This window comes from Rutilus rutilus (genome assembly GCF_951802725.1).
Source record: "Rutilus rutilus genome assembly, chromosome: 16".
In the NCBI taxonomy this organism is placed as follows: Eukaryota; Metazoa; Chordata; class Actinopteri; order Cypriniformes; family Leuciscidae; genus Rutilus; species Rutilus rutilus.
In genome coordinates, this window is record NC_140224.1 from 23,936,002 (window position 1) to 24,080,180 (window position 144,179).

General features: G+C 37.5%; 9 protein-coding genes across 16 annotated transcripts; 3 read left to right on the plus strand and 6 right to left on the minus strand.

Annotated features, from left to right (window-relative positions):
* Positions 1–1,743: 1,743 nt before the first annotated feature.
* Positions 1,744–15,849, minus strand: socs5a (suppressor of cytokine signaling 5a). Of its 3 annotated transcripts, none has more exons than XM_084434371.1 (2): positions 15,515–15,849; positions 1,744–4,805 (listed from the first exon to the last, which is right to left on the minus strand). In XM_084434371.1, exon 2 carries the CDS (start codon positions 4,784–4,786, stop codon positions 3,200–3,202), a length of 1,587 nt encoding a protein of 528 aa, XP_084290497.1. In that variant the 5' UTR covers positions 4,787–4,805; positions 15,515–15,849; the 3' UTR covers positions 1,744–3,199. The 3 variants fall into 3 exon arrangements, with proteins under 3 accessions (XP_084290497.1, XP_084290496.1, XP_084290498.1); XM_084434370.1 differs by lacking the exon at positions 15,515–15,849 and adding an exon at positions 12,468–12,570 and having other exon boundaries at positions 3,099–4,805; XM_084434372.1 differs by lacking the exon at positions 15,515–15,849 and adding an exon at positions 12,143–12,261 and having other exon boundaries at positions 3,099–4,805.
* An 11,471-nt stretch (positions 15,850–27,320) lies between these two features.
* On the plus strand, positions 27,321–31,934 carry gch2 (GTP cyclohydrolase 2). The gene is made up of 6 exons (XM_084434374.1): positions 27,321–27,764; positions 29,033–29,142; positions 29,386–29,441; positions 30,040–30,071; positions 31,277–31,361; positions 31,654–31,934. The coding sequence occupies exons 1-6, from the start codon at positions 27,458–27,460 to the stop codon at positions 31,784–31,786; spliced, it is 723 nt and encodes a 240-aa protein (XP_084290500.1). The 5' UTR covers positions 27,321–27,457; the 3' UTR covers positions 31,787–31,934.
* A 1,023-nt stretch (positions 31,935–32,957) lies between these two features.
* On the minus strand, positions 32,958–35,146 carry cript (cysteine-rich PDZ-binding protein). The gene is made up of 5 exons (XM_084434379.1): positions 35,017–35,146; positions 34,657–34,722; positions 34,508–34,562; positions 34,104–34,207; positions 32,958–33,991 (listed from the first exon to the last, which is right to left on the minus strand). The coding sequence occupies exons 1-5, from the start codon at positions 35,030–35,032 to the stop codon at positions 33,927–33,929; spliced, it is 306 nt and encodes a 101-aa protein (XP_084290505.1). The 5' UTR covers positions 35,033–35,146; the 3' UTR covers positions 32,958–33,926.
* Positions 35,147–35,306: 160 nt separating this feature from the next.
* pigf (phosphatidylinositol glycan anchor biosynthesis, class F) lies at positions 35,307–43,228 on the plus strand. 2 transcript variants are annotated; one of them, XM_084434376.1, is made up of 7 exons: positions 35,307–35,342; positions 35,453–35,562; positions 35,811–36,060; positions 36,872–36,963; positions 37,037–37,153; positions 38,830–38,938; positions 42,772–43,228. In XM_084434376.1, exons 3-7 carry the CDS (start codon positions 35,833–35,835, stop codon positions 42,883–42,885), a joined length of 660 nt encoding a protein of 219 aa, XP_084290502.1. In that variant the 5' UTR covers positions 35,307–35,342; positions 35,453–35,562; positions 35,811–35,832; the 3' UTR covers positions 42,886–43,228. The 2 variants fall into 2 exon arrangements, with proteins under 2 accessions (XP_084290502.1, XP_084290501.1); XM_084434375.1 differs by lacking the exon at positions 35,307–35,342 and having other exon boundaries at positions 35,350–35,562.
* Positions 43,116–62,065, minus strand: rhoq (ras homolog family member Q). Its single transcript, XM_084434377.1, has 5 exons — positions 61,559–62,065; positions 60,922–60,980; positions 48,884–49,048; positions 43,961–44,056; positions 43,116–43,793 (listed from the first exon to the last, which is right to left on the minus strand). Exons 1-5 carry the CDS (start codon positions 61,698–61,700, stop codon positions 43,638–43,640), a joined length of 618 nt encoding a protein of 205 aa, XP_084290503.1. The 5' UTR covers positions 61,701–62,065; the 3' UTR covers positions 43,116–43,637.
* A 21,690-nt stretch (positions 62,066–83,755) lies between these two features.
* On the minus strand, positions 83,756–87,806 carry cox7a2l (cytochrome c oxidase subunit 7A2 like). Its single transcript, XM_084433844.1, has 3 exons — positions 87,656–87,806; positions 86,890–87,024; positions 83,756–86,015 (listed from the first exon to the last, which is right to left on the minus strand). The coding sequence occupies exons 1-3, from the start codon at positions 87,725–87,727 to the stop codon at positions 85,875–85,877; spliced, it is 348 nt and encodes a 115-aa protein (XP_084289970.1). The 5' UTR covers positions 87,728–87,806; the 3' UTR covers positions 83,756–85,874.
* Positions 87,807–89,778: 1,972 nt separating this feature from the next.
* kcng3 (potassium voltage-gated channel, subfamily G, member 3) lies at positions 89,779–98,600 on the minus strand. Of its 2 annotated transcripts, XM_084434115.1 has the most exons (3): positions 98,207–98,594; positions 97,722–98,110; positions 89,779–92,663 (listed from the first exon to the last, which is right to left on the minus strand). In XM_084434115.1, exons 1-3 carry the CDS (start codon positions 98,342–98,344, stop codon positions 92,018–92,020), a joined length of 1,173 nt encoding a protein of 390 aa, XP_084290241.1. In that variant the 5' UTR covers positions 98,345–98,594; the 3' UTR covers positions 89,779–92,017. The 2 variants fall into 2 exon arrangements, with proteins under 2 accessions (XP_084290241.1, XP_084290240.1); XM_084434114.1 differs by having other exon boundaries at positions 97,722–98,600.
* Positions 98,601–100,284: 1,684 nt separating this feature from the next.
* Positions 100,285–132,932, plus strand: mta3 (metastasis associated 1 family, member 3). Of its 4 annotated transcripts, XM_084434805.1 has the most exons (20): positions 100,285–100,535; positions 102,176–102,243; positions 103,474–103,567; positions 106,201–106,327; positions 108,684–108,747; positions 108,845–108,962; positions 111,953–112,055; positions 112,858–112,957; positions 113,049–113,237; positions 117,828–117,902; positions 118,042–118,100; positions 118,233–118,354; positions 118,774–118,931; positions 121,776–121,998; positions 125,938–126,030; positions 126,106–126,288; positions 126,379–126,410; positions 129,157–129,281; positions 130,723–130,742; positions 132,612–132,726. In XM_084434805.1, the coding sequence occupies exons 1-19, from the start codon at positions 100,508–100,510 to the stop codon at positions 130,727–130,729; spliced, it is 1,968 nt and encodes a 655-aa protein (XP_084290931.1). In that variant the 5' UTR covers positions 100,285–100,507; the 3' UTR covers positions 130,730–130,742; positions 132,612–132,726. The 4 variants fall into 4 exon arrangements, with proteins under 4 accessions (XP_084290931.1, XP_084290930.1, XP_084290928.1 ...); XM_084434804.1 differs by lacking the exon at positions 130,723–130,742 and having other exon boundaries at positions 129,157–129,302; positions 132,612–132,932; XM_084434802.1 differs by lacking the exon at positions 130,723–130,742 and having other exon boundaries at positions 132,612–132,932.
* A 762-nt stretch (positions 132,933–133,694) lies between these two features.
* LOC311306412 (oxoeicosanoid receptor 1-like) lies at positions 133,695–136,384 on the minus strand. Its single transcript, XM_084434806.1, has 3 exons — positions 136,259–136,384; positions 136,041–136,108; positions 133,695–135,183 (listed from the first exon to the last, which is right to left on the minus strand). Exon 3 carries the CDS (start codon positions 135,155–135,157, stop codon positions 134,216–134,218), a length of 942 nt encoding a protein of 313 aa, XP_084290932.1. The 5' UTR covers positions 135,158–135,183; positions 136,041–136,108; positions 136,259–136,384; the 3' UTR covers positions 133,695–134,215.
* Positions 136,385–144,179: the final 7,795 nt, after the last annotated feature.

A 144,179-nucleotide genomic window follows, 5' to 3' on the forward strand; every position in this document is an offset into this window, starting at 1 on the left:
CAAATCCAGACCTTAAAAACTTGGGATACTAAAACAAGGGGGAATAAAAGCTTTTCGTTCACAAATTTGTCGTGATATTTTGAACTTTCTTTCAGCATACAACACACTTGTATAAAAACTAAAAACGAATGCATACGTTTGTGTCGCATTTTGCTTTAATTTGCTGCAAGATGCAAATTAACCAGACTGGGTACCGCTAAAGTTGGGTTTCTTGAGGAAAGGGTGAAGTATTTAAGAAAAGGCACTTCTGAAAGTTAATTAATCCATACAGTGAGCCAATTAGCACCTTTAGGGTCTAAAACTAGATAATTTTTTACTTCGAAATGTTTATCTTGGAACATTTTAGCAATAATTTTGTGAGAAAGCTATGACATTAACAATTTTTCACCAAACTTAAACCTTTGGTCACATTTATCTAGTTTCTCTCACACACCTTTATGACACACTGCACCAACATCCTATGTTGTCGTAATGTGAATAGAATGATTCTAACCTGAAGACAGTTTCAAAGGAGACCAGACAATTCACATCAGTTTTCACCATTATAGCCAAGCCCAAAAAGATTATTGCATTTCATAAATTACTAATATTAAAAAATATTTCATTTAAAAAAATCTGTCTATATATAGATTTATATATATGTGTGTGTGTGTGATAGGTATCCATTTTAATCCATTATGCCTTTAGTAAAACTAGGGAGAACTATAGGGGGGGAAGAAGAGGCACCATGATCCTCTTCTCCGCCCTTATCTGACTGAGCAAATGCTCCACCCCTGATGAAAACTGGTACACAGGTATAGGTAGGTACACGTCAAGTTTCATGGGTTAGTGCAGTTAGGAGTGTCTGGAGCAAAGCCAAGCATGACACTTTTACAGTTGAGCAATAAGCAGGACAGCTGGCCCCTTCAGATGCCATGTCAACCTGAAACCTGCTTCACAACCATCATACAAGCCGAGGCTCTGTCTAAATTGCACAAATCTCACCCACACCCAACAGAAAGAGATGGTGTGGTGAGGGAGATCAAACCACGCAGTGGTTGCAGTGATGTCACCCCAAAGTTCTCTCCTCAAGTCTTTGAATTCTTCCCAGGATGATCCTGACATCCTTTCTTGTGCAAGGAAAAAAAGACTCAGGATAATGTGCAGGAAGACGACTTTAAATGCATCAGGATAGACTGTGGATTAGTGTTGCCTGGGAGGAGCATATAACAGACTTTTCATGTCAGCAGAAGTCTCTTATGGTTGACTGAGGTCAGAGTCAGTGCAACACACTTACACACACACACACGAGCACACAAAGCTGGTTATATTTGCACTGTACTACCCTGCTGTTAAGGTGTTGTGAGCCTGAGCTTAGCATTTGGCAGTTCTACCTGATCTCATTAATTGAAAAGTCAAAAAGATGTGGGGATCAATAGTCGTATCCCTAGCAGTATTCAAAATGCATCACACATCAGCACCAGGCACATGAAGAGATGTCTAATGGTGTCACTGTCACTCGAACGGTCATTGGAAAACATGTCTTTTCCAATTGGATCACTATTAGTAACAAATCCACTGAATGCACCATACTTAACGCTTTAAATGTATGCAGACTGCTTAAATCAGCCGTTCCCAATCTTGGTCCTGGCACCTCCCACCCCAGGATTGGGAATCGCTGGCTTAAGTGATCTTAGCTTTTTCTCAAATGGGGCAAACAGCACAAGAGTTATAAATATGTCCTTTTCTCTATACTTACTTTTTGGAATCCCTCATTGTATTTAAAGAAATTCAAGTGTGGATCTGACTGATTCTAAAGTGATCAATAAGCTGGTCTTGGTCTAGGGGGCCAACAATGTGATTTTACTTCATGTATTAAAATTCCAAACCTTTCTCCTAGTCGCTTAAAAAAAAGAATCTGCTAACCTTATGTGTACTAAAGATTATTCATCAATTATTAAAATCATTTAAATTAAGCAGGTCTCACAAAACAAGTCAGCTTGACCCAAATCTGATGGCACTGACCTCAAAACCTACTGTCCTGTCTAGAGCAACGTGGGTTAAACAAAGTGAGTGTTTATTCCTGTATATAGGAGGGTGTTTATGCCTAACAACAATGGTCCCAGCATAGCAGGTTTATGTATCGCTTCTGCTGCACCCACTAACACAAGCACAGTTAAGTTAAAGTGCTCTTAATCAGTGCCCAACTTCAAGGGCACTGATAGACCATTCACAACAATACAAAAAAAGACGATAAAGAATTAGTCATCCCCCCCCCCTGTGCAATTAGTGATAGGAATTAATGTTTACAAATCATATTGACAGCAACAGAACGCAGAGTGTGAGTAACAATGTTTTTTGAAAACCAAGCGCTCTCACATCACACCACATCATGTTGTGCACCATCATCCTTATCGCTTCCCGGAAGCGCAAGGAAGCTAAACATTACAGAGCCCTTCTCTTCACTGCAACGCATTTCCAAAATCTGTCTAGATACTTAGTTTAAGGTCAATCCATCTTTCATGGATCTCACTGCCTCATTCTCCATGAGCAGGGTGAAAGCCTTTCTATTTCCTGCTCCAGAATGCCTCTAACCACGGAATGAGCACAGAATGTTACCATCATGGGAACCACTGACAGAGCACCATGAAAGCTAAAGATGATGAAAAAAGCTGGAAAAAGCAATATTTGAACATTACCTTTCATTTCCCCTCCCCTCAGAATTTGTCCACAATATTACTTTGAATAAACATTAACAATGCAATTTTAATGCAAGGGAATTAAGGGCAGGCAGGGAGGTGAACGGAAATGGCTATAAAACCACACAGTCAAGCAGTGAAGGAGTGGAGGAGCACGAAAATATCTGTATCTGCAGATCCCCCTTAGAGCAAGGCCGTGGGAACTGAGGGAGAAGGGAAAATCTGACCAAGACCTCTGCTGTGTCATCCTAGTCCATAAGCTGTAGTGAAATGTGCACACTGGAGAGCCACTGTATTTGTAATTTCTTTGATTGTTAAAGTGATAACAAAAAATGATAGAAGCTTATATATTGTGTTCAGTTTCAGGTCCCTCCTTTCATACCTCCATCCCCGAACATCCAACCCCTCCCCACCCAGAAAAAAAACAACAACAACAACAACAACGACTTGTAATTCCTCCACTTCTGCAAAGTGCTGAATGGACTTCTCCTGTTGGAGAGCTGAGAAGTATCTGCCCTGCCTTACTTGGCCTTGACTGGCTCCCGCTCAAGCCAGCGTATGCGCACCCTCTGCTTATAGTGATACTCCCTGAGGTAGTCCTGCAGAGCAGGGGGCAGTGGCAGTGCCCCGATGCCATCATAGGTGATCCCATTGCAAATGGCAGCTCGAGCCAGGCTTTGCAGGCCAAATGGGAAGGTCCGGTGCAGAGGCACAGTGAGTAACGGCTCAAAGAACATGCAAGCACTGGGGTCCTTGTAGTGCTCCAAGAGGGCTGTGACGGTGGCTGCGTGGAACACACAGGGGTCGTGCGCGTCAAAGCTGAAGTTGTGATTCCACTGCTCGATGCGTGCGTGCAGCGAACGGCCGTAGCGGCGGAAGCTAACGGAAAACAGATAGTCTTCTTGAGCTGAGTCTCGCAGCAGAAAGGTGCCCTCGGGGCGACCATCCAGCAGCGCTTCAGCCTCGTAGCGGTCCATCACACCCCAGTAGCAGGGAAGTGCTGTGATCTGCAGCAGATCTGGAACCAAGCAATGGATGAAGTCGATCTGGGTGTGCACTTTCCAAGGCCCCGGTTGCTTGCTGCTCAGGTGGCCCTCAGCTGAAGTGTGCCGCTGCTTGGGCCTGCGAGCTTGCAAGCAAAGAGTGGTGGTGTCGTCGTCCTCAGAGTCACAGTTAGCTGCTGTTGCCCCCTGGCTATCGCCTAGGCCCTCACCGATTCCAGGGGCCAGCTTAGGTCCCAGCTTATAAAGAGAAGCTAGGGGGGCTGTGATGGCCTCCACTGTGTGGATCTGGGCATCTGGAGGTGGGTCCACACCCTCCTCGATGCTGAGTCGCCTTCTTTCTCGCAAGCGCTCCTCCTCATCTTCCGGTGATGCACAGGCAGCACCAGGGGCATCCGAGGACGAATCAACTGCTGTCACTGTGACCGGTGCAGTGTGCTGTTTAATGAGGTGCCACTTTCGGGCCAGATCTGATCCTGGTGCGAAGGGGCACGTCTCCAGCATCAGCTCCGTAATTTGTATCTTACGTTTGGGTGGTGGAAGGTGAGTGTTTCGAGAGGATGCTCGCAATGGGAGGCACAGGCCCACTGTATCATGGATCTGCTGGCGTAGTGAGCGTGCTGCTCCCGACTCCAACTCCTCATGGCTACTACCAGTCCCATGTCTGCGCCGAGACCGGCTCGATCGACGATCTGTGGTCTCCAGAGAACTCTGGGCCTTAGTGGAACACGAGTGTCTCTTCTTTCCACTCCAAGGTGCATGACGTGAATAAGAATCTCTGCGGGCACCAAGGGGAGCACGAGCATCTTCAGTATCCTGCTCGACTGTGATCTCTAGTATCTGGGGTACATCCGCTACACAGTTATGGCCCCGTCGTGACACACTCCCACTGGTCCTCCATGGCACTTGTGGGAGTGCTGCCACACTGCTAGAGGGACTGGCGGCCTCAAGTGTGCTGTCTCCCTGGGCCTTGTCCACAACGTGGCATACCATGTCTGTTTGCTGTTGAACCTGTGGTGCCGTTTCAACGCGAGAACCCCCATCTGTGTGGAGCAGAGATTGACATCCCCTCTTCAGGTTGCTCCACACCTTGCCAACCTTCTCCATGAGGTGGGGGCACCTGGACCTGGAACAAAAAGTCAGACTTCCATTAGCACATGATGGAAAAAAAACAATGAGATGGAAAACATCTAGTTAAAAAAATAAAATAAAAAAAAAGGCAGACACAAGAGTGTGCATGTGAGTGTGAGGGACTGTGAGATATCAAAGGCTTAAGTGACTAAGACACAGTTTACACATTGATCTTGAGTAATCCAATCACAAGTTCATAATGCTAAATATAGGTGTTAAATGTAAAAAGAACAAAGTGTCTAACTGAATAAACTGTTTTAAAAATGTCAAAATATTTATTAATTTAAATGTCCAAAATATAAAAGATTTACCAGTATAAAACAATTTATCAACATAAAACGAAAAAACAAATGTCCTAAAAGAATAGCATATAATGTCTATTGCTCGTGAATTAACTTGAACACATATACATGTGTAAAAGTATAGGCTACGCATGAGGATGGCAATGTGTCTTTTTGGTCTCATCTTCAGTGGAATTAAAAATATGTTGAATCAGCAAAACTGGAAAAGCCCACACATATACAATCACAAGACATCACAGACTATTTTATGCATACTTCATGCAGTTACAGAGATCATGTGAAACATGCATAATTGAATATCAGTTAATATAGAAATAAAGTATTAGCATACTCAAATAGCAATAAGCAGAGATCAAGTGAAACTTTTACTCATTACAACTGAAATGTTTATATTTGATGTGCTTTACCAACATGCAGTGACATTCACACAATAAGACATGCAATCACAACTTGCAACAGCAGAACCATGTTAATTCCAGGTGTATACAGCAATCTTTCTTGGTTAAATGACCACTTGGAACCAGATCACCCGAGACGGATGTTAATACCAGTTGTAAACAGGCCCTAAGTGATTAAAGTGTTGCCAGGCAGACACACTAAGACTCAAGGCCAGCGCTAAAAATGAACTCGTGGAACTGCTCCCAGTCAACATGCTGCCGTGGGCTGAGTTACAATGCTGGTCTGGGCCTGTCTTTTTCTGACCCGCCATAGCAGAGCACTAACCAGTTAATGAACTGAGAGAGTTTTTGCATGAGCTCTGTAAATCATATCTTCCTTAATCATTATGTAGCCACTAAATAACTTTTGATTTGGCTTTAATAATCTTAAAAAAAGAAAAGAAGCTCATACACTCTTTCCGAACATCAGCATGAATTTGTATTTGGGATAATTCATTAACTGGTCATCCACTACTAACAATTGTAAAATCAACACCATGTTAGACCAGACCAAAATGCCAGAACAGGCCGAATGGGAGTCATCAAAAAGTCAGTAGTGAATCCAGGTGAAGCATGAGCTTAAGGATTGTTTGTGCTCAGAAAAACTAGCTTCTTTATAGAGCTGGTAAGTCCCGCCCCTTCCGCTAACCCCACTGGACCTCTAGGTTGAAAAATCGTCAATGCAAGTGAATCTGAGAAAATAATTATTTTCTGGTCCCGTTTGAATTTTGCCATGAATGTGAACATATGTTGTCTGTGAATTTGTAAAATAATTTTTCGTGTGAAGAATGCTACAATTTAGCGGGTAGAAGGTACGGTTAGACTTTGTGTGAGAGCACTTTGTGGACTACAAATCTGAAAAAAGAACAGCCCATTTTGTTTGAATGGTGACATTTGGGTACAAAACACACAGGCATCTCGATCTGTCTCCATAGATTATCGCAGCATTAGCACCGTGATTTGACAAGTGGAGGGAAAATGTGTTAAGGGGTGACGTCACATAGGCGACATGTAGTCTTTCTCGTTATGTCTTTTCCACAACTGCTAGCCAAAGAATCATACAATATACTGTCAAACTCGTAACATGAAAAATTATATATAAAATTCACAGACAACATACGTTCACATTCATGGCACAATTCAAACGGGACCAGAAAATTATTATTTTCTCACATTCACTTGCATTTACGATTTTTCAACCTAGAGGTCCACTTGGGGTTTAACGGATGGGCGGGACTTACCAGCTCTATTGAGCACATGAACTCTGGATGAACTTTCCACCAATGAACACAAAGCAAGCTGTAAAAACCAAGTGCAAGTCTTTCTATGGAAAAAGAAAGCTGAGAGTGATTTAAAAAAATAATAATAAAAAACCGAGAGTTTAAATTATTTAACGCAAAATATGTCACAACAAGAGAATGCTGAACGAGAGAGAAAAACTTCTATAAATAATTAATGATTGTTCATCAAGTCTCCTGATAAAAAGAACAACAGAATGTAGGTCATGTGGGAGAAAGCTACAGTGCATTATTCACCTTCTCTCAGATGGTGGAGAGGAAGAAGAGAGGTGTCATGTTTAGAGGCTGTTGCGTGTCATGTGTAAATGCACTACATATTTGAGTTGGACCAAATTATGACTGATACCAGTCATCGATTTTCTGTCAGCATGGATTCTGATAGTGATCAGGGCTGGGAAGTGCAGACAAAGTTGTGCAACATTTAAAACTGCATTTGAATTGAGGAAGCAAACAGGAAGTAGACTGCAGGTAGAGTTAAAATGCTTGAAATTGAAAAATGCAGTAAGATTTTTGACACTTTGCTTCTCTAAATTAAATTTATTTTAAGGCTTGACAAAGGCTTGTTTGTAGTGTTGTAGTACTCAGTCTGAGTCCAAGCCCAAGTCGAAGTCGAATCCAAACGCTGCTAAAAATATGGTCTTGGTCTCTGTCCGAGGTCAGTCTTTATCAGACTTGGTCTCAAATCCATCAAGTCCCAGTCAGGACTACATTTTCTATGACCAGGCCTCATGCATAAAACTTTACGCAGATTTCTTCCTAAAAGCGCGCGTACACACAAAAGTGTAAAACCCAGTCAGCGAAATATTGTGTGTACATGCATTTTCACCCCGTGTCCTCCCCGAAATAACCATATATGTCGCCTACAACGCCTAGTTTTACTATGCATGTCCTCTCATCTGCATATCATTTCCATATTCATATCCACATGTTTAATGGTACAAGACATTAGGAAAATATAAAATACGGACTATAAATCCCATTTGTGCGGTCACATAACATTGCTAAAAATCATTAAGCATTCTTGTCTTGTTTCAGAATAAATATATCAAAATATCCATAAAAGCAAAAATGTATAAAATAAGCCTACTTTTCAAATAAGAGGCCTAAAAGGTAAACATAAGTTTTAGGATATTTATATATTTTATGGAAACAGATTTTTTTGCAGTGTAAATACAATTGTCTGACTACAATAGTCAACATTGTGAAAAAAAACCTCTAGAAGAGAATTTTGCTAAATATATGCATTGTATTACATTTTCATTATATTTTACTTAACCTGTTAGGGATGTCTTCGTTATTTAATGTATGTTTGAATAAATCTGTCATGAAAACAAACTAGAGTAGAAACAAATCTGTTATTAAAAAGATGATATAAAAACTGCCTTGTGCAATTTAAATGTTTGAGGTTTGATTATTAAATAAGCTTTTTTTTTTCTTTTTTTAATTACATTTAAAAATTTATTAATTGTATTCAGTAATTGTATTTTTTCTTTTTTTTTTTAGCCAAGTGCATCCTGAATTTTCAGTTTCTGCCCAGAATTTTCATTTCGGTGCATCCCTACAAGAAACCTTGTTGTCTTACAGTCTTGTAGTGTGAGCTTGCCCTTAGCGGCCCCTAAAGAATTAGTTGTACATTACAGAAAATGGCTCTAATTATAAACATAATTTATATGTTTGAATTTCTTACAGCTAGATGATTTACAAGCTATATTTAAAAGAGGAAAGCAAGTCATAATACCCCTGTACTTTTAAACCCTCACCCTCATTCATGTTTCTTAGTACTGGACATGGTGACATTTTGGCTCAAACGGCATCTGCAAAAACCTGCTGCTCAATGTCAGTACAGCAAATTAGGGCATACAGCAAAAGCCTATTAACTTCTCAGCATCTTTATTCTGTCTTTTCTGCCCCTCTTCCCTCTTGTTTCCCTGACTTTGTCCCTTTCAAAGCCAGTCTGAGAGCATAAAGGATGGCCATAAATCTGTCAGCGCAGCTGTGGCGACAATATACATAGAGGCCAACAAGCCTGACCTTTCCCCCAAACTCAGGAACCTTGCTCCACTTCCAGAACGAACTTGCATTGCATACCATTTGTAAAATTGTGGTGCAGGGTGGTCAGAAGAGTTCATGAAAGGGGTCACAGAGTTCATTAAGATGTATTCTGTGAAACTTTGTCCTAAATATGAAGTCAAGGGTCATTTTTTTTTTACTAATTCAAAAGTTGCATACATATTGAAAACACTATTGCACAAAAAGTGTTGCGTAAGCAACATGTTAACACTGGTGAAATGATTAGAACTGTGGTAAATTGATCCTAGGCCTATATAACCTTGCCTTGGCAAACCAGGTTGGGAGGCACACCAGAGTGAATGTAGATTACAGTCACAGTGCACTCTGGTCTCAAAGGACAAATCTATCAAGCACTTCCCAAAACACACCAGCTGGAGATCTTCGACATACTGCCTTTTGAAACCCAACAAGCAAAAGACCAGTTGCCAGAACTGGTAACATATGCTTTTCCATCCATAATGTTTTCTTTCACTCTGCATGTGACACAGAGAGGCTCACGTTTGGCTGTGGGGCTCCCTTGTGTGGCTAAGAGACAGAACCGCACCCCAAGAGCAAACAAACAAAACTATTTTAAAATATTTGGCCCAAAAACAGGTTTAGACAGCATATTGGCAAAAGAAGTGCCCCTTCCTCCTCAACTAAGTGGAAATCATACCCAAACAGCCAAGAAGCTGATTACCCAAGAATTTGCAGTTCAAGATTGAATGACATGCTGAGAATAAATATAAATACTTGTGTATATACATTCTTATTTCATAAATTATTAATAATATTTGGATTTGGACTTATTAATGAATATTTTGGAGTTCAGAGGAGATACCCAGATAATAAAGGAGATATTCAGGAGTCTTTAGGCAACATATACACTGTAAATCCTAACACACAACATAATATAATAAATTAGTTTAAGTAGGGCAAACTTAAATCAAACAAATTTGTTCAAACAAAATAGCTTTTGTGTGTATTTAGAACTTTTTCTTTTGAGTGAACGAAACTGACACATTTTAAGTACAGTAATTTGAAATTTTCATTTTTTTTTTAAATTTTTATTAATTTAGTTTAGACAAACTTTAATTTAACTGAAACTGGGCTGGGATTTCCAATTCCCAGCATGATTTTCGATGGCATTCAAAATGGAGAGTAAATGATAAAATTAAGTGTATATATATATATATAGTTTTTTTTGTGTGTGTGTGTGTGTGTGTGCAAGATTAAGGTTAAGTGGGATATTTAGTTTCATGTTTTGCTATGCTAATTTAGAAAGGTTATGTTGTTATGGTTTTTTTTTTTTGAGAGGTTACCATCATGGTGACGAGTGGAGCATGAGCTGGTTTGAGAACGGGTATTTGTTAAATGTTCTATATTGCCCCATTCAGCAATTGCTATGCTAATCAAGGCATTGTGTTACTAATTAGCAAGGTAGCAGTTACCGAATTAGCTCATTTTAGCTAGTTATGTTTCCACTACTAATAATATTTAAGTTGAGATTACATGATCATTTTAAGTTAAATATCTGAGTTAGCTTAATACTCAAATTAAGTTAAGATCAATTAAAATGTATGATTACAAAATAAAAATATGCTAGTTCTGCTTATAAAACTCAATTCTTTTGAGTTTTTGCCAACTTATTCAGGTTTACAGTGTACTGAAAATATTTCTAAATGAACACAAATGTTTCCATTACTTATTGGATTAACTGCTTAATTAGAGCATTAAAAAAAAAAAAGAAAAGAAAAGCTCACATTCCCCAGCATGATTTCAGAATGAGCCAAAGAGTATCTTGTGAAGCACAAGATGTTCTTCCACTGAAGCAGTGGAAGAACATCCGACTATCTCTATAAAGGAGTTCACATTATCAATGTCACAAATTTGATTTCTTAAGCAAGCTATTAAAAATCTTAAATGTTTAACTATGTAGCCTATCCTGAAACTTTGTTTCCAGGTCTAAATAAAAAAAGCTTTTGGACGCCACTGTAAACAACACAACATTTTCTTACATTTTCATGACAATACATTTCCACCTAAAAATCTCTGAAGTGTTATATAATATATGTATTAATGTTCTTAATGGAAGCCTAGCTTTTTAGGACATCAAATTAGTTTAGCCATTTTATGCATTTAATTAAATTATAAGCAAAAAAATAAAAATAAAAAAAAACTAACAATTGATTCCACTCTTCATACTTCTATAGTCATACACTGAACCAATGACTACAGATTAGAATAAATTACATAATATTCAGCAAACCATTAAGCCAGAACCAGCTTTAGTTTTAGTAATTTTTCCTATACATTTACATAGTACATTTTAAACTTCAGCCTTCACACTCACATACACTGCAGTAATACAGAGCAATGAGATGGAGGTTTGTGAGAAAGTACAGAAATACTATGAATAGCTTTTTCAAATTGTACATTTAGCTCCTCAATTCTACTTGTTCAAATGCAGTTTAAATCAGGATATAGCTGGATTTGCTGATTCAAACTGCATATGAAAAAGTAGAATTATGTGTTTCCCATTAATTACCTAGACTCTGGAGGGCTCCCACATTGTTTCATAATGAACCGAAAACAAATGAACAGAAGTTTTATACTTCACATAACAAAAAAAACCTCTCTAACCTTGTGTTTTGTGCCATTGAGTTTTATATGCATTTAGGAACAAAGCTGCCACTATTATTTTCACATTTACATATCTAATATTTTTGTGGACCACCAAAATAAAAGCTCAACTGCATTTTTCCACCAAAATAAAAGCTCAAGGCTGTATCTCTTGCAAGTGAAGAAATTAGGATAAAAGTAATAAAAGTAATTTCGCTACTGTAAATTAAAATATTATACTTAAACATTCATTTACATTTATTTTAAAATATATACGAATGTATTACGGACAATAATAATATAAAGGTATTATTATTATTATTAATTATAGTCTAATTATTTGGCTTCCTAAAACACCAGAGTGAATATAATGCATATAGACTAAGGCACTATATCACGACTAAGGCACTATATCACGACTAAGGCACTATATCACGACTAAAAAGAGATTTGAGTATACTTTAAAGTCCAGGTACAAGTAAATGCAAAGACGTTTTACAAAAACATGGTATCACTTTGAACAAAAGTTGAACCTTCTCAATTTGAACTCTCAAAAGGCACAATATTGATGCATTTAACTTTAAAATGTTATTTAAAACACAAGAAGTACCTCTGTACCTATACCTGTTTAAATCCTCATTACTCTGCAGCTTACAGGACACTCCGCAACTAGCGTTTCTGCCTTAACCAGTTAGAGCGTATTAGTGGATTAGTGGATCTGTTCTTCTGTTCCCCTTGTTCTACCATTGACCAGATGCAACAGGAGCGTCTGCGGATAAATCCTGGCACCAGATCACAAAACACCAGCCCATTAAATACTATGCTATTCTCTGCTCAGCTTGGGTTTCTGCTACCAAGAACGCTAACAAGCCTTGCCCAGAGCTTCTGCTTCCTGGTAGCGCGGGCCCAGCCCCCTCTGTCCCCCCTCCCAGGTCTCGCCGCCCTTCACCTGATACTGCAGCCAAATTCTACACCAGACATCTCTAGCACCCACGCGCCAGAAGAGGAAGCAGTCCAGAGCAGCCCGCTTCGTCCTCATGCTGGACAGACACTCTACACAGTCATTTGAGAGAAAAAAATATCCACGCTAAAATTCAGTTTCCAGGCATGCCTGAGCTCTTCTGATAAAAGTCTGTGAACCACATGAGATTGAGAAAGAGCCCCTATCGACCACACACACCTTCAGTAACTGCGGAAACTACTTGATGTAAAGCATGCTCTTCTCTGACGGTATGAGAAAACGCATGAAATAAGCATTTATATTATGCAAAGTCAAATTTGAGTAGTACATTAAGTGTAAAAGTCCTACCGAGAGTTTATGATAACATCCACGACCTGGATGGCAGACAGACAGAGTGGATTGTTCTTCCTTGCACAATAGATAAGATAGATATAGAGCCACTGCACTGGTATGTTTTACTTTAGGTGCTCTATGAAAAATGTGGCACTTCGTTTCAACGCTACACCGGTAGGAACGATACAAGCTAAAATCCATAAATAATATTGATCATGATCCATTGTTGTATCAATATCAAACAGTAACAGCATTAACTGTTTAAAAGTTTGGGGACTTTGAGATTAGTTTTTGGAAAGTTATTAATACTGTTATTCAGCAAGGATGCAATTAAATAATCAAAAGATCAACAGAAGAGACATTTTTAATGTTACAAAAGATTTCTATTTTAAATAAACGCTGTTCTTTTGAACTTTCTATTCATCAGACTACCCTGAAAAAAAATGTGGCATGTTTTCCACAAAAACATTAAGCAGTACAACTGTTTTCAACACTGATAATAATAAAAAATTAAATAAAAAATAAAAAAAAGGCATGATTTCTGAACAGCTTTTTTTATAGTAATATATCACAATATTACAGTTTTACTGTATTTTTGATCAAATAAATGCAGGCTTGGTGAACAGACTTGAAGAGACATTTAAAACTTAAAGAAAATCTTACAGTCCCCCAAACTTTTGAACAGTTAATATAGCCTACATTTTAATCTCCTAATTTCTTTCAAATATATATATATATATATATATATACGTATCTAAAATAAAATTAAAATAAATCTATTAGCATTGATATTTGAGACTAGTATGACCCATATAACTTAGCCACCTGGAAGTTACTTTACAATTCATCTGTTAGTTATCTACACTAGTTACAGCATTTATTTATCTTATGCTAATTTCGTCATTTACAGAATTATTTCTAAAATCAAAAGATAATTCACTATGAACAGGAACAATTTTAATTTTTATTAACATAACTAGCATTAAAGAGGATTAAATAAATGCTGTAAAAAAATATACTGCTCACTGTTAGTTCGTGTTGGCTAATGCATTCATATTAAAAATGAGACCTTATTGTAGGATTACAGTGTCACTGATGTACTAGTGAAGCAGCTTTCTAGGAAACGTCTGTTACAACGTATAAGCCCCGCTCAAGACAACTAAAATATCTGAGCAGGCCTTAACCTCTGCACACGGAAATATGCCAGCAGGAGTTTGCAGTCTCTCACTCTCGACTAATTGTCTTGCGTGTCAAGAAAATGTATCGGTGATACCCTGAGCTAGCTAGATAATATTTCAAACGCTTTTAGCAGTGTCATGAAGTTTGCAGAAACAGAAAATGTTCCCAGGCATCCTCAATCTCCACAAACCACACTTTTTGGAAACCAGACCTCTGAAATCCAGACCTTTGTAAAGCTGTAGTTTTAAGGAGGTTTTATGGGCCAGCGGAGGTTACACCACTGTGTATCTTATGCAACAATGGCCCACAACTCCCTTTAAAGGATAGATAGACATTAAGCCTATGTTGAGTAACATTTCCAACTTGAATACATTTGGATCAATGCACTTTTTACTCGTTTGAACATACATAATGACTAGATTCAGAAATTAGCCAGGGTTCAGGGCTCAAATTGCCTACGGAAGTTACAAAAATATCCCAGATATTAAAATGTGGAGGACATAGTACATTTATCTGTTATCTAACATTTGACATATTTTATAATACATATTCTAGGAGTTTCTATTAATAGATTCAGTATGGGTTTTGTTTCTCTGCAGACACTGTAGTGACCTGCAGCTGTCATATATCTGTCTCATAAGCATATTCTAGTGTTACATTTCTTATGATATCTAGTCTTGTATGGATAGTTTTTAGTTTCTTTCATATTTAATTTCATGACTTGATTCATGGCCATAATTGTTACAGATTCAATTGGAAGTTTTTGACAAAGGAAGAACATTTTAAAATGTTGCCCCTATAAAGGTAATATATTGCCATTAAACAAAGGTGATTTCTGACAATGGTCATGATGGTAATAAAATGCATGCTTGGTGTATTGGTGTCCAATTTATACAACTTGCATGCACAAATAGTTACATGTAAGAAATGTGTTAAAAATGACCTTTACCACACAAAGGTTTATCTCATTAACATTAATAGGCTACTAATACCATAGAACTGAATTCAGGTTGGTTTTACTCAATGGCATTGGCCAAGCATTTCTATTGTTTGACATGTCATGAGGATACACCTCAGAATAAACTAAATACTTTTATGTGCTTAACATTAGGCCCATTCAAATAAATAGAGGCCATATTTTATTCACTGATATGCATTAAACCTTCGTGACAAAAATTACAGGCCTTTGTAATAACATTGCAGCGAGTCTAAGTAGCCTAGTCAATCCAGGCATGGAAATAGCGGTATTTTTGTAGTTGCCTCCATGATCCTCTCTACACTTTACCTGATATTATAACTACTGTATATCATGAATTACATTAATCTAAGTCTGTGCTTAACTCGATGTACGTCATTTTAAATATCGCTATGCATTCCTCCTGCTTGCTTTAGTTCAACCGGCTTCGGACATTAGAAAAGGGGGCCGACTGGGGGGAAAAAAAACTACTTAAAAAGCCATCGAACATGCGCGATAACATAAAATAATCGATACGCATTTACAACACACGGAGAGATGAACTCACCGATCCTTCTGTCGTGCTCTTTTATTGCTTTTTCGGGTGTCTTCTTTTGTTTGCAAAAAAAATGCTACCAAGAATAGTCGGGTACATTTTCCCGAGGCTAGAGACGGTGGTGGATAAAACACACGGACGGGAGACTATTGGGACCATAACTGCGATATTCGAAAAGCAAACAGCACATCGATGTGTCGATGAAATCGTTAACATTTTACACTTTGGATTTACATGGCCTACGATCTCCTCATCCCGATGGCATTTCTTTCCCTGACGGCCGATATGGTCGCCAAGTGCAGCAGAGAAGAGAATCAGGAGAGGTGGTGGCAAATCTGCTGTTGACTGACATCAAGGGACTCCAATTGCGCGAAGTTCTGTGTTCCGGCGGATACGGATGGGGAAAGACTTTGGGAGAAAGCGTCACTTCCCCGCTCGAATTCCAGCTAGTGAAACGATGTCAGACTCAATTCCGTAATTCGGTTCTTTTGAACAATTTGTTTAAAAGAATCGGCTCAAAAATGATTCAGACGTTCTTTCACGTGATTACGCCAATACTTGGTCGTTTTGCAGTTTATAGTGTTTCTTGTTTACGGTTTATTATTCATTGCACAAGAAAACAATAAATAATTATATAGCCTCTTTTTAACTTTTAACTAGTAATATTGTATTTCAGTTCAGTTTGCTGCATCCACGATTTAGCCAATAGCGTACTACTAAAACTAATTCATATTTTTACAGGTTTTGCATTCATGAAATACTTATATCCAAAACGGTTTTGACATATGCTGATAAAACTGCAATGAAAATGTTTTAGGCCGTTTAATTTGTAACATTCCTGCTTTTCGGTTATTAAAGTAGGCTAACTTACTTTTCGCCTCATCAAATCCTCGGTTCACTTTGTCTGCTTAATCTGATTAGTTTTCGGTTTATACTGCGAATCGGGCATGTCCGAACAATTTGAGTTGTGAATCGTTGAGACAGCTGTGAACCGGTTCAACAGATGCATAAAAAGAGATCCGATTCAAAAGAGTGACTCGTACAAGATTCATATATAGGCTACATCACTAAATCCAGCCTACTGAGCCCAGACACTGACACAGACAGTAGTGATGGACGACAGCCTCAGGATATGTATAGCTGGTAGTTTGAGTGGAAATTATAAACACAAATTAACTGTCTGCTGACAACATAAAAACAGACGCTCGCGATCGGATCGTAACTTGCATAACGTGTTTCTTTATCTAGTGTATGTAGGGCGATTATGTAACTAGACCAGACTAGAGACACGAGCAACCACAATTGACACCATAACTGCATAGAAAGAATAATCCGAACAAAATTTAAAGATTACTTTTGAAATCGTTCTACATTGGTTCTACGTCGTGATAGGCTACTAGGGAGGGAGTTGACAGTTCTTTGACTGTTCTGGTAAGAGTAGCTGAGAGAAAATTAAACAGTCTTGACTATCATGTGAGTGAGTCTCCCTTTATCCCTGGTTCCGTTCATGCAGTCGTGTGACATGGGTTTATGTTGTGTGACAAAGGCAGGCTGTTCTTTAAAATCCCTCTGTAAACCAGTGTCAACTGCTGGCCTACAGTAAAGTTCATGTGTGCTTGGACTCTAAAGACCTCCTTTTCATCTCCTTACAGTAGGCCTACTACTCATACTCAACATGTGCAGCTTTGATATTCATATGGCTCTTTGTGGATTATAGAAGCATGCGACTTCAGAAAGTCCAAGTCAGCAATATTCACATAAGCAAGATTAGGCAAAAATGTTCTCCCACCTTATTACTCATAGCAGTGATACAACAGTGCTCAGTACTGCTGTTTGTACTTCTCTTTAATTGCTAGATCTTTAGAAACATTTGGACGGAACCGACAAAATATCCTATAAAGGTAACTCTGAGCTCTATTATCCCAACGGATGAATGGAGGTAAATAGAAACATGCATGTGAATGTCATGCAGTAGGTTTCATGCTTTTAGTTTAGTGCATTTAAAGCTCACCTCCCATATCATGCAAATATGTTTAATTGACCTTTATGAAATAATTCCATATTAAAGATCCATTTAAAAAGTGATATAGTGCTCTCTACTGATTTAATCTGCTTAAAACATAAAAATGCCCTTTTTAACCCCTTCCTCATCACCCCCAATTTTGGCAAGTGCTGCATACATGAAATGCCCAAAATAAAAAGGTTACTGCTCATAAGTAATTCTGAATAGAAACATAACACACATACATTTAGAAAGCCAACACTTGAGAGTTTATAGTTCAAGACTCAAAATTAACCAGACTGTTATTAATATTGAGAAATATAAGCTCAAACATATTTTGAACTAAAATAATCTGGGATCACCAGTGATCCCTGACAGGTAAGGGGTAACCACAACACACCAGTCAGACGTATCTGTTGTTGTTTTTAGTGGGCGATTAATGATTGGTATTTTACTTCATTTTAATCTGATCAGTTGCACCGTTAATAATAATGAATTTTGCTAGGCATACATGCTGTTTTTTGTTATCTAACAGTAAATCTCCATTTTCAGTGATGACAGTAGGACTTTTAAAACAGTGAGTTGTTTTAATAAAATTTCTATGGATATTTTAGATCAATGGCTGTTAATAGTCATTGCATTAGCTTTGAGAATTCATGTGAATGAACTGAGAAATCACAAGATCTTTGGCTGAAAGTCAAATTCCACTGAATTAGGGCATAACACTAGAATGAAAGGCAACATTAAAGTAAGGAAATTATAGTAATAATATTTTTTTTTTTTTTATATAATAATATTTTCAGTAACAATATACTCTCTGCCAAGAAGAAACAGTCTGTATTTTACAAATGTGTTGCTATGTATAAAACAGGATTTACCAGATTTCTATATACTCCAGTCTACTCTTTAATCATATTTGTGTGATATTATGCATGGTGCGGTTTTGTCATTTTACTGCCCCTGCCCCTGTCCCTTTAGGTATGTAAGATTTTTTTTTTAAGTTTGTGAAAGTCTCATGCAAGGCAGCATTTATTTGATCATAAGAGACAATAATATTGTGAAATATTACAATTTAAAATAACAGCTTTCTATTTTAATATACAGTGCTGTGTAGAAGTGCCTAAGCATGTTAGTTTTTTCACCAAATAATTTTTCAAATAATCTTTTGCTCTAGTGTGTCAGTAGGAAATATCAGTTTACATTTCCAAACATTCCTCTTGCCATTAAAGGTAGGATAGGCAATTTTCAGAGAGGCTAGCAATAGTGATTTAGATTTGAAAGCATAAGATACCACCCTCCCTTCAGAGCGTCTCCAAAGCCACGCCTCCTTCAAAACACATGAATACGTACAGCAGGGAGCAACACTTGACCAAAAGTGTCACGAGAGATGGCGTTAAACATTTCAAAGCACATAACATTACAATAATAATGAACAAAAATCAACTTAAAGAGGACTGACCTGGACCACCTGACTCAGAGTATAACGGATTTCTATCTCTTCCAAATTACAGTAGTTATGGTGAGAAGGCAGCAAAACTCAGTGTTTTGGTTCAGGAGGAACTGTTAAAGGTGGCTGCTATTTCTGTTGTGGTGCTCCGGCACCTGAGTAACTGGCATCTACCTGCAGCTTAAACGGGAGAGTGAAACAGGGAGCAGAAAGTACAGGAGCACTACTTAAAGGTCTTTAGCAGCGTTAAAGGCAGACTCACATTCAGAGGACCAAAACAACTTCTTGGCAGTACTAAGCAGGTCAGTCAAAGGAGTGACCACTGTAGCGAAATTCTTACAGAAGCTCTGATAGTATCCTACCATCCCGAGAAATCGCCGCAACTCTCGCTTATTATGGGGAGGAGGAAAGTCTAGCTGCTACCTTAAGTTTGGACGAACATATTATGGTCCTAAGCCTTCCACAGACGATCTATGTACAAATACATTTAGACCACTTAACTTCGTGATTGTTATCCAGATTTCCTCGAAGTGGAGACGGGGGAGAAGATCTTTTGTGATTAAGTTGCCGGCGGAGCCCGAGTCAATGAGGATCTGAGCTGTTGACAAGGGTTAGTCACTGATCCTGTCGTTTTTGTGAGAGAGGAAATTATTGGTGGTAGCTGAAAGGTACTCACCACAGGATGAGGAGGACGAATGGGACAGTTCGAGATGAGATGACCCTCAGCTCCACACTACAAACACAGATGGTTACTGATGCGTTGTTGGCGTTCAGATTGAGACAGATGGTAAGATTCAATTTGCATTGGTTCTGGTGCTGGAGGCGATGATAAGTGAGGTGAGTGGAGATTACAGGGTGGTAAGTTTACAGGCTGTGATACGTTGTGCAACTCGGATTGATTGTTGGATCAATTTTCCCAGCCATATAGCGTCATCTTAGATGGCAAGTTGCAGTCTCTGAGAGGGCTTGAGAACTTGACAATATGCCATGATGAGCGCAGCTTTGTTCCACTCACTGGCGGCAGCAAGCGTTCGGAAATGGAGAGCGAATTTCCCTGTTTCAGATGAAATAGTTGATCATGCACTGAGAGAGAATTAGCCGACTGACCAAACGCTTCCTTGAAATGATCAGTAAAGTTTGTTAATGAGTTCATTATGGAACCATTCTGGCCTCAAATCGATTTTGCCCATTGTAATGCTTTACCAGTGAGTAGAGAAATGATAAAAGCTACCTTAGCTCATTCGGTTTGGAACTGTTGGGGCTGCATCTCAACTGAGAATGTCGCTGGTTGAGCCATGGGACTGGCGAGTGAAAGAGAGTGAGGGTGAAGGAGTTGTGCCGGATGTTTGTAGTGACAAACAAAGCTGTTGGACCAGATCTGCAAACAGGTCAGATGTTGTTAGTAAGTGACCTCTGATTTCCATGTTACGTTGTGGTCTGGACTTCTCTCACGTAACAGAGAAGCAGACAACAGGAATGCAGGTAACGGATGTTTATTAAAAACAAAATAAGCAGATGACAGGTTATATGGCAGACTTAAAGGAGCATTTCACCCGTGGGAACATTAATCTTTATTGAAAGTGGGTGATATATGTAGTCGAAATGTAACATAAATTTTGAATTTGGTGCCTTCTTGACCGAGGAAAGACAGAAAGTAACTTTAGGGTGCATTTGTATGGAAGACAACAACTCCCACATTGCACAGCTCCGCAAGCCACTCCCACTAATCCAGAACACTGCCTATGAGGTATCCGCCTATCAGAGAAATCACTCTTCCGTCTACAAAGCAAGCTACCACCAGAGCTTGAAATTAATTTCACACAAAAATTTGTAGTTAGTTGGCAAACTCATTAGTGAATTATTCCTCATTTGTATTTCTTTCGAAATGGTGAATACACCATGGCACCGGGATGTTCAGTCCTCGTCCGTGACAGGCAGGTCTTCTGCCTCGGCTGCAGAAGCCACCTCCTGTTCCTCCATCAGCCACAGCTGCTCTTCGCTATATTGCGGCTCGTAAAGGTAGCCACGAACATCTGATTCAAGCATCAAACTTTCGACTTCCATATCATATTGAGTACCTTCCGCCATTGTCGTAACTTCACATCTGGCTCCACAGCGCCTGTTAGCTTAGCTTCCAAACAAGATGGCGGATATTGCTTTTAGTTTCTGCAAGTGAAGTCCCACCCACTGATCTGTAATAGGTCTGTAGCGTGAGTGGGTCCCACCCCCTGGAAAAATGAGGAACGAGTGTTTGTAGTCTCAACCCCTCTACAACGATATGGGACTTCCTGCTTAGAATGACGCAAAATGACGATTTTTACATCATTATAAGCAGGAACTGCAACACTGAAATCCGTATTTCTCCCGTCTCAGGGGAAAACGAGGGAATAATGCACGACCATTCAAAAATATGACTGGGTTTCTAACGATACAAAGCTTAATGAAAATGGGTGAAGTGTCCCTTTAACTTTTTGCAGGTACTCAATGACTTGAGGAAAGGATGGTGCGATGATGGCAGGTAAACACAGATGCAGAGAGAGTCAGGTAAGTCCATACACAGGTAGTGATTGGTTAGACCAGACAAACTGAGGATGGCATGGGTGAGTATGTGTAGGAGTCCTTAATGAGTGGTGACAGGTGTTGCAGGTTAGTATTCGGGTGAGAGTGAATGAGTGGGCGGAGTTTTAGGGTCTGGTGCTGATGCCATGGTTGAATCGATGACAGTGAGATGAGATCTCTGTGTGGAGCATACCAGCTGTTGTCAGACTCCTTGTGCATACAAAAATCTCACTGGATTATTAAAATGAATGGCAAAAGGAATTGGAAATGTAAACTGATAAATAAATGGCTTAAACCCTTTTTTTGTGTGTGTGAAAATACTAACATGCCTAAGACTTTTGCACAATACTGTATTTTAAAATGTTATTTATTCCTGTGATGACAAAGCTCAATTACTCCAGTTTTCAGAGTCACGTGATCCTTCAGAAATCATGATAGTATGCTGATTTGGTGCTCAGGATTTCTTATTATTATCAATGTTGAAATTTTTTTTGTGGAAACCATAATACTTTTTCTTTTAGGATTCTTTGATGAATAGAAAGTAAAAAAAAAAATTTATATACATTGTAAAAGTCTTTAATGTCACTTTTCATCAAATAAATGAATCCTTGCTCATTGAAAGTATTAATTTCTTAACAAAAAATACTGACCTCAAACATTTGAACAGTAGTATACATTCACTGAAGAATGACCATGATATTTTTACAATTTCCTCTTTAAGGTCAACAGAAGAAATAGTCATACAGGTTTGGAATGACATGATTTCATTAGATTTTTTTTCATGTATTAAAGTCATACAGTTTTACTATTGACTTGTTTCACCACATGCTGAACGTAGCTTGTGCTGTATACAATGCATGTTCTTGTGAAGGGAAACTTTTGTTTCAGAACACATGGTTTCTCATATGGCCTGTATCTCAAGCGTAATCGACACAGCTTTCGTTCCTCTTGTCATCAGCAAATAAAAAAAGTCCTCCGCGTGAAGAAATTCTCCACGCTGATTTGCACAGATATCTTTTTCTAACATCTCCTGTATGGCCTTACATGTGTCTGTTAATTGCAGTTTATTTGTACATCACAAACATGTTTCATAGACCCATTCTGGTCAGTTCAAATGTAATGTACTGTATAAGAAAGACCTATAATTGCCCTGTGAATCGGACTTTTCGTGGCTATTCAGCCAGGGTGTTTCCCTGCTTACGGCCTGAGACGCTGCAGGCTTTATCATCCCTGTGACACTACTTGCAGTTTGGAAAATGGATGGATGGAGACCTATACTCTTAATACTTTTTACTTCCGAAAAAAATTCTCACACAGGGTAGATCTTGGTTTCAAAAAAGCTTTTGAACATTTCCACCATTATGGCCCACGAAACGATAGTTCACTGATGACATGACATTTCAACCTTTAAGTTCAAAGTTTTTCTTTATTATATATAACTTTAGCCTTCATTTTTCCTAGTCAGTGTTGCTATTGTTAACTAAAACTATTCAAAATCATTTTTTGTAAATTAAAGTAAAGCTAAAATAAAATAAAATATTAGATGAAAAACTTTAACTTGGAAACTAACTAAAATAAGTTGAAGTTAAAGCTAAACAGAAATAGTAAAAACTACAAAAATGTCTACATTTAAAAGCTAATACTAAAATAACACCAATATATAGTTTTATTGTGTTCACTCTAGAGCTTTTTTATTGTATTTTTTTAATATGAGAATTAATTAAAATATCAGATTTTCAGTTTGGACAACTATAGCTTTTGTTAAATTCACAAAGAAAAGGGTTTTATGTGTTAAATCGTTAATTTGGCTAAATCTTGCAGTATGTACATGTATCAACCCAACAAATGCATGCATGATCTTTCCAGGATTTAAAAAAAAAAGAATCAATTGCTTAAAAACACTTCCTCTGTTCATGCACATGGGTCATGCACAGCCCATGTGGCCTGAGGGGCAAGCATTTTGTTCGCCTGGTCTCCACATTAACATGGCTTATTTGATCTACTTGCATAGATGCTGTGATTCATGGCATGCTCTGATATCTTGATCTTGTCATACACTGATGACGCCAGGCCAGTTAAAATAAGAGCATAACCCTTGTACAACGTCAAAAGCAGGTCTACATTAAGCAGAGCACACAGCTCTTCTTTTTATTTTTTGTGAGCCATGCAGATCGTTCCTTTCAGCTCATCTATGAGAGCCGACTCTTTTGACTCTCAAATGGATCTGCACTTACTGCTTTTACAAATCAGAAAAATTTAGAAATGATTAGAAATTTTAAATGTAATTGTACTAAACCACATAATTTCCAGAATACCATAATTACACATTGTTTGGCATAAAACCTTAACTAATGTAAAAACGTCAAACATTCTTACTGAATGTTGAACTATGTTTGAACTATCCAAAACACCATTGCAAACAAATCATACTCAGAACAAAGTGTGCCATATAACAAATAAAACATAATTATGTCCGAAACAGCAGCATTAGTTTATAATATAATGTAATAATGTGACCACCCTGCATATTTGGGTCACACAAATATTTAATTATTTGTATATATTTTATTTTGTATTTATAAAACGGATAGTTCCAGTCCTTGATACTGATTGGTCGAGCCGCGTTCGAAGCGTTCTAAAAGGAATACTACAATAACATCACATAATGTAATAAGTGTCACATTATTAATATAATAAAATGTTCATAATGTAATCACTTTCTCAAAACGTAATAAAATCTTGAGCTCATATTGTAATAACAATTTTTACATTATGAGAAATATATTACATTATAAACTCACCCAAAACATTGTCATATTGTCATAACTGTAATAGTTTTTTTAAAACAACAACAAACAAACATTTGTATTCCCGCACAGTACATTTTAAAAATCTAAATCAAGTCTTAAACTAATGCACCAGATTTATATTCTTGCAATTATTAGTTTTATTATTAAACATAAAAATCATTGGTATTCCTTTACAGTTTTAAAATGTAAATCATAACCCACCTAAATGCACCAGATTTAAATATCCACACAATTGTTATTATTATTTTTATTACTACCACTGTACTACTATACTATTATTATTAATGTGGATATTATTATTATTATTATTAGTAGTAGTAGTAGTACTTATATTTGCATAAGCCAAAGACACTTAGGCAATTAGTTAAATGAGAATATTAATTAAGAATTATTATGTTTTTTTTTTTTTTTATATACAACAAAAAGGTATACATACTGTTAAATGAAAAACAGTGCATGTACAATACCAACATTATTACATTATGTGCAGTTAGTACATAATGCCTTGTTATTACATGAGTTGCTACAATTGTCTCGTATAATGTCACACCGGACCTGAAACTGTTCATCCCTTGAATTCCATTGTGATGTTTCAGCATGGATATTTTTCCAAGGAACAAATTGTTCTTTTGTCTTTAGTCAGCCACTTTTCCATTTCACCTCTAGAAGGCCAGACTTACCAGAGCCCTTCATCATCATCACAAGGGAAAAAAAGGTCAGGTGACGCAATATATTAATGCAATGGAGCTGCTGGGTTATTTTTGTACATTGCATAATGGAGTAATCTCCTTTTGGTTATATGATCTTGGATTCTGTGTTCTTTTGTACTTTTTGAGCAAAATCATTTGAGTATACTGGAGCATTGTAAGTAACAATTGCAAAATTTAGGGCCCAACAAAATAGTCATAACCAGATAGAAGTGGAAACCACACCACAACTGTTCACAAATCGATGTGAAGTGTACACGTTTTTGCATTATTACTACAGTCAAACCTGAATACAGCGAAAGCATTTTGTTACAGGTAACATTACAATTCAATAAAAAATTACAAAAATAAACAGTAATGCTTTATCACAGCTTATTATTATTTATATTATTATTATTATTTTTAAACATTATATTAATTATAATTTTAATTATAATTTTATATATATATATATATATATATATATATATATATATATATATAAATATAAATATAATTATTAATCATATTATGTTTTTCACTATTGATGTTTTAGAGTTTCACCCCTTCATTGCTGAGCACTTTTTTATGCATCGTGGCCGATTTGTAGAGATTTGTGTTTCTGTCAATTTCCCATTCATTTCCTATAGTCGGTCATTTTTGACCGAAGAGCACAAGTGTGACAAAAAAAATTTACGACCACTTAGCCTGCTCGAATCATGCCTTACATTTTTTTGTGTGTTCACATACCTAATGCCATAAAAGTCACAGAGTTTCGTAATATTCCGTTGCAGCTGTGATTTAAAAAAAAATCTAAACAGATTTATTTTTAATCACAATTCATTGGTGTGTATGTGTATATAAGTGTGTTTGTATGTGTGTGTGTAGGTGGGTGTGTCTGTTTTGCACTCTTGATGTTTTAGAGTGTCACCCCTTCATTGTTGAGCACTTTTTTTCTGCATCGTGGCCGATTTGTAGATTGTACACACACAAATTCTCAGAATTTTTGTGTTTTTGTCAATTTCCCATTCATTTCCTATGGTCGGTCATTTTTGACCGAAGAGCACAAGTGTGACTATTTTTTTTACGACCACTTAGCATGCTTGGATTATGACCTCACATACCAAATGCCATAAAAGTCACCAAGTTTCGGAACATTCCGATGAAGCTGTGATTTTAAACAATCTTAATTAATTCATCTTAATTAATCGATCTTGGATTCTGTGTTCTTTTGTACTTTCTGAGCAAAATCCTTTGAGTATACGTAAGTAACAATTACATAATTCCAAAACGATGAGCACTATGTCCAAGTAAAGCCCTACCAGTTTAGGGCCCAACAAAATAGTCATAACCAGATAGAAGTGGAAACCACACCACAACTGTTACCTACCTGTGAAAAATCACCAGAACAGTCAGAACAATGCTTGACTTGACAGGGTTGCCACATCTAGCTGAATCTGAACCAGATACATGTCACATGTCGAGTCAACCATTAAAGAACTGACCTTTTTTGGGGAAACGAGCTTTGTCACAGAGATCAGTCTTGGATATGCTGCTATGAGAAATAACACTATTTTTAATATTTTCAGTCATATGATTTCTAAACTTGCTTCAATGGATGAATGCTTTGATCAGGATTTGCATTATGGGAACCAAATGATACTATAAGGAATGTGATGAAATGACGACTTAATGAACATACAAATAATGATTAAATGTTTTAATATGCTAAATCATTTTGTGTAATGGTTTAGATTTAGGGGTAGGGGATATCAAATATCATAAGCTCAATCACCATAGATGTCAATTGGAAGTCCCAAATACTTGTAGGTCTTTTTGTGTGCGCCTTTTAAATATTGCCATTGAAATTTATATTATTGGCTATATTATATTTCACAACAACATCTGTATTATGTGTAGGCTACTTATTAATATCGCTACTCTTATTATGATTGTTAAGCTTTTATTTAAAACTTTCAAAGAATTTGGCATGTCTAATACAGCTTATGGGGGTCTAGCTTATGAGTGAGCACGTGAGGTCATATGCTCAAACGTTTGACGTTCATTTGTGTCTTTACATTCAGACTAGCAAATCACGAATCAGTTTCCGCCGTTTGCATGACTGTAACGCATTATTCAATTACACCCCATAAAAAGGGTGTGACATGTGTAAAACACAACGGAGCGCGTGCCGTGCTCACACTAAATCCCGACGTGCTCAATTGGTCACAGCGATAGTGAAGGGCTCCTATAAATGCCACGCTGAGTGGGAGAGACTTTTAGACTGCAACTGCATCTCAACTCAAGAGCACTCCGACGATCTCCTGCCTATACCTGAGGACCAAGAATAGACGTCTGACTGCATTTACGACTAAACTTTTCTTTTATACTAGCCTACATATCAATAGTAATAATTTATTCTCTTTTAAATAGTCATTTAAAGTACATTCAATGGAGTACCAAAAGGCGGCAGAATTGAACGGTTTTAGCAATGGCAAAATTGTCACAGAGTATCTCTGCCGTAATGGCTTTAGCGAACTGACAGTCGATACGAAAAAAGTCGCTGTCCAGCACAAAAACGAGACATCCCGGAAAGAGGCGGAGGATGAGTCGCGGTTACCTGCTCTGGAGGCGGCGTACACAACCATACTGAGAGGTCTGGGAGAGAACACTGACCGGCAGGGTCTCCTCAAAACCCCACTCCGTGCAGCTAAGGCCATGCAGTTCCTGACCAAAGGCTACCACGAGACCATCTATGGTAAGTAGATTTTTTTTTTTTTTTTTTTTTTTTTCAGAGAATGCTAGCATTATAAAAAAATCATAAAATTTAAAGACGAAAGTCTTTACAGCGTTTTAGCACAAACTTACTTCACAAAGTAAGATTACAAGTTTGTCAGCAGACACCGGCTTCAAAATCACTTTCACCGGATGAGGTTACTATAGCAACAGCAGCCAAGCTGCTTGAACCATACGTTATATACATAGATTTCTCATTAGCGGCTGTTTCTATGAATCTATGCAATGTTGTGGCTTCATTGATTCTTACTGTGAGTGAAGACACGCTGACCGTTCCAAGATGGCGGGCGAGCTGACGTGTCTTGAGCGGTCAAATGGAATCTGCTTAAACATTTCTATGTCTTGAACACTTCCAGCTAGGATAGGCTACTCTCGTAATTTGTTTCTTCATTACAGATTTACACTTCACAAACGAAATATGAAATATACCACTTATGAATTAAACATGAAATCCAAATGGAAAATTCCTTTTTTTAATGTAATATTGCAGTATTTAGGCTATTATAAACGTGTTATCCGCGTGTTATCATTATTGTTATTATTATTTTCTTTAAATTTCAACTGCCTTTGTAATCTTTAGTCAAAGTAACATCCCCTCCCTCTTGCAACAACATCTATTCTCTGATGACCTGATGGCGAGGGCGGGACAACCTGTCACTTACATGACATCATAGCAAACGACAACGATCCTACATTTTTCTCATTTGAGAAACAGCTTCCGTTTCATGCTAACTTTAAGATAGCCAATTGTGCCTATAGGGCCCCACATAATGCTAGTTATTATCTGATCACCAATTGGGTTTTTATTAGTTGTTTATGCATATAAATAAAGCCAAAAATTATAATAACAATTATTAAATAAAATTGTATATCATTCTGATCCAAATACTTTTAAGTATGCAATGTTTGGGCAGTCTTTTTACTCATTGGTTTGTCTGACAGTTCCACTACTTTGATGAGGGGTTGTATAATTTACATATACGTAATTCTGGAATTGCTCAATTAGTCAACAACAGATAGTGAAAGCACCCGCTTCAATATTCTGAATGGTGTTATGTGCTACTTAAACTAATCACAGTTTAGTTCCTAAGTTTTTGCCTCTCTCCTGAAATGACCTGACTTATGAGAGGATTTTAATGTGGAAATGATGTGTGTCCGGTAGCAAAACACCATCAAAGTTACTTGTTAAGCAATTAACTTTTGTATATATATTTTTTTCATATTCTACAGATATACTTAATGATGCCATCTTTGATGAGGACCACGAGGAGCTAGTTATTGTGAAAGATATTGACATGTTTTCACTTTGTGAACATCATCTAGTACCATTTTTTGGCAAGGTATGTCTCAATATCCATCAATGATTGTAATGCTTTTAGCCACTCAGTTCACCATGTTAAAGTTATGCTTGATGCTGAGTGCTGGACAAGGCGGTTTCATGGGTTGTGAGGGAATCATTGACGCATACATTTTTTCTAGGCCTGGGAGTGTGTTTAGTGCTGGCAGGTCAATGGGTTCTTTTCAATGAGCTGTATTACATAAGAAATAAACTGATAAATTATTTTATGTTAATTAATCTGTAGGTTCACATAGGATATCTGCCAAGTAAAAAGGTCGTTGGACTCAGTAAGCTTGCAAGGTGAGTATATAACACACACACACACACACACACACACACACAATTTAGTGTGCCAGTCTCAGACGGATGATAAAGGGCCTTGTTCTCACATCAGAGTGGGCCCGAAAAAAAGAACATATTAGTTACAAGTGGCTGAGTTCTTCTGTTATCACAGCCCATTCACGTGAAGCTTAGATCCAAAGCCTGGCACAGTATCCTGTCCCATCTGAAAAACGCCAGACTAGCTGACCTCTGGCGCTGAGGAAATCCCCCTCAACTCCCACCTCCACTGTGGGGTGGTTGTGGGAACCATTAACATTGCTGCCCTCACAAAATATCATGTGCAGCCTAGTGCTTCCTTTGCCTGAGTAAAATACACACAGACAGCTGCCTTTATATCTATTACTGACCTTATCACAATAGTTACACTATAGTTATAAATTTAGGAAACAATATTTATAGAAAAATACTCAGAACAACACCATACAACATGCATACTGAAAAACAGGAATATTCTGCTAATATTGTCATTCCTTGCTCTTAAGGAAATAGCTACCTATTAAATTGGCTGTTTGATAAAAATTTTGGTGTTTTAACTCTGGATTTTGTCCCTCTTTAGGATTGTTGAAATCTACAGTCGCAGGCTTCAAGGTAACTATCACTAGATACTTACCACAAGAAAATAGAGATAATTAGATTTAGAAATTAATACTTTTATTCAGCAAGGATGCATTAAATTGACCAAAAGTGACATTTGTAATGGTGCAAAAGATGTATATTTCAAATAAATGCTGTTCTTTTGAACTTTCTATTCATCCTGAAAAAATGGATCATGGTTTCCACAGAAACATATTAATAAGCCCAACTGTTTTCAACATTAATAATAATAGTAAAATAATAAGAAAAATGTTTCTTGATCACCAAATCAGAGTATTAGAATGATTTCTGAACTTCTGTGACGGCTGGAGTAATGATGCTGAAAATTCAGCTTTGCCATCACTGGAATAAATTACATCTTAAAATGTATTAATATTGAAAACAGTTATTTTAATATGTAATATTTCACAATAGTACTGTTTTCACTGTACTATATATATTTTTGATCATATAAATTAAGCCTTGGTGAGCATAAGACACTTTTTAAAAAAGATTTACAGACTGATAACTTTTGAATGGGAAGTATTGGAAACATTACTTAGATATAAAAAAAATATTGTACAATAATTTCAATGCTAGCATCTCTCAGTCTCAGACTTTACTACTGAATCCATGCTGCCATTCTTCTGTTAGGTCATTTGTGTTTTAGTTTGGTTTTGGGCTGTTCCTGTTTTCCTATGTTCCCTGTCATTATTAGTTGACCTTGTGTAGCTAGATTATGTTTATTACCCGTCTAGCGATGTTTATGCCTGAATATAATTAAATAATGGTTTGTATTTGAAAAAAAACATCTAACGCTTATCATTATGTGTGAGTCGGCTCACATGATTTATGTTTCGTGCTTCAGAACTTCCGTTAAGGGAACATAGTGAGCATCGATGCTCCCTGGTTTTAAGGTGCATTGTGGGACTATTTAAGGAGCGAACGTTTCAGTGCACTGGTAGGATTTTGCGATTGAGACAACCCTTAAAATGGCCGACTCCCTGATCAGTGTCCTGACTACTGAACTAGTGTCTGTTCTCATGTTAATGTTAAGTTTGTCTCTTTGTTTATTCAGTGCTCCTGTGTTTCTGTCGTCTTACTTGTAAAGTTAAATTAACGACTGCTGTTGTAGATCCTGCCTATCAACTCTCCCCGCCACAACCAAACATGATAGTGTTGCTTCCTCAGTGTTTTACTCTTAATTTTGCTTATTGCAGTCCAAGAGCGCCTGACAAAGCAAATAGCAATGGCAATCTCTGAGGCCTTGCAGCCTGTCGGTGTGGCAGTCGTCATTGAGGCAGCGTAAGTATTTGAAAGACAAAACACTGTCTTACAAAACATTCAATCAGATTATGTACAATAATATAGTTAACATATACAAAGTATGCAAACACACACCTAATACTGTACTACATCCTAGCCTTCTTTCTTATAAATCTTAATACAGATCAATGCAATTAGATTCAGGTAACTTCAAAGCTCACAATACAGTACTTTCATTCAGCTTCTGCTTAGTGACTGTCATGGTTGATGAATTATGAATTAAATACACTGCACATGAAAATCTGACCTGAATGGATGTTTGTTGTCGTAGTCACATGTGCATGGTCATGCGTGGAGTGCAGAAGATGAACAGCCGTACTGTGACCAGTGCCATGCTGGGCGTATTCAGAGAGGACCCGAAGGCCCGAGAGGAGTTCCTCGCCCTGACAAAAAGTGCAAAGTGATCACACTTACCTGCCCCAACTCCGTGTGTCTACAGTCAAAAAGGTCAATGATTATTCTCTACGTTTGAAACCCTCCATGGTGCTAAGAGAATCTCACTGAGCCAGACCGTTAGATCTGTCCACCAGCTACTGAGACACAGCTGCATCGCCAACAGCGGAAACTCACTGTTTGCATATACTGAAATATAAAATGTGAATATTGAAGGATCAGTGTCCCTACATGAAATACTTCTTTTGAGAAAAAGACCTGCCATTGAATCACACACGGCTGCCTTAAAACTGATAGAATTATTATCTACGAGTCCTTTTTATTATCTTACTGAATAACAATTACTAAAATATTGCATGAGTTAACATAATGTTTCTTGATCACCAAATCAGAGTATTAGAATGATGTCTGAACTTCTGTGACGGCTGGAGTAATGATGCTGAAAATTCAGCTTTGTCATCACTGGAATAAAATACATCTTAAAATGTATTAAAATTGAAAAGTTATTTTAATATGTAAGATTTCACATTAGTACTGTTTTTACTGTACTATATATATATATATTTGATCATATAAATTAAGCCTTGGTGAGCATAAGAGACTTATTTAAAAAAAAAATACAGACTGATAACTTTTGAATGAGAAGTATTGGAAACATTATCACAAAATATTGTACATAATCCAGTGTAACGTTTTCAGTGCCAGCATCTCTCAATCTCAGACTTTACTACTGAATCCACGCTGCACCTCATCTGTTAGATCATTTGTTTTATTATCTTATTGATTAACAATTACTAAATTAACATATTGCCTCAGATACTTGTCTAACCTTATTAATATTTTTTTTTTGCAAAATGAAGATACTAGAACTAATTTATATATAACTTTAAAAAAAAACAAAAAAACTTGTCACATTTTTGTCATGTTCTCTGATTAGATCATATTCAAAGAGTCATAAGCCAACATGATTTATTGTTATATAAGTCAATGAAAGATTCTATGTGATGTATCTGGGGAATCATTTGTATGTGGTTAGAAGTAACCAATATTGCCATTTTTTACATATTTGTCTGAATTTTATCAAACGAAACAGATGTCAACTATGCCAACTAAAATATTAAAGCACCATTATGAAATGCATTAGTCTCTGCTTTCTTATTCAAAAGACTGATTTCTGCAAGATGTTGTCTCAATTTTATTTACAGAGGTAAAAACAGTCTCATTGGTACAGGTGTCAATTCTTAATTTAATTGATATTAAGGGAATGATATTATACAGTATCTAAGTATTGCTATGTTGTGCCGCCTTGCACTAAAAATAAGGCAAAATAAACAGTGTAAGAGCATTTGCAACAGTTACTGTCTACAAATCCTATTAAGTATGTGGGTTCAAGAGACATCTAAAAGAAATTCAAAACTTATGTAATTCCAACTGATCACTGAAAAAGGAAACAACAAACAGATTTCCAGAAAACATCTGCAACAGTGTTCACAAAAAGAACCAATGGCGGGACAATAAGAAGTGGAAACAGGCTATAAACATTGCTGTACACTGTCTTATATTGGCATGTCACTGTCTGCTTGTTTCATATTTACATTAGATTCTGCAGTAGTGACATTGCCTTGAAAACAGTAGAAAAAAATAGCACTTCAAACTAAATAGATATCTATATCTTTTCGTAATTGGGGGAAGAGATGACATTTAAAAGTAAAAGCCTAGAGTTTGGTAAGGTCCGATGACTAAGACTCAAATGGCAATAAATTGCCATGAAGAGGACGGATTTTCTTTTTTCATAACGCTTGGTATTAAAATGATAAATTATTGACAAAAAAAATAATAATGAATGAGAATATTTACAAAAAAATATTCTCCAGCAAATATACTTATAGAAGGCATCTACATTGTCCAAACAGTGCAAGCCAATATATTGCTCTAAGGTTGAGTGAGAGAAAAATACCACTGACATATTTTCATATAAATACAGTCATAATCCAGTACACTCCTTTCACAGCACTTTCCCATAAAACACTGCAAATTAAACTCTTTTGTGAACCTAAATGATCATTCTCAACACGTAGTAGAGTCAACATAATCCATCCACGAACATCCCCTTCTCAGCTAAACATAAAATCTCCAGCAAGAGAGAATAAATCAAACTGAGGTCTGTTTGTAGTTCTTGGTGTCAATAACCTTCTTCCCACACATGGCACAAATTCCTGCAGAGTAGAAAGAGAGGGGTGGTGAATATATATATATATATATATATATATATATATATATATATATATATATATTTGTGGCAGAAACAAGAGCATTTAAGCATCTCACCTTTCTTGTAAGCACATCCCTGGCAGTAGTGTGAACCAGACTGATGGACAGAGCTTTTGCATATTCTGCAAGTGGCAAATCCAGATTTGCCATAGGGATCAAACCTGTCAAAATGGCATACATATTTTCACTATGTTCATCATAACTCGCATTTGAAGAATGGAAGTATTTTCTTCCCTATAGTAGCATATATCTGAGTGAAACAGCTTCTCGAACAAGACAACAAAATGTAGGACGGGGCTTGATTTTGACCATTGAGAATTGATTGGATAGTTGTGCAATCTTCCAACAACTGTAATATTCCATATAAAAAATAAGAATAGTCTATTTTGATTTCATGATGACTTGAAATGCACTACTACAATACTATTATGTTTAAGCATGACATATTGCTAGCAACTCACCTGGCTTTTTTTGATGTCAGCATTTTATTTTCATTAAGCTTTCGACCACCACTCTCTGTAATATAAAAGTTTTTATGTTAGTATACAGTGTTGACGAAGGATAAACACAAATATACAAATGGGTAGCTTTATCCAATCCAACTTAATACCAGTTGTGTTTCTAGCCCCATCTTTCCAGGTATCAGGAGTGATGACTCGCCCCAGTTTCTTCTCGCCTGTGGGGAACATCAAAACATGCTTAATTAAGTCAAACACCCCACACATTTCATTGACGTCAGTACTGTGCACATATTAATCATCATTGTCGAGATACAGGCGAACCACAGGTCGTTAACTACACAGTGGACTGTTTTGTTTCTGAGAATTCTCTAGCTACTGTGATCTTGCTAACTTAGCGATCTAAAGCTACTGAATACATACGAATCACAATATTAATGACTTAGACATATTGGTTTAAAAATAATAATAATAATTTGATTTACAATATGGTTTACAATGTAACTACTTACACTTCTCGCAAACCATCTTCACAAAATCGTAGCTATTACGTCTAGATACTTCCAGATGTAAAAAATGAAGTTAGACACACTGCTTAGACTTCAGTGACGTTTCATGAAGGATTGTCAAAATAAAAGTCCCGACTAACGCTAATTAAACTAGATGCTTTAGTAGCAAGAAGCAAGTAAAATAGTGTAAAATGTTGATCCAATAATAATAATAATAATAATTAATTATTATTTATTTGTTTTTTTAATTATTAGAATATTTTATTATGGTTTGGAGTAGTATTTTTTTTGGTATGTTTTTGATTGTTGGTGACTTCATTTTCCCGGAAGTAAGTTACACGGGAGTCATGCTTTGTAAATAAACTGTTCACATTTTTTTTGCAGTCTTACTGGCATTCATTCTAGAAAGGTAAAACTTGAATTTGTTCAAATTGTTCAGGTGCTGGAGGAATCTGGTGATCCATTAGTTTAGAAGTTAATTTATTGGATATATAAGTTACAACCAGGGCAGGAAGGCACAACACTCCACTGGTCAGTCTTTACTTCAAAGTAAGTTGAATTAATCATTGAATTAACTGCTCGTTTTAGTTGTATGCAATAGTGTCCTTGCTTTTCTAACATTTCCTGGAAATTATGCTTTTATTGCCAGTCTCATTATCACGTTGGACTCTTATCTGTCTTTCGTGTCCTTTCTTTGACCTTATATGAAATATTTTGAAAGACACGCAAATGGCTTTAACATTTCTTTTGCAATTGTTCATTCATCCCATTAATTTACTTTCATTATTCTTTAACAGGTACCTCCATTTAACTTCCATAATGTGGGATGTTGAGATCAGGGGCATGGCATCCGCTCATGCCATTATTGCCTCCTCCATCTTCATGGCAACTGTGATGCCTGCTGTGTTTTTGGAAAACTTCTCTGTTTATGGGACCCACATGGTTTGGCTGTATTGTGTGGCTGGATCTGTTGCTGTGGTCACCATTGCAGTGTTTTGGCTTCTTGGCATCAGCCCACCAACAAAGAAAAACACATTGAGCTACAAGGTAGAGATGGGCAGAACGTTCTCCAATGATATGCAAACATAATTGATGACTAAATAAAATGAGCATTAAAGTCAGCATAAAACAGAAATTGCGATAGCGTTTTCTTCCCTATAAGGTGGTGCAGGGATGATGTCAAAACCCGGAAGATTAATTCGCATCTGGTTCCCTCAAGATTTTCCTATGGGTTTTTATAATGGAGTTTTTCAATTTATGAGTAAAATAATGTCTGTGGTAAACATAAGATGACGATACTTGGACGGTTTATTCTACAACAAAAAATTACACTCAAACTCCAAATTTTCTTATCTAGGTACTTAATAGGAACGTAACAGCTTCAAAATTTGCGTTATCAATATGTTACGTTCGGTTGCTTTGAGTGTGTGGTACGTATTAGAACAAAATGTCCAATTATTGTCAACTTATGTTTTCCACAGACCTTATTTTACTCATAAATTAAAAAAACCCTATAGGAAAATCTTGAGGGAACCAGTGGCGAATTATTCTTCTGGGTTTTGACATCATCCCTGCACCACTCTATTGTGATGTACCGGTATATAAGAGTGAAACGGCTTCTTGAACAAGAAAAAAATGTTGGGCGGGACTTGATTTTGTCCATTGGGAATAGATTGGATTGCCCTCACACCAGTAAACACGTCATCAGAGAAGAGAAGAGATGACGCTGCAATAAAAAATGAAAAAAGATGTGCATGGATAAATCATTTATAATAAATACTGCAATATTCCATAAAAACAAGAGATGTCATTTTTGATTTCATGGTGACTAAAGTTTAATTTGTTATTTCATTCACAGATCAACAGATTGTCCAGATCCTGTCTGTACTTTCTACTGTCATGCCTCTTTTTTCATTCTGTGGTGGTAATGTACGGCGCACCTCTGCTCGAGTAAGTATTACATGTTTGTTTTGTGTCCAGAAATGTGAAATACCAGATGTATAAGTCACATGTCATGTTGTAGGTCTGCCCTGGAGACGTTTTCTCTGGCCGTGCTGCTGTCCACACTCACAACATTGAGATGTCTCTGCATACTGGGCCCTAATGTACAGGCATGGATCCGGGTTTTCAGCAGAGATGGGTAAATGCAGGATAAACTGTCTACATAAACCACTTGAATCACTACTTGCTCCGTTTACGGTGTGGAAGAGGCTTTGCTGAGCAGTTTGTGTTATTGTTTCAGTGGCTGTAATCCACTAGATGGAGACCTTGACCAACTTTGACAAATGGGTGCAACAGATCTCATTGAGTTTCACAGATAAGGGATTATTGTAGGATGAACGCCTTCAATATAAAAGTAAATGATGCAAAACCATTTTGAAATGGCAATCACAATGCTTCAATCCCCATTTTGAGCAACCAGAGTTGAGTGTGGCTTAATGCTCTCAGAGGAAATCCTGCAGGTTGGGGCATGAGCTGGGTCTAGTCCTTTCCCATTTTCTAATTGTATATAATTTAGCGTTTAAATCTGCATTCCGTAACTTTTTTTGGTGTTCAAAATGTACAAAATGTATATAATGAGCGAGTATATCATGAATCCATTTTCCAAACCTTGTTTTTTTCTTATCCTGAATCACTACGGTACACATATAATAAGTGTTTATATTCAGACTATTTTAGACTGGTTCTGGTCGTACGTGCTGCGGAGTAGCCCAGTACCTGCGTGACTCGTCATAGACATAAACAGAGAGAAGTAGTTCCGGCTACAATATTCTTCCGCAAACGCATGCGGTTCTGTTTATTAACAGTTAGAGCGCCAAAAGTTACGGACTGCAGCTTTAATTAATAATATCGTTAAAGCTTCTCTGTAACATTTTAGCTTAAATTAACTAAAGCTTCACATTGACTGAAGTGTTTTGAAACAAGACCACTGAACGTTTGTACTATAATTTAGTGAGGTTCCAATGGTATGATAGTCAAGAGATACTGTGTGTTTGTACAGCTGCAGTATCTCTGCTTAAACGCTGCAGGAAATCTATCTCTCAGATGTAAATATGCAGTTGTGTCTGTTTTCAGCGAACATTCATAGTCCTCTTGTATCCTACATTACTACACTGTATAAAAGCCAAAAAGCCTCATATTTTATAACCTACATATGGTATTTTTTTTACTGTTCAAAAGTTTAGGGTTGGTAAGATTTTAAAGTTTTCAAAAGAAGTCTCTTAAGTTCACCAAGCTTGTATTTATTTGATCAAAAGATACAGTAAAACCTTAATGTTGTGAAATATTTTTACAATATAAAATAACTGTTTGAAAACTATTTTAAAATGTAATTTATTCATGTGATGGCAAATCTGAATTTTCAGTATACTCTTCAGTGTCACTGATCCTTCAGAAATCATTTTAATATGATGATTTGGTGCTTAAAAAACATTTCTTATTGTTATAAGTGTTGAAAACAGCTGTGCTGCTTAATATTTTTCTGAACACCATGAAACCATTTTTTTTTCAAGATTCATTGATGGCTTAAAAAAAAAAAAACAGCATTTATTTGAAATATTTAATTTTTGGAACAACATAAAAGTCTTTAATCTCACTTCTGATCAATTTAATGCATGCTTGCTTGAATAAAAGTATTAATTTCTTTAAAAAAAACAAAACAAAGAAACGTACTGACCCCAAACTTATGTTCATATAAACACTGCTTCTTTTGATACATGGTTAGTTTGCTGTATTCATGAGCAACGTTTCAGCTTTATTCATTTTCATTTGTTAGCAATAGCAGCAATGTTATGATGAAGCATGTGTCATTTTCAGGGCGATGTCAGTGTGGGACACCTCTCTTCAGATTACCACTGGCTGTAGTGTGATTGGGGCCTGGCTGGGAGCTTTCCCCATTCCTCTCGACTGGGACAGACCATGGCAGGTTAGTGTGATGACACTATTGCAACTGGTCTCAGAAATTCCAGTCATTTCAAAAGAAATATGTCATTTAGCAATTAATGCCCCCTGATGATTTCATGTGACTCTCCATTAAATTTGGCTAGTAAAGCAAAAGCCACTGCAAACTTTGTCGCTTAATGAGTGCTATAATACATAGTTATGCTCAGTGCAGAAAGCAGATTTCTGCCGTTGCAGCAGAATTGCAGTACAGGGTTCCTTGTTTTAAAATTGAGAAAGGAGGAACATGCCAGAGAAATCATTTTGCTTTGTAATATATTTTGGTTTTGCTTTACTTATGTTTATGCTGTCTATTTATAATTCATGCAATTATTGCAGATAAAATAATCCCCCATTGATAAACAAACCCTATTGATTTTTATGAAATGGGCAAAAACCATAAAAACATTTTTAAAAAAATGTATGCAGACAAATGAAACTTGCTTTCTTTTATACCACAATCACATCTATATCTTTATTAAAGGACATTTATCTCAGTATTGGATTATACTAAAGATCATTGTCAAATAGAAAACAGATAATGTGTTGTTAACACTTAGAGCCTTTTTAGACAACATAGACATTCCTCAACCAATCGTGCAGGACAGCCATAAACAGGTTTTGTTGGCATAGAAGGACTGTGCTGGTACTTCAATTATTCATGTGTTGTACAGACATTGATCAGAGGCCAGTGTTTGCCCTCGTTTTGCCCTCAAAATGTCACGCTGAAGTCTCCCATGTGTGCTTTCTGACACGCTCTATACACACAGATGTCTAGACGAGGCCAGAGAGATGAGACTGACTCATTACGGGAGTGAGGAAGCTGTAGGGAGGGGAGTGAGGTTGACGTAGACTCGCTGATGATTCCTAAACACAAGATGATGGGATTGTGAGCTAATGAGAAACTCTGGGGTGGTTGAATACTGATGCTTTTCGCACAGACTCGCTCCTTCTCATTGCCATGACACTATATATTGCAACCCATATCATAATAGTCTTGAGATAATTGAATAATCAATCTTGCTGACATTTTTTTAATTCTGAGTCACTCTTCATATCTTCAGTCATTTATGAAGGGACCATGTATGAATGGAAGAAATCTCACTCTGTAAAAAGACAGAAGAGGATAAGAAAAGGATGGATAGTGTTTATCAAATATTTTGTTGCTATTTTTCATATACGTGCGTTATGTGAACATACTTGGCTATACTTGTGAGGGCCAAATTTTCTCACTTATATAGTTACTTTTTTTGTGACTAGTGAGGACATTTTATTGGTCCTTACTAGTTAAAAAGGCTTATAAGGTAGCGTTTGGGTTAGGTCATAAAGAATATTAGCCTGATATAAAATCGTTGGAAGTCTATGCAGTGTCCTCACTAATATAGTGAAACAAACGTGTGCGTTTTAAAATATTAATATACACACACACACTGTTCAAAAGGTTCATGGTCAACTGGGAAATGAATGCTTCTATTTAAAAAGGATTCATTAAACTGATCGAAATCGACAAGTAAGTTCTATTTCATATGAATGCTATTCTTTTGAACTTTCTATACATAAAGAATCACAAAATTAATTGTGGTTTCCCACAACGACAAAAAACAACAAAACTTTGACACTGACAACAAGAAATGTTCCTTGAGCTCCAAATCATTATATTAGAATGATTTGTGAAGGATCATGTGACTCTGAAGACTGGATTAATGATGCTGAAAAGTCAGCTTTGTAATACAGGAATGAATTACATTTTAAAATATAATAAAAATAGAAACAAGTTATTTTAAATAGTAATAATATTTCACAATATTACTGTTTTACCATATTTTTGATTAAATAAATGCAGCCTTGGTGAGCATAAGAGACTTTTCAAAAACATTAAAACTTTTTAATGGTAGTGTCTATACACTCACCTAAAGGATTATTAGGAACACCTGTTCAATTTCTCATTAATGCAATTATCTAATCAACCAATCACATGGCAGTTGCTTCAATGCATTTAGGGGTGTGGTCCTGGTCAAGACAATCTCCTGAACTCCAAACTGAATGTCAGAATGGGAATGAAAGGTGATTTAAGCAATTTTGAGCGTGGCATGGTTGTCGGTGCCAGACGGGCCGGTCTGAGTATTTCACAATCTGCTCAGTTACTGGAATTTTCACGCACAACCATTTCTAGGGTTTACAAAGAATGGTGTGAAAAGGGAAAAACATCCAGTATGCGGCAGTCCTGTGGGCGAAAATGCCTTGTTGATGCTAGAGGTCAGAGGAGAATGGGCCGACTGATTCAAGCTGATAGAAGAGCAACTTTGACTGAAATAACCACTCGTTACAACCGAGGTATGCAGCAAAGCATTTGTGAAGCCACAACACACACAACCTTGAGGCGGATGGGCTACAACAGCAGAAGACCCCACCAGGTACCACTCATCTCCACTACAAATAGGAAAAAGAGGCTACAATTTGCACGAGCTCACCAAAATTGGACAGTTGAAGACTGGAAAAATGTTGCCTGGTCTGATGAGTCTCGATTTCTGTTGAGACATTCAGATGGTAGAGTCAGAATTTGGCGTAAACAGAATGAGAACATGGATCCATCATGCCTTGTTACCACTGTGCAGGCTGGTGGTGGTGGTGTAATGGTGTGGGGGATGTTTTCTTGGCACACTTTAGGCCCCTTAGTGCCAATTGGGCATCGTTTAAATGCCACGGCCTACCTGAGCATTGTTTCTGACCATGTCCATCCCTTTATGACCACCATGTACCCATCCTCTGATGGCTACTTCCAGCAGGATAATGCACCATGTCACAAAGCTCGAATCATTTCAAATTGGTTTCTTGAACATGACAATGAGTTCACTGTCCTAAAATGGCCCCCACAGTCACCAGATCTCAACCCAATAGAGCATCTTTGGGATGTGGTGGAACGGGAGCTTCGTGCCCTGGATGTGCATCCCACAAATCTCCATCAACTGCAAGATGCTATCCTATCAATATGGGCCAACATTTCTAAAGAATGCTTTCAGCACCTTGTTGAATCAATGCCACGTAGATTTAAGGCAGTTCTGAAGGCGAAAGGGGGTCAAACACAGTATTAGTTTGGTGTTCCTAATAATCCTTTAGGTGAGTGTAGTTTTCTGTTAAAATATTTTGTCATTTAAGTATTATAATAGTATTATTTTTCTTCAAGTTAATATAACAGAAAAAGAATTGCATATTTTAAAATGTTTTATGTGCTAGACTGAAATAAGGTATTAAAATCTATATGAAGCAACCAGACTAAAAACAAAAGAGACAAAATATTAGAAAAACTTTTTTATAGTCAGTAAGCATATTGCGGCAAGTCATTCAATTTACATTTTGTATATCCACTGCACATTTGGCATCAACAGCAAGGTTTTAATCTTGAATTAGGTGCACTCATAAAACCATTGTGCCTTTTGATTTTTAGATTTGCATTCCATATATCTACTATTTATAAAGGCTTTTTTTTTTTTGCTCACAATGTGCTGGAAGCTTTAAAGACCACTCGGACCACTCCACATATTTGCATGGACTGCAGGAAATTCATTAAAAAGAAGATCAACTTGATCATATGAAGCAAAAATTCAAAATGCAAAGCAGTCGGCACAGACCTGAGCGGCAAGGCCACCAATACGTAACGCTCAAAACTATGTTAAAAAAAGAAAGGAAGAAAGCAGTCTCAAATACAAAAAATTTGGTTGGTAAAACACCACAGTGAATCTGTAGAATTTGCGGTCAGTCACTTGTGCTCCTGCAATATGACAGTTTTGATCTCTTCGTTTTTGTGGCTCCTCTGTGCAGGTTTGGCCCATTTCCTGTACCCTCGGGGCAACTACTGGATTTCTGACTGGCCTTGTCGCTGCCCCTGTCTGGATCCACTGGCATCGCAAACAGCTCACCTACAAGCTTAAGTGAGGAAACGAAGGACACACTCACAGGCCACCAGAAACTTGACAGAGAAAAAGATCCAGGCTCGAGTCAAAAACGACTGCAGTGCGTGCTCCAAATCAAAGAAAATGACTCTGGAGGTCACATTTACAACAATACAAATCAAATTTTTTTTTTTGTAGAATAGATATTTAATTTGTTGTATGCTCATAATGGCAGTATATTTATTTGATAATTCCTCTCTTCCTTCTTGTATATAAAGCCAGTTCTGTTTTGAGACATTTTGTAAAAAGCAACTGTTTTGCAACCCAAATTGAGATGCCAAGTTTCCCTTCTTGAAGTTAAATAAAGTCTTACTTCTGTAAATGAACGAAGGGTTTGGTTGTGCTGTTTAGGCTTGTCTGGGTTTCGTACTCGTGCTCGCTGAGCCAGACACGGAAATACAGTTCGATTGTTCTTAGCCATTAAAAAGGGTGTCTCGGACATCTTTACATTTCTTTCATCGTCTATTCTCTGTGCTTGTACGTTCAGCAAATCATTTTGTTGTTTTCCTTGTATCCCATCTCAAAGATTAGTGTTCTTGTGTCATTTCTCCCTGAAGAATGTGTCTTTTTGTCATTTGCCCATAACTTGGACTGTACAGCACCATCATTCATATTTCACAGCGTCCATTGGTTCTCGTTCCTTTAGTTCAGAAGTCAGATTGTAATCTGGATGGTTGTCAATTGGTCACCATCAGGCCTTGCGTTCTTTCACTTGGACGCCCCTGAGCTGGTGTATCATGTGATGAGGCAGCAGTTGATGCAGCGTGGGCCCAGTCTTCGCCTGAGCGTGCCTTTCTTCGGCGCCAGAATGGCTATAATGGCCTCGTCGAACACAGTTTTCAGACCTTTCTGTGTCAGTGCTGAGCATTCAACATAACAGCAGGCACCAATCTGGAAATGCATAGAAAATTAAGACATAATTTTAGACATGCACTGTTCAAATCACGACAATGTGCTGTTCTTTTCACTTTCCCTTTGACCCATGTCTGAGTTCTCTCGCTACAAAGTTTCAGTATTATTTTAAACTTGAGAAATAGGAAGTATAATTTTCCCCTCACCTCCTTTGCTAGCTTCTGGCCCTGTTCTGTCACAATGGGCTTCTCCTTAACATCGTTCAGCTTGGCAATAGTTTTGGGGTCATCCCGTAGGTCAATCTACAGCCAAAAAAGTAGACGGAGAGAGAGAAACAGTTAAGTAGGCTCAACGTGAGGGGTTAAACTGTACAAGGACGGTGAATGAGATTGTTTTTAGAGCAGAAGGCTCCAGGAAATTCAACCCAAGACCAGATGGTGGCATGCGTCTACAGACTTCCCCTTTCACCTAAAAAGTACCACCGCAGTGGTCTAGGAGGGTCTCCGCCTTCCCTGTTTCTAATTAAAATTCCACTTCATCTAAGTTTGAGTGTTTGCCAGCTACTCTCCACAAAAAAAAAAAAAATGCTCTCCATACATCCACTGAGGTATTAGCGAAACCACTACACAGCGTTGCACTTCCTTCACATCTTCCAGTTAGACACATGGAACACAAATGTAAAGGTTTCCTTTAAATATGTCAATGTTCATTGGTTGGTTATCAGCAGAAGTAAAGCTCATGAATGGCTCTCTTCGGCCCTGTCCCAAATGGCACACTCCGGACTTGTGGACTTCCTCAGAGTCCACACTTTGGTGACGTCATGTAGTGCAGACCTATAGGGCCCTTGGCGCGAGTCCACGAGGGCGCATTGAGAGGTATTTTTGGGACAGACTTGATCAGCACACCGGAAATAACGGGCTGTTTTTTTTTTTTTTGCATTACAATGGAAATAATACAAAACAATGAACATGAACATGTGGGGATACAGAGAAAATGAAAGTAAATAATAACAGTAAATAACATATTTTTACAATTTATATAAAACTTATTCTATAATACAGGATATTTTCGAAGCTCTTTTATTGGAGGGGATTTTTTGAAGTGAAGAATAACTGTAAATCATAAGCAAAAAATTTGCAACTAGGTTTGAATTTAAGGTATCTTGCTTTGTGAATATGATATTTACCCATCGTACAGAAAAAGTTTAATATATCATCTAGCTTTTTATTTTCAGAGAAATCAGAGTGAAAAATAACCTTACTGACAGAAATACAGGCCTGGTTGTTGTTGGACAGGAGAAATCACATTTTTTGCGCTCCAACGTCTTATCTCCATGTCAACTACACAGCCTAATTTTACAGTTCTATATTTTGATATTGTGCATATCACCTGGGCATTAGACAATAGATACACCATGCTTATTTAAATGATGTATACAGTTGTACATAATAATACATAATGTTCCATTTGAACTAAGATTGCAATTTTAAAACATAATGAAAATGTGCATGAGTTTCAGATGAATTTACAGGTTTCAATATTCATACTATGTTTACATATGACTCAGTAAAGCCCTGCCATTATTTATTTAATGAATCATAATGCGATCGTATTATTAAACGCGCTATTATTATGTTTGAGACATCAACCACTGGTCGATTACCTTAATGTTTGTATAAACTGTAGGTAACCACTGATAAAATGTACATTTAGGTCATAAAAACCGTAATATTTTCTTCTCAGCCATGTCAACAATTATCCGCGAGTGAAATCTCCTCCCATCTGTTGTCTGATTGGCCTTTCGCAAGGATTCCTGGGTAGTTAAAGTGCGTGAAGCCTGCTTCTATGCGGGCTTCGCGGAAGACCGCATCAAGGGCACAAAGGGGGCGCTGCTGAGCACACTTCAGAGCGGTAAAATGCTGAATGGGACAGCCTACGGACTCGTAGACTCAGCGAGCACGCGCAATTCAAGTCCACGAGACCGAAAGTCCGCATGAAGTGCGCCATTTGGGACAGGGCCTTCATCATGAAGGTTGCATGATATAGGAAAAAAAATAATAATAATCGAATTGCAATTTTTTGGATCAATATGGATAGATAATTATAATAATAATTATTATTATTATTATTATTATTATTATTATTATTAGTAGTAGTAGTAGTAGTAGTAGTAGTAGTAGTAGTAGGAGAACCAAAAAATAAATAAATATATATATATATATATATATATATATATATATATATATATATATATATATATATATATATATATATATATATATATATAAATAAAAAACACTTAAAATAAGAAATATTACTCAACATTTCAAAAAAAAAAAAAAAGTATTTAAGCAGAATATAATAATTTAATTTTAAATTACAACTGTAAAATTACAATACTAATATTTATGGCAGTCCTAATTTATTCATTTTCAAACATTAAACTTTTAACTCTTATAGGATTAGTTCACCCCAAAATGAAAATTTCCTAATAATTTACTCACCCCAATGCCATCCAAGATATCCATGTCTTTCTTTCCTCAGTGGGAGAGAAATTATGTTTTTTGAGGAAAACATTTCTGGATTTTTCCTATAACAATGGACTTCATTGGTTACCATCGTTTTTAAGTCCAAATCAATGCAGTTTCAAAAGTCTTTGAAGTGTTTAAACGAGCTGTACGCGATCACAGCTGAAGAAGAGGTTGTTATCTAGCGAAACGATAGGTCATGCTCACATTTTAAAAAATAATTTATAGACTTTTTACCTTCAATAGTTCGAATTGAGCTGATCAACAAACGGACAGGGAACTACGTTGAAAGGTCACGCCGGCGCCGGCAGAAGTACCGCCCCACTGTTTACAATGCGACCGTACGTTGGAGGATAGTTCAAACAGTATTGTTTGCTATTATATATATAGTAATAGTATTCAGTGAATATGAATATGAATAGTATATGAATAACATTCTGATGAATATGAAAAGTAGTTCAAATAGTATTGCCGGCGCCGGCGTGACCTTTCAGCGTGTTGACGTAGTTCCCTGTCCGTTTGTTGATCAGCTCAATCCACACTATTGAAGGTAAAAAGTCAATAAATTTGAATTTTTTGGGGAAAATGACCTATCGTTTCGCTAGATAACAACCTCTTCTTCAGCTGTGATCGCGTACAGCCCATTTAAACACTTCAAAGACTTTTGAAACTGCATTGATTTGGACTTAAAAACGATGGTAACCAATGAAGTCCATTGTTAGAAGAAAAATCCAGAAATGTTTTCCTCAAAAAACATAATTTCTCTCCCACTGAGAAAAGAAAGACATGGATATCTTGGATGGCATTGGGGTGAGTTAATTATTAGGAAATTTTCATTTTGGGGTGAACTAATCCTTTAAAGCTTCCCTTTATTATGAGAAGACTGTTGGTACGTGTTGCATAATGAGCTGCCCATGTCATTCTGAAACATGCAGCGCATATATTTATTTAATCAAATCACAGCCTTTGTGATTTGATACAGCTCACTAAATTATATTACGATTTCAGATTTATTTCAATTACTCATGTAGCCCTGGTTCAGGGTCCTTGTTCCCATGACTCTCTCTGGCCCCCTTTCGTATCGATTGCGCTGTATTCTGTATTCATCTCACTTCTGTGGTTTGATTAAGACGTGAATGGAACACACAGCAATAAATATGACCTGACAGGACTAGGGCTGATGACAAACCCTCACTCTCAACACACATACATGGGATATAGTAATCACCAACACAATCATAATAAGCCGTTTGAACAATTTCATCGACCATATGTCATGAACACTTGATGACCGAACCTTTTACGATAGGACACAATTCATTATGTTCAATCCATAATATTACCACAAATATAACCACACAACTACAATGCATTCTCACAGATCATAAATATCTGTAGCATCCGTAATTCTGACAGTCAACACAAAATGAACAAAACCAGACAATTAATGTGTTTCTGCAATCTTTGGAATAGTATACTAGGGATGCACAATATAACCTATAGATAATTAATATTTAATAATTGTGCATTGCTTGTTTAGATGTCCTTTTACCATCCATTTTAAAATGAAAAAAGTTCATCTTTGAAAAAAAATAATCTAATAACATTGTTAAATGTTCAGCAAATCTCAAAAATATATGCATTTTTATACTGTACTATACATTACAGTTTTGTGATGCTGAAATTCACTTGTATCATTTTAAAATCATTATTTTTTGTTTTTAGGTGTTGTATTATACATTTATTTAGACAAAATTCTTTAGAATGAAGAATTCCAATAAGAAGGTTTATTGGTATCAGATTTTAATTATCAGTGCATCCTATAATATCGTACCAAGTCAAGTCAAAATTATTTATATAGCGCTTTTCACAATACAGAAAATCATGATATTCATAAGAATCATATTCATGCCTTTGTATTTAGCAGATTAGAACGGGGCGATAATATAGTTTACATTTTGCAATCAATCAGTTTAGATATGCTATATAGTATATATCGCCCTGCTATAGCAAGCGAGTGCACTATATGTATGCGGATAAAGTTTGACATATATCCAAATTTCTATAAAGAGTCAGGTGATAATATAATTACATCTGCGACCAAAAAATAAATAAATCAGGCACTTGAGACTTGCTATATAATATATTGCTTTACATAAGGCCCTGTTTCCATCTGGTATTAAGATGCGTTTTTTGGACGACGCTAAATACAGGTGGAAACGGGGTATAAAATGTTTTGAGTTTGTCCACTTTCGACCACTTGCAGAGGTAGTCGAAAGCGCATTCAATCGGATTGCTTTCGGAGTGGAAACGCTCATGTGGTTGAATGCGTTCGAACAGCCACTAAAGACCGCCTACTCTTCACCTACTGAACGAATGTGTATTCATTGCGGGATGTGTTATTGGGAAGCGCGCTTGTCAGACGGGATTTAAACTTGGGTCAAGATGATAACTGGACAGGACACCAATATAGCAACACTGTAGCATCCTAGTCTTTCGAATGTTTTTGTTACAAATTTGTGCACCGTTTCACATACAATTACAAAAAGAAGACAGTATACTGAATAATATTGTGCCGTTTGTGTAGCAAAGTGTGTAAACCTGAGTGCCGATGAGCAGGTAAGGGACGTTGGGCGCGTACTCCTGCAGCTCAGGGACCCACTCCTCTCTTACGTTCTGGAAGCTGGCCGGATTCACCACGGAGAAGCAAATGAGGAAGACATCTGTCATGGGGTAGGACAGGGGTCGCAGGCGATCATAGTCCTCCTGTCAGACCAGAGGACACTGGGTAAAAACAAGCACAGAGCCTTCTACTGTTCATAAGTCAACAATGGTTTTAAAAAAAAGCATCAAAAGTTCTGAAACATTTACTTCAGTAAAATACCCTAATATGAATTCACTTTGAATACAGTGTAATAATTTCCTTCTCCACAAATCTTAACTAATAGCATTCACCACTGTATTGAATCAGAGTCCACAAATGCTCTACATTGGAACATTATCAGCAATCACTTAAGCAGCAACCAGAAATGACCCGCTGACCCTAATGATCGAGCAGAGATTAATATGATTTAGATTATGACTCGTGACTCATAAATCCATATTTCACTCAACAGCATTTCCTCCATCTCCTCATTCGTCCATTTAAACAGCCCAGAGACATCGACATGTCCTCTGGAAACCAGAAACCCCAGACACTACAACAGATAAGCCTGGATTTACAGGGGGCATGTGACTGATATTTTTGGGAGCTTGTTTTTTTCCGTGTGTGTGTGTGTGTGTGTGTGTGTGTGTGTGTGTGTGTGTGTGTGTGTGTGTGTGTGTGTGTGTGTGTGTGTGTGTGTGTGTGTGTGTGTGTGTGTGTGTGTGTGTGTGTATGTGTGCCCTTGTTTATATTACATTGTGGGGACCAAATGTCCCCATAAGAATAGTAAAACCTGAGATCACCTACATTGTGGGGACCAGCCAGCGGTCCCCACTTTTCAAAAGGCTTATAAATCTCACAGGATGAGTTGTTTTGAGAAAGTAAAAATGCAGAATGTTTCCTGTGATGGGTAGGTTTAGGGGTAGGGTTAGTGTAAGGGGACAGAATATACAGTTTGTACGGTATAAAAACCATTACGTCTATGGAGAGTCCCCACAAAGATAGTGAACCAGACATGTGTGTGTGTGTGTGTGTGTGTGCGCGCAATCATCCATGGTTATTCTTTCTAACGAGAGTGTGTCTAAACTGTAACAGCATGTGCCTCTGGCCATGCGTTGCAGTACAAACGTATCATTTGCAACAGGCACCACTCAGGAACAGTCTTGAGCTTCCAGAAATGAAACCTCAGAAATGTGGCTTCAGAGTTTAATTTACCATGACGTCTCTCATCTACTGTAGGAGCACCTTTGCATCTGAACCGCGAGGGACGTTACTAACAACTGCCGACTTAAGATTGCGAGTGAAAGTACTTCTGCGAGTTTCTGTAACTTGGAGTTCAGGGTTGCATAAGCCTTTATGTGCGGTCATATTAGAGAAATCTTAGTGAAATTTTGAGGCCGTTCACTGTCTATTGTTAATAGTGTAGAGATGGATAAAGCACAGCTCACACAGAAGTCACTTTCAGCTTTCTGTTGGTCAATGTGGCGAATTCGTGGGACCAACTTAAACACAAACGAAATCTGTGTGGGGATTCATTTTTACCCTCACGTGAAACACCATATCGCATGGATTCCTATTAGAATTACTGGATTTCGGCCACAAAATTTCACTGAGCAATGGTACATTTAACCTCAGCTTTAGGGTAGGACGTAGGACACTGGGGGAAAGCTCACTTTTAGCGATGTCAAATACGCACTCACTCAGAACACACAACACAGCCAGACAGTCGCTCATCCATCAAGAAGATTGGCGAGCGATATAAACCTTCTGTTTTTACTTGCAACTGTCAATGTTTCAAGGCCAAACGTGCTGTTCTGTGGCAGAGATATGAACCTGCAATATATAACCTTAAGAATTACAACCGAAACGGTTTGCTACTGCTGTGGGGAGATCGTCCTGTCCCTGACAAATCAGGATTTGTTGCAACATAACCTGACAAAACAAAGTTGAGCAGGTGCATCTGTGGTGTAAGTGAGACTGTTGTGTCAGTGTGTGTTGCCCCTGTGGGCCGACTGCGTTATAAATACACTCGCTGCCCATCCTTTGGCCTGTTCAAACATTCTACAGGGGGTAGGGTGGGAGGGATGGTATTATTTACAGCTGGCCTTTGCCAAAACTGAATGTAGAATAAGCCAACACATCATCCACCCACGTCTCCTGCATATCTCCAGCTACCACCAGAGAACACACATTTAACACAAGTTTACGTCCATGTTGGGAGTCGCTAATGAAATATAGAGATGCTACTAACGTAAAGGAGAAATGTGTCATTTCCAAGCCACTAGCAGCACCAAACAGAACTGCAATCTTTTTGTTCAAAAAGCCCAATCTGGTTGAAGAAGACAACACTGGATCAAACTACTACCTGCTGTCCAAAAAAAAAAAAATGGCGGGATGAGTGGAAATTCATTATTTTTACAATTATAATGCCTGTTGCTGCGGGAGAGAACTGGGAGTAGTAATAAAATATGAAACTTTGTTAGTTTATTGCACAGGGTATTGAAATGTTTATGACATCAGATCCTGGAGTACCCCCAGCTCTGCACAAATCAAACACACCTGATTCAACTCATCTGCTTGTGAGTAAAGACTACAAGCCCCCAGATGGGTGTGTCAGATAAGAGAGAAATTCAAAAATGTGCAGTGTTGGGTGTACGCCAGGACCTTTAAAACTGCAGCCATTTAATCAACTTAGCAGCGGTCTTTTTCAATGGCTCAGGTTTGACTCATATTTTGAGTAGTTTTCACTACATAGGTTTCTACTGTAGCATCAAAAGTCAGTTGAGATGAAACAGACTGCTGGCTTGTAATGAAGCTAAATACATTTTGATTGTTGCCTGTGAAAAGCAGTCGATTAAATAGGTTTTTACATTAGTGCTTCATTCCCTTGAAAACGCCCTGTGACGGCTTATCATGATCCAGAGTTAATAATGAAATATGTGACATTTCTAGGGAAAATGTATGTGTGTGCGCGTATACCTGTGTGTACGCGAGTGCCCTGCTCTTTCGGGAGCTGAGGGAAATGGATTGAAAAAAAGCAAGACAGCAGTCGAATGCGGTGAACCTGGAAACACCCTTCTCTGCTTCCATCATTACCATAAATCTCTCCCTCCAGCTGATACCACTGACAACAGACAGCCTCTGAATGCACACATTTATCCTGGAGTATGAGTACAGTGACAATACAGTCAATTGTGCACAGCTTCTCCTCCACACATAGTACTGTAAAAGACAACTGCTTCTGTCCCTTTTCTATTCTTTGCTTCTTACAAAAGCATATCTGATATGGGATGGAGGAGGACTATCAGCTGTTTGTCATCTGTAATGAGATGCCTAGTCACTAGCAGTTGTAATGGTCATGTATTTGTCCCGAACCGTCACGGTTCGGTGCATACAGTCAGACGACGAATACAGTCGGTCACAGGCGATCCACACTCCAATCCAGAAGGGGGCATGCACGGTAATGCAACGCTGTTTGTTAACCGCCTCAACCGGAAAAAGAGCTGAAGAAGAAGAGACGATCATGCACCAATCCAAAACAAGAGTTCAGATGGCATGCAAGAGCTTGCTAGTAGGCTATACGCAGAGTTTCAATTAATTTTTGTGACTTCATGGAAATGAAACCGGGACGGCTGAAAATGGCATCCTGGTTTTTTTTCTTCTTCTTTACTTTACAAAAGCACAATGTTTCATTTTAATTGTGAGTACACAAATAAAAAAACTTTACAGTTTCAAATGATGTCTTACTCTTACCTGTATGACCATAAATGACGGAGTATTTCAAGTTGTTTCTGCTGTTATCATTATATTAAAATCATAACAGCAGAAACAAAATGTCCGGGATTCAGCTTTTGCGTTCTACAGTCGCCATTCATTATGTTAACTGTGGCGAGCAGGACGAGACTGAGGACCGTGGGAGAACGGTGGCATGATTAGCCCTACTAATGAGCGACACCTGTGAGACGCACCGGTCCCGTATCTCTCACGGAGGAGCGGGAATTTTCTTAGCAATGTTAAACGCACATCAGCCGATCACTTGTTTAGCGTTCATGTAAACACTACATTCAGATTCACCAATCGGAATGAATTCAGTTAGACTGAAACAAAAGGTGTGCATGTAAACAATGAATGGCGACTGCAGAAAGCAAAAGCCGAATCCCGGACATTTTGGACGATCTCGACGGCCGGACATGTCCGGGAAAAAGAGGATGGTAACCCCTACTACTCAGCTTTCTCCACAGAACAAGAGCCTGCTAGCTTAGCTTCCAAAAAAAGATGGCTGACACTATGTGTACATTCTGTGAGTATGATCCCACCCTCTATGGGCGGGTTGAAAACATGCAGGACAGCCCCTACTACTGGCTGTAGTCTTTAGCCTCCGGCCAAAAAATCCCAAAAAATGATTTTTTCCAAATCTCTCGTCTCAGGGGGATATGAGGGTGGAAAGCACGATAATTCGAAAATACTACAGGTTTTCTACTAATACAAAGCTTAATGCTAAATCCTGAAGTATCCCTTTAATGCATCTGGTATATTACTACTCTATATATTGTATAATATATGTTTTATATCAGCATCAGTCAGCATCTATAGTAATATATGCTATACTGTTCGGTGTTCCAACCGTACAGTGTTGATTGTGTCTGGTTTTATTGCAGCACAATTTACAACATTGGGCTAACAAAGCAAGCATCCATCCATCCATCACTCAGATTGCAATTGCCTTGCCCTTTTCTCTTCCCTCAGCCCTTGACTTTCAGATCAGATTCCAATCTGTCTGACTGTACAGTGTTGCTGTAAGATTCCCACAGAGAAAGTGAGAGACCAATATGGTACAGAGAGATGGGGAAAGTGTTTTTACACTGCTTTTCCTATAAAACATTTATCTCAAGAGCCCCTCTGCTCTCCGTTTACTGCATGTATGCATGTCTTCCTGTACTCCCAATTCAATCAGATTTAACCTCAATGTACATGTGTGAGTGACAGACCATAAATTCTGAGGTCCATCTTTGTCTGTCAATCTTCTGTATAGTAAGTATGTGAATGTGTGTTATGTTTATCTGTATGGATTTGCTGTGGTGACATAAGTGGGTCAATCTGCAGTTGATAGTCTCTTTGCTGTTAGCACCTCATTCCTTACATAAGACAACAGGAATCAGAGAGAGAGAGAGAGAGAGAGAGAGAGAGCGAGAGAGAGAGAGAATGAAAAATCAGCAAGCTAAAATTACCCACGAGGCCCACTTATGCAAGTTGAAGAATAAAAGTGGGAATGTAATGGTTGGGTGATTTTCCACAGAAAGTTTTATATTCAGAAAGAAGGGGACTTGAGGAAGGGAAGGAAATGAAGAACGAAAGAAAGAAAGAGGCTCCTCTGCCGTTATCCATTCCAAAGAGAATAATTCATGGCTGTGTTTACTCAGATTAATTGAAGCTTGCTGTGCGGTACAGCAAATAAACACACACACAGGCGGATTACTCAGCCCAGATGAAGCTCAGTCAGGTCTTTCCTTTCACACTTCCTCCAGGAGTTAAATCAGACTCTAGGCAGGTGCTTCAGAGGTGGTTTCCTGCACCTGGGACAACCACCAAGTAAAAAAAAAAAAAAAAAAAAAAAAAACAATTACAGGTGGGAGCAAATGTGGTCTGTAGGGATAGATACAATATCAGTGACCTTATTGGCATCGGTCTGCACTGCAGCTATGATCCATAATGTGGAAGATGTGGAAGAGTGCTTGGTCTCACTCCATTGGCTCCCTGTAACTGCAAACATCAAATTCATGGCTCTGACCATGCGCAGCCATTTTTAGTCGCATTTCCACTGTTGGGCCTGTGCGAGCCAGGGCTTTAAACGGGCCGTGCCGGACTAAAACCCCCGGGCCTGTAGCACAGAGTCCAAAATCTGCTGCATTTCCACTGTCGGGCCAGAAGCTCTGCAGCGCTTCACTAAAACACGCCTCTCAGGAACAACGTCACACTAACCCATCTTTTCACCAACAAATGGAAGTTTTAGCAGAAAACTAATCAAAAAGAAATCACTGGAAACAGCGTGATCGCAAAACAAACATGATAAAAGCGACCGTTTGCTGGCATTTTTGTTGTTTACTTGAATATTTAAAACCCAAGCATCGATGTTTTACCACAGGTTTACAATAAAAAGGGATACATTGATCATAATGAATTCATTTGTGTCACACAGAAATAAAGTGGTTTTCCGTTAGGTCTATTTCATAAAAGAAAGAGGACACACTTAGCCTACTTATTCAGTCGAGGCTGTTTCTGTTTATTTGGTAGTTACATGACATATTTACATTTAGAAAGAATGATAATTTCCACAAATATGCCACCAAAATTACAACCCAAGGAGCTTTAGCACTCTCTCCCAGTAGCCTAGTTATATTTTCAGACAGAGAAACAGAGGAAGCTCCTGAAAAAAAAGTTGATAAATAGACGAGACGTAGGCTACTGACAGATAAATTAAAAACATGATTGTGATGGCCATTATGATTTGTCTGATTTCTTCATGCGTTCATATTTAGGCTACTATGTTTACTATGGTAATGGTTAGCGTGCATAGTCTTTTGCATCGCGTATAAATATTTCTACCTTATACGGTGATCAGAATCCACATCGGATCGCAAACAGAAGGCATTCAAACATGAAAGTGAGTTTTGAGGTAAATTATTTGAAAAGTCTTTAATGCTGACAGAATCATCCGGCGCTGCCGTCTCCAGACTCAGGTAAACCCCGCCTCTGTTCGTAACCACTCCTCTAGCCCGAGCTGGCCCGTGTAACAGTGTTGTGCAAGTGGAAGCACATATTTGACACGCTACACCCGCTTTGGACCAAGGTATTCGGCGGGCCAGAAAACCCTGGCCGTTGGCCCCAAGGAAACCCCGACGAGGCTCGATCAAGCCCTGGAAGTGACAAGTGGAAACGCGACTGGCCCTGGCACGCACTAGCACGCCCGCTTTTGGCCCGACAGCGGAAACACGGCTAATGACTGACTCTGGGACTGCATCCTCCTACTTACCACTTTCCTTTGAAGTCAATGAATAAGCCATACCTGATGGTACCATCACAATGATCCACACACTCAATAACAAGAACCTTCACTCTCTCTGAACCGCTGTGGTGGAATGCTTCAAACTTTTACCTAATCTTCTGAGACCATTACAATCTTCAAGTAATGGTCACTTCTGTGAGCAATTTTTTCATAATGATTACGAATGATCCTTTTCTCTTTTCTGCAATTACACTACTGCTTTAGCTTTTATACTGTTCTGATTTACTCTTGAAATTCCAACCTAGGCATGGTAAAACATGCCTCTACCTACAATTCTGCAAAATTCTAGAACTTACATATACATAAAGTGTATAGTTAACTAAACATACCTAAACAATGAACCCAGAGAGCCCACATCACACCCCATTTATCTCTCTGCAGTCTGCACTGGCTTCCAGTTACGGCTTGCATCAAGTTCAAGACTTTGGTGCTTGCCTACAAGAGTATCAGTCCCAACATAAAAGTAATTATCAAAAGTCAAAATTTCATTCAGTGCAATTTGTGTGCTTTTTCAGTCCTGTCTCCACTAATAAAAGACATAAATATGTGTGTTTGTGTGTGGCTCAAACTCAAATGTCCTTCTTTCATCCCAGAAATAGACTAGAATTCAAAGCAGTTGCGAATAAAGGGAACATATTATGTGAGCACTTCAAAAGTATTAAAAATTGTATGGTTTAAAATCCCTTCTGGTTATCTGGTTGGTCATGAGGTAGACCGAGCCCCAGAAAGGGCAAAAGGCAGTCACATACACTGGGGTGGGATTGAAAAAGCAATGCAGACTGCAGCTGTGCTTCACATCTGGGGCCCCAGTTCCCTCTCTGAATCTTATCAAGAACCTGTCAACTCAACGCCCTGTTAAAACATCACCCAAGAGAATAAAGAAAAAGGTGAAGGACTGAGAGAAGAGGACGAAAGATCAGGATTAGATGGTTGAGACGGAGCTGTGAGAGAGATGTCAACATCTAAGAGTTTGCCCCTTAACTGACACTATCCAGCTTACTCTCTGACTCCTCCTGAGGCCATTAGCATGTCAGGACCAATCAGACGGAGAGCCTGTGAAGACATCCAACTGACATGTATCTGCTTATCTTGCTTGAAACTATTTTTAACAGCTAAAACAGAATGAACATTCTTCCAATATTGCTACCATTTATTCACTGCATAAAGTGTGCCAGAAAACTCTCCTTTCACTCCTCCCAGTGAGGTTTAAAATACATGGCTATATGGAGCACACACTCATTGACACACACGTCTGAGAAGGGCAAGTTACCCTTTGTCATACAAAGGGAATTCTGATGAGGTCTTTTATCTAGTCAACGCAGAACAGAATGTTTATGGAATATATAAATTGGAATATTGTAGTCAAGTGCACAATAATACTGCTGGAAAAAACTAATTATAGATTTGAGATGCCTAAAAGCCAATTCACACTGCGCCAACAGACACCGTCAGTCACCAGATTACAGCACGTCACTTCTCAGACATTCCAAGACCCAACAAACGGCGATTAAAATTTTTTATCGGAGAAAATGAGAGCCGACCAAAGGCAATAGGCGTAACGCACACTTATCTGACAAAACCCGATGAAGTGTCTTTTGCTGTCTGTTGGTGCAGTGTAAACTGGCCTTAAAATTATAAACAGCTAATTAGATCTTTCAAACACTGCTCTGCAGAAGGCATTTTATTACTTTCAAACATTTCAGGATCAAAGAACTAAAATGTTTGGCAACTAAAAGACACGCACACACTATTTTTTTCTGATATAGTTACATAGATAGTAATATAAATACTGGCCCCAAAAGTACATGACATTTTAGTGGAATGTAATGTGGATGTGATCAGTGAAGGTTTTGATCTTTCTTCATGCACCTTGTTGTGTGTGTGTGTGTGTGTGTGTGTGTGTGTGTGTGTGTGTGTGTGTGTGTGTGTGTGTGTGTGTGTGTGTGTGTGTGTGTGTGTGTGTGTGTGTGTGTGTGTGTGTGTGTGTGTTGCTCAATCAATCCTGGACATGTGCAGAAGGTATAGGGCCCTATGATTTCCGATATGCAGAAAACGTCAAATGAATCACAGAATCCACTCATAAAAGTTTAATTTACAGCAAAACACAGAATGGTACCAGAACTTTTGGATGAATAAATCAAAAGTAGGGCTGTACATTTAGTCAAATGGCAACATGAGCTAGCGAGTTTGAATATTAAAGCGCAAAAAGACTGCTACTTAAATCTGAAGTCTGCATGTTCTGCGTGTCTCTGTAAATGAGTGCCGCAGTTTCGTTTACTACACATATACTCAAGCATGCAAATTCCAACGCAAGTTTTTTTTAAACAGACAGCACAAAATAAGTTATTTATCAGGCCCTATTATTATTTTATTTTTTTTATTAAACTGTTAAAGTTTTATTAGTTCAATTGATTAGACATGGAGTTTGAGTATTCAAATTTTATTAAACCATTAAAATGGAATTTGGGAAAGTTTCAGAGGACCATAAATAATCATAAAAGTAGTCCATATGACTCATGCTCTACAAAGCCATGATAGGTTTGTGTGAGAGACAAACTGAAATTTAAGTTATTAACTCAAAATCCTGCTTGATGGTTACCATTTGGTTTCGTTGTGTGGAAAAAAAATCAGCTTGGCTGTGGCACCATAAACTTTTTTTTTTTTTTTTGTTCAGCAAAGGTTTCAAAAGACATGAGAGTGATTAAATGATTTTTGGATTTCTTTAAGTCTGTCCTGAACATCAGCTTTACATTTAACCCTCTTTCCTGTTCTTCAGCTAAATGAATCCTCTTGATCAAGTGATCGGTCATGGTTTCTGTACGGTACTAACTGGTGCCAGCTGTTGAGAGAGGCTGCATGTGGGAAGGGTTTTCTGTGTTTGAACTGCTTCAAAACTAAACCCCTCCACTTGGCCCCCAGTGACACTTCTACACATCTGGCCCACCACTCACATTTTTTTTGTCTTTTTAAAAGATGACACTCAATGGAAAAAAGCCAGTTGAATCAGATGCACTACTCCACTGTTTAAGAGCTTTAAAGTGGATTTTATCTCATGGATTTGGTATATCCTTGCTAAGTCCTGGCCATAATTTTGTCTGTTTGATCAGCATTAAAACAGCATGAAAAAATATGAGTACATGGCAAAATTAATTTAAATCAGTCATCTTCAACTGTTCAAACGAAATTGTCTGATGCTTATTTAATTGTAGAATGGCAAAGAAAGTTTCACAAGACATGGAATCAAAAGTAAATAAATCATTCATCAGAGATCATCAAATACTATGAGATATTCAGCTTTTAACAGTTCAAGCTTCTGAATTATTGGCCCTGGGCGAGAAGGCATCAGGCTTAGAGTTCAATCTACATTTACAGCAAGGTGCTTGGTATTCATGCATACCGACACATAGTGCACTGTTGTGGAAACAACTTCAGTTAGACAGCCTGACACACAACACATGTGACCCTGGACCACAAAACCAGTCACATGGGTACATTTTTTGAAATTGAGATTCATACATCATCTGAAACTGAATAAATAAGCTTTCCATTGATGTATGGTTTGAAAAGTATTTGAAAATCTGGAATCTGAGGGTGCAAAAAAATAGAAACATTGAGAAAATCGCCTTAAAAGTTGTCCATTAATGTTCGTAATTGTGCTGCATTCACTCACAAAAATATATTTTTTATATATATTTATGGTAGGAAATGTACAAAATATCTTCATGGAACATGATCTTTACTTAATATTCTAATGATTTTTGGCATAAAAGAAAAATCTATCATTTTGACCCATACAATGTACTGTATTGTTGGCAATTGCCACAAATATACCTGTGCGACTTACGTCTGGTTTTGTGATCCAGGGTCACATATACTTAAAAGTTAAATTCTAGACATGGACATAGGCTGCATTCAAATAAGCATACTTCCCTACTACTGTAGTGGCAAAAAAACAGGATGGGAAAAGAGTTGCCAGAATTATTCATAAAATAGGCTAGTAGTCAAAAATGATCCGTGTGGCCGACTACTTCCAGTGAGATTCTGAAGTGTGCATCCAATGGAAACTTTACTATCCCATGAGGCTAAGAGGCTTTGTGAATGGAAGTGAAGCGATGCAACTGAACTATCATGACAAAGACAACATGATGAATGTAATTCGTCCGGACAGACATTCACACTATATAAAACATTCTTTTTGTGAAGTAGTTGGTTATTCAAAAGATTGAGAGTATGAGATTTAGGCAAAGCCTTTGCCTTTCAGGATACAGGTTTTAAAATGTCCATTTATACTGCTAAAACTCCAGATACTTATTTCTTTAGACTAGACCACCTTGGAGAACAATTGTCAAAGGCCATATGGCAACTTAAGATCTTTTTTCAATGATCACTTTCAACATCTTGGTTAAGACACAAAAACAGAGGAAGTAAAGATTTCAGATTTCTGTTTCATTCCCACAGCTTTACATGTTGATCTTTCCTCTGAGAGTCACCAGTGTGTGTTCACCTGTTGAGTTTGGTGATGAAAGGGACCGTTCATCTCAAAAATGAAAATTCTGTAATCTAACCCTCACACTTATCTTGTTCCAAAACCATATGACTTTCTTCTTTCGAGCACAAAAGGAGACAGACAGAATTTCATCCGTTTCCATATGACGAATACGACTGAGACTGCCAGCCTGACTGACATCATCTTTTTTTGTTCCATAAAAGAAATTAGGTAATACGGGTTTGGAACGACATGAGAGTGAGTAAATGATGACAGAATATATTTCTGGAGGAATGATCCCTTTAAATCAGATGCATATGATGCCAAAAAGACTCTGAATGGAGTTGATTTGAACAGGCCACCATGTACTTTGCCTGTATTGATCGAGTTACTATTGCTAATGAAAAAGCCTCAGGGCCAATGAGAGAAGAATGGTTTAACCCTACCTGTCCTGCAGTGTCATACAGCCCCAGCAGGTACTGTTTTCCCCCAACGGTCACACTCACTGAAAACAAAATCACAAATTATTATTTTAAATATGATGAAGCTTTCATTTTGATTAAAGAAAAAGGCTGTTTCTTTGTTTTCTCTGTTGATCTTTGAACAAGTTAAAGAAGAATGCAAATCGATGTTAATTTCTAATCAGGTGAAAGAGGAATGCAAATTTGTTTTATTTATGATCGAGTGAAATAGATAGGCCTACTCAGTTTGGTTTTATTTATGTCTGTTCAGGTAAAAGAGGGATGCAAATTTCTTTTATTATTAATTTCTCATCAAGTGAAAGACGCACTCAGTTTGGTTTTATTTACTTCTAATCAAATGAAGAAGAAAGTAAATAGGTTTGTATTTATTTCTGATCAAGGGAAACGTAATGAATCGTGCCGTAAGGATGCAGATGTGCACCAGTTGCATCCTCAGCCCACAGGTGGTTTCCATTATAGAAACACAAGCGCAACACAATGCAAGTGACTTCGAGGTCTTGTAAATACCACTAAATAAACGTTAAATACATTTATATATCAAATACACACTGAAATATTGATTAATGTTCATTATGACCCAGTAACACGCTGGTATATTTACCTGCATAATGATCAAAAACAGTGGGCACATATTCCTCTGGAAAGGCGTCGTTGGCATAGCTCATCAGTAGACAAGTTTTTCCAACGGCGCCGTCGCCGACAACCACGCATTTCAACATGATGCTGCCGGTTCCGTTTGCCATGACGATAATAAAACGCTTGAATTCACCATCTTCATCTGCTAGAGATATATCCCGCTTTATTAGAGCTCCCGTTAGGCGTAACCGCCAGCAGCAGCGCCGCGCTCGGTCTGCAAAAACAGCTGAAATGCCATTTCCTCACCCCGCTTCACAAATTTGGCACTGACTGAGGTGTTCCCCCTTTAAATACTGGCACACGCCGAGCGCGTGCCGCTCCAGCGAGATGGAAGCAAGCGATAACTTTCGCGTTGTAAAGACATCAACCTGAAAAGCGCGTGCACAACACTATACGCCCTCTCCGCTGTCCCACTTTCCCTACTTTCCAACACCAGTATCACCTCCTCTGACTCTTGAGCCCAACGCGGATTGACTAGAGACATAGGCGGGGTAATAACTCTGGATCAAGGGATCAACTATAAAAATAGGTTATTATGTCTGAATCAAGCCATGATTAAACATATAGCCTACCAGTCTGCATCTTCTGGATCTGAGAGTCAGACTGAGACGAATTCCCCCATTAAAAGGGCAGGAAGTTCAGGAATAAAAAAAAGTACTTCAGAAAACACCTCAGAAAATTACATTGCTATTTTCCAAACATATGTGGGCTCAAATAATAGGCTACATTTACAGTAATACAGTAGGCTATTTGTGATTCAAATATTGTTTATGCCAATTCACTCACTGTCTCGGTTGTCTGTAGGCCTACTCATGATCAAAACGATTTAAAGGTTAAATTATTGTGATTTAGGCTAAACATGAAATAAATTGTTTTTATTAACTGATTTAATAACATTTGTTTGCTCTGTAATGTTTTAACACTGGACTTATACTGACAGCAATTTATAATCTTCGATGAAACATGGACTTGACTATAATTTGCTTGCTTTTGGCAGAACGGGGTTTTATTAGCTAGCAGTTGGTATTCTTATTTATAAGTTTATAAGTTGTTGCTATCACAAGTCATATTTTTTTCGTTTCTGCACTTTCTAGATGATCCCTAACACCTGATCGCAGTCCAATCAGCTGGAAGCGGGCAGGCTGGTCAAGGATGCGCTGCTGTATCACTTTTGACAGCTACTGCAGGAGTCACGTGACCAAACAATTACCTCATACCTTGTGAGTGAGTGTGTGCGTCTCTGTGCTCTCTCTCTCTCTCTCTGTGTGTGTGTGTGTGTATGGATCTTGTGTGGGCGCGCACCAATAAAACGGTGTGGTGCAGACGCGCCCATTCGCTTTGACATCACTGTGTCTGTGCAGATTCTCTTGTCAGAATAATTGTATTTTTAGATTACTTAGCAACATTTCATATTTTTTTGTGTGTTGAAAATTTCTTGGGGACTAATGAAGAGCTATAAAACAAATTTATATTAGCGACAGAGATTTTTACGGTTGCTCCCATTGTGTTAAGCTATTTGCACAATCATTTACAACTAGGAGTTTACTGATTCATGTCACAATAATTGTGTAGTTCATATTATTAAACGACATTTTCAGGAACATTTAGATTCAATGATAAAAAATCTTATTCCTAGCTGTAAATTTCCAGATGCAGTGTTGCTGTAATGACTGAATGGGTTTTCATACAGAAATGTCAATCTTTCTGAACCACTAGAATGTGGTGGTATAGTCCACTGCTTCTTACTGGACTAATACGAAGCTTTGTAGGTTTATCATTATTATATTTTAACTGACTGGGTCACTGTGTCAATCCTTTAAAGGTATATGCTACACTGAGTCTTTTTTTCCCCCTCAGCATTAAAAAGTTGTACATGGTAAAAAAGAAAAGTATTAAAAAATAAGTTTCAAATTATATATTCACATGATTCTGACCAGTGATTACAGAGTTCACAACACCTGTTCCTGAGGAGGAGTCAGAAGAAGAACATCAGTCAGATTTCGAGGCAGGTTTTGCTTTTTAGATTTTTCTAAATAGTTCATCTATTATCATCTAATCATCTAGCATTTCAGATATGTGGAATAGTTTTTTATTTTATTTTTATCAGGAGGTTTTGGAGATCCTCCACTAGATCTCATGCATAATGGTCTGTCTTTTACTGTTCTGACAGCAATAAGAGCGAGACAGTGTGACATAAAAATTGTATTATATCTCCCTCTTGTGGAAAATTCAAGTACTTCAATGCGGATGACAGGTTCCCACAGGGGTTTTTTCAAACTGGGGTCCACTCCAGGCAGGAGGAACCCCCCTCTCAGCAGCACCTCACTGCAGTACACGAGATCCAGGGGGCGGAGTTGGATCTCTGCATTTTGATTTGTCGACAGATTCCCAACACGTCTTATTTTACTCGTGTTGTTGCTCTATCGTTTCCGACCGCATTGAGTCGTACCTAGAGTTAGATATTCTTTTGACGGAAAAACAAACTTGCTGAAAACTAATTTTATTTAATAACGTTTTAAATAGTTACAAACACTGTAGTTTTTACATTGTGTGAATGTGCAGTGCACCTTTAATTACGTATAGTGGTGGGCAATAGCCAAGTATTTTATTTGATTTTTTTCATTTGGAGAAACGTTTGATTTTACTCCAAAAAAAATATAAATTTTTTTTACGTTTCACCCTCCCTGAAAAGCCTGTGGTTCCTTTTTACATGCAAGAATAAATATCTCTTAAAAAGATGTGTATTCTTTGATTGGCTGATCCTTTACCCCTCTCAGTAGTCCACATGCACTTTGACTTCAAACAGGCTAAGTAGGCTATATTAATAAGTAGGCACTTCTACTTTTATTTGAGTAATATTAAATCAAGTTCAAAATCAAGTAGAAAATATGTGTGCTTTTTCCATCACTGATCATGCAACTAATTGACTAAATTATGGCGGCACTCATTTTATACTTATAAATGACTTCACAAGGGCATCTGACATAATTTACATAACACAAGAGCATCACTTACATAAAAACATGCACAATGCATTACCAGCACAATAAAATAGGAAAGAAGAAAAAAACCTTTATTAACACACAAGGTAAAACAGACATTTTGAATACAGTAGGGAAACTTTGAAGGCAAAACATAAGGAAAGGAAAACCACATTGGGAGCACATAGTAAGCACACGCAGAATAACACTAACAGTAGAGGGAAACCACAGGACATTCAAAATGACTCATTCATCCTTTCACACTGCACTCCAGGTAGGCCCTATGCATTGTTAGTTGTTGCCATTGAGTGTTTTGCTTTCTATGATGAATTAAAACGTCACAAAAATAATGAACATTGAAATATTTACTTTCTTTGCTAACCCATAGGATATGTAGGTCGAGGAAGAAGGGGGAAACTTATAAAAATAATCAGTGAAGACACCCACCCAGACTTCTGCAGCGAGTTCTGCCAAATCTGTGCTGACCAGTGCAGTAGGCTATGTCTCCACATTGCCTAGCTACAAGTTTCCAGTATAGCTGTTTATCTGGTTAGCGCTATTAAACGACCTAAAGTTAATGGATAGCGGACTAGTTAAACATGTCTTGGCGTTATCAAAAAGTATGGACACTGTCAAAACTTTAACATATATTTAACTGTGATCATTACTTATATGCGCACACTGACTAAATTATGAATCTATTCTCGACTATATTATTAATCAAATGTAGACTTACATTGATAAGAGCAAACGTTGGCGACCACGGGCTGCAACTTCACCAATATGCTGCTTCATCTGATGGGGGCAAACTAGATATAGTGGGAGGAGTTGGATCTGGATCCAACCCCGCCCTCTGGATCTCATGTTCTGCAGTGAGGACCATCATCTCTCATGGGGCCGCAAGAGAGTTCGAGGAAGGTCATGGAAAATTTTGAGAAAAACAGTGTAAAAAAGTGTGAAAAAAAAAAGAATAAAGATTAAAAGTAATAAAAAATAAGATTAAAAGAAATTAAAATTAAGATTAAAATAATTAAACATGAAAACATAAATGAGTAAAATAAATAAAAATGTGATTATAATAAATAAATAAATACAATTTTAATAAATAAATACATCTAACAGTACAGTAGAGTAGACTTACCTTGGGTCACTTTGTAATTCAGAGAAATGTGCATGGTCAGCAGTGTACAGTTGCATCAGCTGTATCTTCCATAGAATCCTGTTGTCTCGGATGCTGTCAAGGCCTAGAATTTAGAGATGAAATGACGGAGGATACAAGTGCAACGACACCACAATTAGTACCTGAGTAAGAGTAAGTTGATTAATTAGTAAACACAGAGAGAATACAATCAACAGAACAAGGCGCAAGACTAATTAAACAAAGAAAATGAAATTAAACCGGATAAGTTCGTGACATGTTTTTTTAATTGCTTAATATTTTTGTAATTCAGAGATGAACTATTCCTAATGTGAACTCTTAATCTTATATGATCAGTGATTTACTGATAAACTGGACTAGACGTTCTGCTATTGAACAGTAAATAAAATTAAGATCTGAAATAATTTTTCGTAGAATTATCTTAAGTTAAAGGTATAGTGGAGGATTTTCCTGAATTTTAGAAAAGAACCGCCCTCTCCACTTTTTGAAAAAATGCACATGCGCAACACTCTACCTGCTCCCGAGAGGGAACGCCTATTAAACGTGTGCACGAGAGAGCATGCATGAGCCTAGTTCTCCATGAACTCCATCTCCTCTCTCTATGTTTACCGTGTCTGCGCGGTGCGTGGTTCGTGACTTGTGCCAGGGCTAGCATCGCTAATCATAGCTTACATTAACTTTTACTAGCAGTGATTTTAAATGGATTTCTCCAAATAGCATGCCAAACTTTACCTGTCGAGTAGAAACTTCGCGACTGAGGCAGCAGTGGGAAGCCCAACCTGTGCTTTTAGCGCCAGCGTGTGAAATATTCTCCCAAAAACACTCTGGTCTTGTTTCTTTCTTCAGAGGCCTTTCTCTTCTTGTCATACAATTCGTAGACACTTTTTCTCTTGCGACCCTAAGACATTTTGAAAAAACCCGGTGAGAATGGCAAGCTTCAATGAATGGCTGAAACCGTAGCTCACCACACATACACCCGAAAGTGCGCATGCGCAGAAAGCGAAAACTACCTAGGGACGAGCACGTACGACGGCCTTATGTAAACATACTGTATCATCATTATGCACAATTATGACAATTAGGAGGACCAATAGTCTTGATGATCCACCCGGAAAAAGAAAATCCTCCACTATAGGCCTACTTTTAAGACATTTTAACATTTGCAATTAGTTGGTTAGGCTACTTTAAAGCTTTAAAGTTTAGTGATTCATCTGTACCAGACATGAATACAATTGGAACGAATCTATTTTGTAAAGAAAAGTACAAAAGTATGGTTTCACGAACAAGGCTTAAGTCCAAGACTAAAATACATTATTGAACTGTTTTAACTGAAAGCAACTTGCACTGACATATCTTAAAATGTGTCAGTGTCATTGTTTTGTCTCAAGATGCACACCAGTAATGAATTTGTTTTTTTTCAGGGCACATTTATAAAAGCTACTTAAATGTCCTAATTAGTCTTTGTGAACTATTTATTATTGATCATATATCTTTATAGACAAATAAAAAGAAACAACACATAGATTGCATGTTTTTAAATACTAGTTTTTAATGTAAAAAACAAAAACTCTACTTGGTCTAGCCAATAATGAGTAAGAAAAAAAGACACATAATAATGTAACTTAATTATTTTTGGTATATTTATAATATATATATATATATATATATATATATATTTATTTTTTTCACAGTAAAAGATTGAAAACCCCTGCTGTAGCATTCAACATTAATTATGCGTAATTAGCTTCTCTGTGAACAGGAGCTTCTTGATAAATATATGCTTTCTAATCACTGTTCCATCTGCCTCCAAACCACTAGATATTTTATCTTTATCTTTGTGTCAGCCTTGCTCTTGGGCAAGTAATGATTCACAATTCTTCACAGTAGATACACAAGCCATTAAAATAAGACAGAGCAGGGGCAGAAGCTGCAAAAGTATACACAATTTATTTATCAAAATCAATACTGAATAATGTGTGATAACCCTAACTATGTATGCAAAAATATTTTAAATTATAAGGTTATAAATTTGCTAAAAGATTGTTACAATTTTTAAACCCTTTGATGCACAAGCTATGCAAACCCCTTCTAATGCACAACATGGGTCTAAAATGACCCCTATTCTAAATGACCCATCTATGCAAGCATGATAAAACAACAAGACAACATTTTGTTAAAATAACCATTTTAGCAGTTATTTAGAACAACACATTTACTGTAACACTTAAAATATGTTTATTTGCCACTTTGTCACACATAACACATATCAATTATAACACTGAAATTGAACTGTATTGTATCTGTAGTGCAACTTTTGTGAATTGTTGTGAATGTGACCGAATGAAAGAAAATAAAACTGACAAAATAATATCACATGGATATATACAATTGGCATATCAGTGCTTACATGTCTCACAAATGACAACACGTTTGTGCTCCTTGTACACAGGCCTGGTGCACCCTCCTTCCAATGTCCATGTGGCCTGGTGGTGGCTTCGTTTTGTTTTTTAATAATTGGTTACATTTATATAGCGCTTTTCTCTGCACTCAAAGTGCTTTACATATGGAAGGGGGGAATCTCCTCAACCACCACCATTGTGCAGCATCCACCTGGGTGCTGCAACGGCAGCCATAGTGCGCCAGAACACCCACCACATACCAGATTATTGGGGAGAGGAGTCATATGGGGATAATTAGGAGGCTATGATGATGGACAGAGGCCAAGGATGCTGGGGTTAAACCCCTACTCTTTTACAAAGGACATCCTGGGATTTTTAATGACCACAGAGAGTCAGAACCTCGGTTTAACGTCTCATCCGAAGGATCTTCCCATATGGTTTTGAAGGTGGGACGTGCCCTCCAAGCGCCTCTTCATATGTGGCATGACAAGCTCTTTGACCAGCTCCTTCATGAATAGCTGTTGTGCATTGGTTACACCACCCATGTAATCAGGTTGTTGTGCAGTGAAGTTGGTGTAGGCATTGAGGGTGGCAACATCTAGCACATTGTAGTATTGGATCATTTGTGGTTTCTTCTCAACACTGTTATCATCCACTGCTTTTCATCATGCATGGTGCTCAGGAGGACAACAGCCTTTCCCTTCTTTGACACATAGATACCATGGTCATGTTGCCTTTGAATCCAAATTCTGAGCTATGCTTCTCCCTTAATTTGGATGGCTTCATGACAGGCAGTATGTCCGGCTTGTTCTGGCGAGGAGTCCACTGACAGATGTAAAAGGTGACCAATAGCATTTATTTATGACAACAAATAAAAATGACAAAATATGGATATATATATATATGAAGACTTCAGATGCAAAAGCCTCTAAGTGCCATCTGAAATTTTCTTCTAGAATGGTCATTTTTATCAAGCTTGTATGTTTATGTTCAATTATTTCACTTTAATGGCAATGAAAATGGAATTATTTAATTATATATTACACAATTAATAGGTCATTTTCATTGCCATTAAAGTGAAATAACTGAACATAAACATACAAGCTTGATCAAATGAGACTCATTGTTGGTAAGATGATCTGGGACTGGATTATTATAATTCTTATAATGGATATATATACATATATATATATATATATACATATGTATATATAGCCTATATATATATATATATATATATATATATATATATATATATATATATATATATATATATATATATATATATATATATATATATATAGTTCCAATGGCAACCAATAGATGGCGCAAATGGTTTATTGTAATACCCAGTCCCAGATCGTCTTACCAACAATGAGTCAAAACTAGTCTCTGTCAATAAAACAGAATTATGTTTTGTTAAAACAGACTTTTTTTTTCACTTTCGGAGCACTACGGTAAAGAATTCATTAACAGTTTAATATCTTAAGATCATGAATTATAAACCACAGCAGGGAATTAAACTACTTAATGACACCATTTCGAGGAGTTCGAGAAGAGGCTTTCAAGTGACTCAATAGCACTAAAGCGTAAAGAGAGAAAGAAATGCGATGCTGTGGCTAACACGAAAAAGGTGCAGTGAGTATTAGGACTAATAAATAATGTATGGCTCCGTGAAACATTGCCTTTCCAGCAATGTGGAATGTAATTGTTCGCCTGCGGGCTAGTAGTCCGATGTCAGGCCAAACTAATCTCGAATACACGAATCCTTAGCTCAATTCATCTCAGCCCTCTTCATACGTCTGTCGTTGACTCTCTCTCTCGTCATTTTTTCACTTGCACGTGGCCTGAGTTGTTTTATATCCCTCCCTCCTCTTCTGTTTTTAGTTGTTGTTGTTGTTGTTGATGATGTTTTTTTTACACTTTTTGATATCTCAGAGGACAACGACTGAAGAGAATGAAGGTGGGAGGGAGAATTTTGCATTAATGATTTTGCATTGCCTGAGTGCCACTTACCCTTTATTAAACAAGAGATGAAGCAGCTCTATCTGTTTATCATTTCATTTCTCCCAGGACAGTCGTCGAGTGCAAGGCTATAATTTTCACTCTCATGGATATTGATGAGAATGAGATGTATGGTAAGAGACAGACAAACAGTACGAGACAAAAGGAGGTATTATCAAACTGTTGGTCTATAATATATTTATTTGCATTATATAAAGCTCTGTACCGAATGATCGCCAAATTGTGTGAGCGCTATGATATACAACTACTTGTTATGCTGAATCAAACCCACAGGAGTCTTCATTAATATATCAGCTTGACTGATGAGCATTTTGGGGAGCCACGTTTGAGAAGTTCCCCTACAGCTGTGACAATGAGAAAGAAACAAGAGCCATTTTAATATTAGAGCAGCTCGACACATTTGACTGATCTTTTGAAGGAATAGACATTCATTTTTAATTTCCTTCTGAAATATGAAGTTATATTTCATTGAGGGCGTTAAGTTTAGGATTAGAACATTATTCACATCCTGGGAGAAGAAAGAAATACTTGATGTTTCAATCAAGTAAGGGAAGGAAATGACAGTAGCCATGTTGTGTGACCTGAATGGTTGCTATAGAGAAGCTATAAGAAGAGTAAATATTTGCCTTGCATTGCCTTGCCTTTCTTTTGACTAGAACAGTTGTAAATATTTTATAACTTACCTAAATTTCATCTTTTGAGATCAGGGAGCAATTACAGCGATTTTGATTGGTTCTGCTTAGGTGTATCTAGTTGATTTGAGCGGCTGGCCCCTTGAGATGGGTTTGTGGGTTCATGGGCCATTACTGGATAATTTAGGCTTTCCAGTGCTCTGGTTTCTAGTAATCTGCTTGATTGAACTCACTTTCGGTTACACTGTAATCATTTTCTGCAGGGCCTGTTTCAAAGTACGGGAAATGACTCTTGTGTTGCCTTGTGTCAATATAAATAATGCTTTGGTTTATCTGGATATCTGATGCTTGGAGAACATGACTTTTCAGGGTTGGCTGAAACTGAGAAAGATATATTTAATGTTAGCAATTCAAGTTCAACCGGAGCATGCAATGGGTTATTGATTTTTGTCAGAAATCTAAGTGGGCATTTTATCAGTGATTAGTAGCCTCAGATTGCTTCATTGAGCAAAGGTGTTAAGTCAGTTTTGTGAGAAAGGTGAATCCGCTCACAGCAGACATCCTACATCTTACCACTAGTACACAATTTCTGCAAGATCTGAAGAATGCTGAGATGTTCCACCTGACATCAATATAAACCATATTGCATAAACTGTCATGAATCCATTCCTTTTGCCTGAAGACACATGTTGTATTCCACACTGAGCATCTATCAAAGGTCTGGCACTATACTGCTGTAAGACATGGGGGGGGGGGGGGGGGGGGGGGGGGGGGGGGGGTTGGGGGGGGGGGTTGGGGGTGGCAAGTCATATTTGGAATTAGATGAGGTCAGATACTTATGCATTTAATGGATGGGGAGAAACTCTTTCTGCATGATTACAGTGGTACACCAGTAGGTGGCGACATGAGTGTTTTTATCGTATGTCCTGATTTTGCAGAGTTAGATGCAACATTCTTGTCCTAACCATATATCCCAACCCCTAACCTTAACGCTATAAGTTATGATATAAGTTATGAAATGATATGTTAATAACGCTGATGTAGAAGCACAAAACTCTGGTTGTAAGCCTAAACAAACTGTAAAAACAAACTGTAAACTTGTCCCTCAAATCTGATTGGTTGATTGGAATTCTGTTCCAGGATCAACAAAGATGTTACATAGCCTACATCAGTTACATTTAAACCACGTTTACTACTGTGTATTGCTCAGAAAAGGAACCATTGATTCTGTTTTGTGATTCATAGTAAAAAAATTTACAAAGTAACTGGCAATACTGTGACTAAAATGTAAGTTAGTATATTTTTTACGTTTTGCTAATAGAACTGTTGTTTATAAGCAATACCACTTAAATTAAAATTGCTTAAATGTAAACTAAATTATATATTCTTCAAACTGCCATGTTATAGCTTTACCAAATATAGGTTACAACACAATCTCATGGCAATTCGTAACTATTTACGTTTAGGCGATAAGGCAAATTTGTGGCTAATTAGCCTGGGTTTCCCCATGCTGCCTTGCGCGCAGCGCGATTTTATTCACGCTGCTAGGCAGCCAGGACACCATGGACCAGATTTTCCCCTCAAAAAGGGAACCAATCACAGAACGGGGAGGGAGCAGCAAGACGATGACGATGTCTATGCGACACACCGAAGCAGTTTGTTTATATCTATGGATCCAACATGGCATCAGACGCGAAGTTACCTTTCGATGCAGCCTTAGATAGTGTTCTAAGTAGTTTAGAACGCAAGTTTATTTCGTCTTCTTCCTCGTCGAATTTCTGTCGCTCTACATACGTCATCTGGTATAATTGAAACGATTGGCTATGAGCTACGTACAGGCGCATTTGATAGACATTCGTAGCGCCCAATAAACGGCTCTGGGCATTCGTAAACCACGCCTCAAATACGAGAAAATGAACATGTGGTTCCCAGACCACGTCTCAATGAGAAGAGGTCTGACGTTAGCCAGGCTAGTGGCTAATTAGTATGAATCTCATTTGTACGTTTTTGTTTTCCGTATGCCCCAGTGACAGACGGTTATGTTTAGGCTTACTTTCTAAACATACAATACGTACACTGTACATACAAAATTGCCACCTTGACCATGTAAAATAGTTACGTTCACCTGTATTGATTATTTCTCTGAATTGCAAACTGATTGTTCAATGGGGCTCCACTATTTTTATAGAAGTGTGAAGATAGCATATAGCAGATATAGAGCTACAGGACTTGATCGAGTCCAGCTGAAGCTATTTTCAGCAGGACCTGTACTGCATTTCACACTGGGGCTCGACTAAGACCAGGTCACGTAGGAAACATGAAGCAGCAGAGCTAATCAGAACTGCGATCACGGCCCTCCTGCTTCTCTCTCAGCTCTAATGACCATATTCACTCCCTTTGACAAGACCGGTCACAAAAGCCCTCGCTCTGTCTCCAAGACTGCCTTTCTTCTTCAGAATAAGCAAGTGCCGTAGTAAAGAACCTTAGTATAGTTTCCTGAATGCATCCTATGAGAAATCAGCTGATAACCCAGCTAATAAAAATGCAGGAGTGGAAATCATTTAGAAGTGCCATTCATACTCAGGGTAATTTTTGAGAGGCAGACCACGTTTCCATTATCCATGAGATAAAAGGCTAGGAGAATTACCTTTATGTCTTTTTGAGGGTTTCTAAAACTTTGTTGTGGTAAATTTTTTGCTTCAGAACAACCAAAGGCTTTTTGGCACCAGCTACTCACAATGATAAACACAAACAGCCACACTCTGAAGCATGAGAGGAATACTAATGAAATAAGTACAAGCATATCACAAAATCATTTCAGCGTAATCTGAAAATGGTTCTCTCTTCATTCTTCATTACACTTCCAAAACCTCCAAAGCTATAGCATCGATTACACATCCTTCGCTCGAGAGGATTTCCGCCTGGGCTCTGCTATAATACTTCATCAAACTGTAAAGAAAAGGCAGCACAGGGAATAATGTATAGTGACCTTCCCCCACAGCCAAGTTGATTAACAATAAGGCTGTTTTGTGTGTGTGATGTAAGGATTCTGTTCTGGCCTAGTTGACATATGATGGCAGAGCACCATTACAGAACCCATGCTGAAAGCTGGAGAGCTACAATTATAGTCTATCTAAACACCCTAAAGTGCCTGCAGATCTGGGACAATCAGAGAATAGTGCACTCATATGGCTCTGCAGAGAAAACCCATGCTCTCACTGAAGATCACAGTGAAGGAAGATGACTGTGGCCAACATGAAGAGGTATAAGATTACCTAGGGGACATCATGGAGATCACAGACATAAGGCTAATGTTTAGTAAAGATCATAGAATCCTCAAGCATAGCCGTTATTGCAGTGCATGTCTGTGATTGCTACGAATTAGTTAGAGTTCAGTAGGGGAGTGACTTGATATGTTGAAATCTGACATAGTCAGATGATACAAGTTGATGATAGAAACAAGTTATTATGCTTTCACTATTCGTTAAACCCTCTTTGTGTGTACTTTTCTGAACAATGTCTGAAATTTTATTAAACTTGCTATTGCTAGCACTTCTTGTGTTCATTGCCTCTGAATCACTTGTTCCTCATTTGTCACTTTGCATAAAAGCATCTGCTAAATGAATAGACAGCGACATGATTGTGCTTTATACAAAATCAATATATTGGAAGACAAAAAAATAATAATGGTAAATATTTTTTATGTTGCCCTTTGTCATCCAAATATTGTCATTTCACCAAAATGTGAAATGCTGACCCCAAATCCATTTAATGGCTCAAATGCATACTTAACATTTAAGTAGTAGGTCGATTCTTTTTGGCATTTTCTAATCTAATGAGACCTGATTATAAACAAAATGTCAACTTGATAACATGCTTCAAACGCCATGCATTAAAAATGCTACATTAGTAATGTTTGGGGTCTCAGAAGACCCCCATAAAAACATAAATAAATGCAATAAACAAAGTTTTTATTTAAATTTCATTCATTTTTATTTATTTTGTCTGTAGTCAAATTGATAATTCGGAAAATTTATAAAAGTCAGATTTAAAAAAAAAAAAAAAAAAACATGCTTAATTTGATATGACAGAGAGCTTCAGTTATATACGGGCTTTGATTAAGTCAGAGGAAAACAATTAAAGAATGTATAGGGTAAAATAAAAGTTATAAAATTATTTTCACATAAAACATAGGGTGCTTTGGGACCCTGTATAAAAAGACCATTTCATCTGTGAAAACTGTGAGTGAACCTGACAAAGATCCTCATACTATCACAAATGACAGATTACTGATTACACTGAAGAGAATAAGAACAGATTGTTATCTTCTTTTCAGGATTGCTTATACTCACTATTTGCCAAAGCCAGACACAAATAGTTCCATAGTTTTAATTCAATGTGAGATAGAAAGAGATTGTGTGTATTGTATTTATTGTGAATGGAGGAGAGGCTTATTTCAGTAGCTATTATGTGCTGTTCTAGCACCCGAATGAGATGTGAAAAACATGGTGTTTTTAGAAAATCAATAGCATTGTACTCCAGTTCACCTTCAAGTGCCTTTTCTGACAGATTCACATTTTACATAATGCAACAACACAGTGTGCTAGAAAATACAAGATTCAACTTTTTAAAAGTTAAAGTAATTTAAGTTGAAATTACTTAAACATCCAAGTTTATTGTACTTAAACATTTTAAGGCAGCAACTTTTTTTTTACAGTGAGATAACCTATATTTGTTACTTCGTAATATAAAAAGAAGCAGTCTTTTCCTGATTTACAGATGATTGTGTCATTATGAATGAAATCCATATCACATTCTGTATCTGATCTTTCAGTTTGATTGCTCTCTTTTATTAACATAATGACTTGGGGTGTAACAATAGCCTATATCGTGTCACAATATATCGCAATAAAAAAATGCAACAATATGTATCTGGATAGTGACAATATGTAACATAGTTCAAAAATTCAGAGTTTTGGTGTCAGTACTACTTTAAACTACTATATATAATAATGCAATGGGGGAATATTTGTGGGTTCTGATAATGGCAAATGTCTTACCAGTAAAAAGTGGCCTAACTGGTCAGTGACAAGCATGTTCATCTAAAATAATTCTGTATTTTCAGAATATTTCCAGCATCATGAATATTTTATTCTGGTGTCAACATTGTCCTGTGCATTAATAAAGTCCAAGTGTATTCATGCACCTACAATGTAATATCAAATTTGTTTTGTTAACCTTTTGCAATAATATCATATTGTGAGTTCAGTATCGTGATGTACAGTGGGTACGGAAAGTATTCCGACCCCCTTAAATTTTTCACTCTTTGTTACATTGCAGCCATTTGCTTAAATCATTTAAGTTAAATTTTTTCCTCATTATTGTACACACAGCACCCCACATTGACAGAAAAACACAGAATTGTTGACATTTTTGCACATTTATTAAAAAAGAAAAACTGAAATATCACATGGTCCTAAGTATTCAGACCCTTTGCTGTGACACTCATATATTTAACTCAGGTGCTGTCCATTTCTTCTGATCATCCTTGAGATGGTTCTACCAGAGAATGTCTAATAAGGCGAGAAGTTTCACTCTCAGTACACTTCCGGCTTCTGAAATGGTTGCAGTTCCACTTTGATTCCATATGAGGGCGCTCACAGGACGAGTGCAGAATGAATGGAGGTCTATGGCAGTATACCCATAAAAATCCACTTTTCTCAGGATATAATTTTTTGTCTAGTAATTTGAATATTGTATTCGAAAGGAGATACAAATAAATTACACATTGTTGGGTGTTCGATTTTTTTTAGAGTCACTTATTTGCTTTAAAAAGTCTTTTAAAGTGTCAATGACGTCATACACATCGTACGACCAGAGATACTGATTTACGGCAATCCTTCACTCACTCTGGTGCCTTCGTGCTCTCCACTTTCTTTTCTCTCGAGGCATCGACAACACAGCTGACACAGGTACATACATGTGCTAGAAGAGTTTTTGTTTTGTTTGTTTCTGGTCCCGCTTCGGATGCTGCGATGCCATCAAGCGGTATCTCTGGTCGTAATCAGTCCTTCACTGACCAATCAGCGTTCATTAGCAGAATGCTAGCGTGTTTTGGGCAACAACAACTCAACCTGTAAGAAATCGAAAGGACATAAGTACTCGTTCATTCAACTTTCGACCTATAACCCATGTTGTACTTGCAAAACCTACTATAGAATCTGAGATTTCTCAACGGCAATCGGGTGAAAGAGACAAATTTAGCCGTCTAGCCCCATAGACTCCCATTCATTCTGCACTCATGGGCGATCGCCCCCAGTGGAACTCTGGTGGAACTACAACCAAAATTCAGTACAATAGGACTTAATAGGGAGTGGGCAGGCTCTCCGTAGACGGGCTCTGGTTCTACACCTTCATCCAGCTGTGTTTGATTATACTGATTGGACTTGATTAGGAAAGCCACACACCTGTCTATATAAGACCTTACAGCTCACAGTGCATGTCAGAGCAAATGAGAATCATGAGGTCAAAGGAACTGCCTGAAGAGCTCAGAGACAGAATTGTGGCAAGGCACAGATCTGGCCAAGGTTACAAAAAAAATTCTGCTGCACTTAAGGTTCCTAAGAGCACAGTGGCCTCCATAATCCTTAAATGGAAGACGTTTGGGACGACCAGAACCCTTCCTAGAGCTGGCCGTCCGGCCAAACTGAGCTATCGGGGGAGAAGAGCCTTGGTGAGAGAGGTAAAGAAGAACCCAAAGATCACTGTGGCTGAGCTCCAGAGATGCAGTCGGGAGATGGGAGAAAGTTGAAGTAAGTCAACTGCAGCCATCCACCAGTCGGGGCTTTATGGCAGAGTGGCCCGACGGAAGCCTCTCGTCAGTGCAAGACACATGAAAGCACACCTGAAGGACTCCAAGATGGTGATAAATAAGATTCTCTGGTCTGATGAGACCAAGATAGAACTTTTTGGCCTTAATTCTAAGCGGTATGTGTGGAGAAAACCAGGCACTGCTCATCACCTGTCCAATACAGTCTCAACAGTGAAGCATGGTGGTGGCAGCATCATGCTGTGGGGGTGTTTTTCAGCTGCAGGGACAGGACGACTGGTTGCAATCGAGGGAAAGATGAATGCGGCCAAGTACAGGGATATCCTGGACGAAAACCTTCTCCAGAGTGCTCTGGACCTCAGACTGGGCCGAAGGTTCACCTTCCAACAAGACAATGACCCTAAGCACACAGCTAAAATAACGGAGTGGCTTCACAACAACTGCGTGACTGTTCTTGAATGGCCCAGCCAGAGCCCTGACTTAAACCCAATTGAGCATCTCTGGAGAGACCTGAAAATGGCTGTCCACCAACGTTTACCATCCAACCTGACAGAACTGGAGAGGATCTGCAAGGAGGAATGGCAGAGGATACCCAAATGCAGGTGTGAAAAACTTGTTGCATCTTTCCCAAAAAGACTCATGGCTGTATTAGATCAAAAGGGTGCTTCTACTAAATACTGAGCAAAGGGTCTGAATACTTAGGACCATGTGATATTTCAGTTTTTCTTTTTTAATAAATGTGCAAAAATGTCAACAATTCTGTGTTTTTCTGTCAATATGGGGTGCTGTGTGTACAATAATGAGAGAAAAAAAGAACTTAAATGATTTTAGCAAATGGCTGCAATATAACAAAGAGTGAAAAATGTAAGGGGGTCTGAATACTTTCCGTACCCACTGTATATCGAATCGTGACTTGAGGGTAACATTACACCCCTAATAATGACCAATGACCATATATTATAGTCACTGATGAAAATGCAGAACTAAAGAAGGAATTGTATGTTGGCATGTTAGAACGAAAATGTGGTGTGCATTTTTTGTTAAATCTATATATAAAAAAAATCAAAGATAAAGAGTCTGAGTACTTTATCATATTGGAACATGATGAAAAAAAAAACAAATAATTTTGAAAGAGATTTGTCTTATTTATTGCACCTGTAAGCACTTCAAAGCTTTGGCAATATTTCAGCTCATTACAGTCAGTACAATAAAGCTCTATTGACTTTTTAGAGAATGAGAGAGAAAAACATAATCAGACTGAACATTTTAAGCAAAGAGAAGGTCAGAGTGGCAGCTGAATAGAACATCACAAAAATGTTTCATAAGAGTGAAATTGTTTAGGATTTCTATAGACTGTTTTTTCCAGAAATATCTCTTCAAACCATATTTCAGTTGCTATCTTTGCGCAGTGACCACAGGGAAAATGTTCCAGGGGATCTAGATAACATTGTTCTCTTAAATCCACCAACAGAATTAGTTGTGAATCCAACTAAAATAAGGCTCGAATACAATACAATGTCCAAAGGCAGTAAGATAGAACAGATTGTGGCTATAAAGGATTATGTTTTAAATGTACACCATTCAAAAGTTTGGGGCCGGTAAGATTTTTAAAATATTTTTGGAAAAAGTCTCTTATGCTCACTAAGGCTGCATTTATTTGATCAAAAATACAGAAAAAAGAGTGAAATTGTGAAATATTATTACAATTTAAAACTATTTTCGGTTTAACATATTTTTAAATGACATTTATTCCTGATGGCTGCTGAAAACTGCTTAATATTTTGTGGAATATTCTTTGATGAAAGTTCAAAAGATCAGCATTTATTTAAAATAAATTTTTCGTAATGTAAAAGTCCTTACTATCACCTTTTTAGTGGTTAAGGTTTTTTTGTTTTGCTTTATGGTGTTGCTGTTTGTGTTTATCACTGTGAGTAGCTGGTGCCAAAAAAGCTTTGTTTAGTTTGAACCTCAAATAGTTCAAACAGTTTTTTTTTTCCAGCAAAAAGTTACCAATGGCCCTTGATCTTTACTTTGCTTTATCCATGATGTAAGCGCAGGTAAAGTTTGCACTCGGCTCAAAGTCCCATTGATTTCTCTCTATGAGAGCAAGTAGCTCTTAAGAATGTGATATTTCAGAGGATTATGGCATGAGATTACTGATCCTGTACAGGTTTATTGTGCCACTGTTGTCTTATGACTGATGTGGATTGTACAGTTTCGACTGTGCAATTGTCTCCTGAACAGACTCTTCAGACTTTGGCTTGTTGTATGGTTGTGGGTGTTTGTCCTACGAACAGTTGGTGTGGCTCAAAGCCAGCACAAATGCTGTAGACTGCTGTCCCATCCTCCTTTCCTCCAAGAACACTGTCAGGATGAGTTAATGGATTCTAGTAGTCAGTGTTTCTCAACTGTTCTCCATTTCAGGAACTGTGATGGTGTGAATGAAGGACGGAAATAACCAATGTCCGTCAAGAGACCAGAGAGAGTTTATGTATGACTTTTTTGAAATTCTCCAATAATAGGTATGAACTGAAAGAATGAACACATAACATTCATGAACTGGAGATGTAAACAAAAATGCTATATATGATGATTATATCATTTTTTATGATCAAAGATCCCGAAGAACATCTCACTACTGGTTGTTATCAGAAAGAGGGTGAGAAATATCAGCTTGGTAAGATATATAGGCCTATGTAAAAATAGTAATATTTTTATATTTAAGTTGGTAATTTTTTAGTAGCTATTTTTTGCAGTCTTTAGTGTCACACACACACACACAAAAGTGGCTGTCGTAAATTTTTAAGTACAATCAACTTGGATGTTTAAGTCATTTCAACTTAAATTTACATTAAACTAAATTAGTTGAATCTTGTATAACTTAAAAAGTTGAAAGTTACTTATTTTGACGAGTTAAAGCAATGTTATATGTTGTCATCATAACTTATTGATCATCCGTTTTTTTTTTTTACAGTGCATGATCCTTTAGAAATCATTCTTTCAGTGCAGTATTTTTTTTGAAACTGGTATATTTTTCCGGATTCATAAAAATTTCATTAGCATTAAAATTTTATTTTAATCAATTTAAAGCACGCACACACACACACACACACACACACACACACACACACACACACACACACACACACACACACACACACACACACACATGTCTGGTTTACTATCTTCGTGGGGACTCTCCATAGACTTAATGGTTTTTATACTGTACAAACTGTATATTCTATCTCCTTACACTAACCCTACCCCTAAACCTACCCATCACAGAACACTTTCTGCATTTTTACATTTCCAAAAAAACTCATTCTATATGATTTATAAGCTTGTTTACCCATGGGGACCTCAGTTTAGGTCCCCACTGTGACACGAGTCCCCATGAGTCTGTGTGCATTCAGGTTGAAGTCCCCACCGGGATAGAAAAACAGGTACACACATCACACACACACACACACACACACACACACACACATGCTGCTTGCTTACTCAATACATACCTCTCATTGCTGGTTGTTGCAGAAGGAGAGTCAGAAAAGAAAGAAGGAGAGCACTGTGTATGGAAAATAAAGAATAATCAGGAGACATAAACTGAAAAGACAAAATAATAGAGGAAGACAATTAATTAATCATTAAACTCTTCTCTGTAATTAGCAAGAACCAGTTTGTCTGTTAATCCCTTTGTTCTTTTTTTCATTACAATGCATTGTATTTACTTGACAGGCAGCTCTGCAGTTTTTAGGGAAAATTAAATGTAGGCCTATAACCAAGAAGTCAATAATGTATAAGGGCTATTAAGGAAACCACCAACTCGAATGCCACATGTGAGAGATAATCAACACGCTGTTCCTATAGAGAAGAGAGAGAGCTTTGCTTTTAGCCAAGTGAGCAGCAGGACTACAGATGGAGATTATCAACTGCTCACTCGCTCACTCTCTCTCTCACTCTCGGCTTCACAGACTGGTGTCTTACACCAATCACACTCCCAAATAAACACGCTCTCACTGCGCACCCCATGATGTCTGCTGCACCCTTGCTAATTCTTCTCTAAGGATTTCATGAAGAACTGATTTCTAGAACTAGATTTCGTAGCTAAAGATCAGTTGGCCCAGCCCTTGCCATAGTTATTAAACATAAAATTATTAAACAAAACTATGCAATACGGAAGCTAAGCTGGCCAAACTGATTTTTTTTTATTAATTTTTTTTTAATTAATAACAAGTAGCTAGCCTATTATTCTATTATTCAGTGTCACTGAATCATTCTATATTTTTTTATTATGTAAAAATCAGTTTAATACTTTTGTGGAAACCCTGATAAAAAAATGTTTCCAGGATTCTTACATTTTACATTAACATTAAAATGCTTTTACTGCCACTTTTAACCAATTTAAGTACCATCATGAACTAAAATGTACCTATACTGTGTATATTATACAGTTGGCCCAGCCCTTGTTACACTGCAAAAAATGATTCGTTGAATTTAATTAAAAAAATTATCGTAAGTGTTTGCACACAATTGGTTTTAGCTACATTTAAACAAATGCATTAAGTTGAACTAAAATTGATTAAGTTCAACTTAAAGGTATAGCGGAGGATTTTCTTTTTCCGGGTGGATCATCAAGACTATTGGTCCTCCAATACTAAGTGTCAATCATTCTGGTGATATGTTTACGTAAGGTCGTCGTACGTGCTCGTGCACACGATTCACACAATGGCGTGCGCTCACAACACAGGTTGGGCTTCCCACTGATGTCTCAGTCGCGAAGTTTCTACTCGACAGGTAAAGTTTGGCATGCTATTTGGAGAAATCCATTTAAAATCACTGCTATAAAGTTAATGTAAGCTATGATTAGCTCGTGCATGCTCTCTCGTGCACACGTTTAATAGGCGTTCCCTCTCGGGAGCAGGTAGAGTGTGCATTTTTCAAAAAGTGGAGAGGGCGGTTCTTTTCTAAAATTCGGGAAAATCCTCCGCTATACCTTTAATGCATTTGTTAGCTAAAATCAATTGTGTGCAACCACTTACGATACCATTTTTTTTTATTAAATTCAACTAATAATTTTTTTCAGTGTATTAAACATAAATCAGTGCAATATACTGAAGCTAATGCAGTAGTAAAATCAACCTGGCAAAAATGTAAAAATTAAATATTAATAACATGTGACCACCTGGAGCACTGTTTCAGACGTCTGGCTCACTTTACATAATTTAACGAAAAAAATAAATAATAATTTTGAATTTCTAAATAGAGCCACAAAACAAACACTCTGGAGGATCGAATCCATTGTTCATTCATCCATTCAGGCTAAATAAGGCAAACAATAGAGATCAAGAGAAGGCCACAAATCAATACTCTCAACATGTATAGCGGTCACGTCTACATTCAGACTTGTGTATTTATTTTGATATAAAATGCACGCCATGGAGAGATGAATAATGTAAACAGAATTAACCACATGCTATAGGAAATATGTGGACATCTGGAAAGAGTCTTGTGGTTGCCATGGCTATGTGGTTTTCCAGTCACAGGCTCATAAAAGAAAATATTAATATTGATTGTCTTGGGGAAAAGTCTTACCTGAGGCTATTAGAAGAACAGCCGTACTTGGTAGAGATTATTGCCCTCTTTAAAATGCTCTGTGTGGCCGATCACTATAGTTGCCAGATTCTTCAGTAGTAAGCAGAGTAACGGGGTGAATCACAGCCTCTCATTGTCATAGATTGTTTCACTTTGCTTTGTGCTCTGACAGCCTATCAAGAGCCAGTGTGCAGTTAGACAGCCTGTCAGCCTCATGTTGTGTTATTACCTCTGACTATACAGAAATGTGGAAAAATAGGATTTCAGAACAATAGGAAACCTTTCTTTGCTCTACAGTGCTTTGGCCATGAAAGAGACAGATTCGAAGGGATTATTTGGAAGTCCTTTTGTGTACAGTCTCCTATAGCCTTGTTGCCATGTGAACAGCCTGAGCAGGAAATTCCAAGCTTTTCAAGAGCCATCTTATAGACTGTATATATAGTATACATAAGTAATCAATTTAACCGTAATGTTTTTTCTTATCTCTGATCAAATATTGTACTGAATGTCAGACTTCAAAAAGAGAAACCGCAAGCAAACAAGAATGTCAAAAGGTAATTGCTTTTAATTTGGTTCTACTCTTTTAAATTAAACATGTACATCTCAGAGAGCCAAAGCTTAAAAAAAAAAACCTCAATTTCACAAACGAACAGCTTTGCTTCGTGCATTTGAGAGGAGCAGCAGCATGACAAGTCCTTGGATGCTTTAAATATGACCTTACATTATTATAATATTGCATTCAGTGGGATTTCATCAAATGCATTCACCATGTCTGATTCTTGTCTGGCTCCACATTTCAGGAATACTCTGTACATCTTGTTAAAACACTTCCTATAGATTTCTCATTCTTAATTGGGTTTCACCATGAGACACTTAACATGCCCAAGTGTGTAACAAACACATTAAAGGGGTGGTTGAATATGATTTCACTTTTCTAACTTTAGTTAGTGTGTAATGTTGCTGTTTGAGCATAAACAACGTCTGCAAAGTTACGACGCTCAGAGTTCAAAGCAAAGGGAGATATTTTCTTTTCAAGAAATTGCTTTTTAAGGATTACAACAAAAGGCTATAGAGACTACATGACATTCCTCCCGGGTTAGTGACATCACCAACCCTAAAATTTACATAAACCCGCCCCCGGGAACGCGATTTATAGATTATCATGACAGAATATGCTAATCAATGATTAGAAGATAACTACACGCATTCAGAAATGTTGTCACTTCTCGAGTCTCTCCATCTTTCTGACTTCGGTTTGAACATAAAAGGCTGAAAGTGTTTGAAATTTCCAGTGCATGTCTGTGTGAGATAAAAGGACACAAGCTCTCGAAGCTCCGCCCTCTGTGCCGGGAGCAGAAGCTCATTTGCATTTAAAGGAACAGACACAAAAACGGTGTGTTTTTGCTCACCCTCAAAAAGTGACAACTTTCACATATGCTATATAAAAATATCTGTGGGGTATTTTGAGCTAAAACTTCACATACACACTCTTGGGACATCGAAGGCTTATTTTACATCTTGTGAAAAGGTCATTATACCACCCCTTTAAACCAATCAACACTACTGAAAAGTGTGAGGTCTCAAGGTTTTTAGTTTTTTTTCTTGTCCTCTTCCCAACAATCACAACCCTCTTCAGTCATTACCTAAACATGATTCTCACAATCAGTGAGCCATCACACATCTGATATAAACCATCTTTTGCTGATGAGGAGCTATTTACACGATACCATTTTCAACTAAAAACATTTAGTTGCATTTTGGCCTCTCATTTACATGACAAACTTTGTTTTCGGGGGCATGAAAATGCAAACCTTTGAAAAGGGGTTACAAAGTGGAAGTATTTGAAAACAATACCATTATAGCCTCCACGTACACTACAAAAAAACTTGTGAAAACGTTGACGTCATGTGCATGTGTATTACGTGTTCAGTCTATAGGCATGTAGTGTTTCTATACAAAGTGACATCGCCAACTACTGGCCTGGCAGCATAATACAGTGTTTTTGTCATTTTTACACATCCATCTCTGATAGGACTATATAAGTCTTGGACTCTACAGTGGTTCTCAACCAGAAAGTCTCAGTTAGCTCCAAAAAGGGCCACAAAATTAAAGTATTTTATATAAATTAAAATATTTTCAATACCTTGTTATAATTTCTTTAAGTTAAAAAGCTACAGGAAAAAATATTAATATTATTCAAAATCTTATTTTTCTTCAATATATTTTTTTTTAATCTGGTGAAATGCATTATTTAGTCAAATAAAAAAAGAATTTACATGACTTATCCAATTGCCCTATATTCTTTACATTAAAAAAGGTTAGCTTGTTTGTTTTTGTTGTAATTTTAGCAAAAGAACAAATAATAGCATAGAGCGGGCATCAAATATTGATTTTCGGGGGCTTTGGTATTAGAAAGGTTGAGAACCGCTGTTCTAATAAACACAACTAACAGCGTCACATTTGTAAGAGGAACTGATACAAGACACACAAGTAAAATGGCATTGTGTAATAGAAGCTTTGTTCAGGACAGAGTGTCTGTTCATGGTGATTGATGCTGGGAGGGATATTGCTTATATTAATGATAAGTAGAACAAAGATACAGATCACAAATGTTATTTCATCACTGATGATGTGAGTCGATGAAAAGAAGAAGCTGGGTACAGTTCACTTGTTTTTGGGCTGTGCTGCTATATAAAGAGCCACAAGACAGTAGAGAGCTCCCCCGACTGTCAGAGCCATGGTGGTCCTGTACAAGAGCCTGTCTGGAACACCTCGCTTTAGATGGACAGGAATCTCTTCTGAGGCCTGAAGAAGAAACAGGGAGAGGGAAGAATTAATGTATGCTTCTTTTTTCCCCTGTTAAATAATGAGATAGTCCATCCAAAATTGAAAAATGAACACAAAAGATGATCTTTTGAAGAATGTCGGTAACTAAAGAGTTTCAGTTCTCATTGACTGCCACTGTATTTTATGTCCATACAATGGAAGTCAATAGGAAGCGAATCTGTTTGGTTACCAACATTCTTTAAAGTGTCGTCTTTTATGTTCATTAGAAGATAGAAAGGCATACATGAGGTGGAATAAATGATGACATCATTTTCCTATCCCTTTAACTCGACTACATAGCTTAAAGGGATAGTTCACTCAAAGAGCATGCACAGAGTCCAAATTAAACAATTCCCCATCGTAAGTACACATTGATGGCCTAAGACACGAAACGAGCGGTTTGTGAGAGAAAACGAACAGTATTTATATAGTTTTTACCTCTTGTACACAACCACGTCCAAGTGATCTGAGGGCGCGCGCGCTTCCTGGTGTGTGACGTGTGCGCGCGTTCTAGCTTCAGATCACTTGGATGTGGTTGTGTACAAGAGGTAAAAACGATATAAATACTGTTCGTTTTCTCACACAAACCGCTCGTTTCGTGTCTTAGGCCATCAATGTGTACTTACGATGGGGAATTGTTTAATTTGGACTTCTCTGTGCATGCTCTTTGAGGTGGTGACCATAGACCTGCATTATATGACTGACAGACAAGAACGGTTTGACCTAAAAATATCAAAATTGAAACTACTGCGGAAACAAAGACACCTACATCTTGGATGCCCTTGAGGTAAGCTAAAACATACCAAAATTTAATTTCAAAGTGAACTATCCCTTTAATAGATCACATACACACCTGAAATAGCTTCTGGAGGTCTTGAACCTTGTTGGCACCCATATACTCCACTGCAGCACCTGACTCAGACACCAGTTTAGTTGGTGTGGCAAAGATGATTGTAGGGGATTCAGAAGGTATATTTGACCTCAAGCCCTAAGGAAGTTTACAAACAGGTAAAACATTTTCACTAGGACTACATAACATTTTTACTCAAAATGTTTTTACCCCACCCCTGATTTTTTTATTCACAATTTCTATTTGATAAAATATATTAGTGCTATAATAATGTATATCCTTTATAAATGTATTGTTTGAATATTTTATTAATTTACATGACTTTTCCAAGTCTTTCATTATTTTAAAACACCTCCCTTGAAAGTTTCCTGAGGTCCCCCTAGTGGGCCTCGACCGCCTGTTTGAGAACCGCTGATGATGATGTATCAGATGTTGCTCTTAACTATTGCATTTTGTTGTGAAATGAGTTTAGGATTCTACAACCAGTGCAGAAATTGGTCAGATGTCTGAAAAAAATACTAAAATCAATGCTACAACCATTTTTTGGAAGTCATAGTAATTAAATGTAGCTCAACTAAATAACTGTATTCAGGAAGTAGATTTTGGTGTGGATAATCAGGTCTCAATCCGCTTTTCTTTATCAATAATAATTATCCCGTATATCTAACGACTGTTTAAAAACAATTCTATGGCTCTCAATCAATGAGCAAGTAGCAGCAGATCAAGGTCACTGAATTAACCTTTTAGAAACGGAATAGCGCGCACATACCTGAGGGTTGTATGCGGAGGTTGGCAAAGCTCCGGTTAGTCTTTGTGTAAACCCACTAAATTTGTAATACATTTTGGTAATTAGTGGTAACCGGCGAGGACGAGGTGAGAGTGACCGTCGCAAATCAACCGGCTTTTCGAGTGCGTAAGGATTTGTCGCGCGAATATGACGTCATTAAAGCTAAAAACGGCTATGAAGCTGCCCTGTTAAAAGTCAGAAATTAAAATGCTGGGATTTTGTTTGATTTCGTTGATAAATATAATTTATTATAATATTTTTTTTTAAATCATCTGTGATCATTTTGTATTTGTTAGTATGGCTGTTGTGTGTTTTAGAAGCTATTAGGCTATCTTTTGAGCTTGTGCTGTCAACTGATTAAAAAAAAAAAATCGCGATTGATCGCACCTAACATTACAATTTTTAATATGTATTTAATTTTTTAATACATAATTTCACACTGAATCTCCAAATTAATGTTAACAACATTAAGATGGTATGGACTATTTTGAATATTTTTTTATTTTTATGTGAAGACTGCTTTAAATTAACTTAAATTAAAAGTTGCTATACTTTTAAAAGCCATACTGTCATACTCAATTTAATCTCTCAATTAGCCTAGCCATACACTCAATTTTCACTTTATCCCTAAATAATGTTGAGTTTATTAATCCCATCTTGTAATCGATATTTTTTGTTGCTAGGAGGTTGCTAATAAAATGCTAAATAATATATATGTAGCCTACAATAACAATTTTATGGAAAGAAATAACTACGATGTCTAGAAATCAATTTCAATAGTAACGTTAGGCTACATTGGGTTTAATTTGTCTTTTAATGAGATCTACCAATATATATTGTCAGTGCCGAGAACTTTCACGTGAATAAATCATAGACGGAATAAATGCATAGATCTGCGAAATATGCTTTGTGTACCGTATATATTGGTCTGTGATTAGAACTTTTGCCAAGCGTGTCAGAGGTTACGTTTTCTATAGTCCGCACTCGTGTAGTTTTGTTTTGTTTTGTTTTTTCTCATCGAAACCGAACATGTTCATCAGTGGTTATCAACCAGGGACACGTTTGTGTTCATTTTGTTTTGTGATGATTTCACTGGAACGAACAGAGTCTACTGTATCCTTCATGACACTGATAGCAGCGGCAACGAGCACTTGATTAAAAAAAAAAAAAAAAAACCTTTTAGCGCTAGATCGTCTCTTATTTAATAACGAACTAAATTAATGCTCTGCCAGTAAACTGGAGGTGTTTTATGTATTTGTATTAGGTAGCCTACATCCGTGCCTCGAAATTTTTCAAAAAGTGGTGGGGACAATATCGACCTTGAGAAAAAGTGGTGGGGACAATATCGACCTTGAGAAAAAGTGGTGGGGACCATAGCATATAAAGGCTAGATGTCTTAAGGCGGAGTCACTTTCGGCATCACCGGCGGCCATCTTACCACAGGGCTCAGTGAATTAAGGTAAGTGAGCAGCACGCACACAAATCCTCTTATCTCGGTGAAATCTTGACGGATTTACAAACGGTTTGGTTTCTTACAAACGTCATTACCGTGGCTATAATTCTTTCATATGGAAGTCCATTTGTATAATTATTCACATGTATGCAGTTTCATAGCTACATCTCTGACGTTAATAACAAACCAAACCGTTTGAAAATCGGTAGAAAATTTAGCAAGTTATGGTTATTTAAAAGTACATGCACCATGTTACCAGTGAGTGAGCACCCTGTGGTAAGATGGCCGCCATGTGCGGACGTCGACCTCCATTGGCCAGCAGCGCGGACGAGACATCTAGCCTTTATGATATCTATGTCCCACCCGCAAATTACGCCTATGCTCCATATAATGTGATACCAGGCCCTGCTATTGTCACAGAAGGTCAACATGTGTTCAGTGATCTGTATCTTTTCTCACATCTTGGGGAATAATGGTGGAAATGTGCACGAATGTTTTATTATAACCGAAACGTTAAGGTGTTGTCACGCCTGGTTGCAGCAGGATGAAATAAAAGCGCAGGATTTAATTGCAACAGTCTTCTCTTTATTAAACAAAACCAAACAGGCCTACTCAGAAATCATTTTCTAGAACCATAGGCAGAGAACAACCAAACATAATAAGACGAGAAAGGACCAAGAACTGAACAGAACACAGGGGAGACCATTATCATACTAATCAACGAAATGAGACACAGCAGACATAACTAATCAAACAATGAGTAACTATATCAAGAAGCGGGAACAAGGAACAATCAGAGCAAAACCAAGGCTGCATCCGAAATCGCAAACTCTCTTGAGTAGTTACTTATTTTGAATAAGTAATTACTTCACGACTGTTATAACAGCATATTCTATAGATGAATCTGTATTTATGAATGTAATTCGGACGTACTGCCATATTGTCATTATCATGTGATCTACCAGTGTCAGTAGGCTTACCAGGCCGCTTCACTGCCCTTAATGAATCCTCTCCCGTGGCCTGATGGGATAGTAGTGTCCATCATATGCACACTTCAGAATCTCTGGAAGTAGGTCATCTGGGTACTTCTTGCCTACTCTTATATGAGTAGGCTACTGTGAATTCAGACATACTTCTTTTGTCATACTGTTATTATAGTAGGTGTAAGCGATTTCGGATGCAGCCTAAAACTTAAACACGGGAAAAAAACAAGATGTAACCTGACAGGTGTGCGGCGTGTGCCTGTACAGATATTGCTTTTCAAAAATAAAGCCACCCTAATATTCACTGGAGTAAAAACGGGCACCTAGACACAGTCATCCCTATTTAAAACATTCAGAGGTACTTTGCCTTTGCTTAACATTTTTCACATTTGTGCCACATTCTTGTATTATAATTAGTTAAATAATCAGGCTTGAATCAGTAAACAATTCTTTATTTTCTTCATAGACATAAATAATCTTGTCTTTACCAATTAGAATACATTTTAGGTTACAGAATAGAGCTACATAAGATTTCATTTGCATCATTATGACCCTTTTAAATAGCCACAAATACAGCTACAAAATGACACAGCTATGAAGGCATATGTCTCCATACAGATGCAAAAATAAACATTGTGTGGTGTGACGTCAACCAAGCAATGCTTCTGCAATTATAAGATCCCAACACTGACATGACGATTTAAGCTAAAGACAAATTATGTCATTATAGGATAACCTGAATTAATCAATGCACTCTATCTTAATTTTGACATTATAATCAATTTAGCTAAAAAAAAAAATCTGTATTATATAGTCAATATGTTTCCAAACTGTTCTTGATGCTTAATAAAATACTTTTATAAAATTGACTGTATTCCCGTCAATAAATCTAATCATGTGCAGCATATCTTATTAAATACACCCCAAAATCTTATTTTCCAGGAGACACAAACTCAGAAAGTCCCTTGAATGAGGAAAAGAGGTTTGATTTTGTGCTTGTATTCAAAGAGGAAGGAGGAAGCGAGTGACAACCCTCCTACTGGTGAGTGTGTGGGTGAGGTGTTTGCTAATCAATTTAGTTAACGCCTCTTGATTCACACAGTCGTGTATGGACAGGTTGCAGACTTGTCGCTGTCTGGATGAACAGCTGATGTTTGTTTTTTTGTGGCTTAGTAATGTTAACTACCATTCTATGAGTAAGACCTTTAACTTCATTTGAAACTGCACATTCAACAGTGGCTTTGATGTCAAAACAATCACAGTATTTGCTTCCGGATCGCTTCTATGTGGCCACTCTAAAACCTTTTACTTTGGTTTCCCTTGCTTTGCCACTTTATTGGGAGCTGAATTAATGATTTAGCAAGTCGGAGGGACCTCTCCATGGAAACGTGAGAATTTGTGTAAGCTCCTTCTAGGCTGGAGCACTGACAGGACACAAGGTCCCGCCAGATGCCCGTTCCAGGCAGCCTGGCCATCTGTAGTCGTCAAATGTCACAGTTGTCCATTTCATACACTGAAAAATGCTTTTGGATCGGGTTTATTCGTTCACACAGGAAGGGGGTTACAACACAAACATTGGCTTATGTATTTCCTTTGGATCGTAATTCTTTATTGTGCACTTTCCAGCTTTGATTTGTCTCTTTTGTCCTGTTCTGTTAGTCCCAGGATGGACAGAAATGGTTCCAGATGCCTGTAATTGTCAACATCGATGTGTCCTTGAGTACAGAGGTACTTGTGTTATTATTTGGATATAATAGAGAGTCTAAACGCTGATTTTTTTTTTTCCCCCAAACAGAATAGCGCTATATTTTAGATCTTGGTACAAAATAAAGGCACAGAAGAGCAGGTGATGTTGCTAAGCTGAAGACCAGCAGGTTTCAGAGGATCTCATGACGAACTGTGCAACAGTCAGTTGAGAAACTCAGAGGAGAGACTTCGCACGCAGCGTGCTGAGCGGAATTTGAGTTCTTGGTAGCACTGCACAAAGCTGTGGTAGATAAAGGTAATGGGCAGAGCCAGCAGCACAATGCCACTCACAACGCACACGCCACCCAGCACGCGTCCCGGAATGGTGATGGGATACATGTCTCCATAGCCGACGGTGGTCATGGAGATAATAACCCACCAGCAGGCTGCCGGGATGCTGGCGTAGTCCTCATTGCTAGTCTCCAGGTCAAGGCCGTGCTCCAACAGCTGTGCCAGGGCGCTGAATATCGCCATTGCGACGCAGACAAACACCAGCAGCATGACCATCTCGCGGTAGCACCTGCGCAGCGTCAGTCCGAGCGTCTGCAGCCCGAGGAAGTGACGCGCCAACTTGATTAGCCAAAAGACGCGCATCATTCGTAATACACGCAGGGTGACTCCCGCTCGCTGTAGCTGAGGGTTTTCTCCTGTCAGCGCTGTCATAGCGACAGACACATAGTAAGGAGTGATCGCCAGCAGGTCAATAATATTAAGGGGGCGGCGCACAAACTCACATTTGTCCCGTGAGACAATGAAACGCACTATGCATTCGGCAGTGAACCAGCCGATGCAAACCGCCTCGATAATCCTGTGTGAAATGGGGAGAATGGAGAGAAAGAGATATGGGAAGAAAAACACAAAGAGAAAGTTAGAGGTTATGACAGGGATTTGATTACAGTTTTTTGTTTCTGAGTTCAGTGCAAGTTAAACTCAAGTGACAGCTTTTGTGGCATAATGTTGTTTTACCACACAAACATTCATTTCCACTCATTCCTCCTCTCCACTCTAAAAAAAAAAAAAAAAAAAAACGGTTCAGTGGGATTATATATAGAACCTTCTTGGCTCAATTTTAAAGAACCCTTTATGCCAAAAAGGTTGTATATAAGGAGAAAATTACTGCATAATAATTTTATGTTTAACATGTTTAGGTTTTTACACAATGAATTCAAAACAAATCCATAACTAAATCCTTTTGCAAACACCTAAAAGGTTCTATATATGGGGTGCCTGACAGAATCTTTTAAAGGGTTAGTTCACCCAAAAAGGAAAATTCTGTCATTAATTACTCACCCTCATGTCGTTCTAAAGAAGAAGACTTTCGTTCATCTTCGAAACACAAATGAATATCTTTTTGATGAAATTTGAGAGATTTCTGTCCCTCCGTTAATAGTCTATGCAACTACCACTTTGATGCTTAAAAAAAGTTCATAAAGAGATCATAAAACTAATCCATATGAATTGAGCGGTTTAGAACAAACTTTTCTGAAGAGACTCAATCGTTTTATGTGATGAATAGATTGAATAGGCTTTTATTCACATATAAACATTCATCAACTCACACATCAGCTGTGGTAAACAGGAGCTCAAGCATGTTTGCTTGAAGTGCGAGAACCAATGAGGTTCATTCTCGTGCGTCAAGCAGATAAGGTTTGGTTGAGCTTCTGTTTATGTTCACTGATCAATGTTAAAATGTGAATAAAAGCCTGAATTAAATCTATTCATTCACTGTAAAAAGTGAACAGTTGGACCAACTTAAAAAAATTACTTCAGTTGGAAACACCTAAAGAAATTAAGTTTTCTCAACTTAAATTATCACGGTTTATCGTGAAAAACGTTATAATTTAAGTTGAGAAAACTTAATTTCTTTAGGTGTTACCAATTTAAGTAATTTTTTCACTTTTTACAGTGTTTAAAGAGATGGAGTCTCTTTAGAAAATTTGGACTAAACTGCTAAATTCATATGGATTAGTTTTACAGTCTCTTTATGAACTTTTTGAAGCGTCAAAGTTTCAATGGCGTAGCGGTCAATCGAGGGACTCCATTGACCGCTCTGTAAAAAAAGAAAAGTTGACTTAACTTAAAATTATAAGGCAACTTGCTGCACAGATTTTTTGAGTTGACTCAACTAATAGAGTTTACTCAACTAGAGATGTTATAGTTGAGTCAACTCAACTATAGAGATGTTTTAGTTGAGTCAACTCAAAAAAATCTGTGCAGCAAGTTGCCTTATAATTTTAAGTCAAGTCAACTTTTCTTTTAAAAGATCTTCATTTGTGTTCCGAAGATGAACATTTTCTTCTAAGAGTGTGACTGTGTTTATTTTTGTTTTCTTGTTCTCTGTGTAAGCGCCTTGAAAAGATTGCTTTAAAAACGCTATATAATTATTATTTAAAAATGTAAAAATCTAGGTAACAGTATGGCACTTACAATAGAAGTAAATGAGGCCAATCTGAATCTGTTAACATTAAAATACTCACTGTTTCAATAGTGATGGCCACAAAACATGCAATATGCATTTTAACACGAATTTGTAAAAAATACTACATTTAGTCATTTAGTAAAAAACGAACCTTATCTGTGTGAAGTTCAATCCAATTTAATCCAACTTTCTCAATGCAACAAAATAAACTGTAAAACCCTAAAACGACTATAAAAATGACAACATAACCAGCTCAAATAATACACAAGTTATAGAAAAATTAATGTAAGTGCTTTTATATAATTACGCTTCACATGTCTGCCTTTAAAAATTGGTCCCATTCACTTCCATTGTAAGATTCTTATTGTAACCTTGATTTTTTTTCTTCTTAAGAAAACAACATTTTCGTGTGGTATCAACCTTATGCCACAAATGCTATTGATTCAGATTAACTTGTATCAAACCTGGAATATTCCTCTACTAAACACTCCCAAGAATATTATCAGTGAATGTGAAAATATAAATAATAACCACTAAAAATGTTGCTAAGTAGCCTTCAAATAAGTTTTAGCTCTGTTATTTTTAATAAACAAGTCATGCAAAGTGTTTAGATAAGATTTCATGCAGCCATGCGGTCAATGTGCTTTCTATGGAAAATGTCCTCTCATTCAGATCGTGTAAACAGCTCCAGTGTTTTGTTGACAGTGTCAGTGTCTATGGAAGCTGAAAGGCAGGAAGTTGCGCTTGCTTAGTAGTCCTTGATCTTACGATCCTCCACACACACACACAAAAAATAGATTTTATTTTTATATTTGAGTGCACATTCAACTTAATCTCCTTTTAATATTTGAACAAAGAAATTGATTTGTGAAAGGCTGCATCTAAAAAATTTGCCCCTGAATTTGCACTTTCACTCTGAATGGTTTTACTGTAATGTTCAGAGCAAATTTATAGACCTGTGACAGACTTATAATTACAGTGAGGACAGCAGTTTCGGCATGAATGCATGTAAACAGGGCCAAGAACACTGTGCAATAAGAGAAGATGTGATAATATATGTACATGTGCCCACAAATGCTAGAATGCTGGGTTAACAGCAAGTGCATATATAAATATGCTAATCATTCCTCAGTAGGCATGATGAACATAAAAACTATACATTTGGACCTCTACAGGCAACGAATGAACGGACATTTAAAGATGAATACAAAGCATGGGAATGATATCCACATTTTTGAAAATACTGTAAGACTGCATGCATGAAAAAACAAACTGGGTTTATTTCCAGCTCGTCACACACACATATGAGAACATACCTGAACCCTGAGACAAACAGGGGCCACTGTGGGAAATGGAATCAAGACTGCACTGGATACATATAAAGAAAAAACCTTATGCCCTACTCACAAATACTTCCAGAGAGAGAGAGAGAGAAAAGAGAGAAGAGAGCGAGAGACGGCGACAAGGGAATACCCAAAATGACAATGTGACCTAATTCAGGGAATATGAAAACATGACTGGAATTTTTAATCTCTGATGGAGAGAACCAGGAAGATGTCATGTTCACATTGGATGATGATAAAATGTATGCATAATATAGAATATAGAGATTTAATTTGAATAATTTCTACAGCCGGTCTAAATGCAGGGAAGACTAGTGTTGGAACACGACGCGTGTCATAACACCATCAGTTTAACCAATTAAGAGAAGGGGTTCAAGGTCAAATATATGTTCAAGTTCAAAAATAAATCACCACCCTCCTGAGGTAACAGTAAAAGTTTTAATTCTCTTTGTAAAAATATAATGGATCCAAGGGTCAGAAAACTATTTGAAGGTAATAAAATAGGCTCATTTTCATCTGGATTATAATTTGATTTGTAATCATGTTAGTAGATGCTAAATGTCGAAATGTGTATGATCAGTAGGTTCTGTTATTTAATTTGATATAGGCTATGTGGAAGAAATTGAATGTTTAATTATGTTTGTTATAATTTAATTATTTTCTTAATTATATTCATAGAATCTTAGAAACATGATGGTAATTAGATTAATGTGGTGTCGATACATATTCTTATTAATATGTGTATGTCCTTGTTTATGACCGGACAAAAGTTAATGTGACTGAATGTATGACCGAGACAGAGAGTCTCCATTCAACGGTGTAATATGATTAAGTATGATAGACAAATCTAAACAATATGTTAGTTATGGCTAAGATGTATCTTGATGTAGCCTCGGGAAAACAACCTTGGGGGAGGAACAACTATAAAGAATGAAGGATACCCCCCCACTCGTTGTCACACTCTGCAGGCACTTTGTAATGACCTTTCCTTGCAAGGGAATACATAATTGTTAAAGACAATTGATCCATGTTTGTCTCTTATTCAGTGATGTAAAATTGTTTGCCACTACAGCTATTTAAGATCCACGCAAGCTGAGCAGAGAAGGGTTAGTAACACTACAAAGAAAACACAAAATGGGAGCGTTTATATTGAGTGAATGATTCACAAACACGCTATCTATTAGTTGTTTTTGCATATTAACTATTTTGGACAAATAACTATGATTAACATAATAATTGAATGCATGGAAAAATATAAAATCTTTGTTTTAAACCAGTGTTTACCAGTTTGTTTGAAAACCAGTGTTTTCGACTGGTGTTACAACTCGCTCCTGTAGTCGTGAGATAGGTTGTACTTACTTGCCATGAATTTGCACAGTTGGGGGAATACGTACAGACAGATGTGAGAATGTTATATTTAAAGTTTGAGAACGCAAAAACTTCTAACAGTTACAGACGTAGAAACAAAATGTGTTACAACATTCCCCGGTCTCCCCTGCAGAGCTCATGCTGACGTCAGATATTTTTGGCGACGTCTACTGGCCAATCGAAGTACGTCAGTTAGAAAACAAATATCACCATCGCAATACTTCGCAGCCTTCAGCTTACATTATCAGGATACGGATACTACTAATATGTCGTTTTTGTATTTTTCAATGCTAATATTGTTTTTCCTGTAATACATATTAAAAGGAAATTAATCAGCAAAAATATAAAAAATGGTAATTGAATTTTACATCACATGCTTAGAAAGTCCACAGTCTTAATTTTCTGGAAACAGAAAAATTGTGTCAGCGCACTAATTAAGATTTCAGTTTAACTTTAATGTCAGTGTTGCTTTCATTTTTAATGGGGAAAAGATGGTCTGAATGGAGCTCGCAAAGGAATAGGATACAAAACATGGTAAGAATCAGACAGACAATTCATTAAGTTCAGGGGGGCAAACCTGTGCAGTGTGCAGAAAAGCACGATTCCTTCAATTATATATGGAGCTATGGAAGGTGGGCATGCTCATAAAGCTGAGCTGTCCTGTGGCACTTGCATCTCATTTTTCATAAATGTATACGTGTACCACATACCACATAATTTGAATTCATGCATATACCTGTGTTCTTCCACTGTATTGTTTTTTGCTGTATCCCAGTCCGGCAGAGTGCTCGCACAGAGGATGACCATAGACATAATGACAAAAACCACTGACACTGATGCCAGGATCTGCGCAGCGAGAGAAGAAGCTGGCTCCTCAAAAGTCCTCCTCATCCTCTCCAGCCACCGCGCGTTCCCTGTCTCCGGGGCGAGCCTGGTGACCTGATCCTCCTCACTTCTGGACTCCACCTCTGCCTTGATGTCCTCCTCTGAAACGTACGTGAATGTGTCGGACATCCTTTCCTCCAGTCGTCGCTGGCAACAAAACTCCAAATGCGAGCTCTCCAAACCCCAGTAGATCATCTCGTTGTAAAAGGAAAGCTCGCACATCTGCGGGACAAACCTGAGCTTTCCAGATCGGACATAAAGCATAATAAAGACAAACGCCTCAGAGTGCCTGTCGAAGAAAAACTCGTTCCTCTCTCGGTCATAATCATCACATACCTCCAAGACCTCCTTTTCAGAGGAGCAGCTGTGGAGTCTGCTCACTCTTCGGAGGGGAAAATCCTTGATAACTTCTCTCGTGAACGCATACTTGGTGCCACCGACGTTTAGGATGCATATATTCTTCCCAAACTTCATTTTGGATCAGATTGACATCATCGATTCGAGTGAAAAAGAGAGAAACGACGTGCAATATGGCTTAATGATGGTCATAGTTAAAATCCAGTACATTTCTGTAAGCACGAGGAAAAAAAAGAAAGAAAGAAAGAAAGAAAAAGAAAAAACGCTCAAAACTCGCGAATCCAAATCAGTATGTCAGATTATAAAGGGATTTTTTTTCTTCCAGGTTGAGCGCGTGTCACTTATAGGGGAACCGTGGAAAAGTGACTTGTTTCTTTGTGCATCATCTAAACTCCAGCCTTCAGTGGGCTGTTTCATACAGTGATGTCACAGATCGACAAGCCTATTGCGCTCTCGATCATGAGCTTCCGAGGTCGGGCGTTCCCAAACGAAAAACGAGTTTTTTACGACGCAAGCATGGGATTTACAAGTGAACTTGCTGCACTGTTGATGAAGTAGACCCCAGGGGATATGTCACGTTGGGGAACTCAATAAAATATTCAATTTTAAAAATCAATGCATGTTCTTTCCCTTATTGGTTTTCCAGCCACACCCTAAAACTAAAATCATACATTGAGCCCTAGCAGTGTTGTGCAAAAGAGATTAGTTAATTTCTAGAAGCGATTTAATTTTGATCTTTTTAAATCATGTTCAAGAAGTGAAACTATTTTATTGCTTTTGATCAATTTCCCCGTGTTTTCGGTCGGCTGTTTAGAATCAGAATGGCTGACGAGTCGAATTAATCACTTTTCAATGAATCATTCCAACAGGTTACCAAAACGGTCTGAATCGATTCGCGATTCAGCCTGAATGATTCGAACAGACTCGTGCGCTGATCAGTTACATAAACAAGTAGCTTAGGTAGTTCTAACTTCATTTTGTTTTTATAGCATCTAGGCCTTTTTGTTTTTGTGTTACACTTTAAAATAAGGTTTAATTTGTTAAAATTAGTTAACTACATTAGTTAATGGCAATACTTCTACAGTTTTTTTTTTTACTATGGTCAAATAGGCCTATCTGTGAACATTAGTTAATGCACTATAAGAAGCCTATGAACGTGTGAATGGGAATTACCCCGAAGGAACTGTAATATTGTATTGGCACTGCAGTATTGTAGGCCTACAACTGGAGGTTGTTCAAATTGTAGGTGAAGTCAGATTAGTAGCCTTGAGAATTTCCACGACAAGCCCTTGTTGTGCAAAAGAGATTAGGCTATTAATTTCTTAGAAGCGAGGTAATTTTTTTAGATGATTATCAAGAAGCGAAACTATTTTATTACTTTTTATTGACTTTTCCCGTGTTTTCGGTCGGCTGTTTAGAATCAGAATTGGCTGACGAGTCGAATTAATCACGTTTCAATGAATCAGCCAAAAGGTTACCAAATCGGTCTGAATCGATTCTTGATTCAGTCTGAATGATTCGAACGCCTAGCTAGCCTATCTTATTATTTTTTTAATCAGCATCTATTAGTTAGATTTTTGGGTTACACTTTACAATAAGGTTTTTTTATAAACCTTTTATTAACTAAGGTTAATAAATGCTGTAAAATATATATTGATCATTGTTAGTTAATTGTAGTTCATGCATTAACATTAACTATTGAGACCTAATGTAAGTGTTACATTTTTTTCAATGTAGAGTAGGCTACCATCCATGCTTCCCACAGTTAAAGCTATTTTATTGACTAAAAAGTCTTACATTATTTTTAATTTTTTTAAAAGCCTTACATTAAACATTATTGTTTATTATTTGTAATATTATTATTTATTTATTTTATTAAATGTACATGACCAAGTTTGATTTTATCCTCTGTGCAAAAAAAAAACAAAAAAAAAAAACAATCATGAGGGTCAAGTTGTGGGTTCAGACTATAGATTTCATTCACCCTCCTCCTTCCCTCCCTCCCTCCTCTTTTCTCTCCTCCTCTCTCATCATCATCAGGAAGCTGCTGCGCTCGAGCCTTTTCTAGCGCGTGAGTTACTGTATTGTACTGTGAATCTCGGGAGGGGGGCTGCAAAAAATCTCCTATTCTTACAGAGGTTCATCCCCCGTATCTATAACATCTTAAGCCAGTTTGCTTTATAACAGGTCACAGGACGTAGATGTCTTTTTGATTCACATATTTATTTTGTTTTTATTTTAGTTTATGGTTTGGTTTTTTAACACTCCGGGAGGGCAGAAATGGCGGCCAACATGTACCGGGTCGGAGGTATGTCCGTCTATATTCTGAATTAACGCAAGTCAAAACACAGGCACCGCCGCCAGACCTGTCTGGGAGGCAGGGGTTCATTTCAGCGCAATTCCCGCAACCGGCCGCTCACTTTTAAACTCTTAACACGTGCAGTGTCCTTGCAAAAGAAAGCGATAACGTGGATGAGAATATTTTGGTTTCTGATGTGGGTCAGGCCTCTTAAACTATCATAGCCGCACTAGCATTTTAGCAAGCAGGCTATGTTGCTAGCTAGCCACATCATAAACAAATAATCACTACTATATGTAAAGCACATGGGAACACTCATATATAGCACATTTCTCTTGGTTTTGTCCATATAGGATAAATGCCAGATATGCTTGCGACCTGGCCATGCCGATTTTTGACGCCGATGTTTTTCTTTGTGATCATTTGTCTCATTTTTTGGCACGTATCCATTAGTTACGGGTCCTCAATCGGCACGCAAGGTAGCAACGCGAGCTAGCATTTAACAGCAACCCCTCACTCGGCTTTCCACAGAGAAACCTTATTGAGCTTCTGCCACTTATTCACTGAAACATTATGAATATGCACTATTTTGAGGTGTATTTGTTGTCATGCATCTAATCATCAACACGTCTTTACTATTTAACCGCCGCGTCGTTTGTTTGTTTGTGGCATTAGCCGGCTACATGATAGTCAGTGCCGCGGAATTTGACATTGTTTCATGGCGCCGTTAATTCAGTGCCATTGTAACAGATTTTGCAGCTTGGGCATACTTTCATTGAATCAATTGGACAGTCTGTGTGATAAATGATTACATTGCATTGTTCTAATGTAACCCGTTTCTTGTGTGCTCGGTTATGCCGAAGATACATGTATCGGAATGTGACTCAAATGACCATGAACAGAATTCGGTTGTTTGCATGAATGAAGTGTTTGTTTACGAGCATGCAACTGCATATTCTCCACTTATATTGCTTTCTATGTGTATATCAAACCTAAACACAACATTAGAATTTTGTCAGATCTCAAATCCCATTTGATAAGAGTTTTCTGTAGCCTATGTAGTAGGATATTTGTATTAACACCCCATTGCAATGCAAGCAGTACATTATAAAATGTACCATTTATACACATTTTCTTCATTATCTAAAGTAAGCATTTGGAGGTATTATTTGAATTAAATGGTCGTTTTATCTTTAATGCCTTGTACTTTATGAATACTTTATTCATTATACCAGTCTGTGAATTTTACCGTTCACATAAAAATAAGACCATTGGATAACTTTTTCTTATTTTAAATGCCTTGTCATTGCAGAAATCATTCCCCCCCATAGGTAATAAATGGATTACTATGGTTTCTGGCTCGAATATATTGTTTTGAACTGTAGCTATACCCAATTTTTTTGTATTTCTAGCCTGATTTATTTGGTCTGTGCACTTACAGGAAACGTGGTGTGGTGTTAAAGCATATATTTAGTATGTGGAGTTGTATGTTGTGTGACATTTTAAATGGGAGAATGAGAGGCAATGGTTTCCAGTTGTTTTTTTGTAATGTGAATTTCAAAGTAATACAGTCCTCAAAGTCATCCAAGCCCTGATGTGTGGTTTTCATATTGCTAACAAAATAATCCAGTGCATTTTATCTTCTACAGATTATGTATTCTTTGAGAATTCTTCAAGCAACCCCTATCTGATCAGGCGAATAGAGGAACTGAATAAGGTACATTGGCCTCAGGGCTGGGAGGGAGAAGTCTGGGTTGGTGGACGCTGGGTGTACTGGTAGGGTGTCGACGCAACATTGTCACGACATCGACACAACAAGCTCAGCCACTTCACCCGGAGCCAAATTACTTATCCCTTCAGCATTTTTGCTATCTCCAACACTTGTTTGCTGAGAAACTATATCTGTGTGATATATGGAAAGCGACTGACTGCTTCCAGGGGTCCCTTTAGTGATGTATGGTGACGCCTGGTGACCTGTACAATATCTGTATTATGATCAAAGATGATTCAGCTCTTTAAATATTAAATGCTGAGGGATTTTTTTTTAAGAAGCCCTGATTTTGCATAGTCCAAATGCACAAAGCAAAATCATCTCATTATGCTTTCGTTGTCAGCGTGCTCCACTGCACAGTATTGTCATTGGTCAGTCATCAAATCTACCGGTGACATGACACACCTTTTGACATATTTGTCAAATTAGAGGATTCAGTTGTCAGGCAAATTCAGTTCGCTTGCAGGTTGTTATTCTGCTCTGGCCTTTGCCACGAGGTCTGTCAAAAGTCCAAACATATAATCACCCCGTGGCCATTGAGCATTGAGATCTCTTGATAATGCACTCCGTCTGCATTATTCTTCTCCCACAACCTGTTATTGATATTGATTGTCCTATACAATAGGAGAAAACAAGCTTTGAGGGATATTATTAATTACATGAGTTTATGGATGTGTGGTGAATTTTATTTATTTCAGAGGCATCAGCTTAACATGTAGTGAGATTATTGAATTATCTTCAAATGGGGATTTTCTCAGGAAATAATATTTATGGTATTAATTTCAATTATCTTGATTTAATTTAACATTCGTATCATGCAACTAATTGTATTATAATTTTTAATTGATTGGCAGCAATAAATAATTAGAATTTTCATCTTGTTTAACTACTCAGGATCTCATTTAAATCTTGTTTATCAGGCGTATATTGTCACATGCCTTTTTTATTTTTATTTTTATTTTTATTGGGCTGCTTGTCGTTTTTTCGATTGCTCCTCAGAGGAGTGCAGACACAGCCGGCGTTATAAATTCAACACTGCACTGCTAATTAAACATAATAGACTGCAACCTCAGGTTTAAGCTTTTTCTGTATTAATTAATTGAGGTGATTAGGTTCAGTGTCCCCAGATACTGCATGAAGTTTCCTCACGGTGACCTTACTTGTCTCCGCTTTCAGACGGCTAGCGGCAATGTGGAGGCAAAGGTGGTCTGTTTCTACAGGAGAAGGGACATCTCACAGAGCCTCATCCAGCTGGCTGACAAGCACGCAAGTGAGTGAACATGAGTGTTTTCCAGGGCAATGTGAATGTATCGTCAAGGAAACCAAGGGTGGTCTGTGACGTGGCATGCATGAGTGGTCATTTGCATGATAATTAGAAGTCATTTGAAATTGCTTTTGTATGCGTCTGTGCTCTGATGCCTGTGTAAGTCAGCAGGGGAGCTGTAATCACTGGAGTACCAGGACCAGATGCCAGCAATTGGGCAGCAGGGCTTCCTAATTTCGTAATGTTTCAGAGGCCCTCAACAGATTTGTCTTTATCAACTGGTATAGGACCAGTTTCGCTTGACTCAGTGTTTCAGTGCTGACTAAATGAAAGAGTGTAGGAAAAGGATAAGTGAAATACATTTGTGGGAATGTTGTTTAAAAGACCCCCGCTAGGCATGATGAGCAGTAGCAGTGAAAGTGGTAGTCATCTCATACTTGCATATAACTAAATTGTAGCATTTCCAGGAAAGTAAACAAAGCTGGCCTGAATAATTTGTGTGTCCTAGTTTCATTTGGGGACTGTTGATTTAGACGGCAGAGGTATATTTCTACACTAAAACGGTCTAGTCAACACTGGCCTCCTCTCCAGTTGCAGTTGGTGAACTTGGTCAGCAAATGCCAAAATCAGTTGTTTACTGTTTTTAAAGCAGTTTTATAACAGTAAACAATTGATTTTGACAGGCAACATGTAGTCACAGGAGTGTATATAAAAAAAAGTCATTATAAAATAGCCGATATATACACTCCTGTGACTACATGTTGCCTGTGAACTATAAACAGCCATACAGTTAAGCTATTCAATTATATTAATTGGCAGAATAATAATAATAATTACTCTCTAATTACAATAATGCACTCTACTGTTCAAAAGTTTGGGATTGCTAAGATTTTTTTTTAATTATTTTAAAAAGTCTCTTATACCAAGGGTGCAATTATTTCATCAAAATTCAGTGTTTTGAAATATTATTAAACTAATGGTTTTCAATTTTAATATATTTTTTTTTAAATTGCAAAATGGTATTTTTTAAATGTTATAATGTCAGATTCATCAGCAGCCATTACTCCAGTCTTCATTGTCACATGATTCTTTAGTAATTATTCTAATATGCTGATTTTGTGCCCAAGAAACATTTCTTATAATTTTAAGAACGGTTGTGCTGCTTAATATTTTTGTGGGAATAATTTTTTTTCAGCAATCTTAGTGAGTAGTGAGTTTAAAAGTAATAGAACACTTTTGTGACATTAGAAATGTCTTTACTGTCACTTTTGATAAATTTAATGCATCCTAATGCATTACTTTCTTTAAAAAAAAAAATCCACTCACCCCAAACTTTTGATTGGTTCTGTAGCTGGTAGTTAACAATATACGACTAACCTAAGTTTAAGGAAACAGGTGCTACTTTTTTATTTATTACTTAAAGCTACACTGTGTAATTTTTTTAAGTTGATTCTTAGAAAAAACACTTTGTTCTTTCAAAATGATATGTGCTCATTAATGTGTAATTACTTCTACCAACTAATCAAGTATTCTCGTAAGCGTAGAATCTGCCATTTAGAATGCATACGAGCGAGTCGTTGCGCCTCCATCTTGAAAATACATTAGCCAAAGAGGGACGTACCTGGAAATTCAAGCTTCGCCTTTCGCGCTTTAACACTCAGTGGCACCGTGACGAATGCGAGGGGGAGATTACTCGCGACTGCCAGCAGATTTGAAATAATACGGCCACCGTAGGAGTTAAAAAGCCCTCGGAATGGGAGGGGCTAGAAAGTAATATTCAGTTGGTAGTCATAAACAATTTCACCACTAGATGGGAGAAAATCCTACACAGTGTAGCTTTAAGTATATCATGTTATTGGATGTTTCCACAGTATTTTACTTATTATTAATAATTATCATTATTAATGTTTTTCAAAAACTCCAAGTTGCTTTGCCATAAATATTGCTTTCAGGGTGTTTACACAACGTACTAAAAACAGAAAAGTTTTTTCGTTTGCTTTTCTTGTTTTTTGTTTGTTTGTTTTTCAGCAAGGTTGTCAAAATGATTCCCGTTCACACAGACCGTTGAATGGAATATAACGCTGTATTTTGCATGCCAGGCCAGTAGTTGGCGATGTCACTTTGTAAATAAACACTACGCGTCTATAGACTGAACACGTAATACGCATGCGCATGACGTCACCGTTTTCCCAAATTCGTGTTTTTGTATTTTAATAAACGGAGAAGATAACGATATGGTTTTCAAAAACGTTCACTTTGAAACATGTTTTCAAAAGGTTGTTTTTTCAGGCCCCCAAAACGCCATTGGCATGTAAATGAATGGCCAAAATGCATAAAAAGTGTAAACGGCCCCTCAATCATACGATCAAATTAAGATTGCAAAACAAATGGCCACTCTACTCTAAAGACTACAATTTGCAATCAATTACACTTTAATCATTTGTGTTGATCGCAACCCAACACAGTAAACACCAAATGACAATAAAGATGGCTGTCATCTTTAAGATCTGCTTTGTGTATGCAAAAAGTATTTGCATTCGGCTCATTCGGTTGGTCTCCTCTAATGTGGCTGCTAATGCAAACGGTAATTTATATGCGTGACCATGCCTTTTGACCCATTTCTAATTCCCTTCGTACAGAGGACCTGGAAGAAGAGAAGGAAAGCCCCGCAGAGCCAGACCTCTCTGAAAAACAGAAACATCAGCTTCGCCACAGAGAGCTTTTCCTTTCCCGGCAGTACGAATCCCTCCCTGCCACACACATCAGGTAAACCAGGTTGAACACACATTCAAATGCTTCTAAATATATGATAGACCAAAACGTGCCATTTAATCCTCAGTTCAAATTTTCAAGGGGCCGTTGAGGTAAGATAACAGCCCCCATGTTGCACAGCCCACACTAGGATATGAGTCACAGTTCTGCAATCCATCCTTTAACTGGCCAATGGCACCCCAGGGCTTTTGTAGCACCCGCTGTGATTCAGGTGATAAATGCATTAGCAGCCTGGAGCCGGGTGGCAGTGCTTATTATCAAAGGGTAGCCTCCTATGAGAAACATTAGTGGTGGTGCCGAGGTTTGGAGAGGCCTGCTGTGCTTACTGAAATTGATATCGGCCTCCAAATAAAGGAAATGTCACTCCCTTTCTTCTTTCTTTGTTTTTTTTTTTCTTCTTCTTTTGGCTTCTGTGATCCATAAATATTGAGCAGCCATTGCAGAAGGCTAGCTGGCCTTTTCATGGTATAATGTATTTTGTGAGGAACTGGACACATCAAGATTGAGTTCAATTTTATCTAAAAAAAATTTGCTCTGTCGCCCAATAAAATACATTTAAGTATCATCTTAAATACTTCGTACATAAGAGTGAATCTTAATTGTGATTATGCACCAGCTGAATCTGAGTTACTGATATGAAATTAGCAATTGTAATTTATTTATTTTTGTTAAAAATACCATTTGTAGGTAGGTTTCTTCAAGCATTCTAACCAGCCATTGGCACTACCAATGGCAGAAGTTTGAGGGCAAAGTGCCAATAGCTCAGCAGTTTTCAAAATACACAACTTTTTCTGTAACAAGCTACTTTGTCCAAGGAGTAGTGGTGTATTGCTCCCTTCTTAATAAATAAATGAAAAAAACAAAATGACAATTTTTGACAACAATATTTTTGTCAGTTACCACAATCTAGCACTCTGTCCGCTTTAAATCAGACACATAAATATAGTAGTGCGGTAAGGTTGCATGTGCACCAATGTGCATGTGAATTACCTGCGTCTGTGCAGCATCTCTACTAGCAATGAAGTTGTAAGTTTAATTACTTCAAAAACGGCGACATTGCCAACTCCTTCCTAAATAATATAATGTATGCGATTGAGCAGTGAAGCAAATTTATTAAAAGTCGTGGGTCAGCGTTGGCAAGAAATTTATCTGCTCCTGTTTCTGTGTGAGAAGCACGATCTCCGATCTTTGTGTGCGAGTGACGTGTGTGCGCTCGATTCAAAGAAAGCAGAGCATAAATGTAGAATGTGATTAAATTAAATTGGAACTACCTGTGCATTCTACAGTCTTTTAATGCACTAATATAAGTAAGGGATAATGTAGAGCGAGGCAGTTGTTATAGCGAATACAACCCCGACAGTCGCGTCGGGGTCTTGAATCAGCCTGAAGGGGTTGTATTCGCTATAACAACCGCCTCGCTCTACATTATCCCGCTTATTACATGGCTACCTACCAAATAAATCAATGATTTGACACAAAATATTGATTTAAAAAGGAGTTTATTGATTTAAACACGACTGTATTGCTTCCGCTAAAGAAAATGGTCCGTTCCGTCTCTACGGTTAGAATCCTGCGTCCATAGCAACGCTCTGTTTTTCATGGCAACGGTGTGTTATACTTCGCAGCGGTCTGTTATCAAGAAATAACAGACCGCATTCTACATTAGAATTCAACCAAGCCATGTAATAACTATATATAACGCACCCTTACATCGTTGCAAACCTGTATGACTGACTTTCTTTCTGTGGAAAACAAAAGAAGATAAGGTAAGGTAAGCAGACAGTTTTGGCCACCATTGACTTAAACTGTGTGAACAAAAAGAGAGTCATACAGGTTTGGAATGACATGATGGTAAGTAAACATTTTAATTTTGGGAATATCCCTTTAAATTAGTAGCTTGGGTAGCTACAGTTTCAAAGTAGCTTCCCCAACAGTGCAGGTTGGATGTAGACGTGGCAGCGTTCGTGGATCATGGAAGCACAGAGAGATTAGCATCCGCTTTCCACTGTCCAATAGCTCCATAATGATTTTGTTCAGCGCTTTCTCATTGTCTGTGTCTGTCTCTTATCTGTTTCCTCTCTCTGCCCTTTCTCCTTTAATTTCCTGAATTTTATTATAGTCCTCTCACCCATCTGCTCTTTTCTCACCTTTTCATCTTTACTCATGTCACCATCACACACTCACACATTCTTCTGTAATCTTGCACCTAGTGTCTCCCCCTTCATTCCCCCTTTTACTGTGCTGTGGATTAGAGGATCTGTGGATACAGCTGGATGCAGAACATAACACATTGGGCTGCATGTTTTAATCTTTTTTTTTTCTTTTTTTTTTTCTGGGGTGGTGGAAATAGGGGGAAGTGCAGTGTGGCCCTCCTGAACGAGACAGAAGCTGTGCTCTCCTACCTTGAGAGAGAGGTAAAGTCTTTAAATGCTATTTTGTATCTGATTGATTGGATGTCTAATTTGAATGAATTATTGTTTAACCATTGCTTTCGCACTCTCTCTTTCTCAGGACACATTTTTTTACTCATTGGTGTACGACCCCACACAGAAGACACTATTGGCCGATAAGGGCGAGATTCGTGTTGGTCCACGCTTTCAGGCTGATGTCCCAGAAATGCTACAGGAAGGTTAGTTTATATTATTATCATAGATGTCAGTTTGTTTTAAATATGAATATTTAGCTAATTAGCTTGAATGTTTTTGTCTCAGTGAAAAATCTCAAACTAGAGCATTTTGTGCAAGTAGAAGTAAACAATCAGTTGTTGTTTTTTTTGGGGCTGGTTGCGGTATCTGTGTCCGTTTGAAAAGGTGTTCTAGGGCAGGGTTGGAAATTAAGATAGGCTTGGGGCAAAACTGCCCCCCAAATTCAAGATAAGGGGACAAAAAATGCCTCTGGAACAAAATCTATTATGACTGTTGAGATTAAAGTGAAATGTGAAAATGAAAAAAATTGTTGATTGCTAACATTGCATCAAAGATTTCTTTTACGTGTTTTTTTGCAATCAATCATGCACATTTCTTTTTATCGTTTGAATGTAATGGCCAATCAGAGGTGTTTAGAGTCACTGGTGATTAACTCCAGTTGTTAGTCACCAGTAGCGCAGTGGTCTGGAACCTATGGTCCACTGTCCTTCGCTTTTGTAAACTGATTTTGTGGTCACAGTTATGAATATGCAACTTCTGAAAAACTCCTTGTATTCTATTTTTTTAAGTGAGCAAAATAAGGTTTGCAAGCCCATAGCGTCAGAATGCCAGTCTGTCAGTCAAGTCCAAAGCGATGCTCTGTGCCGTAGCAATGTGCTATGGCAAACGACGCCTCAAACTGTCTGGTGGCAGATACGTAAAAATAAACAGGAATTTTTCTTGACTTTTGAACAATTCATTACATTTTCATACACATTGTCATAGTAAGATTCAAATGCATTGTGTTTTATTGACCACAGTATTATTGTTGATAAGGGGCACTGTTGATTAATTTTGAAAAAAGGGCAAGGGCTTGAGCCCTGATCATTATTACAGTATCAAGAGAAATAATCAACAATAATGTTGATAATGATTTGCCATATTGCAGTTGTTGTGAAAATACACGTATGCCAACTTTGAGTAGCATTTAACAATTTGTGTAAATAAACATGCCATGGCAGATGCAGCTTCTAGGAATAAATTTTTTTTTTTTTCATGAAAGTGATCCATCCTAAAAGTAAAATGTGAAATGAATCCTGCAGGGGAACAGGGGTGAAATCAGACTCTGTGAAGTGTGAAGGCATCCTTAAGGCTGAGACACTTGACCAATGTTGGATCGTCGTTGAGTGTATTGTTTTTGCGGTGTTTTCCGCAGCGTAGGCACAGATCCCCATCTGTGGCTCTTTGGTCGATTCAGAAGGTTGAACTGTTCAGCTCAGCAAATCAATGTGCGAGAAGAAAAGCATGCGACAAAGCAAGCAAACAACGAATGAAAACAACACCAGTGCCATTTGCAAATTTCAGACATATTTGAAAAAGCTATATTACGAAAACCATCTGTGGTGAGCGAGATGGGTGCAAAACAATGGTATGTAAACGCTGCGTTTTATATTTGCAGTCCTAGCTCTTCCAATTTCCCTTTTTGAATGACGCATACACTCTACTGCCACCTGCTGACATGGAGAGTTATTTCCTTTTACACAAGCCAAAATGTACATGCTGCTGTTCTGTAGTCCTCGTGTGTTCAAGCACAACCTTTTAACCTGACCTGAGGCAAAACCACAGTCCGCTAGTTCTTCAATGCCAGTTTGGTGTATCTGGGCCTTTAAACCAGACTAGATTTCAGAATGAGTTACATTGAGACTCAATGCTTTTTGTTTTTTGGGAAGGTATCTTTAGCTGCTTTTCCACCGTCGGACCAAACTGTTCTCATTGCTTAACCGTGCCGATCTGGCTCTGCCGGATATGGTTTCATGTTCCACTGTGGGCCTGATAACGGAGCTCTTTGGAATGTAATACAAATATGGCAGTCATTGCCTTGGTAACGCAAGAGTTTATAGACGATATGAGATTTAAATGGCGACCGCGTTATTTCTTTTAATTGTATTATTAATTTAGGTTTATGTCGCTCAAATAACACGCCTAGCCAGCTGGAGAGAAACTGGTAGCCTGGCAACAAACAAGTGACCAGTCATGAGTGGCTACGTCACTACACGCATTCTACCAGCACGGTTCTACATGATTAGCCAGCCGTACTAAGGATTCCGGGCAGAGAACGGTTTGTAATTGTGTAATTGTAATTGCAATTATGTTCTCAAGTGGGAACATAATTGGAACCGTACCTTAACGTTCTTTGAAACGTTCAGCCCACCGGTGGAAAAGCGGCTTTTGTTTGGGGACTGGGAGGGGATTATTTTGTGGAAATAGTAGTCTCGTTGGGTTGTTGTGTTGCTTATTTGCAGTGTCAAAATGTCACAATGAGTTTGGATCGTGAGCACCGCTGCATCACAAGAAAAACTTCTCATTTACAGTATCGCCGTGTTCCACCAGTCAAGTGTGAAATTGCTCTTCTGTCAGTCTGTGATCCCCACTTTGACTCCAACTGTAAGTCTGTGACCCTGCTCCACTCTCACAAACTTACAAAAATGTCCAGTCGACAGCTCCTATTATCTTTAATGAGAGGCCAGTGTGAGCGAAGCACTTTTCAGTTCTAGATTTAGATTTAGTCTAGGTTTTAGATTAATGAAGTGCGTCAACTTTATAAATGATATAGTTAAACTGTAAGAAATGAGATTTGATCTGAACCCATGGATTCTGACCATCCCGGTTTGCGTACTTTTTGTTTTATTTTATTTTTTATCCAAAACGATTCATAGTTCAGCATTTACACAACGCAGGATTAAGTGCCTTGCTCTTCATTCTAATGACAGGCTGTTGGGCTGATGATGATAATGCCTGTCATCATCATCATTCTTCATGATCTTGCTAAGCAGGCTGCCTTCCTTCATTACCGAACGGCAGGTTTGATTTACGTGTTAATTCCCATCGTTGCCACGGGAACAAGTTGCCTGGTTGTCTTGACAGATTTGTCAATGGCAGATTTTACCCACTGGTTTCACACAGCCATCTCTGATGAAAGAAAATTTCTCTTTAGGAGAACCTGATGACAGAGACCAGTCTAAAATGGAGATGAAGATGTGGGACCCAGAGTGTCCACTGACCAACAAACAGATTGACCAGTTTCTTGTGGTTGCTCGGTATGTCTTTGGATGCTTTCTACATTTGATCCATGCCATATTAATAATTCAACGCATCACAATGAATCAGTGACCTTTCAAACAGTGGTTCTTAACTGTTTTTCTTCAAGGTGAAGATTTTATATTTGGACAAAATTCTAAAGTAGTACACACAAATGTCTATAAAATCAAACACTAAAATTTAAGTAATATTACATTAATTATATATTGATGATTAGTTTTCTTAAAAAAAAAAAAAAAATAGTCTATACAGTTTGTTTGGTTTCTAAATGTCTTTTGAATTTTGATGGTTTCAAGCCAGTAAATCTTTACACAAAACACATTGTGATCAACGCAAACCATGTTCGTCCATGTATTGAGTCAGGTTTTTTTTCTTTTTTTTTTTACCTGTATTGTTTTGTACATGGCTTTTGAGTAAGAGATTAAACATTCCAACTTTTCTAGTCTCTGCAAAGCAACTTTAATTAACAGGGCTGAAAAAAAAGGGGGAGGAGGGATTTCATTGTCGGATTAATCACAATCTTCATTTGACTGATCTCAGTATCGATTCTTGGAGGCAAAATTTATACTATAACTGAAATATACACAAATTGAATTGAGAGCTTGTGAATTGGAATAAAATCTGTATTGATGCCCAGCCCTACTTATAAATTTGCATCAAACAATTGGATCGTTTTTATATGCAACCTGTTTTTTGGGTCGTGACCTGCCAGTTGAGAACCACTGCTGTAGAAGATACTGGAAACTGTGTCATTTTTTTTTTCATCAAATTTGCATGATGAATCCGGTGATCTGTGTGCAGAGCGGTTGGTACTTTTGCTCGAGCTTTGGACTGCAGCAGCTCCGTCAGACAGCCCAGCTTACACATGAGTGCCGCAGCAGCCTCACGAGACATCACACTGGTACCCATCCCATCAGCACCATCTGTCTCGGCATATCCACTGGAGATGTGTAAAGCCTGATTAATTCTTTCCCTGTCTGGTTCTCTTTAAGTTCCATGCTATGGACACCCTGCATCGGCACGGTTATGACCTGTCCAGCGCTCTGAGCGTGCTCGTTCCTCAAGGAGGGCCCGTGCTGTGCCGGGATGAGATGGAAGAGTGGAGCTCTTCAGAGGCAAACTTGTTCGAGGAGGCGCTGGAGAAATACGGCAAAGACTTCAACGATATCCGGCAAGACTTTGTGAGTATGCACAGAAAGTTGTGGTGGGGGAAGAATTCATTCACTGATGCATCATTTCTTTTTCAAATAATTCTGAATCCGTCCAAAAAAATTCTTTTAAACACACAGAATTTTTTTTTTGTAACAATATACAATTTTTACTTCGTAATTGCTAGTAAATTTGACAAATAATTACTTTTAAAAAAATGCCAAGTAACACATTGAATTAAGTGAGTATTTTCTTGTAAAACGTACTCCAATAATCTTTATTTTATTTTTTAAGTTTAAAAAATCTTTTTCACAGTGCATACACTACTGTACAAAAAAGTAATTTGAAATATTATTACAATTTTAAATGTTTTATATTTTAACCCTCAGGTTGTGTTCAAAACCCTATAACACTTCTGGTGTCTCCGGTCAAAATAAAAAATATAAAATGTCTCCTGGCCTATAAAAAATTGCTTATAAATCACTTGTCATGCTATATTATCACCCAATATAGGATTCAATCTTTTTGTCAACTTGTTTTCTTTCAATTAGGACTAGTTTTATATTTCTATTTGCATCTGATTAATTGTAGGCCTCATTTATTGAGAGTAGGCATCTAATTTTTTGAGTTAAAAAAGCATTATTTATGAATAATTTTCACAATATTAAATGAAATATGAAAAAAATTTGCTCTGTTGATCACACTAGTCTACTTTAATGTTTCACCAGGAAGTTTGTTTTGAAAAACTTTTATTTTGTACAAAATGTTAGATGCCTACATCCAAAAAATAAGATGCCTACTCTCAGATAAATGAGGCCTACGATTAATCAGGTGCAAATATAAATATAAAACCAGTCCTAATTGAAAGAGAACAAGTTGACAAAAAGATTGAATCCAATATTGGGTGATGATATAGCATAACAAGTGATTTTATAAGCTATTTTTATTTTGTAGGCCAGTCATTTTTGACCAGGAGCATCACAAGTGTGACTCTGTGCCATTTTTTACAAAATAAAAGTTTTTCAAAACAAACTTCGTGGTGAAACAATAATGTAGACTAGTGTGATCAACAGTGCAATTTCTTTTCATATTTTAATTAATATTGTGAAAATTATTCATAAATAATTATTTTTTTACTCAAAAAATTTGATGCCTACTCTCAGATAAATGAGGCCTACGATTAATCAGATGCAAATAGAAATTTAAAACCAGTCCTAATTGAAAGATAACAAGTTGACAAAAAGATTGAATCCAATATTGGGTGATAATATAGTAATAATAGGTAATAGAGTGATTTATAAGCAATTTTTTGTAGGCTGGTCATTTTTGATCAGGAAGATCACAAACCCCCCTAACAAAGTACTAAAATTGTCAAAAAACATTTGAGAAGTAGTTACACCCTTTGTGAACAAAGTCACTAAGTTTCAGTCCAATGCGATAACATTAACATTAACTAGTATTTTTGGGAAAAGAAAACTTTCCCCGGGTCAAAATGACCCGAACACAACCTGAGGGAGAATGCATCTAAATGTAAATTCTGGGCCGAAACCGAAAATTCAGGATCCACTTGGCCGAAAACTAAAATTAATAATCAATTAATTAATAAAACGTATTAATAATCAACATTCAAATAGCTAAAACTGAGCTATACAAACATTTAAATTGCACACAAGGCAGTTTTTATATATATAAACGTTTTTATAACACAATTCCAGTTTGTTGGTGAAATATAAACATTTAAACGACAATAAACTGTAATTACTCGTTTTCACAACAGATTTATTCAAACATACATTAAATAATGAAGACATCACTAACAGGTTAAGTAAAAATATAATGAAGATGTAATACAGAGTATAAATATAGCACAATGCTCTTCTCTAGATTTTTTTTTCTTGCTAACTAATCATTAATCATTGATTCTCACAATTCATTCAAAGCCACAGATTCGTTCACGAAACACCGCTGTGTGTTGCAGCTCTGCTGTGGCTTTCATTGCAACTTATTTTGTTGCAAAATAATACAAAACAAACTGACAATACTGTATCTAAAATGTACAGCACTTTTGTTGAACTGTTGTATAAAATCAATGTAACTTTTGCAGTCGTGTGGATATTTGGGAAAAATTGCATTCTTGTTTGTATGATATACTATCACCATTAAAAACAATAACTCACACACATGGTATGTTTTGTATCGACCGAAAGCTCGAGTCATAAATCGATCTCTATACACAGGCGAGAACGGCAGTAATGTAGCTCAATTTGCTAAGGCAGCATACTATGCACTCAACCTATCATATTATGCACATTGCTGGTGTGGATGTAGTCAGTTTTGACTGCAAACATGAGGTAATTTGATTGGATGCTGTATTTGAGCTGTACACACATTTAAATGCTCGGTTTTAATGTTATTTTAAGGTGGGGTAGAATTACCTTGGAAATCCATAGTTCTCGCGAGAGCACAATTTGAATTTACTCAGCGAGCCACTCTGGCATTGAGTAATGATGCTCATTAACTATTCCCTTGTAGCCGAGCTGCACCAATCACATCGGTGTATCTGATATAGGCGGGCCAGAGGCGAGCAAAACTGTTGAAAAAAAGATAAAGTGTAGAGGAGCAAAAGCAAAGAATGTCACTTCAAATGATAGGATGGAGGAGTTGCAGCAGAGATTAGGTGAAGACATGATATTCGGCTGAAGCCATGGGAAGATTGGAGCAGCTGAAAGGATTGGATCTGGAGTGTGTTACTTCTTGACCTAACTGAGAACATTTGATCTGCTCATTCAGAGACAAGAGTACTTATTTGTATAGGGAATGGAGTGAAAGCTTTGGTATTGAGGTGAGAACACAAGGAAAAGCTGTTTTCTATTGCACTGAGAAATTGGATTTTTACTCTGGGGCTTTACTTCTCAAGATGGAATGAAAAACAACTGCTCTTCTACTGAGCCACTTTGTTGCACACAATAAGAACTACTGGTTCACAAACACCAAATAGTCCATTAGAGATGGACTTGTTAGGGTGGTTTAAATGTCAGGTTTTCACTTTCCATTTCTATCTTGAAGCAGTCATTAGTGATTGATTTGTGCTGTGATTAATGGATAGAAATGGATGATGTTGAACATTTATCATCATCACCCCTGCAGGGTTCAAATACCTAATCGAGCTTGTCTGGCTGATTCTGCATTAATTCTGTACAAGTGGATTAGACGTTTTACAGGGTATATAGCATTAAAGTTCAAGCGGCCTAATTGTTGTATAATTGTTACTCATGAAATTGTTAAACTGTAGTAATAAGCTATTATAATGATGTTACCTTTTTAATACTGACAACCTACCAAAATGCATGTTGTCACCTCATTTACAGAATGAAATTTACTAAAGATTAAAAAAAAAACGTTATCAGTGATTGTCTCCCCATGTATAAAAAAGTGACATTTATTCTTAATTTTTTGATTAAACATTTGTAATGTCATTGTTTTATAAAACTCAAAAAAATACAAATATTTTAATTGTCATTTTTGTAAAGCATAACAGTTAAAGGGTTAGTTCACCCAAAAATGAAATTTATGTCAGTAATTACTCACCCTCATGTTGTTCCAACCCCGTAAGACCTTCGTTCATCTTCGGAACACAAATTAAGATATTTTTGATTAAATCTGAGAGCTGTCTCACTCCTCCATAGGCTTCTAAGACATTATAACTTGCTGGCCCAGAAAATGTATTAAAGACATCGTTAATATAGTCCAAGTGACTCCGGTAGCTCAATCTTAAGTTTATAAAGCGACGAGAATACTTTTTGTGCGCAAAAACAAACAAAAATAACGACTTTATTCCACTTTTCATTTCCTTCTCTCTGGGCCTCGAGTCTTTTCATGTAGTGTTTTAGCGTAGTGCGTCTGTGCACGTCACCACGTATCACACACATGACCAGCATCGCCCAATAGTGAGCCTACGTGGTGACATGCAACACAGACGCGCAGCAAGTTATAGTGTCTTAGAAGCCTATGGAGGAGTGATCCAGCACTCAGATTTAATAAAAAATATCTTAATTTGTGTTCCGAAGATGAACGAAGGTCTTACAGGGTTGGAACAACATGAGGGTGAGTAATTACTGACAGAATTTTCATTTTTGGGTGAACTAACCCTTTAAGGAGAACCTGGATTCATAGAGAAGAACTGTACTCTAATGATTCTCATCCTTATTCATTACCGGGTTCAAAAACCGAAAGGAAGGCAGAGAAACCAGCAACTAAAAATACATAGCAGCACCTCAGGATGTTAATCTAAATGTTCTTCATAACACCAGCTGTCGGCACAGAACACCTTTGTGTTCATTTTTATGCTCCGCTCACCCTCGCATAGATGCGGGCCAAAAGTGGGGGCTCGGCCAGCTTTAAATTAAGATTTCTTCAATTCTTTGCGACCGTTTCATGCACGTTTCCTTGCGCTCAGCAGGTGCTCATGAATAATCATGCGTGTCTGCATGTGATTCCAGACATACCATGCTCAGACTAAATATTCCTTGAATTCCACCTATTTAACGAATTAAGACAAGATGAGCTGTATCTTCAGAATGGCACCTTCTTTCTGACATTTTAAATGACCTGTTTTATTTCAGCTTCCTTGGAAGTCACTGACCAGCATCATCGAGTATTATTACATGTGGAAAACCACAGACAGATACGTTCAGCAGGTGAGCAGCGCTTAAATGCTTGAAAACATTTTGCTGTATTTTTAATAGAAGAAACACTAATAATCTGGAAATCTCTTTCTCTGTTTGCTCTGACTGTTCTCGATCTCGCTTAGTGCTGAATGTTTATGACTTTGTACAGAAACGACTGAAGGCAGCTGAAGCAGAAAGCAAGCTGAAGCAAGTCTACATCCCCACATAGTGAGTGTGGACATCTTTAAAGTCTCAAATGCATCTCCAGTGATCACTTGCGCTCAGGTTTCGATTTTGCATGTTTATAAACCTGCTGTAAAAGATTATAGTGTGAAATGTAATTTGCTTTTCTTCTCACAGCAATAAACCCAACCCTAACCAGATCTCCGTCAGTAACGGCAAAATGGCAACTGTGAATGGTGCAGCCGGCACAGGCAGTTTCCACACAGCCGGAGGCGGACGCGCATGTGAGAGCTGTTTTGGTGAGTAAGGACCCTCTTCGCCTAATTACAGTCAACACAGCCATCCAATCAATTCACTGCTTTTCCCGAAGGACATGTCACGCCTCCTGTTATCAGTGGGGCTGGATACTGCATTTTCACCCTTTTATCTTCCAATCTGATCAATCAAAGCTGCCGCATCACAATCCATGCGCTCTGCAATGATTAGTCTGGGTCAATATTGCTTTTTAGTAATGAACTCACATTGGGGAGCATAAAAGGATTTGAATCCCTCTCGACACCTAATCCTTTCATTGTGTTGTAGGACATCGCGTTATATTTCTTTTCTGTTTGCAATTAGGTTTCCATGGAAGTTAAGTATTCCTTTATTTATCTAGACAATATGACCCACCAGGCGTAGTTATTCTTATTTCTTTCATTTTATTCTTCTCTGTTGACAGGTGTACAGTCTGCTCAGTGGTACTCTTGGGGTCCTCCAAACATGCAGTGTCGCCTGTGTGTATCCTGCTGGATGTACTGGAAAAAGTATGGTGGCCTGAAGATGCCAAGCAGAGCTGAGGGGGTAGAGGAAAAAACGCCTCCAAGCCCTGCACCCAATGTAAGTACTGCTCTCAGTTTGGATCTGCATTGAGGTGCACACAGTATATACAGTGCTATGCATAAGTTTAGACACCCATACTAAAGTTGACTAAAAAGAGGAATAAAAAATCATCTTTTGGAAACTGAACTTAATGCCTTAATTTAAAAAATTAGGAAAAATCCAACCTTTAAGGACACCAATTTTCTTTGTGAATGAATAATGTATTGTAAATAAATAAATGTTCTTCCTTAAAATACAGGGTGCATAAGTTTGGACACCCCTATGTTAAATTCCCATAGAGGCAGGCAGATTTTTATTTTTAAAGGCCAGTTACTTCATGGATCCAGGATACTATGCATCCTGATAAAGTTCCCTTGGCCTTTGGAATTAAAATAGCCCCACATCATCACATAGCCTTCACCATACCTAGAGATTGGCATGGTTTTATTTCAGTTAGCCTAATAGCTAGTTTGATTTGCATTGAGAGATGATCTTATGGAAAGTACTCCATGCCAATCTCTAGGAATTTAACATAGGGGTGTCCAAACTTATGCACCCTGTATTTTAAGGAAGAACATTTATTTATTTACGATACATTATTCATTCACAAAGAAAATTGGTGTCCTTAAAGGTTGGATTTTTCCTAATTTGTTAAATTAAGGCATTAAGTTCAATTTCCAAAAGATGATTTTTTATTCCTCTTTTTAGTCAACTTTAGCATGGGAGTCTAAACTTATGCATAGCACTGTATGCCGTTCAAAAGTTTGGGGTCAGTAAGTATATATATTTTTTTTTTTGAAAGAAAGTATATTTACCCAGCAAGGATGTATTCAATTGATCAAAAGTGACAGTAAAGACATTTACAATATTACAAAAGACTTCTAGTTCAAATAAATGAACTTTCTATTTATAAAAGAATCCTAAAAATGAAGTATCATGGTTTCCACATTGATAAGAATATGAAATCTGCATATTAGGTAAGGGTGGGAGTCTTTAAGCACCTCACGATCCGATCGTCTCATAAAAGCATTTTGAGATGCAAGTGTTTAACCACTTAAACACGCAGTCGCACACAGCTGCATGACATGAGCGCTCTTCACAAAGCGCACTTGAGCACTTGAAAGCAGCCGTCTGTTAGTAAGTGAGATTTGTGTTTTGAATATATATAAGCCTACTGCATTCCAAGCGGCATAAATGAGGGGAAAACAATCAATTTAAAAGGGAAAACAATGAAATACTGGCGGACGAGTCTGTTAATTTTAAGCGTAACATTAGGCAAAGCCCACGTTTTTTACAGTGCATTTCCTGTGCAGTGAAGCCCGCGATTGCCCTTCTAATTCGTCTATATACTTGTTTGAGGGTTTTTGAGTGTGTGAAATTGGCAGAAAGCAGACTATGGCTAGAGCACACACCATAATGCCATCGCTCATCTGCGGTTAAAACAAATTAAACTACTTACTACTTTTCTTCTTTCTGATAGTCTCAGAATCATTGAAGAGAGAATCGTGATGCATTGGAGAATACATTTTTTTCCTTTCTTCTCCAACCCATAATGTGACGCCAAAGACTTCAGTAATGAATGCTGATAATTCAGCTTTGCCATCACAGGAATAAATTACATAAAAAGAAAAAATATATATATTTTTTATATATATATATATATATATATATATATATATATAAATTGTTTTTTTGTTTGTTTGTTATTTATATATATATATATATATATATATATATATATATATATATATTTATTTATTTATTTATATATTTATTTATTTATTTATTTATTTAAAAAATTATTTTTTCTTTTTATGATATAATATATAATAAGTATATATATAGATAAGCATTAAAGACGACTTTCAAAACCATAAGAAATCTATTCTTATTGACCTCATACTTTTGAACGGTAGTGTTTGTATAGGGATCATGTTTCAGCACAGGGGAATATTTCAGCGAGCCGAGTAAAATACTTGGTTAATGTTTATTACCCTGCTATTCTACTGTTCATTATTTCATGTTTGTTCATAAAATATTAAATTATGCAACTTGAAATGTTGATGTATTTGTAATATAGAAATTAACATTAGCCTAAATTAATGAATGGGAAAGTCGAATAATTTTTCTTTGTTGTTGTATATAACCATATTGAAAAGTGTTACCATAGTGTCATCATCATATAAAATAATTGATATTCATCTTGGGAGCCAATAATTCACTGCAAAAAACATGTTCATCCTGGTTTCAAATGAACCAATGTCAGATTGACATCTGGAGGATTGTCCCATCTCAGAATTTAAAGGGTTAGTTCACCCAACAATGAAAATTCTTTCATTAATTACTCAGCTTCATGTCATTCCTAACCCGTAAGACTTTCGCTCATCTTTGGAAATCTGAGAGCTTTCTGTCCCTCCATTGACAGCTATGCAGCTGACACTTTGACGCTTCAAAAAGTTCATAAAAAGATCGTAAAAACCATATGAATTGAGTGGTTTAGTCCAAATTTTCAGAAGGGACATGATCGCTTTATTTGATGAACAGATTGAATTTAGGTATTTATTCACATATAAACATTGATTTCTTTATGAACTTTTTGAAGCCTCAAAGTGGAAGTTGTGTAGCTGTCAATGGAGGGACAGAAATCTCTCAGATTTCATCAAAAAGATCTTCATTTGTGTTCCGAAGATGAACGAAAGTCTTACGGGTTTGGAACGACATCAGGGTGAGCAATTAATGACAGAATTTAATTTGAAGAAAGCCATTATATTCTCCCTCTCGCTTTCTGTTGTTTTATCACTGTCCCACTTTACATTGTTTTTCCTATATCAATCCTTAATTTCCTCGTCTGTCTCTCCACAGGAGATTCGTTCTCGTGGCCACGGCGCCCGTCAGTCTTCTCACATGGTTCCAATGAGGAACAGCGGCAGCCCCAAATCCTCAATGAAGACCAAGCAGGCTTTCCTCCTGCAGGCCACGCGCCTCACCAAGCTGGCGCGTCACATGTGCCGCGATCTCATCAGGCTGCGCCGGGCCGCGCGCCGCCCCTTTGTGCCCATTAACTGTGGTGCCATAAAGGCGGAGTGTAAGAGCTCTTTAAATTCCTAACTTCAGCCTCGCGTGCAAACGCGCACACACACCCACCCACCTACACTGTCCCACCCGCTCTGTTCCCCGACCACACCTGTCCACATCTCGCTGTCATTCCTCCCCTCCATCTTCCTGTCTTGTACTGTTTTTATTATTATTATTATTATAATTATTGTTATTATATTTTATTTTGGTTTTTGTATTCTCCCCACCCCATTTCCAATAAAGACTGCCTGTCCTCCATATTTTGCGTTTCAATCATCTTTTCAGTTCAAATTCACTTTCCCCACCAACCTTATTGATTTGGTTTAAGGGTATGTTGGCGATGTTGTTTAAATTGAACATAAGCACATTTTTAGCACTTCTCTAAGTTTGTTGAAGAGAGTTTTGTATGCACACATTACACACAAAGACTGACAAGATGCTCTATTATGCTTGCTTCACCTAACATTGTAATTATACTTGAAATTAAATGCATATCATAGTCTGAGCCTTATATTTATTAAAAGCTTCAATGAGAGACTTGAAAGACTATATATATATATATGACATGGGGAACTGATTTGTTTAAAGGTACTTATTTTTTAAAATGTGCTTTCTCCTTTTTTCCTCTTAAGAAAGATAAGCTGTTTTGGTTTTACATTCTTTTCCCCCTCAATATGATTCCCTGCACTCATGTTAGTATTTTTAATGCTCTCGGCGCTACTATTGAAGGAAATGGGATATATTTTTGTTGCTTCTAGTTATTTTTTTTGGGAGGATTTTAATATAAATTCGGTTTCAGAGTTGGATTGACGCAGTATAGGATTTTAGTGTGTAAGCGTATGCACATTTTATATGTAAATATATATTGTAAATGGTCACTATTAGACTGGTCAAAACGTCTTTATGACCTTTAAAGTCGAACGTGTTGGGACGTTCTCAGGACAGTTGGTTGTAGCAGAAGGATCTCTTTGCTTTTGCACTGAACAAACCCCCTCCAATGTCAACCAAGGATCTTTTTATAATTGTTTAGTTTATTTTCAGAAGATTTTACGCATAACCTCATGGTCAAACGTAACCATACAATTAGTACTAGAAAGTACACACATTCAACACATACATGTTTTTGCATTTTGCTTTTGGCCTTTTTAAATATCATTTGTTTATCCATTATAAAGTGTGCAATAAGATTTATTTTTATTTTATTTTGTGTGACAGATCAAATGTCAAATATTCAGATTATTTGTTACATCAACAGACTAAAGTACAAGAATTCTTAATGGTGCGTGCCAAGATTTGTAGCCTAAATAAAGTCCCTGTCAGAATAATCTATGAAGATATGTACCTTCTCAGTGTGGAATGTTGGTTAGTGTACATGCGTTATGTCTCAGCTTTAATTTTTGCCATTTCTACTCAACTGCCTCTGAATATAGACAGTTTCATCACTGATTGTACCCGAGAGAATGTTAATGTCTAAGGGCAAAATGTCTATTTTATTGAAGCAGAATGGTATAAAAAACAATATATATATGTACTATGATGTGGAATAGCTAATTGAATTGCTATTATGTTGTGCAGCCAATCAGTCATTCGGTAGCTAACACTGACAGGCTGTTCAGAGGCATGTATGTAATGAGATGATGAAGTGTTAACTCTTCTGTTGTGCTATTCAGTAATGCAAAAATGATGGACTATCAGTCTCATCATCGGTGCAGTTTATGATCTAATTAATTTGATGTTCAATAAGTTGTAAGGAGTCATTTACAAAACACTGAGTCATGCAATTGGAACAAGAGTAGACGTATAGTTCATTAGTCTTATTTGTTTCTGTTCTTCTGATTTTTAAAAGTTGAAGTTTGTCCTCTTTAAGAGTTTGCACACTAGTCTGTAGTTTATCAAACGGACATTTTTAAATGCTGAGGAAGTTGGTTCAATGGCGTCAATTGATTAGGACTTTGTGCCTTGGGAAGTGTTACGTTGGCACAGAAAGGAGAAATGGCACTAGACCCGCAGTTTCAAAGAGAATGGTATGCGGTTTATGCAATAATTCAAGATTTTTGTGGGTCTTAAATAGTTACTGATTAATTATTTGTCACAGAGTGCATGCCAAGTTGACGTTAATCAATGAAATACTAAGTTGGAATGAAAGGGAAACATCCCAGCAAGCAATTTTGCGTTTAAAAGACGTCTAATAGCCGCCCAAACACAGCCCTGACGTGACGTCTAGGCTAAAACGAGACTGAAAATTTAATAGACGTCTAACCATAGCCTAAGAATACGCATAAAACATGTCAAAGAAATGAAACCAAACACCTTGTAATCAACTGTTGACTTTGCTTACATGATGGAATATCCTATATCTCGCAAGTTATTTTGGCCAAAACGACATGTAACCAAATTCAAGGTTATTTTTGGCTTGAAGTGGGTTACTTATAGCCGGACTATATCGGGTCTATAGTTAACCGAGACTCTGAATTGCTCACTGGGATGCATCTCTTATATTTTTCAAAAAAATCACAAACTAAAAACCTCAAAAATATGCGACAAGCTTTGAAAACAAGCCCAAAGATGAGTTTACAGATCATGGTTGCCAGCCTTTGCTCCGAGGACAGCTGTTTCCTCTTGACAGGCACTTGTAAATAGGTCAGTTTTACAGGGAGAGCTCATATCAACAGGGAAAGAGAGCCAATCACCTGCTCTACATCCGTCCAATCACACGTCCCTCTCGGTTTTGCATCGCCCACCTCCCATCATGTGAAACCTCCATTCTATGCTTCCATTCCACCCCTTTCTCCACCCCAGACATGTCTGTATGTATCCCCGGCCATAAGAAGTTGTTCTGACATCTGTGTCCTGAAGCACGAGGGACCCGGGTGGGGGCATGCTTTTTTTGGTTTGTCTCTCTCTTTTATTTTTCTTTGTGTGAATGTCTTGTGGGTAACCAAAACACAAATAAAACCATGGCTGAAACCATCCTGAGTCCTTGTAGTTTCATGTGTCTTGTGTACCTGTCCATCACTCTGTCGCACGCACACCGACAGGCCAGGCCGAGCCAGAGCGTCAATCGTGAGAAATCGGCTCCTGCCGTGCCTTCATGACTTGTGTTTACATGCACACACTCATAAGAAGCTGCTGTGAATGCAACATCACATTTGTTTTTCCTCTTTCCAACCTCATTCAACATGCTGGCTAACCAGGTTGTGTCCAGCATCTTGCCTGCCCATCAGAGACCGTGCATGAAAATCATGGAATAATCAAGTTTACCCCATCGAAATGTGACATACAAATGAAAATGTGAATCATGAGAGTTTAATAAAACACATTCGCAGTCATGAGGATTCAATGGTGAAGAAAACTCTTACGGAGAGTTTAACACAAAGCTTACGGAGAACCTCCCTTAAGGCACAGGTTTCATTCAATTTAAGGAATGGATTTTGTGTCAGAAGATAATGTATCACTCAATTCAGCAAGGTTTTTTTTTTTACATTCGATATATTGTTGAAGAGGTAAAAAAAAAACTGAAGTTGTATCGGTACATCTTTAAGACAGTTTCTCTCCAAGACATCAAGAAGAACTGCCTGAAGAGAATGGCTTTAAACAACTTCTGACTCGTCTGGAGTTTTAATGAATTTTAAACGAACTGAAGAAAGTTGGAGTGATTTTAATGGGTTCGTTGCGGTCAGATCAATACCCGGGAGTTCAGCAGAAAGATTATATTCACTAGGGCCTAAAGAACGAACAGTGGAGAAAATGAGATTTGACTCTTACTTGCTGCTCCCATGAAAATGGTTGTCTGGTCAGAAAGATTAGTCACTGTGTATCACCGCAACATCCATCAAGCCAGCCTGTTCAGTTTGCCTCATGTTGGTGTCTAAGTGTGAATGTCTCTTTCTTGCTCTTTGACTTGCTTCTATCTCCGTTTGTCTGTTCTGTACTGCCCGTCGATGAATAGATATGATCCGGGTGTCAGAGGGCATGACAGGGCGACCTATGAAGCCCAAATCCTCCCCGAGGAGCACCCTGACCAGCGTCTTGCAGTACCTCGGTGAGCCACACAACATTAGAGCTGTATCCATTGGGATGTAACTCTCGGATCACACTGAATCTGCTGTCGTTTCAGAGTCTCGTCCAGCAACTCATGTTCAGCGGCCTCACCGCACCCCTGGCCTACAGGTGCAGCCCCCACGACGCCTGCTGTCCTCTCTTCCCAGCCATGGCCCGCTTGGCATATTGGGAAAACGGAGCTACCATCACCACAGCCGGGTTGAATCCGCGGAGAGGAGGGCCGGTGCTCCAGGACAAGGTGGGTTTACAATTAAAATGCATGCTTGTATAATATTAAAGATGGATGTCATTATAACATGCTAATACACACCTCTTTTTTTCATGCTAGAAAATCCAGCTCATATTGTGGGACCCATTCTGGTAAGTAAAAATGACTGGATTCACTGGTATCACAAAACATTACATTTTGCGGTAACACTTTATTTTACAGTGTCCTGTTACATATGTTACATGTACTTACCATAGTAATAACAGTAAATTATGCATAATTACATGCAACTAACCCTCAACCAAATCCTAATCCTACCCTAACCCTATAGTAAGTAGGCCTACATGTAGTTGCTTAATACTACTCATTACTTAAATATATTACACTGTAACAACGACACCTTAAAATAAAGTGTAACCCATTTTGCCTAGTTTTTATTTGTTTGTTTATTTATTTATTTGAAATGGATAAGTTGGTGAAAAAGTTTTTTTATTAAACTAAAATACAAGATATAATATAAAATACAATGAATATAAAATAAAAAATGTATTGCATAAATCCCATACTTCTGTTTGTGCTATTATATAAGCTGCCTGTTTGTTTTGTTTTGTTTTGTTTTGTTTTGTTTTGCTTTGGTGTGTGTTTTGTTTTGTGTTTTGTTTGTTTTGATTGTTTTTTGTTTGTTTTTTGTTTGGTCTTAGTTTTGTTGTTTTTCGTTGTTGTTTTTTTGTGTTGTGTTTTGTTTAGTTTTGTTTGCAAAATAATTCTAAAGATGAGTAGGTACGTCCAAACTGTTGATTGATACTTGTTTCACTACCTAGACTGAAGCAGGAAGGACTCTAGGCATTACCGTGTGCTTTCATTAGACTGGAAAACAATAACTTTTCATTTGTGTTGACGAGACAAATTGTACATTTTTAGTTTTTAAAATTGCCTAGTTTTTATTTGTTTGTTTATTTATTTGAAATGGATAAGTTGGTGAAAAAGTTACTTTTTTATTAAACTAAAATATAAAATGTATTTATTTTACTTTTGATTACATAAATCCCAAACTTCCATCTGTGCTATTTCATAAGCTGACTGTTTTTGTGTTGTGTTGTATTGTTTTGTTTTGTTTTGGTGTGTTTTTTTTTTTTTGCAAAATAATCATAAAGATGAGTAGGTATGTCCAAACTGTTGATTGATATGTGTCTCTCTACCTAGACTGAAGCAGGAAGGACTCTAGGTATTATCGTGTGCTTTCATCAGACTGGAAGACAATAACTTACTAGCATTTGTGTTGCTGAGAGAGAGATTCCATCTTGTAACATATCAAATGCAGATATTGTTGATGCAGTGAATTGGTTCAGGTGACAGCTTCAATCTCCAGCCTTTGAGTTTTCCCACTGATTATTGTGGCTGGGTAAAATGGAAATGAGAAGTGAGAGATGGCAAAATAAACACAAAGGCAGTCACTGTTCATCAGTGAGATGAATAAAGTAAATATAGTGGACGGATCTTCACCTCATTATTGGCCTGTCAATTCTAAAAGAAAAATATTAGAAGTTGCTTTATTATTTCAGTTGTTTATCACTCTAGATATTATTTTTTACATGTGGGACCAAATAATTTATTGGTCCCAGTTTGGGTCTGGACCTAAGACACCAATATAATCAAATTGCTTTGTTATGAAGACTTTTTTTGTGGATTTTTTTTATTTAAAGTTTATTAAATGTCTATATCTAGTATTTGTTGGGGAGTAACAAACTTCAGAGAGAGTAACTAAGTTAAAAGACTTAAAGGAATAGTTAAAATAGTTACAATTCTGTCATCATTTACTCACCCTCAAGTTGTTTCAAACCTGTATGAATTTCTTTCTTCTGCTGAACACAAAAGAAGATATTTTGAAAAATGTCGGTAACTTAACAGTTGATGTACACCATAGTATTTTTTTTTTCCTACTATGGAAGTCAATGGGGTACATCAACTGTCTGGTTACCGACATTTCTTAAGTAAAGGAGAAAGAAAAAAACACCAACAGAGTTATAATAACCTGCATTATTCTGCTTAATATATGACTACTTAAAATAAAAAAAATAATAAAAAAAAATAAAAAAATGCATGGGCAGTAAATATTTTAATGTATAATTATCTTATAGTTTTTAGAATATTTTACAGCTTTCAATAAGAAAAATAGTAAATTTCAACACAGAAAACAATCGACTTATCAACAACACAAACACTAATTTTATTCATGTGAAATTTGATGTATGTAATATATAAATGTATTCATTTTTATTGCTAATATGCTCTCTCAACTTCTCAAATTTTGTTTGTATTGCTTTAACGAGAGACTCTTGAGCTAGGCATTGTAAGAAAAATTTATGTGAACGTCGAAGATCTCAAAAATGAAGTTTAGGTTACAGCATAGCAGTGGCAAGGTACACAAAGCACCTTGGGTTCACCGGCGTCAGAATGAACCCAGAACATCCAAATCTTACACCTTTTATCCTGTTCTTAATGTAAATTAAGTTGCTCTTTTTGCAACAGCTGTGGTCTGTATGTTAATGAAGTTGTGACACCCCATTGTCTGAGAAGGTTCTCTGTGTCCCACACCCAGTCCCATTCTACAATGTGATCAACCCAGATGGTGAAGAAACAATATAACTTGACTTTCTTTCATCTCTATGATAATTAAGCCATTTTGCGGATGAGCTCATTCTAAAATATATTTTGGAGTGGAATCTGGGTCGAGGCAGACTACAATTTCTTACAGCATCAATCAAATGTTTAATGTTCTCTATGAAATTAATACTGAGTCCTTTGAGGTCATTTTGACTTTAGTCGGTAACTCTTAGAGTTTCAGTGTTTAAAAGTATTGGAAGTAGTTTAAGATGCCCATTTCCTTTGCTTTTTTAGCAGCATAATGGAAGCAGCACTGGTGGCTCTAACCTTCGCGCCAGTGGCCTGATGCTCCGTAAGAGACGACCCAACTGGATCGATGCCCCCGATGACAGCTTCTTCCTGGTTTCCCGAGAGACGAGGTGTGCAATCTGAACCTTGCTGTCCATTTTGGCACTGTTTCCCATGGCATCGCACTCCTCAAACCTAAGCTTGTTCTGCCTTGTTCACTAAGAGACACTGAAATACACTGGCCCGTACATAGATCTTAGAGACGAATTTAATAGAAAACAGCAGGACAGACACACTCCATGTCAAAAAGGAAACCTTACCTTGTTCTTTCATGATTGGCACCTGCAGAGATTATCCCCGGAGATGGCATGACACATCTGATTAGGTTTCCATCATTTTGATTCAACCTTCACTTAAGAGTGACTGATCTTGGTGACAGGATTGGCACATGTGTAATTACTGCATTGGTCATACCCAGTGACAGTGGCGGGTACGAGGGTCTAAGCCAGAGTTGTCAGTGTAGGAAATGGGCCAGTCAATCTCAGACGTCAGGGACAATTTTTCAATAACAAAGATCCTATAATTACCAATACCCATGATCCCATTAATCTGTGGTGGCATGGAGAGACAACCGAAAACAAATGATTTTTTGATGCAGATTGAGGTTAGTTTTAATCCAGAGAGATGAGACTCCACAGGTAACTTAACATTCACAAACACACATACGCTACCAGTCAAAAGTTTGAGCACACAAGACTGATTCAATGATTCTCATTATCCTAAAACCAGTTATGCTTGATAAACGCTTGAAATGAGTTTTGTAGACAAATTTGATATTTTGCCTAATATTTGTATGTATTTATTTATTTGAAATGGGTAAGTCGATGATTTATTTTCATATTTTATGAAAATAAAATATAAGATTGATTGGTTTAACTTTTCAATTCAATTAAATCACTTACTTCCATTTTTGTTATTTCATAGTTATCCTACCTTTTTGCTTTGATTTCTTTTAAGTTTTAGTTTAGTTAAGTGTGTCCAAACTTTTGATTGCTGGTGTACCTTGCAGAGATGCGCATATTTTTGTGAATTGTCTTTTTTTATGTTCGTATAACAATGTATAGGCATAACAAAATCTATCAGCAGTGTTGTTTAGACTGAAGATGGTCTCCACAGCCATCCTCCATCAATTCACAGAAATGTGGAGAAAAGATTAGCTTGATATTTGCTTTTAATTCTCAGTCAACTGAAATGAAATTAAAAAAGGATTAAGATCTGCAGACATTATTGGCTCACTTTTTTACCAAACATGTAAGACTGCATGAATTTTACACATTCACATGCTAATGATTGAAATCCCTGTTTGCAGTGAGTTTAAAGTACAGACTGGATGTGAAGTGTGTCTGAAGTTCTAGTTACATTCAAATTAAACTAAAGTTAATTCACTACAAATAAAGATAATTTGTTTTGAGCAGGGGAAATTGGACACGATTTGCCCTGTTGTATCATGGATCAAAGTGTTTTTTATCTACTTTTTAGTGACTGTTTGCTTGTCTCGTTTTGTTGCTGCAGCTGTTAGACACCTGACCATGGTAAGATCGCACGCACCGTACACAAAGGCTAAACCACATTACCTGTGGAGTCTTGCAAAATGTATGAAATGTATAACCAAAAGAGACACTCAATTAACCTGTACACTTAATATGAAGCGCCATCCTGGTGGCTTTTGACACCTCAACCTGCAAAATGTGTTTTATGCTTAATGTGGATCAGATAAATAGAAGGCAGATAGTCATAATAGTTCACCCACAGCAGCAAGGGGTTTGGTTTTAACATCTTTGGCATTGAGAAGTAGATGTGAGCTGAAGCTTGAAGAAAAATGCCTCTCCATTACAGCCACATCCATATGAGCCATGACTTGCACAGCTCCCTATGGCCTCCAGCACTGGAGCGGATGCTAGGCTAAATTTAGCGCCCCTGCTCTGAAAGATTAGCCTTTAACAAGGCAGGAGACCCAGAGACAAATTGGATCGGGTCTGTGGCTGAGCCTGGTTCTCTTGCGGTTTTACACCATCATCACACTCTGTCAGGAGTCTCTTTCACTGAAATTGCAATCAGTTCTACATTCAGATGTTGGAGTTGATGTTAAAATAGGTTTCATCAACTGAAACCTTTACATTTGAACGTTTCTCACTATATAGTATTTGTAGCGTTAAATGTTTGCAAAAGAACTGATCAAATCCATCAGTGCAAAAGCATGCAGCCTAATCACAGTTACATTGAGGCTGTGTGGTGTTAATTATATGTCTTTGTGTTAATTTAGCGTCATTTGTGAAGTAAACAGAGATGCTATAAATGCAAGCACACGTACACAGTACGTGGATTCTGGACTGTCATTATATATTTCTAACGGTTCTTTTATTAAGGGCTGTCCCCTGTGGATGCCTGTAGGCCTCATTCATTTTGCATGAACATTAGACCCAGACGATTCTTTCCTTTCTCTTTATGTTATGGACCTGATCACGACTCGAGTAGAACGTTATTTATGTCACTAAGCCATCGATCTATATTGCTTCTGTAAGGTCTAATATCTGTAACATGTGCCAAGCTGAACACAATTGCACTGTGATACACACAGGAAAACCAAAACCAATTCCAGTTCAACTTTCTTGATATTTTAGAAATATCCTGCTTGCACACAAATTATTGCACAACACAGGGTGTTAGATGATAGTTTCATGAGCTTTCAAAATTATTGCAGTGCCTCTATTATGGGCTATATATTGAACTTTTGATATATGATTTGTAAAAGTTTTTTTTATAAAGAAGCCTCTTATGCTGAACATTCACACCAGGAACGATAACTATACATATAACTATTACGATATATTAGCCACCAGCGGACGATGTCTTTTTGTTTTGTCGTCTACCGCTTTAAATGCTCGAGCTCTTTAAAGCAGGAAGAATTCTGATTGGTTGTCAATGTTTTTTATCGTTCATTAGCTGAAAAAATAATACTTTTGAAAGTGACTACGATATCATTTCTCTGTGCCGTTCCGTTATTGTTATAGTTGTGGTGTGGACTCTGCTATTCTTTTATAGGCTATTCAAAACGATTGTTAGAACTATATATTTATGGTTATCATTATAGTTATCAACCGTCCTTGGGTGTGAACAAGCCTTAAGGCTGCATTTATTAGATAAAAAATAACAGTAATATGGTAAAATTTACCTAACTGCTAAAAACATTATTTAGCAAATGTAAAAATATAAAATAACTTTCAGGGATAATAAGGAATTTTTTCATAAATAATACAACAAAAAACATACATTTATCCAGCTCAGCCATAAATCAAACCCCCAAAAAAGTATCTAATGTATTGTTAAATGTAAGTTTTGCATGATTGATGACATTACCAAAGACAATGATATGTTATGTTTTATTTTCCTGTTCCTCTCAGGAAAGCCAGGAGGCTGCTCTCCCGTTCACAATTAAGAAGAGCATGTAGACAACCATGTGAGCAGATCAGCCTACGCAGGGTCCCTCAGGGGCCGGCACAGGTACCTGTACTGGCGCCCCCTCACCCCAGTTTACGGATGCGAGGTCCAATCGTCATCCACGACTGACATTCATCTGCATTGTTCTCCCCAGTCTGTCAGTTTATGGTTTGGAGTTTCATTTGCCTATTAAATTTGCTTCCTCTTATTCTACTTCTTCTAAAACTTTCGCTTCCACCTCTGGACAGAAGGCTCATAATAATAATAAAGCATTTAGCTAATAACCCAACCACAAAAAAAAAAAAAATGATACCTGTATATTCAGCACCTCCTTGGATGGCAGCCTACGGCTCTTGTTTCAATATCTTTCTAAGTACTAAATGCTCATTAAGTTTCAATACAAGCGCAACTTAAAACACTTTTACCTTACAGCAACATATAACGTCGGCTCTGAGCACTGAGAATCTATGGCTGTGGCAACTAAACTTACAGGGTTCCACAAATGTGTATCATGTACAGATCAACGCTGATGCTGACCATTCAACAGACTCTTTTGAGAAGTGTTAGTGTACTCATTGTAAATTCAGTTAGCTCTGCATTGAATGGTTTCCTTTATTTCTCTGTATCTTCTGTGCGTATCATGACAAGTACAAGTTTGTGAGCTGTTTTTATATTGTATTCATGCGAGGACTGGATTGGATGTTGATTTACTGGGTAATTGGTGGTTTTAACTGAGAGCATGTTTCAATCAATTCTTTTAACTGGAGATGTTGTAATGATTTGTGGAAGTCAAAGCTTTGCAACTCTTAAATAATCATTCAGGACATTATGGTTCTGTTCCCCTCTTTCAGATGCCAGTAATACCCTTTAGATGTTTGTAAGACATTTATTTATTGGCTTCTTAACAAAAAAAGCCAATTTTTCAGCACTTCACCAATTAAAAATGACAAACTGACCCTTGGCAGAAGTCATAATTCAAATTTGGCTAAGGGAATATTCATTATCCCGGCTGTGTATATAGCATGTAACAGTGAAACAATAAGCTATTTTGTTTTCAATGCCTCATACATTTTTGTTGTATTTCATTGTATGTCACACATTTACTGAAAAATGCTAAATAAAAAAGCGCAGTAAAGATTGTACGTCTGTGTAATAGTACAAAAAGCGAACGGTGTACAGTATAGACAATTTAGGGCAAAATTATAATTCATTATGTCACTTTTCAGAGTTCAAGCCGGTCTTAAAGGGATAGTGTTCATTTTCTATCATGACTTTCTTCGGATGTATAACAAAAGAAGATATTTTGAAATATACAATGAACCCAATGGGGCTGGAAATTGCTGTTTTAGACCACACTGACTTAAATGGACAAAAAAAGTTGAAACATTTTTCAAAATATTGTCTTTAGTTTTCCGGAAAAGAAATAAAGCCATACGGGTTTGGATCAACATGAGGGGTGAGTAATTGATGAATGAATTTTCATTTTTAGGTGAACTATCCCTTTAAGACAAATGTTATTTTCACCCTCCCAATTGCACTGATTGTAACAAACAGTTTCTCAGGTAGATTAAGGTTTTTTTCTGTTCGTCTTCACACTCATCTTGAACTTCGTCAGCCCCGCTGAGTTGGTTTTGCCTTTCAAGGTGTCGCGGAACCAAGCGTTAATGTGGCAGTAGATGACTGGATCCAGTGCACAGTTCATGTAGGATAAAGCTAAAGAGGCATGAAGGCCAACTATGAGGAATTCAGAACAGGGAAACGCTTGAAGTAAGATGCCAAAAGTGACTGTAGGTAGGAAACACAAAACAAACATGATCACAAGAAACAGAAGAACTCTCACTGCCCGCTTCACCCTGCGGTGTGCCCCCTTAGACTGCCGACAGTGGACGTGAGAGAAAACACGCACAAAACTGAAGACCACCAGTGTGAACCCAAGCAGGACCTCCATCAGCTGTACTGAATTATATATCCTCATTTGAACCGACGGCCATGTCCATGACAGATAACTGTGGCATGTGAGCTTCGACGAGTTTTTCTGTGATGCGAGAGCCAGGTTCAAGGGGGCTGGAAGGCGAAGGAGTAGGACACCCACCCAAACTGCGCTAACCAACACTATTGCTTGTCTCACACTCATTCGACAAATGCGATGGTGTGGGTGAAGTATCCTGAAGAAGCGGTCCACGGCTAAAATTGACATGAAAGCCATGCTTGTTGAGTTGTTTACAGATATAATGTACAGAACGAAGCGGCAAAAGGATTCACCAAATACCCAGTCTTCACCACGGAAGAGATAGTCTATGAGGAAAGGCAGCCCAGTGAGGAGTAGGAGGTCGGATATTACCAAGCAGAAGACATACACATTGCAAGCTTTCCATGGAGACTTGAAGAACAAAATCCACAGAGCAAACACAATTCCAGGCAAGCCAAAGATGAACTCCAAAATGAGAACGGGCTTTAAAATGGAAGAAACAAGAGTCTGAGACTCCATGCAGGAGGTGATGTTACTCATGATGAAAAGCAGTGCGACCTCGTAACCTAAAAGTACATTAATATTGTGTTAAGACAGTTAATAGGTAAAACACAGGAAAATCCTGATACGCATAAGTGTCACACATTTATAATTTACTATTAAACTTTAGGGGTGAGTAGGGCACAACCTAACGCAGGGCTAGTTGTAACACATGGTTTAAAGTTTCCTCACATGCTAGCATGACAAACTTAGTGTATTTACTTACAAGTCAAGTCAAGTTTATTTATATAGCGCTTTTCACAATACAGATTGTATCAAAGCAGCTTCATAGTATTAAATTAAAATAATACATCAATGTTTGTTTCTAGTGGAAAACGTCCACGTTTGGTAATGCTGATCAATAGTATTGTTGATTGATTAATTAAATTAAATATCCCCAAATATCCCAAAATACAAGTTCCCATACCAAAACTATATAGAGAAAAAACAGCAGCAAAATTTAATTAGCTTGTTTTTAATTATTAGAAAAATTAATTATTTTCTATGAAAAGTTAAAAAATTTATTTTATTAAAAAATATATATTTTAGTCTGCATTGTATATCTTTTGAGTAGCTAGTTCAGATAATATTTTAAGTTGTCATATTATGGTAGTTACATTGTGCCCATGTTGTCACAGTTCGTTTCTTTTGGGGTAAATAAAGAAAAAGTAGCCTTTGCACTCTAATAATAAAACAAGACCACACAATTGTAGCCCCGTTCTCCCCATATAGGCTGCGAAATACAAAGATATTGTATTCTGCTCTAATAATAGTGAATTCTAATCCCCCCAAATTATGTTTTATTAATTCTTAGTCCTTAATTAGTACATATCTGGCAAAAGAATATATAATCAAAGTAAATTAAATGCATTTTCAGACTTACCATACGACCAGGGCAGGAGTTATCGTTGTTGTGGAGGAGATGACAATTTTGTAACTGACAGTAAGTTCCTGTGTGAGGAAACGACAGCACTGTGAGCAGATGAGTCACGGAAGATCAAATTATCTTTACGTTTTTTGTTATTGTTATCGTTATCATCTTATTTAGACAGATCGCAAACCCGCATTAATGTCATATTATGTATGCGGTGAATTTCTGACCTTTTGACACGCTGGTAAAATATCATAAACTTTTGTCAAAATGTGACGTCAACTCTGGGCAGTAGAGCACGTGCAGCCATGACGTCAAATCCCGGAAGACTATTTCGCCAGAGGTTCCCTCGAGATTTTCTAATGGGTTTTTATGATGGGGTTTTATCAACAATTTAGTTATTTCTCTGGGATTGTGTCTTCGTATAGAGATTTCTATTTGATTGTGAAAAGCATCTAAATTGCTTAGGAAGTGCAGATCTCTCCCAGAAGGTCTGGGAGTCTCCCGCATATTGATAGCTGCTCCCTGACGCCCGCAAATAGTAGGCTAATCGGAAAAACAATATCCCGGAAATCGAGCGAGCGACAGAGAAAGCTTTTTCAACCTGGTATTAAGATCATGCGTGAATGTGAACCGATTTTAAGTGACAAGTGGTCTGTCAAGACGCATTACCGAGCTGTGACTAAGGACAGTGGAGGGTGGAGAACCTCTCATCTTTTTCCTCATACTCAACTAAGACTTCCCTTTTTCTCTACAGATTTAAAAGTTTTTGATGACTCATTGAATGCAATTACTAGAATTAATAAATTTAGCTAAACATGTCTTATTCTGAAAAAAAAAAAAAGTTATTTGTAGAATCTAATGCTTTTCCTTGTATCATGAAACAATAAAATAATTTAACTCGAAAACATGTTTATGAAGAAATAGACAGATATGTTATACAGTATCCTCCATGTCTGTTTGATGTTAAAATGTTTTCTGGCATGTTTCTTAAAAGTTAATAAAAATGTGATGCAAAACGTCCAAGTATCGTCACGTTGTTTAACACATACCTTATCGTCTTCCGGGTTTTAACTTGGATGTGTGATAAGAATAGATACATTATGATATATTAAAGACAAAAGTTCAAACAATGTAATTGAGTAACGTTACTTAGTTTAGTGATGCGACAAACACCCAATGGCGTGGATTAACACGCCTCTAATTGATTTGAAATAGGCTTTTTAATCGCTCATGAACTGTGTTATTGCATAGAGTCGCCAGAGCTCCAGTGGCGCAATCGGTTAGCGCGCGGTACTTATACAGCAGTACAAAGCAGAGCAATGCCGAGGTTGTGAGTTCGAGCCTCACCTGGAGCAGAGTTTTGCACGATGACAAAATAGGTGGGCTTCTACCTCTACCCAACGCGTAATAACGCTGGTACACAATCCTACATGATCACTTATCTAATACGTCGGAAACAGATCTATCAAGGATGTCATAACTCACAGTGCCAGGTAAAACCATGGACATCTATGGGTAAGACTGTCATTGAGCAGTAAATGTGTGGACATTCAAAGGAAGTGCGTTGTGTGTGAGTAAACCAGACAACAATGTATTTGGCGTTAATGGCGGAACGTAGCCTCTAAGGGGCAGCATTGACTTAGTAGACATTCGCCACGTGTTAAAACCTCAACGCTCTGGAACTTTACTCTGAAGTGTGTGAGTCTGAGAATGATCAGGAATGGCTATTTTAAATATACAATTCATAATTGTACAGTTTATTTTGTTTTATTATTTATTTTCACTTTCCCCCCTTTATTTTACATCCGGATGTAGCTGTATGTTTTCTTCACAGTGAAAATCGACAGTATACAGTGTTTTCTTTGTCACCTTTCCTTTAACTTTAACTTTACATGGTTGTGTTTTTAAAAGTCTATTTTTCTTCACGTGATTTAGAGGTGTGAGTTGGATGATGATGTATCCTTACTTAGTCGCAGAACCAGATTTTGCATGCAGCATGTTCCTGGATCAACATCAGTGTTATCCACATCATTTCCCTCTGATTTTAGGGATAGGGTTAAGGTTAGGGGTAGGGATAATGTTATGACTCAATTTTCAGACAGGAAAGTTGTTCCAGGATCAACAAAATATATTGACACAGCCACACGTCTATATCAGGACGTGCATTTTAGTCATCCAGAAACATCTCATCACATCAGTGGCTTCATATGTTTCTGTTCAAATTTATGTTCTTGGCACACTTTTTACTTGTAAACATCACATTTACACATAAACAGCACAGCCTTGTCAATTCTTTTGGTCTGATCAGATTTCATCTTAGCTCTACCACTGCCAAAACTATCATGTTAAAATCCCACAAAAGAACTGCTTTGGGTTCTTGATTGAGAAACAGCAGAATACTCGAATAAATTATTTCACATTCTTTTTGATTATAGCTAACAAGCTGCAGACTATCCATCCATCCATCCATCCATCCATCCATCCATCCATCCATCCATCCATCCATCCATCCATCCATCCATCCATCCATCCATCCATCCATCCATCCAACACACTACCTATAATAAGCAATATCGTATGAGATACATTTTTATAATAATTTCTAATTATTATTTATAAGCATATTTAATATTCAAAACACCATTTATCAATTAATTTTTTTAAATGACTTACTTTGTTTCTCAGTATACATGCTTAGCACTTGAGAAAGCCCTGAACTCAACAAGGAAAAAAGGGAAGAAAAATAAACGCCTTTATGTGCGGAATGAATGACCATCTTTAACTTCTCAAGTTTTATTTTATTGCCTTGTCACGGCTCATGGATTACCATTAAAGTGCAATCAGCATGAGTGCCTGTGTATGAGTGTGAACCTGTGCTTGTAAAGTGTATGAGCGTGTGTTTGAGTGAACACATTGAGTAATCAGTGGTTAAAGAAAGGAGAACATTGTGGGAACAAAATTTGAAAAATAGGTTTAGGCGCACTTTTTTTTAAGAGAAGGAGAGAAAGAAAGTAGATAGAGGAATCAAGATAATAGAGAGAAGAACGCGCACACACAATGAAGGAAGCCGAGAGGATTGTCTGGATCAGATTTCTGTGGTAATGGTTGGGTGGGTCAGTGGTTAAACTGCTTCTCACAAACACATTCCAGAGCTGAGGCAGAGCGCATCTGGTGTGCAAGTGCAGACAAGCAGAGCCAAGAGCTTCCCTGCAGCACCTCTCTCTCTTTCTCTCCCTCCCTTTCTCTTTCTTCCTCTTGGGCTCCCTTTCCACACATTTTTTTTTTTTGAATTCTTTAACACCATGGTTAACCCTCATGTTCTGTTTGAGGTCTCAAAGACCCCAGGGCTATTTCAATAGCAAAAAAAAAAACATACGTGGCATGAAGTACAATGTTGACTTTTTCTAATCTTATCAGAATTTATTATAAACAAAATTTCAAACTGATAGCAAATGTCCTCGAATTGAAAATATCACATTACTCATGTTACATTTGGGGGTCTCAAAATGGCCGCAAGCAGAAACAACATTACAAACATAATATACATTTTAAAAAAAAGAATAAAAATTTAAATAAAGCAATGAGGGTTAACTAAGAAGCTTCTTGGCGCTTTGTTCTGGTTGCCCATCTGTGATTCATGATACAGTCATCATAAATCTTCACTTAGGATTTAATGCTAGTTAACCCGTTAGTGCATCTGTTACTCATATGTGTCCTTCAGTGGTATGTCTATAATATACGAGCCATTTACACAATGCATAAAATCAGCTTTAGCTCCTTTACACAAACACACATGTGCCATTACCCATAAGGCCCTGTCAACAGGCTCTGGGAGTTCCTGTCTGGGGAAATAAGGGTTTAAATGAGGGAATTGATACTTGGGCCTGAATGTCTGTGCCTTTTGTCCTTACTTTAGCTCAAAACATGACTTTGAACTACTCATTTGAACACTAACGTATAGTGCAGTTACCAGTTACTCAATCTTACTCATCAGCAACCTTCTGCACATTAACTGATTTTTCGATATGAGTTGTGTCAAGATGTTTTTTGTTAGGTTCAGTACTTTCATTTGATTGAAGGACAAGATACATTCTCCACTTACTTGTTTACATTGCTTATGTTGTGTTTTCTCTCAGCAACAGTAATGCGACCCTTGGAACATTTCGGTTCTGTTTTTTCTCACTTTTGGTGGAGTCGCTAACAGCTGCTTCGGTGATTTGTGCATATAACATTCTGTTCCTCCCCTCCTCCGCCGAGACACTCGGTGCTTCTTCTTTTCACGCTTTATTAAAGCATCCTAGTTTCTGAGTTCAATTTCTTCACTTTCACAGATGAAATCTTTATTCAGCCACATAGGGGGGCATATGGTTTTCATTTTAAGTGTGACTCACAGATAAATTGGAGAAATATGCAGTGAAATTCCTGATTAAAACCTTGGCAGTCTTTTTAATTCTCTCTGAGTCATGAATCTTGGGGGGAAAACCCATACCATTTTAACCTTTAACCCTCAAAGTTGAGTCTTTTGACCACAGAAGCACATTGTCTAGGATTTCTGCCTTCAAAAAATGCAGAATTCTTGGCAAAACAACCAAAAAAAAAAAAAAAACCCAAAAACATGACATGACATTGTCCACACCGCCTTGCGAAAAAGAATGTTGGAAGTACACAAAGTAGTGAAAACTGACACGCCAAGCTGGCCGGATTAAACTTTGAGATGTACCTAACGTTGCTTTATGCGTGATGGAACTGACATGCTATCATAATCGCTCTCTTCTTATCTGTTATTTTTTTTCCAGTGACTGAACCTCATTCTCTTTCACCCCTATTTGAGCCAAGATAACCTGCGTCAAACATATCACTGAGGAATGTTTCAGAGAGGACTTTTAATCAAAGCTGCAAATGTTTTTCTAGAAATGCATGATTGAAAGTAATAGGACTCACATGAATTCCAATCAAATGGAAGTTTTGTAAATCTATCTCTAATAAGTCTTTTGCTTCCTATATGCTTAACCCTTAAATGCATGAATGTTTGCCAGTCATTATTTCATTTTGGGTCTTAAGCGACCCGGATCTACCTATCGCGGTAATATAAAACTCTCTTGATATTAGAGTAAAAATTACAGAAGAATAAAATAAAGCATATTTTGTTACCTTTTGAACCTTGGAAGGGTTCAGTTTGAGCAGATGTTTTATACCATCATCAATGTCCTCGTCAGAGCTCATTTCCCAAGACATTCGGCATCTGGATCATATTCGCGATCTCAAACATATTCTCAAAACTATCATTTTCGACATCTTCAAAATCAATATTTTGATCAGTGACAGCTTCTTCACCAGATGCACCATCAAGTGGCAGTGACACTAATATTTGACTGCATTCAGTATTTGCTCTGCTGTAAATCGCTGAGGCATTTCAAACTTTGCTGATGATACGTCCTATTCGTTTGTTTTCTGCCTGCTGTAACTATGAGTGAAACGTCACTTCATCATTGTGTATCAGACATTGCCACCTTGTAATAAAGGTGAACTGCACTTATTCAGTCATCAAAGATTCAATTATTATTGTGCAGTAAAAATAAACGTAAAAACCTCGGGTCGTTAGCAACACTATACAATTTTTACAAAAAAATGTATGGGAAAACAGGCTTTCTTTTATAATTTTATTCTTTTTTTCTTGTTACATTGTTTATAATGGATTGATTGAGGAATACTAAGAAGGTTAATGTCTATAACTTTAAAAAGTGAATGAGGAGGAGGGTGGTGAATGACATCCTGGGTCACTAAATTATGTTTTATTAACAAAGTTCGGGAGAAGCACATTCAAATCTAATCGTTATGGGTGGAGCTCATCCAGTCAACTCAATTAAAATCAAGAGGTATATACAGCAGATTTTACCGCTATTTTTCAGCAATCCCTCCACCACCCCATCTCCTCACTTACTAGTCCTATCCCAAATTCCGAGCTCGGAACCCTCCCCTCGGACAGCACGCCAAACATGCACATCCTTTACTCTATCTAATTATATGCAAGTATGAACTCGTGAAAGACCCAATGTATGTGTTTAAGGGTTAAAGTCAAGACGGAGCTGACAGCACGTTGTTTGATAACATCTTGAGCACTGTTCATTGTTCCTCTGACATAACTCTTGTCACACTCATCATGCCATGTCATATCAGTGTCTGACAGGTTTCTGCATGTTCTAAACTGATAAATGTCTCATAGAATATAAATGAAATAATACAGACTTATAAGGTTCCCAGACAATTATGCTTGCCGCTCTTGTCAACTCCTGTGGATGAGAGTGTGTGAATAGGGATGATGTTCCTGGAGAATGTGGTTTCTGCGGCCAGTGAAAGAGGGTCTGAACTGGCAGTCCCTGAGCCATGGTGTTTTCAGAGGAGGACATGCAGTTCCTGTTCTTCCAAATGCTTGGGAATAAGTAGCCGCCAAGCTGTGGCTCCAACAGACATTATATCTTGGCTTTTTGCACCCTTCAGCCTGCAATTATGACTAATTTTAGATCCGCTGAGTAACAGGCAAAGAGGTCAAATGTCCACGGTTCGTATTTTGAGCTCTGAATAAATGTTGGTCATATGAGAAACCACAGTTGCCTGAATCTCCCTCTCTCTCACTATGCTACCATCTCTCCTCCCCGTACAGGGAATATGAATGGACTGTTTTGTCACTCACCACATACCAAAGGTAAATGAGGCTATATAAATTTGTGTTAACACAATTTTATTCATTAACAAAATGGCTTAATATACTTCTGCTTTTTACATCTGAAAACAAAAACTATCATAGGCTGGATGTTCAGTTGTAAGGGGGATGTTGCCCAACTGCGAATATCTTGGACGAACAAAGATTCCCATGGTTGTTGTTTATTTTTATAGGAAGTGGAATTATTTCCACAGAAAATGGAGCTGCAAAAAAAATGCATAAAGCAGACCACTTGGACAATGCTGTGGCAGGATGTTCTTTTTTGTCATTTCCTGTCACTGGGATGTTTTTCATTTGCTGACTTGTATTGTGTGATGAGTCTGGTGCCAGTAGGATAGCATAAGGCACAGTGGAGTTCCAGCAAATTGCAATAGTTTTTGAAGGATCATGTGACAATGAAGACGTGTGGCTGCTGAAAATTCAGCTTTGCCATCACAGGAATAAATTAAATTTTCTTTTTTTTCAACTGTATTTTGATCAAATAAACGTAGCTTTGATGAGCACATATATATATTTTTGAATCATTCCAAACCTTTGCCCGGTAGTGTTTGTGTATATAGCCTATAGCCTACTTATTTTGAAAAAGTCAGCATTTTCAAATTTCAGACAGAGCCCATGTGTTTCTTGTATGGGATCTATATCCTCAAAGACATGGTCTGTACTGTCAAAACCCCTTCAGTGATTCGTGCCATATAGGCTTTATTTAAAGAACATCAAACAACTACATTCAAAGTGTTTTGAAACATGGACTGGCTTATGGTAATGTGATGGTGCAAAGCTTTGTACATTACATTGCGTGTCAATCCTAAAAGCCATGAACATGTCTTGGGATCAACAGGCTTTTAAGATGAACTCATTTGAGGTTTGAATGTTTTTTGTACCATCATCTGGTTCAGCTTGAAGCACAGTTTCCCTCCTTCCCACCACCCATATGATACTCCCTCGGCTCTTAGGGTCTACTAATGACATCACAGCACACATCTTGATAGACGTCAAACATTTTCCACCACAACCAGGTTCAGATGGCAACACTAATGGTCTCCATATGAAGCATGCATAGAAAATGGTCGGTGGGAGGAAGGGATAGGGCTTTGCTGAGCAGAACCAACCGTGAGAATCTCAAATAAAGCCTATGCGACATGTAACACATCCAGTGAGATTGATATAGCATTTATAGAATTTGGTAGGCTATTTGTTTATTATAGTATTTAGATGAAATCCTAAAAGTAGGAAGAAATCAGTGGTGTTACCACAGACAATGTTATTATGACTTTACCCTGTCATCATCTCTTTGTTTCGATAACTCTATGGTTCATGGCAGTGATTAAATCATTGAAGGCCACTGGATCACTGTGCTGTTGGTTTAGTAGGCATTCCTATTCTATTGCATGTATCCAACTATATCTGGCTGGAAGTGAGTCACTTGG

Bases quoted from the DNA above. Each gene is read 5' to 3' on its own strand.
- socs5a (XM_084434370.1), bottom strand. From the start codon at position 12,499: ATGTCTGGTGTAGAATTTGGCTGCAGTATCAG. The intron at 4,806-12,467 runs GTGAAGGGCGGC...TTTTTGTTCCAG, and splicing joins GAATTTGGCTGCAGTATCAG to GTCCAGGTGCCCCCACCTCA.
- gch2 (XM_084434374.1), top strand. From the start codon at position 27,458: ATGGAGTACCAAAAGGCGGCAGAATTGAACGGTTTTAGCAATGGCAAA. The intron at 27,765-29,032 runs GTAAGTAGATTT...CATATTCTACAG, and splicing joins CTACCACGAGACCATCTATG to ATATACTTAATGATGCCATC. The intron at 31,362-31,653 runs GTAAGTATTTGA...TTGTTGTCGTAG, and splicing joins GCAGTCGTCATTGAGGCAGC to TCACATGTGCATGGTCATGC.
- cript (XM_084434379.1), bottom strand. The intron at 34,563-34,656 runs GTATTAAGTTGG...TTTATATTACAG, and splicing joins TGGGGCTAGAAACACAACTG to AGAGTGGTGGTCGAAAGCTT. The intron at 34,208-34,507 runs GTGAGTTGCTAG...CCATTTTGACAG, and splicing joins CTGACATCAAAAAAAGCCAG to GTTTGATCCCTATGGCAAAT.
- pigf (XM_084434376.1), top strand. From the start codon at position 35,833: ATGTGGGATGTTGAGATCAGGGGCATGGCATCCGCTCATGCCATTATT. The intron at 37,154-38,829 runs GTAAATGCAGGA...TGTCATTTTCAG, and splicing joins CGGGTTTTCAGCAGAGATGG to GGCGATGTCAGTGTGGGACA. The intron at 38,939-42,771 runs GTTAGTGTGATG...TCCTCTGTGCAG, and splicing joins ACTGGGACAGACCATGGCAG to GTTTGGCCCATTTCCTGTAC.
- rhoq (XM_084434377.1), bottom strand. From the start codon at position 61,700: ATGGCAAACGGAACCGGCAGCATCATGTTGAAATGCGTGGTTGTCGGC. The intron at 49,049-60,921 runs GTAGGGTTAAAC...CTGGTCTGACAG, and splicing joins TGTATGACACTGCAGGACAG to GAGGACTATGATCGCCTGCG. The intron at 43,794-43,960 runs GTGAGGGGAAAA...ATGCATTTCCAG, and splicing joins GCCAGAAGCTAGCAAAGGAG to ATTGGTGCCTGCTGTTATGT.
- cox7a2l (XM_084433844.1), bottom strand. From the start codon at position 87,727: ATGTATTACAAATTTAGTGGGTTTACACAAAGACTAACCGGAGCTTTG. The intron at 87,025-87,655 runs GTATGTGCGCGC...AAACTTCCTTAG, and splicing joins CCTCCGCATACAACCCTCAG to GGCTTGAGGTCAAATATACC. The intron at 86,016-86,889 runs GTGTGTATGTGA...TTTCTTCTTCAG, and splicing joins ACCTCCAGAAGCTATTTCAG to GCCTCAGAAGAGATTCCTGT.
- kcng3 (XM_084434114.1), bottom strand. From the start codon at position 98,344: ATGAAGTTTGGGAAGAATATATGCATCCTAAACGTCGGTGGCACCAAG. The intron at 92,664-97,721 runs GTATATGCATGA...CATTTCACACAG, and splicing joins AATACAGTGGAAGAACACAG to GATTATCGAGGCGGTTTGCA.
- mta3 (XM_084434802.1), top strand. From the start codon at position 100,508: ATGGCGGCCAACATGTACCGGGTCGGAG. The intron at 103,568-106,200 runs GTGAGTGAACAT...CCCTTCGTACAG, and splicing joins GCTGGCTGACAAGCACGCAA to AGGACCTGGAAGAAGAGAAG. The intron at 108,748-108,844 runs GTAAAGTCTTTA...TCTCTTTCTCAG, and splicing joins TCTCCTACCTTGAGAGAGAG to GACACATTTTTTTACTCATT.
- LOC311306412 (XM_084434806.1), bottom strand. From the start codon at position 135,157: ATGAGTAACATCACCTCCTGCATGGAGTCTCAGACTCTTGTTTCTTCC.